At 45.3% G+C, this 144,179-nt stretch overlaps 1 protein-coding gene across 1 annotated transcript; it reads left to right on the top strand.

Annotated features, from left to right (window-relative positions):
* The first annotated feature begins 50,687 nt into the window (after positions 1 to 50,687).
* On the top strand, positions 50,688 to 101,586 carry LOC147972431 (uncharacterized). The gene is made up of 9 exons (XM_087524329.1): positions 50,688 to 50,989; positions 51,062 to 51,157; positions 52,531 to 54,410; positions 54,502 to 54,900; positions 63,461 to 63,505; positions 72,582 to 72,809; positions 72,957 to 73,444; positions 73,530 to 73,722; positions 101,515 to 101,586. The coding sequence occupies exons 3-9, from the start codon at positions 53,493 to 53,495 to the stop codon at positions 101,584 to 101,586; spliced, it is 2,343 nt and encodes a 780-aa protein (XP_087380455.1). The 5' UTR covers positions 50,688 to 50,989; positions 51,062 to 51,157; positions 52,531 to 53,492.
* The last annotated feature ends 42,593 nt before the right edge of the window (positions 101,587 to 144,179 follow it).

The following is a 144,179-nucleotide window of genomic DNA, read 5'->3' as shown; positions in this document are numbered from 1 at the left end:
GGCGTCTCAACCCAGAGAGATCAGAGAATCAGTGTCCTTCGCAACCTCTTCAACCGCTTCAAGCGAAATGACAATGAGAATGTCCAGCTCACATTTGACCGACTCACTGACATCACAAATGAGCTTCAAGCCCTCGGCGCTACTGAGATCACCAAACATGAAGTCGTCAAGACACTACTGAGATCACTTGATAGTTCGTTTGACACCCTAGCCCTGATGATTCAAGAACGTCCTGATTTCAAGACACTCAATCCGTCTGACATACTTGAGAGGCTCAACACACATGAGTTTCAGCTTTCTGAGAAAAGAGATATCTACGGTCCAAACTATGGGCGAACTCGTGCCTTGAAGGCAAAAGCTGTCTCCTCATCTGAAGAAGAATCTGACAGCAGTTCGGATGATCCTGAAGACATTGGAAGGGAACTTGCTATGCTTGTGAAGAAGTTCCAAAAATTCACCAAGAAGAAAGGTTCCAGAAAGTCTTCCCGATCAAGCTCAAGGAATGATGAAGCTTCTGCTCACGACTACAAGAAGAAAACATGTCACAAGTGCAAGAAACCTGGCCACTTCATCTCTGAGTGTCCACAGTGGGATAATGAGAACAAAAAGAAGAAGAAGAGCAAGGAATATGACTCTGACGACAAGAAGAAGAAGAAATACTCAAAGTCTTCTTCCAAGTCTTCCTCAAAGTCTTCATCACACAAGAAGAGCTCATCTGGCAAGGCACGTGCGTTTGTTGGCAAGGAAATGGATTCAGAGGAGGAGTCCGCTTCTGAGGAGGCGGAGGTGGAGTCTGAGGAGGAGTCCGATTCAGGCGTCGCAAGTCTGGCTACAGCATACGTTGCCAAGTCCATCTTCAACACTGAAGACAATGACTTCATCACCGACACCGATGCAAATGAAAAGGACTACTCCGCTTCTACCTACTGCTTCATGGCACGCAGTGCCAAGGTAAACACACACACTACTCACTATCAAACATCTAGTGACGATGACTCTGATTGTGGTTCAAAACCCAGCTACAAAACACTTGCTAAAATTGCAACTGAACAACAGAAAGCTATGGAACATATTCAAAAACTGTTAGACAGAAGCGATGATCTGTTAGGTGCTGAAATGACTCGATCTGAATCCTTAATTGAAGACATAAAAAATCTTCACGTTAAGTATGTGGAACTTGAAAGTCGTCAGTGAACTCTCTCAACAACTCATGAAAAGCTTTCCTATGATTATCTTCAAAGGAAGCAAGATCTTGAGAAATTGAGAACGGCTCATGAAGATATTCAAAAGGAAAACGAGTCACTTCGCGCCAAACAGATCAGTTCCGCTCAGGAAGGATTTGAACCACCATGTCTTAAATGCATTGAGCGTGATAATGCTACTTCTGTTGCTGAATGTTCTACTGCTACTACTGTTGCAATATCTTCAACTGTTGATGTGGTAACTAACCCCTCTGCTGAGGATACCACTGCTATTGCTGATGAGAATGCTAGGTTGAAGACATTGCTTGAAACAGGGATGTACAAAAGTCTTAAAGGGCATCAGACACTATGTGATGTCCTCAAAAAGCAGATTCTGAACCGAAACCTGAGAAAAGAGGGTGTTGGGTTCGCAAGGAAAATGAATGCTGATGGCTCTTACTGGAAACCTGAGCAGTACCCCAAAACCACGTGGGTTGCTGCAAAGGAACCTTCAGCAGATCCATCCAATCTATCTGGCTTCACTTGTGCTAACCCCATTATCATTGATGAATCCCTTGATGCAAACTATAAACTATTTAAAAATCAGAATGGTGAAGTGTTTGCCAGGTACATTGGTACTAACTGCAGGAATGGACTGCCTATGAAGAAGATCTGGGTTCCGAAAAGGTGTCTGGAGAATCTTCCTGTGAATGTCATCATGACACCTCACATGAAGAAGACAAACCTCAGACCAAAGGCTTCATACGGCCCAAAGGCTTCATACAGACAGAGGACTCACCTGAGTCGCGCTAACGCAAATGTTTTGCAGGGAAACCATACTCAGGCATATGAATATGAGAGCGGTTCATCAAACCGCCATGTTCATAAGACCAAGAACTATTCTGCTTATTCTTATGAGTACTATTGTCTGCCTGCAAGACTGTTTGCTAGGGCTCCAAAGCCAAAGTTCTCAGATGCTGCACTTAGACTTATTGCTTCTAAGCCACCCTTGAAGATATGGGTGGCTAAGAAAGCTTAACTCTCTTTTGCAGGGAAAGGTCTCCATCAGAAAACCAAAATCGTCTGACGCTATTGCTGGGGACCTTAAACATCTTGTAGGGCGCAAGATCAAATGCCCGAATGGTCTTACTATGTACTTCATTCCTGAATTGCTTGCTACTCTCCCTATTAGTCCTAATCTGGATCTAAGCTTTCATAACCCACTGGTTCGTCAAATGTTTTTGCTTCACAATGCTCTTCGTGAAGCCTATCCCCCTAACTGCACTGTAGGGTACGACACCAGCGTCTTCAGAATGGATTATTGATAGTGGGTGTACAAATCACATGACTGGTAAAAGAAGCCTTCTTATGAACTCAACCTTACGTCCATCCGACAAGAGCCACATCACATTTGCTGACACTGGTAAAAGTAAGGTATTGGGTCTAGGTAGGTAGTTGCAATCTCAAGGGATCAACACATGGATAAAGTCATGCTTGTTGAATCCCTTGGCTTCAACTTAATGTCTGTCTCAATGCTTTGCGATTTAAACATGATCGTAATATTTGGAAAATATCGTTGCCTTGTTCTAATGGAATCTGACAAGTCTCAAGTATTTGAAGGGTATCGAAAAGATGATTTGTACGTGGTAGATTTCTCATCAGGACCACAGCTTGCCGTATGTCTTCTAGCAAAAGCTTCAGAATGCTGGCTTTGGCATCGAAGGCTTGGGCATGCTGGCATGAGGAACCTCCACACCCTGGCAAAGAAGAAGCATGTCATAGGCATCGAGGGCGTCAAGTTCAAGAAAGATCACTTATGCGGTTCCTGTGAGGCAGGAAAGATGACGAGGGCCAAACATCCCTCGAAGACAATCATGACCACTACTCGACCCTTCGAACTGCTTCACATGGATCTTTTCGGTCCCACTCATTACTCAACTCTTACTACTACTGCTTGTCTCTATGGCTTTGTCATTATTGATGATTATTCTAGATATACTTGGGTGCACATAATCCTTTACAAGACTGAAGTGCAGGATGTCTTCAGACGCTTCGCCGATCGAGGAATGAACAACTATGGCGCCAAGATAAAGCATATCATAAGTGACAATGGCACTGAATTCAAGAACACTGGCCTTGATACATATCTTGATACCTTGGGCATCACACATGAATTCTCAGCCCCGTACACGCCACAGCAGAATGGGGTCGTCGAACGCAAGAACAGAACACTCATTGAGATGGCCAGAACGATGCTAGATGAATACAAGACTCCAAGAAAATTCTGGCCTAAAGCCATTGATACTGCATGCCATACAATCAATCGTGTTTATCTTCACAAGCTTCTAAACAAGACATCTTATGAGCTCCTTACTGGCAAGAAGCCAAATGTCAGTTACTTCAGAGTATTTGGCGCCAGGTGCTAGATCAAGGACCCACATCACACCTCAAAGTTTGCACCAAAAGCACATGAGGGTTTTATGCTTGGATATGGAAATGATTCACACTCCTACAGAGTCTTCAATCTCTTTCATTACAAAGTGGTTGAAACAGTGGATGTGCGGTTCGATGAGACCAATGGTTCACAAAGAGAGCAACTGCCAAATGTGCTAGATGAAGTTCCATCTAGTGAATCAATCAAGCTAATGGGAACTAGAGAAATTATACCTTCTGAAGCTCATCCTGAAGAAGAACTTATCATCTCAGCACCTGATCAACATGAAGACAATGCTGAGCCTGAAGACATTCCTTCTAACAACGACAATGATCAGCAAGAGCAAAATCTTCGCCCTGTACATCCTCGCGTTGCCAATGAAGTGCAGATTGAAAGAATAATTGATAGCATCAATGCAGCCGGTCCACTCACTCGTTCAAGGGCAACTCAGCTAGCAAATTTCTGTGGGCACTTCGCATTCGTCTCAATAACAGAACCCAAGAAAGTTGAAGAAGCCTTCATGGAATCTGAATGGATTCAAGCTATGCAAGACGAGCTTCAACAGTTTGAGCTGAATAATGTATGGGAACTGGTCAAGCGTCCCGATCCTCGGAAGCACAACATAATAGGCACCAAATGGATATACCGCAACAAGCAAGATGAGAATGGTCAAGTTGTCAGAAACAAAGCTCGTCTCGTTGCTCAAGGATATACTCAAGTGGAAGGCATTGACTTCGATGAAACATTTGCTCCTGTCGCTAGACTTGAAGCCATACGCATACTGCTGGCCTATGCAAATCATCACAACATACTTCTTTATCAAATGGATGTGAAGAGTGCCTTCCTCAATGGCAAGATTGAAGAAGAAGTGTATGTTGCACAACCTCCTGGCTTTGAAGATCCAAAACATCCTGACATGGTATACAAGCTCAACAAGGCACTGTATGGCCTCAAACAAGCCCCTCGGGCCTGGTATGACACACTCAAATACTTCCTGAAGAGCAAAGGCTTCATACCTGGTTCTCTCGACCCCACTCTCTTCACAAAGACATATGATGGTGAACTGTTTGTGTGCCAAATATATGTGGATGACATTATCTTCGGCTGCACCAATCAGAAGTATAGTGAAGAGTTTGGATATATGATGCAAGAGCAATATCAAATGTCTATGATGGGAGAGTTGAAGTTCTTTCTTGGTCTTCAAATACGACAGCAACGCAATGACATCTTCATATCTCAAGAGAAGTATCTCAAAGATTGCCTGAAGAAGTTCGGTATGCAAGACTGCAAAGGCTTCACGACGCCAATGCCAGCCAAGCATCATCTGGGTCCTGACGACAATGGTAAAGAGTTCGATCAAAAGGTATACCGCTCCATGATTGGTTCTTTACTTTATCTATGTGCATCTAGGCCAGATATTATGCTTACTGTTTGCATGTGTGCTCGATTTTAAGCGGCACCAAAGGAGTCGCATCACTTAGCTGTGAAGCGAATTCTTCGATATTTGGCTCACACCCCAACTCTAGGATTATGGTATCCAAAGGGCTTAGAGTTTGATCTGGTTGGATTCTCGGATGCTGATTATGCTGGTGACAAAGTTGATCGCAAGTCTACATCAGGCACATGTCACTTTCTGGGATGATACTTGTATGTTGGTCTTCAAAGAAGCAGAACTATGTATCTCTCTCCACTATTGAATCTGAATACATTGCTGCTGGATCTTGCTGCGCTCAGCTTCTGTGGATGAAGCAAACGCTCAAAGACTATGACATTCATCTGAAGCAAGTGCCACTCTACTGCGACAATGAAAGCGCCATCAAGATTGCCAACAACCCAGTTCAGCACTCGAAGACAAAGCATATTGAAATTCGTCATCACTTTCTCAGAGATCATGTTGTGAAGGAAGATATTGATATCATACACGTCAACATTGAAGAGCAATTGGCAGATATCTTCACCAAGCCCTTGGATGAGAAGAGATTTTGCAAGTTACGGTGTGAGCTAAATATCCTGGAATCCTCAAATGTACTGTGATCAGGCACACATCCTAACCCTTATGCATATTAATGACTTAGATGTGCAACACACGAAGTAAAGTATATCTTCAATCAATGAAGACATACATTCTAAGTGTGAATACATTAATGTGGAATTTGACTTCGGAGCGCCACGATAATTGTGTGCCGTGTCTGGGTCTAATACTTCCTATACGGTGGGTAACGCCACCACCAAATGTTCTATTTTGAAGTGTTTCACTCATGGCGTTACCTTGCTATGTCTTCAGATTTGGTTTGGCTTCAATCTCAACATGTCTTCATGATTATCTTCACTATGTTGATTATATATATATACACTAGTGTTCTGTCCTCTACAACATTCACTTATAGCTATGTCTTCTTGTTGAATCTTTTGAACTAAGTGAATGTGATCGGACCCTAACCTCTCTATGCTATCTATCTCAAACTCTATCTCTCCAAATCATATGCATTCTATTGAAACTGTCGAATGTCTTCTCTGCGTCCTTGTCAGCAGAAGATACAAAGACAAACCTTAAGTCCACTTTCAATGCTCATTCCTCCACATGAAACCCGGAGAAGTAGGAACGACCACCCGACAATCCAGGCGTGCGTGGGACGTGGAACAAACCCCAAAATTCTGCATAATGGCCACGTGTTCCTCAGATGCGAATCGCCAGGGGCACATGTGTAATAACGCAGTGCCGCCCCTATACCTATAAATACACACTTCACGGCGGTCATTATCTCTTCTTCCACTCTCGCACGAACCCTAGCGCCACCGCTAGCCCTCGACGACGCCGGTGACGAAGCGCTTCGCTGCCGCAACCTCTCCGACGCCGTCTTCACGCCGACCGCGGACATCGTCCTCTCCGCCGTCGCCGTAGGTGTCCTCCGTCGCCAAGTTAGGGCACGGAAGATCGAACTGCTCGGCCTCATCTTCCACTCCGTCTAGCAGTTCTTAGTGTGGTAAATAAAACTTCCTTTTTACGGCACCGTTGATCCTATGGCTTTGTCACTTTCTACCACAAGCAGTTTCTATTCACACAAGTTAGATCTCTCTCGTACTGCATCTCATAACATGCCTAGTATATTCACTTATGCTTCACAAAGTAGTTAGATTCCTCACTTGTACTGATCTCTGGATTCGTGCAAATCTGGAACCAACTCCTTATCTATGAGTGAATGTCTTCGCACGATGAGGTCAATGTCTTCTAAACTGATTTATATTCAAAATCTTCTGAGAATGCATATGACCTCTTCCCCTTCCCTCGCACCTTAATGCTGTCACATGTACATGTCCGTGGGAGAATCCCTTGGTTCTCATAGTCTGCATTCATTTGCAGAGTTCTTACAGCATTATATAAATTCTCCCGAAGCAAGTTCCTGTTTGTCCAGCAAGCAAAAATCTTTGAAGCCTTTGAACGTGTTGAAGCCTTTTAGTTTAAAGTTCATGGCTTCAGAGAAATCAGCAAGGAAGGGTGGCAGAAAGCGTCGTGGAGAAACATATAGAGATCTGCCAGATGACCTCTCAGAACTGTACAAGACAGATCCTGAAGAGGATTACAATCAGCGCAAGACCCGAATCCAATGGATTCGAAGATATTGGGCAGAACAATGGTTCAAATACCGATTTGTAACCCAGGAATATGCTGAGAAAAATGCCATCAAGAGACCATGGGGAGACATCTATACAAGAATCTTCAACCCAGATCCAGAGATGAAGCCATTGAACAAGGCTTCTATCCCTGCATGGTCCGTGGGCCACAGCCTGTTGATGCACACCCATCGTCACTACTATGGTGTCGTGACGACATTCTGTTCAAGCGCAACTTCCAGTTTGCCCAGAACTCAGCAAAGCAAAACAAGAAGACATTGGGACTAGACTTCAACCCTGGTCCCTCAGCTCCAAGGGCTGATGGCACACGAGATGCAGAACCCAATGTTGTCGGTCCTTTTTACAACCTTGAAGGCCTCATCACCCATATCTTGGTTCAAGGGACTGCAGTGAATGAGCCTGCAGCTGACGCTGACTCAGATGAAGCGCCTGCAGCGCCGAAGCCAAAGAAGTTGAAGAAGCCTAAAGCTTCAAAGCCTGGCCCTTCACCAAAAATCTCACGGGCGAAGCCACTGGCAACTGCACCTCCTGAAGACAGTGTGCAGTCCGAAGATTTATCACGCATCTCCAAGCCCCAGAAGGTCAAGATGCCTCTGCCACACACCGGCCAAGAGCTAACAGCTGCTGCCATTCTGCGCAATGATGCCATTGATCTGTCAAGTGATGAAGATCTTGCAGATGACGCTCTTGAGCAACTCATCAAGAGCAAAGAAGAAGCAGAAATCTTCAATGATCTGCCTCTCTTTGATGTAACAATCATCCACAACTTCATTGATGAATGGTTTGACACGCCAAACATCAGCTTCGACGATCTCCAACTACCCATTGGCCTCAGTGTCGCCTTCCATGGCGCCATTGCTTTAGAGTTAGCTATCGCCCAGCGCATTGTTGAACTGAAGCAGAAGATTGACTTTGAGAAATCTCAGTTCAAGAAGCATATGGCCAAGCTCAGCGTGCAAGACGTGAAGAATTTCAAGATTATGTTGCACAAGCTCAAGGAAGCCTTTCTAAAAGAACGTGCAGAAGCTCAGGGTTCTCGTGAGCGCATGAAGGTCCTGGCTGATAGGTGTGTGCAAGCCTACAATGAGGCTGAGAAGCGCAAGGCCCTTGGGCGTCCTGGCATCGACCCCAGGATGGCCGCAAAGAAGAAGAAGAAGCCCGCTATGGCCGAACCCGACGCACCAAGGCAGGAAGCAAATCCCATTGTCTTCCCAACTAGCATGACTGGCTCGAAGCCAAAGGCCAGGTCAACCGCTTCAGAACTGAAGAAGACGAGGACTGCTGAGGCTGAAGCCAGAAAGAGGAAACATCCTGAAGCCTCTGCTACTGCTCCCTCCAAGAAGAAGCGGAAGACCAAGAAGGAACGGGATGCTCCCACAGAGCCCTTAATTGTTGAACCCATCTCCATGGTTCGCCCTGACGCTGAACATCAAGAGCGTCAACTGACTGTCCATGAGCCTGCTTTCACAGAGGCTCATGAAGCTGAAGACTTTCCAGCAGCTGATCCCATCGCTGCTGAAGACATTGGTCATCATGACCATGTTGAAGATGATGCAGCCCTTCCTCAGCTAGAACACCAACAGGTATCATCACCTGTGCTAACGCACAACGAACTCATCAGCATTGGTCGTCCACTGACGCCAATTGCACATGATGCTTCATGGGCGGATCACCCACAAGCACAAGAGGAAGATGACTTTGAGGCCCAGCCAACTCCAACTCCACAAGCGTCGCCAGCGTTACACAGGCTTCGCAAAGGACCAAGGCCCCCAGTCTCTACGTCTGAAGCTAAATCTGCTGAAGACATTTCGGCTGCATCAGCCGATGAAGAAGAAGTCACACAAGCTGCTACTCCCATGTCCCACCAAGAAGCGGTTTTCGAGGAGAACGTGATTGTGACCGACCCTCCAGCTCGTCAAGTGGAGGTTGAAAATCTTGAGGCTGCCACCACCAACACCACTGAAGCCACTGACGCTGTCATGGCTGAAGCTAATGTGGAAGCAGAAGTCAGCGAAGCCACTGATCCCGCCACTTCTGTTCCTGAGTCTGCTGCCGGTCCCCAGTTCGACTATCATGTTGAGCACAGGCCTCAGGTACAGAAGCCAATCCCAAGATTGCCAAGGTTCCCAGGTCCTGCATCAGCACCTGGCTCCTTCAATATCAATGGCTTCAGAGCAGACAACACATTCTTCAACAGCTCCAGGAACCCCTACTCCAGGGAAAGAATATCATTTGATCGGTTCTGGAGTTATCCGCAGCGAAGCTATTACTCATGCGTTCTTTACAACCAAGGTCGCATCTTCCCACACAAGCGCCTTGACATTGAAGCTATAGCTGGTCTGCCCTGTCTGGAAGAAGCTCTGGATTGCTTCAAAGAGGTTGGACTGCCGCCGTTCGTCACTGACCAAGAGCATTGGAATGAAGAGTTGCTGCTCCAATTCTATGCCACACTTCACATCCGCGGGTATAGCAGAGATTCGAAGACTTGGGTCCTGGAGTGGATGACAGGAAACGTTCATCACGAAGCCAAAGCCTTTGACATCATTGAGCTCACTGGTTTGCCCACTCCTGGCGATCTCTACGAGCATGGCTGTCAGCTTCATAGTGAAGCTATTGAGAGCATCTTTCAGAAGACTGAACCTAATATGAGTCAGATGCTCAGTATGATGAAGCCATTGCCCCAAGATGCTGCTTATCCCACGGAGTTCTTCGTTGAAGACCTTGAGTATCTGCCAAGAACCATTTATCACATCATAAGGCGAACTCTCTGGCCAATCAAAGGACACTCTCCACATGCCAAGCTTGAAGGTGCAATGAAGACTTTGGTCTTCTACATTCTTCATGGAAAATGCTTCAATACACAGGATTTCTTCATTCGCCAACTTGCTGCATCAGGCTCTGATCTGTTTGGCTTGAAGTTCTACGCCCCATGGGTCATGCGGCTGATCAAACTTCACTCCACTATCTCATATCAGCCATCTGCTCGCAATCATCGGATTTTTCTGCCTGATGTGGATATGTCGATTGAAGCCATCTATCCTGAGCCTGCCAAGGAACCCCTAAGTCTTCAGAATGCAGAGTATCAGAGTTTTTCTCAGAACATTAAAGGAGTTCAAGCAGTCGCTCGTGTGTATCCTTTGGCTGGCACTACACGTGCACCGCATCCTGCTCTCACTGAAGCCACTGACAGTACAACTGCTCCATGACCCAAGAAGCGCACTCGTGTTCTCAATGACCGAGAGCTTCTTGTGGCTCTTCATCAGAAACAGGATAGGCATCATGACTGGCTGAAGCGTCAGATGCAAAGCCTCTTGGTGGATGTTAATCGCATTCGCAATCTTGCCACCAAGAATGCTTTTGTTTCCCATGAAACTTCTCGCCGCACATGGAAAGGGCTGACACTGATGTGTTCTGAAGATGATCTTCAAGAGGATGGCTTCACTGAGCGATTCAAGTTTGACTCCACACCTCCTCGAAGGGCAGTGCTGCGACGAACTCCATCCCTTGAAGACTCTGAGTTCTCTTCCTCTGTTGCAACTGTGAATGCCAGAGTGATCGAGGATGAAGACAATGCTACTTCACCGCCACCTCCTTCAGCACGCTTCGACTCTGCTCCAAGCTCTTCAGCACCGCCAAACACCACCAACGACCCTGCTGCTTCACCTACTCCTCATGGGAACGAGTAGATGCTTTATGTCTTCAAACCTTTTTGGTCCTTACTGACAAAAGGGGGAGAAGCATATGAGGTTGATAGTCTTCAAGCGGGTCCATATGAGCGGGTGCTTTATATTTTGCTTCATGCTTACAACTCTCGTTTTGCTACATTTGGTTCTTTGAGTTGTAACACTTAAACTCGATGGTCGTCTGCTACTTATCTGCCACCTTGTGTTGCGAGGATAAATTCCGCACTTAGATCATTCTGCAGACGTCCATTTTCCATTATGCATGTCATTATCTTCATATACTTTCACATGCATAGTGGATTGTCATCATAAGTTGAAGTGGATCTCCACAAGTACAATCTGCCATGTGCATTTGCATTCCAAAAGCAAATTACTTATATGCACATCTTCAGGGGGAGCCCTTGCAACTTATGAAGACAATTCCTTATCCTTTACAATTTCACAGACTATATTCCCCGTTGAAAACTTCAACTAGTTTGTCATCAATCACCAAAAAGGGGGAGATTGTAAGTGCATCTAGTGCCACCCCTAGTTGGTTTTGGAGTATTGACGACAAACCTAGTTGAGGGACTAATGTGTTTGTGAAAATTGTAGGATAACACAGGTAAAAGTCCCTCATTGATTCGGTTTTCCTACCAGAGATGACCCCTAAAAATGTATGAAGACATTGAAGTCAAAGGTGGTATATGAAGATATTCACATTGAAGACTATGACAAGAGAAGACACCGCATGAAGCCTATGGAGCTCGAAGACTTAGATCTTTCGTAGTTCTTTTTCTTCTGTGTTGAGTCATAGGAACCACCGTTCTGTTAAGTGGGGTACAAGAGAACCAGTCAGAATGACTGAAGTGATGCTTAAACAAAACCTATGTCTTCAAGTGAAGACTTTGAGAGCGAATCTTGTCCAGAGTCGGGCAAGTCAGCTTTGCTTGAAGCCCAAGTAAAGTTGCCGTGTGAGTTTGAAATCTGACCGTTGGAACACGTGTCAGTTCCTTAGTGACCCAGGGTCATTTCGGACAAATCAGGTCGGGTTGCCAAGTGGCTATAAATAGCCCACCCCCTACAACCATAAACGGTTGGCTGCTCAGATTCAGAGTACGGCTTTTGTCGTTTGAGAGCAACCCACCTCAAAGCCTTTGAGAGAGAATCCCTTGCGAGGATAAAGCCCTAACCACCCAGAGCCAAAGAGAATTAGGCATCACTTAAGTCTTCTTGTCTGTGTGATCTGAAGACTTATTACACTTGAGGACTGTGCATCCTCCAGCCGGTTAGGCGTCGCGTTCTGAGCATCCAAGAGACATTGTGGATTGCCGGTGAACGAAGTCTATGAAGGTTTGGGAGTCTACCTTGAATACTTACCAGAGTGATTGGGCGAGGTCTGTGTGACCTTAGCTCAAGGGGAATACGGTGAGGACTGGGTGTCCTGAGCTGCGTGTTCAGGACTGGGTGTCCGGGACTGTGTGTCCTAAGGTTTAAATACCTAGCCGCCCTAACTAGACGTACAGTTGCCACAACAACTGGAACTGGTCCAACAAACCATTGTCTTCAGCGAGTCACTGGTTTCATCTTCCCTTCCCTTTACTTACTGTTACTCCTTGTGAAGTCATCGTATGTTCGCACTATCTTTTGTCTTCACTGAGTGACTGCGTGTTCTGTGTGGCTTCACAATATCTTCCTACCTGATCCTTACTACATTGCTGCTATTAGTCATTGTGCTTTCACTCTATTGAATACTTGACTATGGCTTGCCTAGTGTAGTCTACCTTCCACTGCAGGGTAATAGGTTTATTTCTATCGTTTGTCTTCATAACTTCCACGTTTTGAAGACTTTCATAAAAATCGCCTATTCACCCCCCTCTAGTCGATATAACGCACTTTCACTTGGCTCACTTGTGTGTGTGGGGATGATCTTCAGGCCCTCTCTCTCTCTCTATCTCTCTATCGTCCTCCCCCTTGACTCTGGTGGTGGCTCGTCCTATTTATTATGAGAGAGGAACTACATCTCCACCTCTCTATGTTTCCCACACGAAAAAATTGCAAGAAATTGTTTATACTATACATTGGCCTTTACTTTGTGTGCATGAGTTGTTCTTTTATGACATGACAATGCATAGGAAGAGAGTTAGACTTCGTTGTTGCATGATATATGTTACTTTGTGCTCACTACTAAATTACAAATCATTGTTAATTAAAATTGGCTTTGATATACCTTGGGATCCGGGTGGATGCATTACTTGAGCACTATATGCCTAGCTTAATGGCTTTAAAGAAAACGCTGCCAGGGAGACACCCCCGGAAGTTTTAGAGAGTCATTTATTTCTGTTGTGTGCTTTTATATAGTATAAAAACAAAAAAATAAAGAGGGGAACTCAAAACTTTTCAAAAATAAAAGTGAAAGTGAGGTAGATGAGCATTGTGAAAGTGGGGGACGTCCTTGAACTTGTTCATGCCCATGGAAACTTTGTGAATCTTAATTACAGAAACTTTTCAACAAAAATAATTATCCCCTTGTACAATTCCATTGTATTATAAAAATAATGTGCCAAGGTTTGCCTTTAGGATGTTTACAATGCTTGTTGGTTTGTACGGCGCAGGACAGAAACTTTGGCTGTAGTGCTCGATTTTACATTTTTTGCTGGAATGTCAAATGGTTCTGATTCTTTTTGAACTGTCTTTATATACAAATTATTTATTTTTCCTAATTTGGGTAGAATTGTTCAAGTATTATAAGTATGGTGAATGTTCAGATTATTACAGACTGTTCTGTTTTAGATAGATTCTGTTTTTGATGCATAGTTTGCTTGTTTTGATGAAACTATAAAATTATATCAGTGGATTAAGCCATGAAAAATTTAAATTACAGTAGCTACAATGCCAAAACAAAATATGGATTGGTTTGCAACAGTACTTAGAGTAGTGATTTGCTTTATTATACTAACGGATCTTACCGAGTTTTCTGTTGAAGTTTTGTGTGGATGAAGTGTTTGAACATCGAGGAGGTCTCGATGCGATGAGAAGGAGGAGAGGCAAGAGCTCAAGCATGGGAATGCCCAAGGCACCCCAAGTAAATATTCAAGGAGACTCAAGCATCTAAGCTTGGGGATGCCCCGGAAGGCATCCCCTCTTTCTTCAACAAGTATCGGTATGTTTTCGGATTCGTTTCATTCATGTGATATGTGCAGATTTTGGAGCGTCTTTTGCATTTAGTTTTAATTTTTCTTTTATGCACCATGCTGGTATGAGATATTCCTTGGTTGATTTATAGAATGCTCTATGCACTTCACTTATATCTTTTGAGTATGGCTTTATATAATGCTTCATGTGCTTCGCTTATATCATTTGATGTTTGGATTGCATGTTTCTCTTCACATAGAAAACCGCCATTTGTAGAATGCTCTTTTGCTTCACTTATATTTGTTAGAGCATGGGCATATCTTTTGTAGAAAGAATTAAACTATCTTGCTTCACTTATATCTATTTAGAGAGATGACAGGAATTGGTCATTCACATGGTTAGTCATAAAATCCTACATAAAACTTGTAGATCACTGAATATGATATGTTTGATTCCTTGCAATAGTTTTGCGATATAAAGATGGTGATATTAAAGTCATGCTAGTGGGTAGTTGTGGATTGTAGAAATACTTGTGTTGAAGTTTGTGATTCCTGTAGCATGCACGTATGGTGAACCGTTATGTGATGAAGTTGGAGCATGATTTATTTATTGATTGACTTTCTTATGAGTGGCGGTCGGGGACGAGCGATGGTCTTTTCCTACCAATCTACCCCCCTAGGAGCATGCGCGTAGTACTTTGTTTCGATGACTAATAGATTTTCACAATAAGTATGTGAGTTCTTTATGACTAATGTTGAGTCCATGGATTATACGCACTCTCACCCTTCCACCATTGCTAGCCTCTCTAGTATCGCGCAACTTTCGCCGGTACCTTAAACCCACCATACCTACTTATCATGGCATTTCCATGGCCATTCCGAGATATATTGCCATGCAACTTCCATCATCATCATATACATGACTTGAGCATTTATTGTCATATTGCTTTGCATGATCGTAAGATAGCTAGCATGATGTTTTCATGGCTTGTCCGTTTTTTGATGTCATTGCTACGCTAGATCATTGCACATCCCGGTACACCACTGGAGGAATTCATATAGAGTCATATTTTGTTCTAGACATCGAGTTGTAATATTGAGTTGTAAGTAAATAAAAGTGTGACGATCATCATTATTAGAACATTGTCCCATGTGAGGTTATCAAAATAAAAGAGGCCAAAGAAGCCCAAATAAAAAAAGAGGCCAAAGAAACCCACCAAAAAAAGAGAAAACAAAAAGGAAAACAAAAGAGAAAACAAAAAAATGAGAGAAAAAGAGAGAAGGGGCAATGTTACTACCCTTTTACCACACTTGTGCTTCAAAGTAGCACCATGTTCTTCATATAGAGAGTCTCTTGAGTTATCACTTTCATATACTAGTGGGAATCTTCATTATAGAACTTGGCTTGTATATTCTGATAATGGGCTTCCTCAAATGCCCGAGGTCTTCATGAGCAAGCAAGTTGGATGCACACCCACTTAGTTTCCAGTTTGAGCTTTCATACACTTATAGCTCTTAGTGCATCCATTGCATGGCAATCCCTACTCCACGCATTGACATCAATTGATGGGCATCTCCATAGCCCATTGATTAGCCGCGTCGATGTGAGACTTTCTCCCTTTTTGTCTTCTCCACACAACCTCCACCGTCATATTCTATTCCACCCATAGTGCTATATCCATGGCTCACGCTCATGTATTGCGTGAAAGTTGAAAAGGTTTGAGAACATCAAAAGTATGAAACAATTGCTTGGCTTGTCATCGAGGTTGTGCATGATTTGAATATTTTGTGTGGTGAAGATGGAGCATAGCCAGACTATATGATTTTGTAGGGATAACTTTCTTTGGCCATGTTATTTTGAAAATACATGATTGCTTTATTAGTATGCTTGAAGTATTATTATCTTAATGTCAAATGATAGACTATTGCTTTGAATCACTCATATCTTAATATTCATGCCATGATTAGATATGTGATCAAGATTATGCTAGGTAGCATTCCACATCAAAAATTATCTTTTTATCATTTATCTACTCGAGGACGAGAAAGAATTAAGCTTGGGGATGCTGATGCGTCTCCGTCGTATCTATAATTTTTGATTGTTCCATGCAAATATTCTACAACTTTCATATACTTTTGGCAACTTTTTATAATATTTTTGGGACTAACATATTGATCCAGTGCCCAGTGCCAGTTCCTATTTGTTGCATGTTTTTGTTTCGCAGTAAATCCATATCAAACGGAGTCCAAACGGGATAAAACTGATGGAGATTTTTTTGGAATATATGTGATTTTGGGGAAGAAAAATCCACATAAGACGATGCCCTAGGGGGCCACGAGGCAGGGGGGCGCGCCCCAGGGGGGCAGGTGCGCCCCTGACCCTCGTGGCCACCCCATAAGGTGGTTGGTGCCCTTCTTTCGCCGCAATAAAGCTAATATCTGGATAGAGATCGTGTTAAAATTTCAGCCCAATCGGAGTTACGGATCTCCGGTAATATAAGAAACAGTGAAAGGGCAGAATCTGGGAACGCAGAAACAGAGAGAGACAGAGAAACAGATCCAATCTCGGAGGGGCTCTCGCCCCTCCCATGCCATGGAGGCCATGGACCAGAGGGGAAACCCTTCTACCATCTAGGGAGAAGGTCAAGGAAGAAGAAGAAGGGGGGCTCTCTTCCCCTCTCTCCCGGTGGCGCCGGAATGCCGCCGGGGCCATCATCATTGCCGCAATCTACACCAACAACTTCACCGCCCTCATCACCAACTCTTCCCCCCTCTATGCAGAGGTGTAACCCCTCTTTTACCTGCTATAATCTCTACTTAAACATGATGCTCAACGCTATATATTATTTCCCAATGATGTATGTGTCGGATGTGGGGTTCTGGCAAACCCTTAAGGTTCGAACACCGGGGTGCGCGTGAAGTCTTTTCCTCCCACCGATCTACGCCCTAGCTCGCTAAGATCTCACGGACAAACCTGATGAAATCGCAACACATAAAGACACAAGATTTATACTGGTTCGGGCCACCGTTGTGGTGTAATACCCTACTCCTGTGTGGTGGTGGATTGCCTCTAGGGCTGATGATGAACAATACAAGGGGAAGAACATCCTCCTGAGGTTGAGGTGTTCTTGTGCTTGGCTCACTTGTGTGTGTGGGGATGATCTTGAGGCCCTCTCTCTCTCTATCTCTCTATCGTCCTCCCCCTTGACTATGGTGGTGGCTCGTCCTATTTATAGAGGCCCTGGTCCTCTTCCCAAATATTGAGCGGGAAGGGAGCCAACAACAGCATGCTAATTTGAAGGGGGACAACTAGTACAAGCCATCCTGACAAAAGTGGTCTTCGCCTGCCAAAGGCTCTGGTGATGACGCTGTCTTGGGCTCCACGATGACCTCCGTCTTGCCGTCCTTCCGGTCCTAGTCTTGTTGCACCAAAATGGCAACCTTTGCCTGATGCCTCGGTACTCCTTGCCCGCGCTGGCCTCCTTAGCACCAAAGAGGAAACAAGGACGCTGCGCACGCTGGCGCCCGCCTGGTGTCGATCGTCATGGCTCATGTCACGAGAGCCTCGTGAGGTTTGCGTCGCCTTGTTATCTCCGCCCCTCGTTAGCCTGCCCGACTAGGCCACTCCAGAGGAGCTCTTGTGTCGTACGCCTCGCGAGGCTTGGCCCCTCGCAAGGGTCTTGGATGCCTTGTTGATGAAGATGGGCTGTACGGCCTGTTGGCTTAGCCACGCAGCGGGCTGCAGGCAGGCAAGTCTAGGGACCCCCGTTCCCAGAACACCGACAGTAGCCCCCGGGCCCAAGGTGCGCTCGGGCTTGGCTTCGCGGCGAAGCCAAGGGTCAAGTACGGAGCACCGCGGGCCCCCAAAAGCCCGCGGCCTCGGTTGACGCATGGCGGTTGATTGGACGTGGGCATCTCCGCTTCCCCACGCTGCCTTTGAATCCGCCTGGCTATGCGGCCTCGGTCTTTGGTTCTTCTCCAAGCGGCAAGCCCCGATCAGCTTGGGCTCCTTGCGAGGACGGGCTGACGTCAGGCGCGGCGCCATCCCCCAGCCCCCCGCCGGGAGGTAGCGTGCCACTTGATGCTCCACCCGCTGCCCCCGAGGTAGAGGACAAGGCGGGTCGAGCGTTCGAGCTCGAGCGCGGGCGGAGCGTAGTTCGTCATGAGCTCTTCCAGGAGGCGATGGGCGCGATGAGCCGCCTCGATGAAGAGCTCGCCGATGTCGACTCGCGTCTTGAGGCTGAAGGTCTCCGGCTGGTGGAGGAGTGGCGCAAGCTGAGGGTGGCCATCAACCTCGGTCGCTATCAGCGCGACCTCAAGAATGCGAAGGCCGAGGCGTCCCTCAAGATCTCCCATGAAGCCCGCTCGCGAGCCTTGGAAGAGGCTCGCGAGGCCGACCGCCGTTGCGAGGCTGCGGAAGAGCGCGCGTGGGGGCTCCAGGCCTGGAGCGCGCGTGGGGGCTCTAGGCCTGGAGCGCGGGGCCCCTCTTGCATCGCTGAGGGGGACGCCCGCGGAGGAAGAGGAGGTCCGGAAGCACGAGGAGGCGTTGGCCCTGGAAGCCGTGGAGCGCAGCCTCGAGCTCGAGCAACTGGAAATGAGGGAGCATCAAGTTGCTCAAGCAAAAGACGCCGTCAGGGCCCGCGAGGCCGGAGTCGAGGAGGAGATCAATCGCCGGGTGGTCGAGGTTCGCGCAGATCTGGAGGGCAGGTACGACTTGAAGCTGAAGCTCACGGGTCTGGAGGATGCAGATAGGGCCGCCGCCCTCAGGCCTAGGTTCGATGAGGCTGAGAGGCGTGCGGAGGCCACAGCCGCCATCCTACTTATGGCGCAGGCGGACTTGGCCTCCGCCCGCGCCGATCTGCTTTCCCTCCGGAAATGAGTTGATGATGCCGAGGCCGTCGCACGGCTAAACAGGGAGGAAGTGCTCCAGCGCCGGACGCTAGAGCGCGAGCATGCTCCTATGCTTCAAGACCTCCAGAACAAGGCCAACACCGCCCTGGGTTACATCTGCGACGAGAACGCCCCGGCCCCTCACTCGAATGACTATGCCAGCCACCTGACCTTCTTCACCGAGGTGGTGACGCGCCTGGAGGCTCGATCCGCTATAGCTCGCCAGCTTGTGGAGGAGAGGGGCCGTGGCCTGCTTTAGCACGCTTTCTCCTGTGTCTTTAGCCACCTTCTGAATGCCGACCCCAACTTTGACTTCGACGCCGCCATTGCCCCCGTACCCACGGCCGTCCGAGGCGACCTGGCACGTTGGGTAGAGGACCATGTGGACGCGTTGGTCAGGGCCTTCACCTCGGAGGATGACGCGGTGGTGGTCGTCGCAGACGAAGGCAACATGGTCGATGACGGTGATGGGGGCGTCGCCGACGGTGACGACGACACCGACGAAGACGACGACGACGCGAGCGACGCGTCCGCGGGTGATGTAGCCAGTGATGTTTCGTGCTGATCCCATGTTCTCCTATCATTTCATCCTGCATGCAAAACTCGAGCGTGGCCATTGGAAGACTTGTAAGAGCATTTTGAGAGGGGGAGCCCCTCATGTAAGCAAATTGCAGTTTTTTCTTTCCTATATGATGTGGGTATGTGTCCTAGTGAACTCGTGGAGCCGGGGGAGAGCTTCCCGTCGTGGTTTACCTTAGTCAGCGCCAGCTTCGGGCTGGGTCGTGAAGTGACGAGCTTCTGAGAATCCTGTGGAGCTTATCGCCCCGTTTGAGGGGGCCCCTCAAGAGGTGAGAGCCAGGCGCAGCGCTGGCGCATGCTTGACGAGCGTGCGCTTTGCGCGGTTCGGCTCGCGAGGAGCTTGCGAGGGAAAGGCGATGGACATGTGTCCCAAACCAAACGAGATCCAGAAGGCTAGAAATGGCTCGAACGAGAAAAGGCACCCCCCGCGCGCATCGATAAAAATTCAGCTTCAACTTAAATCCAGATCCAGAAAGCAAAGCCAGAGAAAGAGAGAGATCCAAAGCAAAAGGCGGCACCTAGTCTAGTGTTCGGGTCTTCAAGTCTTCTCACCAGCGCAGAGCTAAGTGCTGCCACAGGGTGTGGGAGGGAGCCCCAGGGCCTGAGGTCGGCGCTCCTGAGACTCCGGGGCATGTACAGCCCCAACTCATTATTACGTGAGAGTGTCACAGGCGGCGAGCTTCACAGGCACCGGGCCTTCTTCACAGGAACCGACACGGCTAAGGAACGATCACGAAGATCAACTTGTGTGTCTATGGGGTGCCCCCTGCCCCCGTATATAAAGGAGCAAGGGGAGGAGGCCGGCCGGCCCTATGGCGCACCAAGGAGGAGGAGTCCTCCTCCTAGTAGGAGTAGGACACCCCTCTTTCCTACTCCTACTAGGAGGGGGAAAGGAAGGGGGAGAGGGAGAAGGAAAGGGGGGCGCCGCCCCCCCTCTCCTAGTCCAATTCAGACCAGAGGGGGAGGGGGCGCGCGGCCCACCCTGGCCGCCCCTCTCTCTCTCTCCACTAAGGCCCATAAGGCCCATTACTTCTCCCGGGGGTTCCGGTAACCCTCCAGCACTCCGGTTTTCTCCGAAATCACCCGGAACACTTCCGGTGTCCGAATATAGTCGTCCAATATATCAATCTTTATGTATCGACCATTTCGAGACTCCTCGTCATGTCCCCGATCTCATCTGGGACTCCGAACTCCTTCGGTACATAAAAACTCATAAACTCATAATATAACTGTCATCGAAACCTTAAGCGTGCGGACCCTACGGGTTCGAGAACAATGTAGACATGACCGAGACACGTCTCCAGTCAATAACCAATAGCGGAACCTGGATGCTCATATTGGCTCCTACATATTCTACGAAGATCTTTATCGGTCAGACCGCATAACAACATACGTTATTCCCTTTGTCATCGGTATGTTACTTGCCCGAGATTCAATCTTCGGTATCTCAATACCTAGTTCAATATCGTTACCGACAAGTCTCTTTACTCATTCCGTAATACATCATCTTGCAACTAGCTCATTAGTTGCAATGCTTGCAAGGATTATGTGATGTGCATTACCGAGAGGGCCCAGAGATACCTCTCCGACAATCGGAGTGACAAATCCTAATCTCGAAATACGCCAACCCAACATGTACCTTTGGAGACACCTGTAGAGCTCCTTTATAATCACCCAGTTACGTTGTGACGTTTGGTAGCACACAAAGTGTTCCTCCGGTAAACGGGAGTTGCATAATCTCATAGTCATAGGAACATGTATAAGTCATGAAGAAAGCAATAGCAACATACTAAACGATCGAGTGCTAAGCTAACGGAATGGGTCAAGTCAATCACATCATTCTCCTAATGATGTGATCCCGTTAATCAAATAACAACTCTTTGTCTATGGTTAGGAAACATAACCATCTTTGATTAACGAGCTAGTCAAGTAGAGGCATACTAGTGACACTCTGTTTGTCTATGTATTCACACATGTATTATGTTTCCGGTTAATACAATTCTAGCATGAATTATAAACATTTATCATGAAATAAGGAAATAAATAATAACTTTATTATTGCCTCTAGGGCATATTTCCTTCAGTCTCCCACTTGCACTAGAGTCAATAATCTAGTTCACATTGCCATGTGATTTAACACCAATAGTTCACATCATTATGTGACCAACACTCATAGTTCACATCGTCATGTGACCAACACTCAAAAGGTTTACTAGAGTCAGTAATCTAGTTCACATCTATATGTGATTAACACCCAAAGAGTACTAAGGTGTGATCATGTTTTGCTTGTGAGAGAAGCTTAGTCAACGAGTCTGCCAAAATTCAGATCCGTATGTATTTTGCAAATTTCTATGTCTACAATGCTCTGCATGGAGCTACTTTAGCTAATTGCTCCCACTTTCAATATTTATCCAGATGAAGACTTAGAGTCATCCGGATCAGTGCCAAAAACTTGTATCGACGTAATCCTTTTACGACGAACCTTTTGTCACCTCCATAATCGAGAAACATATCCTTATTCCACTAAGGATAATTTTGACCGATGTCCAGTGATCTACTTCCTAGATCACTATTGTACTCCCTCGCTTAACACAGTGTAGGGTATACAATAGATCTGGTACACAGCATGGCATACTTTATAGAACCTATGGCTGAGGCATAGGGAATGACTTTCATTCTCTTTCTATCTTCTGCCGTGGTCGGGCTTTGAGTCTCACTCAATTTCACACCTTGTAACACAGCCAAGAACTCTTTTTCTTTGACTGTTCCATTTTGAACTACTTCAAAATATTGTCAAGGTATGTACTCATTGAAAAAACTTATCAAGCGTCTTGATCTATCTCTATAGATCTTGATGCTTAATATGTAAGCAGCTTCGCCGAGGTCTCCCTTTGAAAAACTTCTTTCAAACACTCCTTTATGCTTTGCAGAATAATTATATATTATTTTCGATCAATAATATGTCATTCACATATACTTGTCAGAAATGCTGTAGTGCTCCCACTCACTTTCTTGTAAATACAGGCTTCACCACAAGTCTGTATAAAACTATATACTTTGATCATCTCATCAAAGCGCATATTCCAACTCCGAGATGCTTGCACCAGTCCATAGATGTATCGCTGGAGCTTGCATAGTTTGTTAACACTTTTAGGATTGACAAAACCTTCTGGTTGCATCATATACAACTCTTCTTTAAGAAATCCATTAAGGAATGCAGCTTTGTTTATCCATTTGCCAGATTTCATAAAATGCGGCAATTGCTAACATGATTCGGACAGACTTAAGCATAGATACGAGTGAGAAACTCTCATCGTAGTCAACATCTTGAACTTGTCGAAAACCTTTTTGCGACAATTCTAGCTTTGTAGATAGTAACACTACTATCAGCGTCCGTCTTCCTCTTGAAGATCCATTTATTTTCAATTGCTTGCCGTTCATCGGGCAAGTCAACCAAAGTCCATACTTTGTTTTCATACATGGATCCCATCTCAGATTTCATGGCTTCAAGCCATTTTGCGGAATCTGGGCTCACCATCGCTTCTTCATAGTTCGTAGGTTCATCATGATCTAGTAGCATGATTTCCAGAACAGGATTACCGTACCACTCTGGTGCGGATCTTACTCTGGTTGATCTACGAGGTTCAGTAATAACTTGATCTGAACTTTCATGATCATCATCATTAACTTCCTCACTAATTGGTGTAGGTGTCACAGAAACCGTTTTTTATGATGAACTACTTTCCAATAAGGAAGCAGGTACAGTTACCTCATCAAGTTCTACTTTCCTCCCACTCACTTCTTTTGAGAGAAACTCCTTCTCTAGAAAGGATCCATTCTAACCAACGAATATCTTGCCTTCGAATCTGTGATAGAAGGTGTACCCAACTGTCTCCTTTGGGTATCCTATGAAGACACATTTCTCCGATTTGGGTTTGAGCTTATCAGGATGAAACTTTTTCACATAAGCATCACAACCCCAAACTTTAAGAAACGACAACTTTGGTTTCTTGTTAAACCACAGTTCATATAGTGTCGTCTCAACGGATTTAGATGGTGCCCTATTTAACGTGAATGCACCTGTCTCTAATGCATAACCCCAAAACGATAGTGGTAGATCGGTAAGAGACATCATAGATCGCACCATATCTAATAAAGTACGGTTATGACGTTCGGACACACCATTACATTGTGGTGTTCCAGGTGGCGTGAGTAGTGAAACTATTTCACATTGTTTTTAACTGAAGACCAAACTCATAACTCAAATATTTTACTTCTGCGATCATATCGTAGAAACTTTTAATTTTTGTTATGATGATTCTCCACTTCACTCTGAAATTATTTGAACTTTTCAAATGTTTCAGACTTGTGTTTCATCAAGTAGATATACTCATATCTGCTCAAATCATCTGTGAAGATCAGAAAATAATGATACCTGCCGCGAGCCTCAATACTCATTGGATCGCATACATCAGTATGTATTATTTCCAATAAGTCAGTTGCTCGCTCCATTGTTCCGGAGAACGGAGTCTTTAGTCATCTTGCCCATAAGGCATGGTTTGCAAGCATCAAGTGATTCATAATCAAGTGATTCCAAAATTCCATCAGCATGGAGTTTCTTCATGCGCTTTACACCAATATGACCTAAACGGCAGTGCCACAAATAAGTTGCACTATCATTATTAACTTTGCATCCTTTTGGCTTCAATATTATGAATATGTGTATCACTACGATCGAGATCCAACAAACCATTTTCGTTGTTGTGTATGACCATAGAAGGTTTTATTCATGTAAACAGAACAACAATTGTTCTCTAACTTAAATGAATAACTGTATTGCAATAAACATGATCAAATCATATTCATGCTCAACGCAAACACCAAATAACACTTATTTAGGTTCAACACTTATCCCGAACGTATAGGGAGTGTGCGATGATGATCATATCAATCTTGGAACCACTTCCAACACACATCGTCACTTCACCCTTAACTAGTCTCTGTTTATTCTGCAACTCCCGTTTCGAGTTACTAATCTTAGCAACTGAACTAGTATCAAATACTGAGGGGTTGCTATAAACACTAGTAAAGCACACATCAATAACATGTATATCAAATATACTTATATTCACTTTGCCATCCTTCTTATCCTCCAATCACTTAGGGTAGTTCCGCTTCCAGTGACCAGTCTCTTTGCAGTAGAAGCACTTAGTCTCAGGCTTAGGACTAGACTTGGGCTTCTTCACTTGAGCAGCAACTTGCTTGCCGTTCTTCTTGAAGTTCCCCTTCTCCCCTTTGCCCTTTTCTTGAAACTAGTGGTCTTGTCAACCATCAACACTTGATGCTCTTTCTTGATTTCTACCTTCATCGATTTCATCATCATGAAAAGCTCGGGAGTCGTTTTCGTCATCCTTGCATACTATAGTTCATCACGGAGTTCTACTAACTTGGTGATGGTGACTAGAGAATTCTGTCAATCACTATCTTATCTAGAAGATTAACTCCCACTTGATTCAAGCGATTGTAGTACCCAGACAATCTGAGCACATGCTCACTAGTTGAGCGATTCTCCTCCATCTTTTAGCTATATAACTTGTTGGAAACTTCATATCTCTCAACTCGGGTATTTGCTTGAAATATTAACTTCAACTCCTGGAACATCTCATATGGTCCATGACGTTCAAAACGTCTTTGAAGTCCCGATTCTAAGCCGTTAAGCATGGTGCACTAAACTATCAAGTAGTCATCATATTGAGCTAGTCAAACGTTCATAACGTCTGCATCTGCTCCTGTAATAGGTCTGTCACCTAGCGGTGCATCAAGGACATAATTCTTCTGTGCAGCAATGAGGATAAACCTCAGATCACGGATCCAATCCGCATCATTGCTACTAACATCTTTCAACTTAGTTTTCTCTAGGAACATATCAAAATAAACACAGGGAAGCAACAATGCGAGCTATTGATCTACAACATAATTTGCAAAATACTATCAGGACTAAGTTCATGATAAATTTAAGTTCAGTTTAATCATATTACTTAAGAACTCCCACTTAGACAGACATCCCTCTAATCCTCTAAGTGATCACGTGATCCAAATCAACTAAACCATAACCGACCATCACGTGAAATGGAGTAGTTTTCAATGGTGAACATCGCTATGTTGATCATATCTACTATATGATTTACGCTCGACCTTTCGGTCTCAGTGTCCCGAGGCCATATCTGCATATGCTAGGCTCGTCAAGTTTAACCTGAGTATTCTGCGTGTGCAAAACTGGCTTGCACCCGTTGTAGATGGATGTAGAGCTTATCACACCCGATCAACACGTGGTGTCTGGGCACGACGAACTTTGGCGACGGTGCATACTCAGGGAGAACACTTTTTATCTTGAAATTTAGTGAGAGATCATCTTATAATGCTACCGTCAATCAAAGCAAGATAAGATGCATAAAAGATAAACATCACATGCAATCAATATAAGTGATATGATATGGCCATCATCATCTTGTGCTTGTGATCTCCATCTCCGAAGCACCGTCATGATCACCATCGTCACCGGTGCGACACCTTGATCTCCATCGTAGCATCATTCTCGTCTCGCCAATCTTATGCTTCTACGACTATCGCTACCGCTTAGTGATAAAGTAAAGCATTACAGGGCGATTGCATTGCATACAATAAAGCGACAACCATATGGCTCCTGCCAGTTGCCGATAACTTGGTTACAAAACATGATCATCTCATACAATAAAATTTAGCATCATGCCTTGATCATATCACATCACAACATGCCCTGCAAAAACAAGTTAGACGTCCTCTACTTTGTTTGTTGCAAGTTTTACGTGGCTGCTACGGGCTTAAGCAAGAACCAATCTTACCTACGCATCAAAACCACAACGATAATTTGTCAAGTTGGTGCTGTTTTAACCTTCGCAAGGACCGGGCGTAGCCACACTCGGTTCAACTAAAGTTGGAGAAACTGACACCCGCCAGCCACCTGTGTGCAAAGCACGACGGTAGAACCAGTCTCGCGTAAGCGTACGCGTAATGTCAGTCCGGACCGCTTCATCCAACAATACCGCCGAACCAAAGTATGACATGCTGGTAAGCAGTATGACTTATATCGCCCACAACTCACTTGTGTTCTACTCGTGCATATAACATCAAACCATAAAACCTAGGCTCGGATGCCACTGTTGGGGAACATAGTAATTTCAAAAATTTTCCTACGCACACGCAAGATCATGGTGATGCATAGCAACGAGAGGGGAGAGTGTTGTCTACGTACCCTCGTAGACCGAAGCGGAAGCGTTGACGCAACGTAGAGGAAGTAGTCGTACGTCTTCCCGGTCCAACCGATCCAAGCACCGTTACTTCGGCACCTCCGAGTTCTTGGCACACGTTCAGCTCGATGATGCTCCCCGGGCTCCGATCCAGCAAAGCTTCGGGGAGGAGTTCTGTCAGCACGATGGCGTGGTGACGATCTTGATGTTCAACCGTCGCAGGGCTTCGCCTAAGCACCGCTACAATATGATCGAGGTGGAATATGGTGGAGGGGGGCACCACACACGGCTAAGGAACGATCACGAAGATCAACTTGTGTGTCTATGGGGTGCGCCTGCCCCCGTATATAAAGGAGCAAGGGGAGGAGGCCGGCCGGCCCTATGGCGCACCAAGGAGGAGGAGTCCTCCTCCTAGTAGGAGTAGGACACCCCTCTTTCCTACTCCTACAAGGAGGGGGAAAGGAAGGGGGAGAGGGAGAAGGAAAGGGGGGCGCCGCCCCCCCTCTCCTAGTCCAATTCGGACCAGAGGGGGAGGGGGCGCGCGGCCCACCCTGGCCGCCCCTCTCTCTCTCCACTAAGGCCCATAAGGCCCATTACTTCTCCCGGGGGGGTTCCGGTAACCCTCCGACACTCCGGTTTTCTCCAAAATCACCCGGAACACTTCCGGTGTCCGAATATAGTCGTCCAATATATCAATCTTTATGTCTCGACCATTTCGAGACTCCTCGTCATGTCCCCGATCTCATCCAGGACTCCAAACTCCTTCGGTACATCAAAACTCATAAACTCATAATATAACTGTCATCGAAACCTTAAGCATGCGGACCCTACGGGTTCGAGGACAATGTAGACATGACCGAGACACGTCTCCGGTCAATAACCAATAGCGGAACCTGGATGCTCATATTGGCTCCTACATATTCTACGAAGATCTTTATCGGTCAGACCACATAACAACATACGTTGTTCCCTTTGTCATCGGTATGTTACTTGCTCGAGATTCGATCATCGGTATCTCAATACCTAGTTCAATCTCGTTACCGACAAGTCTCTTTACTCGTTCCGTAATACATCATCTCGCAACTAACTCATTAGTTGCAATGCTTGCAAGGCTTATGTGATGTGCATTACCGAGAGGGCCCAGAGATACCTCTCCGACAATCGGAGTGACAAATCCTAATCTCGAAATACGCCAACCCAACATGTACCTTTGGAGACACCTGTAGAGCTCCTTTATAATCACCCAGTTACGTTGTGACGTTTGGTAGCACACAAAGTGTTCCTCCGGTAAACGGGAGTTGCATAATCTCATAGTCATAGGAACATGTATAAGTCATGAAGAAAGCAATAGCAACATACTAAACGATCGAGTGCTAAGCTAACGGAATGGGTTAAGTCAATCACATCATTCTCCTAATGATGTGATCCCGTTAATCAAATAACAACTCTTTGTCTATGGTTAGGAAACATAACCATCTTTGATTAACGAGCTAGTCAAGTAGAGGCATACTAGTGACACTCTGTTTGTCTATGTATTCACACATGTATTATGTTTCCGGTTAATACAATTCTAGCATGAATTATAAACATTTATCATGAAATAAGGAAATAAATAATAACTTTATTATTGCCTCTAGGGCATATTTCCTTCAGTCTCCCACTTGCACTAGAGTCAATAATCTAGTTCACATTGCCATGTGATTTAACACCAATAGTTCACATCATTATGTGACCAACACTCATAGTTCACATCGTCATGTGACCAACACTCAAAAGGTTTACTAGAGTCAGTAATCTAGTTCACATCTATATGTGATTAACACCCAAAGAGTACTAAGGTGTGATCATGTTTTGCTTGTGAGAGAAGCTTAGTCAACGAGTCTGCCAAAATTCAGATCCGTATGTATTTTGCAAATTTCTATGTCTACAATGCTCTGCACGGAGCTACTTTAGCTAATTGCTCCCACTTTCAATATTTATCCAGATGAAGACTTAGAGTCATCCGGATCAGTGCCAAAAACTTGCATCGACGTAATCCTTTTACGACGAACCTTTTGTCACCTCCATAATCGAGAAACATATCCTTATTCCACTAAGGATAATTTTGACCGATGTCCAGTGATCTACTTCCTAGATCACTATTGTACTCCCTCGCTTAACACAGTGTAGGGTATACAATAGATCTGGTACACAGCATGGCATACTTTATAGAACCTATGGCTGAGGCATAGGGAATGACTTTCATTCTCTTTCTATCTTCTGCCGTGGTCGGGCTTTGAGTCTCACTCAATTTCACACCTTGTAACACAGCCAAGAACTCTTTTTCTTTGACTGTTCCATTTTGAACTACTTCAAAATATTGTCAAGGTATGAACTCATTGAAAAAACTTCAAAATACTAGTGACACTCTGTTTTTCTATGTATTCACACATGTATTATGTTTCCGGTTAATACAATTCTAGCATGAATTATAAACATTTATCATGTAATAAGGAAATAAATAATAACTTTATTATTGCCTCTAGGGCATATTTCCTTCAGGCACGTAGGCTTCCGGGGCTGTTACCCCGAACACCTCGCCGTGGTGCCCCACACTCCATATCGTCCGGCCCAGCGTGACGTACTGGGGGTGATAGCGCAGCGTCCCACTTGGGCCATGGAAGGTGACGCTTGTGCTCATGCTTGTTGCGGGCGATATGGGGGCGGCAGAGCCCCCGGTGCTGCCGGTCATGCTGGTGTTGACGAAGCCCCCTGGTGCACCTGACGGTGTGTGGTGGCGGCGTGGTCCGCCGTGAATCCCCGCAGCGGCCTGAGGAGGGAGCTGATGGCAGAAGGGCGGGGCTCCCGAGGCTGCCGCATCCAGCAGCTCGACAACGCGTTCTAGCAGCGCGTCCCGGCCGCTTTCCATCAGCCGGCACTGTAGCAGCTCCCTTGCCACGGTGAGTGCGGCCCGCGTGTTTGCCTGTTCCTGCCGTGAGTGCGGCGTCGTCGCCGCGGCGTGGCTTGCGGCTCTGGCAGCGGCTCGCACTTGCCGCGGAGTGAGGGTAGATGACGCCTGGCCATGTCGCCCGCGCCCCGCGGGATTGGACGACACTCGTGCCGCCTGGAGCGCGGGGTTGAGGTCTTCATAGGCGGGCGGCGCCGACCGGGCTGGCCAGGCTGCCTAGCGGTCGGAGTTAGCTCTTGGGTCGTCGGACATCGTGGCCGCGGAGCGTCTGCAAGTCGGTTGTCAGAGAAGAAGCTCCGGCAAACCCCTACCTGGCGTGCCAAATGTCGGATGTGGGGTTCCGGCAAACCCTTAAGGTTCAAACACTGGGGTGCGCGCGAAGTCTTTTCCTCCCACCGATCTACGCCCTAGCTCGCTAAGATCTCGCGGACGAACTCAACGAACTCGCAGCACAGAAAGACACAAGATTTATACTGGTTCGGGCCACCGTTGTGGTGTAATACCCTACTCCAGTGTGGTGGTGGTGGATTGCCTCTAGGGTTGATGATGAACAATACAAGGGGAAGAACAGCCTCCTGAGGTTGAGGTGTTCTTGTGCTTGGCTCACTTGTGTGTGTGGGGATGATCTTCAGGCCCCCCTCTCTCTCTCTCACTATCTCTCTATCGTCCTCCCCCTTGACTATGGTGGTGGCTCGTCCTATTTATAGAGGCCCTGATCCTCTTCCCAAATATTGAGCGGGAAGGGAGCCAACAACGGCGGGCTAATTTGAAGGAGGACAGCTAGTACAAGCCATCCTAACAAAAGTGGTCTTTGCCTGCCAAAGGCTCTGGTGGTGACGCCGTATTGGGCTCCACGATGACCTCCGTCTTGCCGTCCTTCCGGTCCTGGTCTTGTTGCACCAAAATGGCAACCTTTTCCTGATGCCTCGGCACTCCTCGCCCGCACTGGCCTCCTTAGCACCAAAGAGGAAACAAGGACGCTGCGCACGCTGGTGCCCGCCTGGTGTCGATTGTCATGGCTCATGTAACGAGAGCCTCGTGAGGTTTGCCTCGCCTTGTTATCTCTGCCCCTCGTGAGCCTGCCCGACTAGGCCACTCCAGAGGAGGTCTTGTGTCGTCCTCCTCGCGAGGCTTGGCCCCTTGCGAGGGTCTTGGATGCCTTGTTGATGAAGATGGGCCGTACGGCCTGCTGTCTTAGCCACGCAGCGGGCCGCAGGCAGGCAAGTCTGGGGACCCCCGTTCCCAGAACACCGACAGTATGGCTATCCTATGATGTTTGAGTAGATCCGTTTTGTCCTATGGGTTAATTGATGATCATGATTGGTTTGATTTGAATGTTTTATTATTGGTGCTGTCCTATGGTGCTCTCCGTGTCGTGCAAGCGTGAGGGATCCCCGCTGTAGGGTTTGCAATATGTTCATGATTTTCTTCTGGTGGGTGGAGTGAGTGATAGAAACACTGACCCGAGTAAGTAGGTTGTTTGCGTATGGGAATAAAGAGGACTTGATGCCTTATAATGCTATGGTTGGGTTTTACCTTAATGATCTTTAGTAGTTGCGGATGCTTGCTAGAGTTCCAATCATAAGTGCATATGATCCAAGAAGAGAAAGTATGTTAGCCTATGCCTCTCCCTCAAATGGTGTCACGTGCTCTTTATTATCTTGCAAACCTATCCAACAACACCTACAAAGTACTTCTAGTTTCATACTTGTTCTAGGTAAAGTGAACGTCAAGCGTGTGTAGAGTTGTATCGGTGGTCGATAGAACTTGAGGGAATATTTGTTCTACCTTTAGCTCCTCGTTGGGTTCGACACTCTTACTTATCGAAAGACGCTACAATTGATCCCCTATACTTGTGGGTTATCAATGATCTCGATGTCATAGCCGGTGGCCGAGACATGCCCGCATACTCTAGCCCGCTGCTTGAGTGCCTGCCGCCAATAATGGTCGTCAGCTTCCTCGATGATGTCGAGTGAAGAGACCGCGATACACCTCTTTTGGGCCAGTCGCTCCTCGAGCTCCATGGGAAGCGTAGCCGGGTTTAGGCTGCAACGCTTTGGAGTTTGGCAGGTGTCATCTAAGAAACTCATGGTGGCCTGGGTATGGATATCGGTGGGTAAGCTGCACGGGCAAAGCGGCAGATCCTGACAATGAAGGCCTTGCGGCAGCGGCAGCGGGGACCTTGCTAGGGTTTCGAGCGAGGGAGGGTGTGTGTGCGCGCACGCCCGAGGAGGTTTTGGTGTGTGTGTGTGTGGAGGGGGCGGGGCGTGTTTGAGGAAATGACGCGGGTACTAAATTTTTTACTACACGGGAGTCAAACGCGGTAGTGAAATGCCGGGGCTATTGAAAATTTTGATGATGGTGCACCGCACACGGTCCGGAGATAACAACCGTGTGTTATGAAACAAAAAAACCCTCAAGGCGGGCATATATTTTCAAGGGATGTAGGCGGGATTGGGAATAAGAAACATCACACATGGTCGAAACACAATAACGGTGTGTTATCAAACAGAAGAAAGCTACATGCGGGTAGATATTTTTGAGAGGGGAAGCCTCGTGGAGCCCAATGCACACGGTTAGTTTGAGTGAACCGTGTCTGTTGTGTCATCCGACTTGTCTAATGTTCATAAACTTGGCGAAAAATGACGTGAGAGAGGGTCAGAACATGAACACACTTGCATGTGGACCAAATTTATGTATGAAAAGGGTGGTTTGATTTTCAAATATCAAATACAACTTCGATGTGGCACCTATCTCGCAAAGCGCACGGTATTGCTTGCCCCCACCTCTCATGTCGGCACTTCAACAGAAAACTCGGTAAGATCCGTTAGTATAATAAAGCAAATCACTACTCTAAGTACTGTTGCAAACCAATCCATATTTTGTTTTGGCATTGTAGCTACTGTGATATAACTTTTTCATGGCTTAATCCACTGATATAATTTGATAGTTTCATCAAAACAAGCAAACTATGCATCAAAAACAGAATCTATCTAAAACAGAACAGTCTGTAATAATCTGAACATTCACCATACTTATGATACTTGAAAAATTCTACCAAAATTAGGAAAAATAAAAAATTTGTATATAAAGACAGTTCAAGAAGAATCAGAACCATTTGACGTTCCAGCAAAAAATGTAAAATCGAGCACTACAGCCAAAGTTTCTGTCCTGCGCCGTACAAACCAACAAGCATTGTAAACATGCTAAAGGCAAACCTTGGCACATTATTTTTATAATACAATGGAATTGTACAAGGGGATAATTATTTTTGTTGAAAAGTTTCTGTAATTAAGATTCACAAAGTTTCCATGGGCATGAACACAGTTCAAGGACGTCCCCCACTTTCACAATGCTCATCTATCTCACTTTCACTTTTCTTTTTGAAAAGTTTTGGGTTCCCCTATTTTTTGTTTGTTTTTATAATATATAAAAGCACACAACAGAAATAAATGACTCTCTAAAACTTCCGGGGGTGTCTCCCTGGCAGCGTTTTCTTTAAAGCCATTAAGCTAGGCATATAGTGCTCAAGTAATGCATCCACCCGGATCCCAAGGTATATGAAAGCCAATTTTAATTAACAATGATTTGTAATTTAGTAGTGAGCACAAAGTAACATATATCATGCAACAATGAAGTCTAACTCTCTTCCTATGCATCGGCATGTCATAAAAGAACAACTCATGCACACAAAGTAAAGGCCAATGCATAGTATAAACAATTTCTTGCAATTTTTTCGTGTGGGAAACATAGAGAGGTGGAGATGTAGTTCCTCTCTCATAATAATTGCAAGTAGGAGCAGCAAGCACATGCATATTATATCTATCAAAATCATCATGTGTAGTAGTAAAACGCAACCCATCAATATAATCCTTAACAAGAGTAAACTTCTCTGATATAGTGTAGTTGGGAGAATTCAAAAAGATAATAGGACTATCATGCGTGGGTGCAATAGCAACAATTTCATGTTTAACATAAGGAACTATAGCAAGTTCATCTCCATGAGCATAATTTATATTGGCATCTTGTCCATAAGCATAGCAAGCATCATCAAAAAGGGATATTTCAAGAGAATCAACAGGATCATAACAATCATCATAGCAATCATCCTTCGGTAAGCACGAAGGGAAATTAAACAATGTATGCATTGAAGAGTTACTCTCATTAGAAGGTGGGCACGGGTAGCTAATCCGCTCTTCCTCCTTTTGTTCTTCGCTCTCCTCATCATCTTTTTCATCCAATGAGCTCACAGTTTCATCAATTTCTTCTTCCATAGACTCCTGCAAAATATTAGTCTCTTCTTGGACAGCGGAGACTTTCTCAATAAAATCATCAATATCGGAGTTGTATTTATAATTCTCATAGCAATATTTAAGGATAGCTAAATTTTCAGGTCTATAAACTGAATCATCAAAATTTTCACACTCTTTAAACAAAGATTCAATTTCATAAGCACCCATAAAAGCAACAAATTCTTCTATTTGTTCCACATCATAGTAATAATGTATACCATTAGCATAAGAAGCCAAGGTTTTATCATCATTAAATTTGCATGAAAAGGGAAGGTGTGGAGCCTTCATCCTAGAGCAACAAGTATAGTCATATCTCAGGCAAAGTTGCCAAGCATACCAATGCAACATATGAATTTGATCCCATAATAGTTTCCCTTTTTGTGTCAAGCGATAATCCCTAAAGTATTCACGTTGATCCAACGTGTCTCCCATTATATAATTGAATGGGGTTTTCTTAGGATTATCAAAGTAGTACATGATATCTTTCACATAATGAGCATCGAGGGTTTTAGGAGGTTCCCCATCTCCATGAGTAGCAAGTAAACCTTTTTTTTGGTATTTCGTGTTCCATATCCATAACTAAAGATAGAGAACAACTTAAAACAGCAAATAAAAATTACTTTATGATAAAGCAAACAAGCACACACGAGAATATTCACCCCACGCTATTGCTCCCCGGCAACAGCGCCAGAAAAAGGTCTTGATAACCCACAAGTATAGGGGATTGCAACAGTTTTCGATAAGTAAGAGTCTCGAACCCAACGAGGAGCTAAAGGTAGAACAAATATTCCCTCAAGTTCTATCGACCACCGATACAACTCTACGCACGCTTGACGTTCGCTCTACCTAGAACAAGTATGAACCTAGAAGTATTATGTAGGTGTTGTTGGATAGGTTTGCAAGGTAATAAAGAGCATGTAAATAAAAAGTAGGGTCTGTTTAGATAAAGACACAACTCAGTTAGTTTTAGTAGAGAACTTTTTGTTACGAGAAAGTTATTTGTCCCTAGGCAATCGATAACTAGACCGGTAATCATTATTGCAATTTTATTTGAGGGAGAGGCATAAGCTAACATACTTTCTCTACTTGGATCATATGCACTTATGATTGGAACTCTAGCAAGCATCCACAACTACTAAACATCATTAAGGTAAAACCCAACCATAGCATTAAAGCATCAAGTCCTCTTTATCCCATACGCAAACAACCTACTTACTCGGGTATATGCTTCTGTCACTCACGCCACCCACCATAAGGAAATAATGAACATATTGCAAAGCCTACAGCGGGGATCCCTCACGCTTGCGCGACATTGAGAGCACCATAGGACAGCACCAATAATAAAACATGCAACTCAAACCAATCTTGATCATCAATTAACCCATAGGACAAAACAGATCTACTCAAACATCATAGGATAGCCATACATCATTGGGAAATAATATATAGCATTGAGCATCATGTTTAAGTAGAGATTATAGCGGTTAAAAGAGGGGTTACACCGCTGCATAGAGGGGGGAAGAGTTGGTGATGATGGCGGTGAAGTTGTTGGTGAATATTGCAGTGATGATGATGGCCCCGGCGGTGTTCTGGCGCCATCGGAAGAGAGGGGGAGAGGGCCCCCCTTATTCTTCTTCTTCTTCCTCCTTGACCTCCTCCCTAGATGGGAGAAGGGTTTCCCCTCTGGTCCTTGGTCTCCATGGCATGGGAGGGGCGAGAGCCCCTCCGAGATTGGATCTGTCTCTCTGTCTCTCTCTGTTTCCGCATTCCCAGATTCTGCCCTTTCACCGTTTCTTATATTCCCGGAGATCCGTAACTCCGATTGGGCTGAAATTTTAACACGATCTCTATCCAGATATTAGCTTTCTTGCGGCGAAAGAAGAACACCAACCGCCTTATGGGGTGGCCACGAGGGTCAGGGGCACGCCCCCTGCCTCGTGGCCCCCTCGGGCATCGTCTCGCGTGTATTTTTCTTCCCAAAAATCACATATATTCCAAAAAAAAATCTCCAGCGGTTTTTATCCCGTTTGGACTCCGTTTGATATGGATTTACTGCGAAACAAAAACATGCAACAAACAGGAACTGGCACTGGGCACTGGATCAATATGTTAGTCCCAAAAATATTATAAAAAGTTGCAAAAAGTATATGAAAGTTGTAGAATATTGGCATGGAACAATCAAAAATTATAGATACGATGGAGACGTGTCAACGGATGTCCTAGCAACCGAAGAATACGACCTCAAACGCACAGCCAAAAGCTACCCGAAGCGCAAATTGCTACCATAGTTCGATGATGAGGCGCTGGAGCCCATACCATCATCACGCAATGAGGCTGACCGACCACTACGAGGTTAGGATAAAACGACAACTCAAGCTGAACACCAGACCGCTCCGCCTCATTATAAAGGCAGAGATAAAACAGCTCGTGGTCATACATATGACCTTCGGCAGGACCTGAATAATAGAGCAGGACATACCAGATCGATCTACGGATCGTGAGGACGTACCTCGACACGCGACGACAGCTATCTATTCGGACTTGACAAGCCTAGTTATACACGGGCCGAACACCGCAGACGGACTCCATCGGAGCTACGTCGAGATGCGGCCCGATATAGAGGCGCCGCACACCCTCTTTGCTTCACTAACGAAGTAATGGATCACGAATTCCCAGAAGGGTTTAAACCCGTAAATATCGAATCATATGATGGAACAACTGACCCCGCGGTGTGGATCAAGGACTTTATTCTCCACATTCATATAGCTCGTGGAGATGACCTCCACGCCATCAAATACCTCCCTTTAAAACTCAAAGGGCCAGCTCGGCACTGGCTAAACAGTCTGCCTAAAAATTCTATTGGCATCTGGGAGGACTTGGAAGAAGCCTTCCTTGACAACTTCCAAGGTACATATGTCCAGCCACCAGATGCCGATGACGTAAGTCACATTGTCCAGCAACCCAGAGAGTCAGCCAGGAAGTTTTGGACTAGGTTCTTAGTTAAAAAGAACCAAATCATCGACTGTCCGGACGCAGAAGCCCTAGCGGCCTTCAAGCACAGCGTCCGGGACGAGTGGCTCGCTCGCCACCTCGGTCAAGAAAAACCAAAATCCATGCCAGCCCTTACCGCTCTGATGACCCGCTTCTGCGCGGGAGAAGACAGCTGGATCGCTCGTAGAAGCAATAACACTAGCGATCCGGGCACTTCTGAAGTCCGGGACAGCAATGGCAAACCACGATGTAGTAAATACACACGCCGCAATGATAACGAAAGAAAGCATGACACAACGGTCAATGTCGGATTCAGCGGCCCCAAATCCGGTCAACGGAAGAAGCCATTCAAGGCAAATGTAGACGGACCATCCAATTTGGACAAGATATTGGACCGGCCCTGCCAGATTCATGGCCACCCTGACAAACCAGCCAATCATACCAACAGAAGCTGTTGGGTCTTCAAGCAGGCCGGCAAGCTCAATGCCGAACACACGGGGAGGAGTCCGCCAGGCGATAGCGACGATGAAGAGGCTCACCAATCAAATACCGGGGGTCAGAAGCAATTTCCCCCCAAAGTGAAAACAGTGAACATGGTATACGTGACACACAATTCTACAGGGGAGCAGGATAAACACTCCCTCTGGACTGAGGATCACACTACGGCAACCTCAGCCGAAGTACAAAGCGGTCTCATTAAACCGCATACCTTGTTGGCCATTAAGCCTCCGGTCTCCACTCAACAGGATCGACCGATTTTGGAGTAGGACTAGCAGTTCGGCTTCCGCCGTCCGCCTCATACACCTGCGAAATCTATACCGCGCATACATAACTATGCACTTCAAATAGCCTGGGCGTCGGCGGAAGCACAATACGGACGGGTCTACAAGTAGCGCACAAGCTGGCCATATCATGGACTGTATCAGAGTCCGGGTTCATAAATCCACCCAAAGGATACTCCTATTAAGGAGGCCTTCCACCGAGGAAAGGCGGCGCAGACGTGCGACAGGAGGTCCAAAATAACTTTTTGTAGACCGCACTCTCTATTTCGAGCCTGTAAAGTGCCTTCTTCCTCCGCCTTCGACCCCTGGCATGTAAAATAGCCGGGGTTGCGGCTTTTGTTTTCTATATAAATGATTGGCACATCACTCAGATCCCAGCAAAAATAATCCACTCTTTTCTAAAGAACCGAGTTTTACCCCTACGATTGTTTCAAACATACACCTCGGCAGAACTTGCCAGGGGATCGGTATGGGAACAAATGAGTTGCCGACAAAGTCCGAACAACTCTATAGCGCACTTCGGCATCGCGAGTTTTGGCCTTATATGCATCAGCTCCGAATCATGTCTTGGGTCAAAAGTTGGGTTGCCCGGCTCCTGTGTTTGCTACCTTGCGTTCCTCTCTATCGGCTAGGGTAGTAAAGGGAGAACTACTGCGATTGTGCTTCCGGTTCACCTAGTTAAGCACCTCAGTAGAGAAAGCCGAAAACTGACTATCATGATGCGGCGAGAGCTGGTCAACCACTCGATGACTTATTGGAATCTTTCGCGATTCCCGCCGTGTCACACGAAGGACCTATTTTAGGTCAAATATGTAAACGCATTATACAAGAATATGCCACATACATACCAATGGCTATATCGTAGACCCGCCATAAAACTCCTATGGCTAAGTGAAAGTGTCAACGCCATATAGTCTGGTTGCCTGGTTCACCGCATTGACACCTCCTTTTTGGACCAAGATGTTGGGTTAAGAGTGATCAATTGCTTTTCCGAACACCCCCGTATTTCCTACGAGGGGGCTGAAGCCGACGACTGGAAATCTTTCAGATTATATAAAAACGGCCGCACAGGAGGATTCAAAGCTTTTAAGCAACTCTAAAAATAAACTTTATTATTTCATAATATTGTCCTTTACAATGTCAATACATGTCACTCGAATATCATATCTTTCGAGCACTGACCCTCTATCAATCGGGCTGCCGCTAAGACATCTTCAAAATAATGCTCTGGTGCGTAATGGTCCTTGCTTTCGGGTGGACTCTTCGCTGCAACATCAATGGCCTTCATCTTCGTCCAGTATGTTTTCACACGGGCAAGGGCCATCCATGCACCTTCAATGCACGTTGATCTCTTAATGTCGTCGATGTGCGGCACCACAGAAGCAAGTCACCGCACCAAACCAAAATAACTATCTGGAACAGGCTCGGTCGGCCATAGCCGGACTACGACGTCCTTCATGGCAGCGCCGAATATCCGGTGCAGTTCTGCCCGTTGGGTCATCTGCTCGTTCAGCAACAACGGACGTTTTGATGCACCAAATTGTGACCAGAAAAGCTTCTCCGTTGCATATCCCTCTTGTGCTTGGTAAAACTGCGCCGCATTGGAAGAACTCTTCGGCAGGTCCAAAAACACGTCTGGAGAGCTCCACACTTGGTTAAGCTGAGCATAACCCGGATCACCGAACTTAGTTTGCAATAAAAAGGGCTTACCAGCCGCGATCTCCCCAGCTTGCTGGATCTCTTTCCCGGGTCGCTCTAGATTCGGACCGGGCTTCTCTTGCCTCTCGTAAGGCCTTGTCAAGATTAGCCGTTTTGGCTTTATTATCCTCTCTAGAACTCTGCAGTGGCTAACGGCCTCCTTTAGTTCAAGCGTCAGCGAGGATATTTTCTCCTCGCATTGGTGCCGAGCAGCCTGTTCGGCCTTTAGCTCGGCAGATGCCTTTTCGGCAGTCGCATTACTAATCCGGACCTGCTCCTTGTCCTGGGCCAGCTTAGCCCGAAGGACCTCGACTACGGCAGCACCATCTGCAGATATGTAAATCTTATTGCACAATTCTTTGCATCATGCTTATATTGTAAACACGTGCATAGTATGGCTGCCCCCCCCAAAAACATACCATGCGCCTCGTCAAGTCGCATGTTGATAAGTGCGATATCCTTATCCGCCTCATCAATCTTGTGTTGCAAATCCGCAACTTCTGTAGTCCGGGCAGTTGCCGGGGAGGTCACATCATGTGTTCCAATTAATCAGATTATTTCCTGAGCATATCTTTTGATCCTCTGATCGCCTCCCTCGGGAAGCCAATCAGAGTCTCAGGGGCTACTATCTATACACAGGTGTATTTTGTGAATAAAACACAATCGAACATATTACAGTACAAACCTCAAAGCCTCTTAGCAGGCTCACGAAAGCCTCATTCAATCCACTTTTCGCGGACAGGACCTTCTCAACCACGGTGCCCATCAAGGTATGATGTTCCTCGGAGACGGATGCCTGCCGCAGCATGTTCGTCAATGTATCCGGCGCCTCTGGGTCCCGGGAAGCTGCTGAAGGAGTACGACCTCCCTTTGAAGGAATCCGTTTATTCGTATCCGGCTATAGACCGGACTGCTCGGTACCTCCATTATTGGCCCCCGGACCCTGGGTCTCCAAAGTATCACCTTCGAATGGTGTCTTCATCCCTTGCACCACTTGTTGATCGGGGGAGGCCCTCCATGATGATGCCTCAAAGTCATCCACCCTATTAGGCGAGGAGACCGGTGGAGGCGTCTCGCTTCCCATCATCTCCTGGAGAAGGTCCCCGAGGAAGAGGACTGTTGAAGAAGACTGTGTGCCGAACTGCAAAAAACATATATTCTAGATGTTACAAGGAAGGAACATGACATATTTAAAACACCCTTATTCACTTACGATTTGGCCTGAGGCTGGTCCTGGTCATGGGACTGCGCGATAACATCGTTCTCCAAGCCCGGGCCACCCATCAAAGGCATCTTGCCTCGCTTGGGAGCCTTTTCCTCCCAATCTTCGGAGGCGGCCCTTTTCTTTCCATGGGGGGAAGAGACGTTGACTTCCCCTTCATTTTTGTCTTCGAATGATGGAATCTTGATTCCCCTGGACATAATGTCTGATATACCTTCGGAATGGAGGCCATCTTTGGTCCTCCCACTCTCCGCTTTGCTCTCCTTCACAGGCATTTGGTATCGTGCCGGGGCCAGCATCCTTGTTAACATGGGATCCGCTGAACCTTCGGGAAGGGGGGCCGAACACCTAATTAATTCCGCTTTCTTTATCCAACCCTGAAAAAGGATAGTTTGGTCCGTAACGCATTACGGCATACTTAACTACAAAGTGTTCGGAGGCCGAGTGCTTACCGAGGTATCTGGACGTTTGCAGTCGAGGCCGGCGTCCTCAGTGGTGTCCAGCCAATGTTTTTGTTTTCCAAAAAACAACTTCCACATCCCTTTGTGCGTAATGTCGAAGAAGTGTTGGAGGGTTTGTGGTCCTTCCGGATTGAACTCCCACATGCGGAGAGGCCTACGCTCGCATGGCAGAGCTCAGCGGACTAGCATTACTTGAATCACGTCGACAAGATCTATGTCCTTCTCAAGGAGGGTTCAGATGCGGCTTTGTAGAGTCTGCACTTCATCAACTAATCCCCAGTGCAGCCCCTTATTGATCCATGATGCAAGCTATAACGGAGGGCCGGAACAGAACGCAAGTATAGCTACCCACTTGGTACTACGGGGTTCCGTGACGTAAAACCACTCTCGCTGCCATTGGTTGGAAGTTTTGGTGAAAGAGCCTTTCGGCCAAAGAGTGTTGGTAAGCTTGCTTACTACAACACCGCCACACTCCGCCTGTTCCCCGTCGACTATCTTTGGCTTCACGTTAAAAATCTTGAGCCATAGGCTGAAGTGTGGGGGGATTTGGAGGAAGGCCTCGCATGTGATGATAAAAGCTGAGACGTGGAGGAAGGAATCCGGAGCTAGATCGTGAAAATCTAGTCCGCAATAAAACATTAACCCCCGGACGAAGGGGTGGAGAGCGAACCCTAGCCCACGGAGGAAGTGAGAGATGAATACAACCCTCTCACCGGATCTAGGGGTCGGAATAACCTGTCCTTGAGTAGGAAGCCGGTGGGGGATCTCCGCGGTCAAGTATCTGGCTGCCCGAAGCTTTGCAATATCCTCCTCTGTAATGGAGGAAGCCACCCGTCGACCTTGAGGGCTGGGTCCTGACATGATGGGGAGGCTCGGAGCAATGAAGTCGAACCTTGGGTACTAGAACTCGAGGATGGAAAGGCTGAGGAGAGGTTTGGCGTAAAAAGACGGCCCTTGGTTCCTTTATAAAGGCACCGGGTATTGAACACCTCCTCCTGAGCCTGAAGACTTGCCTATTCCTAAGGAATCTTTCTAACATAACGGTTGGGTTATCCGCGCTCGTATTGATGAGAATCCCGCAATAAGGGGACGATCTCTGCTTCGACAGGACATGCCAATAACAACAACGCCTCGAAACGTGGAACGGTGGGATAGGAAACGGTTCAAAATAAATAACCGGGCGAGCGTGATGTCACGTTATAAAAATTATTATCAGCCGATTGGACTCGTGAAATATTATGCTCTACGGCTGTGGTACTTATGTTACAGGTCCGGACACGATCATTACGTCCGAAGACTATCTTGGAGTTCGGAAGGAGAAATCCGCCTTGCAATGCCGAAGACAGATCTACGCGCCGGATACCTTATCATTGAAGCCAGGTTCAGGGGCTACTGAGGGAGTCCTGGACTAAGGGGTCCTCGGGCTTCCGTCCCGTTACCCATGGGCCGGACCGATGGGCTGTGAAGATACGAAGACCGAAGACTGCACTCGTGTCTGGACGAGACTCTCCTTGGCATGGAAGGCAAGCTTGGCGATCAAATAAGTAGATTCCTTTCTTTGTAACCGACCTTATGTAACCCTAGACCCCCCCGGTGTCTATATAAACCGGAGGACTTAGTCTGGAGGGAGGACAATCATTATCATAGCCACACAAACTAGACCTCTAGGGTTTAGTCATTACGATCTCGTGGTAGATCAACTCTTGTAATAATCATATTCATCAAGATCAATCAAGCAGGACGTAGGGTATTACCTCCATAGAGAGGGCCCGAACCTGGGTAAACAACGTGTCCCCTGTCTCCTGTTACCATCGACCTTAGACGCACAGTTCAGGACCCCGTACCCGAGATCCGCCGGTTTTGACACCGACACCGGGGGCCATAGGTTTCACTAGTGGCTTCTCTCAAGATAGCAAAATCTACGGTGGGTGAACAAATTACTGTCGAGCAATTGATAGAAAAGCGCATAGTTATGAGAATATCTAGGCATGATCATGTATATAGGCATCACGTCCGTGACAAGTAGACCGAAATGATTCTGCATCTACTACTATTACTCCACACATCGACCGCTATCCAGCATGCATCTATTAAGTTCATAAGAACAGAGTAACGCATTAGGCAAGATGACATTATGTAGAGGGATAAACTCAAGCAATATGATATAAAACCCATATTTTTATCCTCGATGACAACAATACAATACGTGCCTTGCTGCCCCTGCTGTCACTGGGAAAGGACACCGCAAGATTGAACCCAAAGCTGAGCACTTCTCCCATTGCAAGAAAGATCAATCTAGTAGGCCAAACCAAACTGATAATTCGAAGAGACTTGGAAAGATATTAAATCACGCATAAAAGAATTCAAAGAAGAATCAAATATTGTTCATAGATAATCTTGATCATAAACCCACAATTCATTGGATCTCGACAAACAAACCGCAAAAAGAATTACATCGAATAGATCTCCAAGAGGATCGAGGAGAACTTTGTATTGAGATCCAAAGAGAGAGAAGAAGCCATCTAGCTAATAACTATGACCCGAAGGTCTATGGTAAACTACTCACACATCATCGGAGAGGCTATGGTGTTGATGTAGAAGCCCTCCATGATCGATTCCCCCTCCGACAGAGCGCCCGAAAAGGCCCCAAGATGGGATCTCACGGGTACAGAAGGTTGCGGCGGTGGAAATAGGGTTTCGTGGTGCTCCTGGATGTTTTCGGGGTATATGGGTATATATAGGAGGAAGAAGTAGGTCGGTGGATCTGCGAGGGGCCCATGAGGGTGGGTGGTGCGCCCACCCCCCTAGGGCGCGCCCTCCTACCTCATGGCCTCCTTGATTCTTTCTTGACGTCCACTCCAAGTCCTGTGGATCATGTTTGTTCCAAAAATAACTCTCCCGAAGGTTTCATTCCGTTTGGATTCCGTTTGGTATTCCTTTTCTGTGAAACACTGAAATAGGCAAATAAAAAAACAATTTGCACCGGGCCTTCGGTTAATAGGTTAGTCCCAAAAATAATATAAAAAGGTATATTAAAGCCCATTAAACATCCAAAACAGATAATATAATAGTATGGAACAATAAAAAAGTATAGATACGTTGGAGACGTATCAAGCATCCCCAAGCTTAATTCCTGCTCGTCGTCGAGTAGGTAAATGACACTACTAGGAAAAGGGCTATAGCTAATATGGGCATTAATGGCGCACCATGTATGTGGTGCACCACTGCTATATAGCAGTGGCGCACGAGATACAGGTACACCATTAATGTCCACATTACTAATGGCGCACCTGGTGTGTGGTGCGCCATTATTATTTTTGAAAAAAAGATAAAAAAATTGTTAGCAGTGGCACACCAGTGGATAGTGCGCCATTACTAGTTAATGGCGCACTATCCACTCGTGCGCCACTACTAACATGTTTTATTAATGGCGTACCACACACCAGGTGCACCATTAGTAACCCTGGTTACTAATGGCGCATTCTTAGGTGGTGCGCCATTGGTAACCTGGGAGCAGCTAGATATTTTGGACAGCTACCTACCACACTCACTTTCCCCACTTCATTCTCTCCACCTATACCAAGCTTGGTCTCGGCTGCCTCCTCCTCCTCACCTCATTTGCACCATAGATTCACCCAAATTAAGTGGTTAAATTTCCTTTTTTTGATAGGTAAGCAAGGGGAAAGGTTTCTTTATGTTCTAGATCTACTTTTTTGTCCCTCCAACAACGTACACACTTTTTATGGCCTAGATCTACGTATGTTTGTGGTGTTGCATATCTTTGTGTTTGCAGGTACCGGTATTTGAAATGCGATAGTTGCCAATATTTTGCCGGAATGTTGATTCATTTCCGTTTCGGCGAGAATTTGGCACTATGCATTCTTTTTGGTCCTATTTTTAGGCAAAGTCATGCCAAATTTTTTTTGGTTCTAAAATATCGTTTTGCTCTACCCCGCAGGCGACCATGGTCCACACGATGACCGAAGGCATCGCGAATAGGTTTTTGAGCTCCGCGAAGGCTAAGATGCTTCAAAAGAACGAGATAGAGATAAGATGTCCGTGTCGAAGATGCAAGCTGAAGAGCCTTATGGACCCAGATTCTGTACAGGTGCGGGACCACCTGCTCTTGCGTGGTTTCATGGATGGCTATCGGTGGCAAGGTGATGAAGATGACTATGAAGTCGTCCATGGGGGCCGGGCAAGAAATGAGGAAGGGCAGCAAGACAACCGCGGCGAGGGCGGGCGAGAAGACGAAGAATCTCCAGGACATGATCACGAAGTTGATGCAGTACACAGTCATCATGTAGAAGATGCTGGACATGATGATGAGGAAGATCAAGATGAAGGGCATGATCATGAAGATGAAGATGCCAGAGCAGACGACGATGGACCATCGATGGGATGGGTGCAGGATCCTCATATTCAAGAGCTGCTTCTCAAGCAGACGGGTAACGCAAGAGCTGCCGCCTGAGAGAAAGCCAAGCTGGATCAACTGGAGAAAGACGCGGTTACTCCATTGTATGAAGGATGCAGGCCCGAGGATACCCCGCCTAAAAGTAACGCTCATGGCTCTGGAGATGAAGGTAAAACACAAAATGACTGATGCATGCTTCGACGAGAACATGTCATTCTGGCACGAACGTCTTCCCAAGGGGAACAAGTGCCCGACCAGTTTTGAGGAGGCGAAGAAAATCGTGTGTCCTCTGGATTTACCACACGTGAAATACCATGTGTGCATGAACGATTGCATCATTTATCGGGACGAGCACGCGGAGTCTACCATATGTCTGGTGTGCGGCGTCACTCGATACAAGAAGAGGAAGAAAGCTCCTCGAAAAGTGGTGTGGTACTTTCCGATCACTCCTCGTCTGCAACGGTATTTTGCGGACCCTAAGGTAGCAAAGCTCCTGCGTTGGCACGCGGATAGGGAGGAGAAGAAGCGAGAAGATGACGGAAATGATCCGGAGATAAATAAAAAAGACAAGATGCTGAGTCACCCTAAGGATGCGAGCCAGTGGCAAGCGTTGAACTTCGAACACCCAGAATTTGGGGACGATCCAAGGAACATCGTGCTGGGCGCGAGCACCGATGGAGTCAATCCGTTTGGCAGCCATAGAAGCACACATAGCACCTGGCCTGTGTTTGTGTGGATGTACAACCTTCCCCCTGGTTGTGCATGAAGAGGAAGTACATTCAGGGGCGGCTCCAGTGTGGGGTCGTGTAGGGGCGGCCGCCCCGGGTAAATTTTTGAAACCCATAGGGTACCCGATACTGATTTTGGCCGGCGGCCACCATGGGAAGCAAGCGGGTTCGCTCGAAGGTCTCAGGTGTGGTCGAGCATGAGAAGGGAAGAGGAAAACCACTCGCCAGATGACTGCTCGCTAGGAGATTTATAGATGGGCCAATCAAGTAAGCCCAATAAAACTTAGATGAGCCCATTAGTTCCTTTTCACGTGCACAGTTCCTTTTCTATCGATCGTGGAACTGATCATCCTGAACTCAGGCCTCACGCAATCACACCCTGCCGACGCGGCGCCGCCTCCACTGCCGTCTCGCAGTCACCGGCGCTGCCCAGGTCTGTCCAGCCGATGGTGCTAGATGGAGAAGGAGAAGCGAGTGTGCCTGTTCTCAATGTCGTTCACTCGGGAAGCGGAGTCGCTGCCACAGCCGTACATCGACGCAGTCCCTACTCAAAACAACAAGCGAGCAGGAAACAGAGGCAACAAGGACCAAGTTCTTTCGCTCTCCCCTAGTCTTCTCTTCTGTTCTAGTATCATGTTTAATTTGTTGTCATGTTAGCCTAATTCTTGGAAGTTAAACACTGAAAATTAATTAAAAATGTGATGTTCAGGCTATCTACCAAATCCTCCACGCATAACAACTTAATGGTAAACATTTGTTGTGTCTTTTGTTTGAACAAATGGCATACTATGCTATGATTTAGATTAATTTGATTGTTTTTACATGTTTCAGGTACCTAATGGACTAGAAGATTAAATATTTGGGAAAAAGCATGGAAGATTTAGCTAGCGGGAGTCCAGGTTAGACTTTATGTGATTTTTTGGGTTACAATTTTTTGCCTAGTTCTTGAGGGTGAAACTACTTTGATAAATTTATTATGTTGATCGTCTTGCCTTCATGCGTATTCTTGGCCAATTTTTTTTCTTGATTATCTTATTTTACCATATTATGGCTTCGTTTTTTGTTTCCTTTAAAAGTCCGCCCCGGGTAACTTCAAATCCTGGATTCGCCACTGAGTACATTCACATGAGTATGCTAATTGAAGGGCCGAAACAACCAGGGAACAACATCAATCTGTATCTGGGGCTGCTGAAAGAGGAGCTAGACACGCTGTGGAAAACGCCAGCCAATAAGTGGGACGCCGCAGAGAAAGAATATTTCCCTATGAGAGTCGCACTGCTCATGACGGTGCACGACTATCTCGGTTACGGATATGTCGCGGGGCAGGTGGTCCATGGATTTTCTGGATGCGTCAGGTGCATGGATGACACAACGTATCGCCAGCTAGATAGAGATCCCGGGTCTTCGAAAACCGTGTTCATGGGACATCGAAGGTGGCTTCGCGACGATGACTCATGGAGAAAACACAAGGATCTGTTCGCTGGTGAAACCGAACCCCGAAGACGCCCGCGTACGAGGAGCGGCGAGGAAATAGACGAGCTGTTGAAAAATTGGAAAGATTGCCCACCGCCGGGAAAGAAGCGAAAGGCACTAGAGCCGGGATAGAAGTGAAAGGCACCAGAGCCGCTGCTGAAGGTATGGAAAACAAGGTCTGTTTTCTGGGACTTGCCGTACTGGAAGGTCCTCTGTGTGCCTCACAGCCTTGATGTCATGCATATCACGAAGAACGTGTGTGAGAGTCTGCTTGGTACCCTGCTCAACATGCCAGAGAGGACCAAAGATGGGCCGAAAGCAAGGGCAGACTTGAAATCAATGGGCATCAGGGAGGAGCTTCACGCTAATGATGATGATGAGGCGAAGGACACGGGAAGTTGTCGCAAAGGCAAAAAGGCCAAGAAGATCGGAAATGACTACCCTCCCGTGTGCTTCACTCTAAGTCAGGAGGAGATCGAGCAGTTTTTCACCTGCCTTGTAGGAGTAAAACTTCCTTACGGTTACGTGGGGAAGATAAGCAGATACCTAGACTCAGCGAAGCAGAAGTTCAGCGGGATGAAGTCTCAAGACTGTCACGTGCTGATGACGCAGATACTTCCAGTTGCAATCCGTGGGATCATGGACGCGCACGTCCGTGAAACGCTTTTTGGCCTATGCAACTTTTTCGACGTCATCTCTCGGAAGTCGGTTGGCGTGAGGCAACTCAGAAGGCTACAGGAAGAGATTGTGGTGATACTATGCGAGCTTGAGATGTACTTCCCGCCCGCATTCTTCGAAATTATGGTGCATCTGCTGGTCCATATCATGGACGATATCATCCAACTCGGGCCGACATTCCTACACAGCATGTTGCCGTTCGAAAGGATGAATGGTGTCATCAAAGGATACGTTCGCAATATGTCACGTCAAGAGGGAAGCATAGTCAGGGGCTTTCCGACCGAAGAGTGCATCTCCTACTGCACGAATTATCTAGGCATCGAGAACCCCGTTGGTCTGCCCGTCAACAGGCACCTCGGCAGGCTCGCTGGATGGGGTCACCGTGAGGGTCGCCGTGAAATGCATGTCGACTTCGAGGGTCGACTCGCCGACTTTGAAAGAGCAAACCTAGTCGCTCTATAACACATAGACGTGGTCGATCCTTGGGTGGTAGAGCACAAAATCTTTATTGAGAAGACGTACAATGACCAAGGCCAACGGAGGACGGACGAAGATATAATCAAAGAGCACAACTCATGTTTCACGCGTTGGTTCAAGGAGAAGCTTTTGTCGTATCCTTTACATGAGGATTCTTCCGCGAAAGAAAAACTCATATTCGCCTTGTCACAGGGCGCCGAGCACAACCTGATGACCTATGAGGCGTACGATATTAACGGATACACATTCTACACCGAGGACAATGACATGAAGAACGATGGTTATCAGAACTCTGGGGTAATGATGGAATCCTACACCAGTAACGACAAGGACAGATACTACAGAAGGATCGAGGAGATCTAGGAGCTGAGCTACGCTGGAGAGAAGGTCCCGATGTTCCGTGTCAGATGGGCCAAGAGCGTCCTAAAAGAAGACCGGTATTTCACCACCATGGTTATACCCGAAGCCAAATCCAAGACCGCGGGCGCAAACGTCACCACAAAAAATGAGCCATGGGTACTGGCTTCCCAAGTGGACCAATGCTTCTTTATTACCGACCCGTCAAAGCCCAGTCGTGTTGTCGTGAGGAGAGGCAAAAAGAAGATCATCGGAATGGATGGAGTCGCCAATGAGCAAGACTTCGACAAGTACAGCGACCCGAAGATGGAACATGACGACGATGATGAAGTACCATACACCACAAGAAGAAGTAGGACCACCCTACCTAAAGGACGTCCGTTCAAGAGAAGAACTCCATTTGCGAAAAAGAAGGGCAAGAAGATTTTGAAAAGATAGCTAGCTAAGATCGATTGTATTTAAATTGTAGTCTTCTTTTCTCAATTGTATTTCGACATGTGAAAATGATATTTCTTATGTTCTAGTCCTCATGAATATTTATTTATGTTTATTCTGGTATTGAATTTCTAACTCACAAAAAGTATTAAATTTGTTAATATTTTTTAGACTCATGAATATTTTTAAATTTCATGGACACTTTTTGAATTCATGAATATTTTTCAAATTTGATGATATTTTTCATATTCATAAATGTTTTACCAATTCACAAATGAATGCAACTAAAAATCCAAAAAAAGGTTACTAATGGTGCACCAGGAGAAGGTGCGCCATTGCTATGAAGGTACTTATGGCACACCCCTAGGAGGTGCGCCATTGATATACCAATTTTTATTTAGGTTTATTTTGGTATTGAATTTCCAACTCACAAAAGTATTGAATTTTTAAATATTTTTTGAACTCATGAATATTTTTAATTTCATGAATATTTATAAATGTTTTCTAAAAAATTATTAGATGCAACTAAAAATCAAAAAATATTTCCAAATAACAAATTTGATGATATTTTTTCATATTCATAAATATTTTCAAATAACAAATTTGATGATATTTTTTTACATTCATAAATGTTTTCAAATTTGATCGTCATTTTCTAAAAAAATATTAGATGCAACTAAAAATCCAAAAAACATATTTTCAAATAACAAATTTGATGATATTTTTTCATATTCATAATTTTTTTAAATAACAAATTTGATGATATTTTTTCACATTCATAAATGTTTTCAAATTTGATCATCATTTTCTAAAAAAATATTAAATGCAACTAAAAATCCAAAAATAATAATTAGTAATGGTGCACCAGGGGAAGGTGCGCCATTGGTAGCCTTCTTCCCTCCGTATGTGTGTGTGTGCTGTCCATCTCGCCAGCCGGACGTCCTTCTCCCAATCTCACATCTCTCCAAGCCGGAGCAGCGCCCGACCCACTGCGCCGACGCCCCTACTACGCCGCCGCCCTCGCGCCCCACCACCTCCCTCTCCCCATCCTCCCCTTCCTCCCCCTCCGACCCCACCCCGCTCTCGCCGGAGACGGAGCAGGTCAGATCCATCCGCCCAATCGCTCGCTCGCGCCCGGGACAACGATGACGACCTCGCCTCTGCGTGCCTGTGCTCGCGAACGGCCGACCAGATCGAGCTCGCCAGCCTGATTGCTCCGTCGCGCCGCCGTCGAGGTATGCACTCTCGCACAATCTTCTCCTCTTCCCTTCCCTTCCCCCCCTCATGCCCTTGGTTTGCTTCCTCAGGCAGGTGCACGCACGCGTCCAGCGGCGAACCCTAGCCGTACCTCGGAGCGGAGACGGCGCCTTCCCCAACACCTCTGTCTGGCACAAGCCCCTCTGGTAAAACTGCATCTTTGCCGGTAGAGTTTGACTGCAATTGGTGAATACCGTCAGTTACTGCATTGCTACTCATAATGCTTCTTGTGTGGTGCGTAGGTTAGTTTGGGTTTATTGTGTTAATAGGGCAACCTGGAGTAGAAGTGAATGCCTGAATAAGAAACTTTGGATGTTCTCTTAGTTCTCCCAGGTCACCATCTCATGGAAGCAAATTCTTATTTACCTGAGATCTTAGCCTCCACTTGCCGAGCGTCATGAGATAGGTCGTTGCTTGCCTTGCAATTCTGGAGCCAGGAGCAACAAATCCACGAAAAAATGCATCTACCATACTGGAAGCTGGAAACATTTCATGACTGGAAAATAGCTTAACAAACTTCATGTACACAGGCATATAAGCTTAGCGAAGCATCACCAAATATTTCTTTCTTACACATGTCCAGGTGCATATGAGCAGATCCATTGTGTTAAATACATGTAGGAGCTCAACAAAGGTCGTATCTTTTGACACTTTACTAGATTACAGAATTAATTAACAGCATTAACCGACTAAAATTAAGTACAAGCCCATATGTTCCTTCACACCATCCTGTAGGATGTTTAAGATGTTTTGGAAATGGGCAGTAAAATGACCAAATAATCAGATGTACATTTTTTCATGATGTACACTCAAAACTAATGACTCTGAATCTCTGCTACTGAACGTCATTGTCAATTGTGCAAGGTCTTTGTAAAAATAGGAAATATACCAATGGTATTCAAGTTGATATTCTTGCTGTCCGTGGCAAAAGCTGGGGCGATCGAGTAGGAGTAGCTAGCAGTGTTGATGGTGTGTGGTGTAGAGAACCATGCAGATGCCATGGGCAGACACTCATAGTCTAAATTTGTTTGAATTTAGAGATTGGGAACCTTTTAGTATTCCAGTTAAATAAAAAAGTTATGAATTATTTTTAGTGTTAAATACAGTATGTAACAATATCCATTGAGTGTTTGTAGTACTTGGGAAGATTGAGACTATTCAAAGATGAATAGAGCACATCTTTTGCATAAGTTGTCCAGAATTAAAGGAAATGGTATGATGCATACTGTCACATTTGTTTAGCTACTGAAATACTAATTGAAAAGGATTGCTGCCTATGTTTTTGTGGCTGGTTGTTCAGTTTGCTGTTCTTGTGATATATAAGAGCTATGTTTTTATAATAAATAGAGTACTTTTTTTAGTTGATACACCCTCGAAACACTAAGCAATAGTGATGACTTGAATACAGTAAGCAAAATGCTTCTTAGTTAGAAGAGAGTATTCTCTATCTTTTCAGCTAACCTGATGGTGCTTTTGACTACCTTATGTGTTTTAAAATAAATTTGTTGTTTTCCTACAGGGAAGACTCCCCAGTAGCATAGAGAAAGATACATGCTATTTCCATGCAGCATGTATCAGTTCGGTATTAGATTTGTGACCTCTAGCCACAACAAAGTACAGTATGTAAACTGTTCATCTACCTAAATTTGTTTTGATCTTTTATGCCAATTAAGTGTATTACTTGTGATGATGCTGTTGCTGTTGTACTACTTGTGATGATGCTGCTACTTGTGATTTTGTCAAGTGATGCTGCTGCTACTTGTGATCTTCTGAAATGACCCCTTTCTCCTGAAATGTTGATTAATTTCCGTTTCGGTTGAGAATGGGGCACTCCTAGGTCAAGAAAATTAGCAAAGGTCATGCCCAATTTTCTTGACCTAGAAGGTGCCCGATTCTCAACCGAAACAAAAATTAATCAGCATGTATCTTCACATCAACCAACTTTCTGAACACATCCCTCGACAACTAGGTTATCTTGAGAACTTAGAGGAGTTGTGGCTTTGGAAAGAGGCCTTGGATTAGTTTAGTATTAAAACAAGGTGGATGCATGGCATGCCAATGCTAGCTAGATCAATTGCTTACTTACTAATTAATCAAATGATACGGCCGGGGTATCTTTAGGGGCACCCAGTGAGCTAGTATACTCCACTTGACTGGCCAGTATTGAGACAAGTTAATTACACCACCATACGACCGACTAGTCGATTAATTAAGCTACTAATCCCAGTGTTACAAGCTAGAAAATTAGCCTGCAAAGATGAGGTCCTTGAGAACGTGGACTTGGACCTTAGCAACAACACACTAACAGGTTCCATCCCAAAACACCTAGGCAATATCACAAACATCTCTCAATTGTTCCTTGACAATAACCAACTTTTTGGTGACATTCCTCGAGAATTAGGTTATTTGGTCAACTTGGAGGTCTTGTTCCTTGACAATAACCAACTTTTTGACCAAACTTTTTTCCTATTTAGAGCGAACATGGCGCACAACAATGAGGCTGGCGGTTCGGGCAAGGCATTCTGGGAGCTGTCCCAAGAGATGGAGGAAGAACCTCACCGCTATGAGGACGCCGTGGAAGACACCGATCCCGACTACACAACCCCTAGTGGCGTCGGGGATGACACCACTAATGGTGCCGCTGAGGATGCCACCACTGATGATGGCAGCGCACGCACAGATGGCAGCCAACCGAAGAGGCAACGGAAGGACCGGCACCCGAACGTGGTCGGCACCGTCAAGGAGGAATTTACTGAAGTGTCCTCTAGTGGGCATCCAACGGCGCCCAAAGAATTAGTCAAGGGATACGCGGGACAGCTCGGGTGCATTCTTCGGAGCACTATCTCGATCAACACCGAGAACCTAAGGCATCGTGACCGAGGGAATTTGCGCAACCTCCTCTTCATGAAGCTGCATGAACGATACAAGTTCCCCAGTGACTTTGCAAACACACGCCTCTCAGGGAATAAAGTGAACAGTGCCACCCTCACGAAGATGAGCACGACCCTGGCTACTTGGAGAGCCGCGGTGAAGAGAAGGATTGAAAAAGGTGATAGTTATGAGAAGATCAAGGAGACAAATTCTTCGATCAGCGAAGCTGACTACCTGGAGTTCAAGATCAAGTGCGAGAGCAACGCAACCGCGGAATCAAGTCAGTGGGGGAAAGATATGTGGGAGTTGAACTTAGGGGTCCACAAACTCGGTCTCGACGATTACAAAGTGGCGGGACCTATATGGGACAAGGAGGACGCTGAGCGTGCCGAGCAAGGCCTACCGCCCCTCTTCGATAAATACCGTGACAAGCAGACCAGGAACTATGTCAGGGCCCGGTACAAGATTGACCCGGTAACAAAGGAGCTTACCACGGATCCGAAGACCAAGGCGCTTGAGCTTGTTCTGGTAAGGAATACACCCCCGCGTAATTAGCCCCATATGGTTGCATTCTAATTAATGAAGCCAAATTTCTAAATGGTTCACGTTCCTTCCGCAGGAAACTGGAAGCAGTAGCGCGGGGTCGTCTCAGAGCTCCCCTTGGGACACCACTTTAAATAGGGCGTTGAATGTAATGAAACACAAGGATAAGCTCAGTAAGCCGACGTTAGCTGGTCGTGTGGCCGGCAAAGGCTTGTCCACGAAATGGTCGAAATACTATACCGCTGGGCGAAAGGAGAGAAAGACTAGCTCTGAAAGCCAGGAGCGCGAGGTTCAAGAACTCAAGGCACAAGTGGCGCAGGTTCCGGAGATAGTCGAAGAACAAGTGCGAGACCAACTGGGAGCGACGATCACCGCCATTATGCCTAGCTTGCTTGAGGGGCTGCAGGCGTGGATTGCGGGCGGCCAACAGGGGCCGCCCCCGATTCCCAGCTTCACGGGCAGCAACTCGCACAACGCGCTGATACGTCTCCAACGTATCTATAATTTTTGATTGCTCCATGCTATATTATCCACTGTTTTGGACATTATTGGGCTTTATTATCCACTTTTATATTATTTTTGGGACTAACCTATTAACCGGAGGCCCAGCCCAGAATTGCTGTTTTTTGCCTGTTTTAGGGTTTCAAAGAAAAGGAATATCAAACGGAGTCCAAACGGAATGAAACCTTCGGGAACGTGATTTTCTCACCGAATACAACTCAGGAGACTTGGACCCTACGTCAAGCCAATTAACAGGAGGCCACGAGGTAGGGGGCGCGCCTACCCCCCCAGGCGCGCCCTCCACCCTTGTGGGCCCCCTGTTGCTCCACCGACGTACTTCTTCCTCCTATATATACCCACGTACCCCAAGCGATCAGATACGGAGTCAAAAACCTAATTCCACCGCCACAACTTTCTGTATCCACGAGATCCCATCTTGGGGCCTATTTCGGAGCTCCACCGGAGGGGGCATCAATCACGGAGGGCTTCTACATCATCATCCAAGCCCCTCCGATGAAGTGTGAGTAGTTTACTTCAGACCTACGGGTCCATAGTTAGTAGCTAGATGGCTTCTTCTCTTTTTTTGGATCTCAATACAATGTTCTCCCCCTCTCTTGTGGAGATCTATTTGATGTAATCTTCTTTTTGCTGTGTGTTTTTTGAGACCCATGAATTGTGGGTTTATGATCCAGTCTATCTATGAATAATATTTGAATCTTTTCTGAATTCTTTTATGTATGATTGGTTATCTTTGCAAGTCTCTTCGAATTATCAGTTTGGTTTGGCCTACTAGATTGGCTTTTCTTGCCATGGGAGAAGTGCTTAGCTTTGGGTTCGATCTTGTGGTGTCCTTTCCCAGTGATAGAAGGGGCAGCAAGGCACGTATTGTATTGTTGCCATCGAGGATAACAAGATGTGTTTTTTTATCATATTGCATGAAACTATCCCTCTACATCATGTCATCTTGCTTAAGACGTTATTCTGTTTTTAACTTAATACTCTAGATGCATGCTGGATAGCGGTCGATGAGTGGAGTAATAGTAGTAGATGCAGGCAGGAGTCGGTCTACTTGTCTCGGATGTGATGCCTATATACATAATCATACCTAGATATTCTCATAACTATGCTCAATTATGTCAATTGCTCAACAGTAATTTGTTCACCCATCGTAGAATACTTATGCTCTTGAGAGAAGCCACTAGTGAAACCTATGGCCCCCGGGTCTCTTTCTCATCATATCAATCTCCATCACTTTATTATTGCTTTGCTTTTACTTTGCCTTTTACTTTTCACTTTGCATCTCTATACCAAAAATACCAAAAATATTATTTATCATCTCTATCAGATCTCACTTTTGTAAGTGACCGTGAAGGGATTGACAATCCCTAAGCGCGTTGGTTGCATTGAGCTATTGTTTTTGTGTAGGTACGGGGGACTCACACATAGCCTCCTACTGGATTGATACATTGGTTCTCAAAACCTGAGGGAAATACTTACGCTACTTTGCTGCATCATCCTCTCCTCTTCGGGGAAATCCAACGCAGTGCTCAAGAGGTAGCAAGGAGAATTTCGGCCGCCGTTGCCGGGGAGTCTACGCAAAAGTCAACATACCAAGTACCCATCACAATGCCTATCTCCCGCATTACATTATTTGCCATTTGCCTCTCGTTTTCCTCTTCCCCACTTCACCCTTACTGTTTTATTCGCCCTTTCTCTCTATCCTCCCTCTCTTTCTCTATTTGTCTCTTTTTGCCCGTTTGCCTTTTGTTTGCTCGTGTGTTAGATTGCTTGTTTGTCGCGATGGCTCAAGATAATACCAAATTGTGTGACTTCACCAATACCAACAATGATTTTATTAGCACTCCGATTGCTCCTCTTACCGATGCTGAATCTTGTGAAATTAATGCTGCTTTGCTGAATCTTGTCATGAAAGATCCGTTCTCCGGCCTTCCTAGTGAAAATGCCGCTACCTATCTTAATAGCTTCGTTGATTTGTGTGACATGCAAAAGAAGAAAGATGTCGATAATGATATTGTTAAATTGAAGCTATTTTCTTTTTCGCTTAGAGATCGTGCTAAAGCTTGGTTTTCATCTTTGCCTAAAAATAGTATTGATTCATGGAACAAGTGCAAAGATGCTTTTATCTCTAAGTATTTTCCTCCCGCTAAGATCATCTCTCTTAGAAACAATATTATGAATTTTAAGCAACTTGATCATGAACATGTTGCACAAGCTTGGGAGAGAATGAAATTAATGATACGTAATTGCCCTACTCATGGTTTAAATTTGTGGATGATTATACAAAATTTTTATGCCGGATTGAATTTTGTTTCTAGAAATATTTTGGATTCGGCCACGGGAGGCACTTTTATGGAAATCACCTTAGGAGAAGCTACTAAACTCCTAGATGATATTATGGTTAATTATTCTCAATGGCATACTGAAAGATCTACTAATAAAAAGGTGCATGCGATAGAAGAAATTAATGTTTTGAGTGGAAAGATGGATGAACTTATGAAATTATTTGCTAATAAGAGTGTTTCTTCTGATCTTAATGATATGCCCTTGTCTACTTTGATTGAGAATAATAATGAATCTATGGATGTGAATTTTGTTGGTAGGAACAATTTTGGTAACAACGCGTATAGAGGAAATTTCAATCCTAGGTCTTGTCCTAGTAACCCCTCTAATAATTATGGTAATTCCTACAACAATTCTTATGGAAATTATAATAAGATGCCCTCTGATTTTGAATCTAATATTAAAGAATTTATTTCTCCGCAAATTTTTTTTAATGCTATGATTGAAGAAAAATTGCTTAAGATTGATGATTTGGCTAGGAACGTTGATAGAATTTATCTTGATGTTGATTCATTAAAGCTTAGATCTATTCCTCCTAAGCATGATATCAATGAGTCTCTCAAAGCCATGAGAATTTTCATTGATGAGTGCAAGGAAAGAATCGCTAGGACGCGTGCTATGAAAGATGCCTTTATTAAAGCGTGTTCTTATAGTTCCTATGAAAATAATGATGAAGATCTAAAAGTTATTGATGTGTCCCCTATTAAATCTTTGTTTTGCAATATTAATCTTGATAATGATAGGACTGAATATGATCCACCTTTACCTAGAAGGCGTTCTAAAAATTCGGAGTATTTAGATCTTGATGGTGAAATTGATAAAAGTGTGATTAAAAGAAATAAAATCCTAGATGATGCTAAAGCCACTATATTGGATTTCAAGGAATTTAATTATGAATTTTTTTGACCTGGAAGACTGCAGGGCTTACACCCCACAACATTTTATTGAAAGAAGAGAGATAACAATTACAAAATTCCTCAAAGGGAGGAACAAAGAAAAGAAAAGGCTGAACTAGAAGGCTAAAGAAGACTAAGGAAAGAAAAGTAAAAACATTACAATGTACAGCTAGGAGAGGAAGATGAAAATTGCTCTTTGATTGATTATATTTCCTTGTTGCAATCCGTGCTAAATTCTCCTCATGTTTATAGTCAAAATAAAGCCTTTACCGAACATATCGTTGATGCCTTGATGTAATCTTATGAAGAAAAACTTGAGTTGAAAGTTTCTATCCCTAGAAAACTTTATGATGAGTGGGAACCAACTATTAAAATTAAAATTAAATATTATGAGTTTTATGCTTTGTGTGATTTGGGTGCTAGTGTCTCTACTATTCCCAAAATTTTGTGTGATTTGCTAGATTTTCGTGATTTTGATGATTGCTCTCTAAACTTGCATCTTGCGGATTCCACTATTAAGAAACCTATGGGATGAATTAATGATGTTCTTATTTTTGCAAATAGGAATTATGTGCCCGTAGATGTTATCGTTCTTGATATAGATTGCAATCTTTCTTGCCCTATTATTCTCGGTAGACCTTTCCTTAGAATAGTTGGTGCAATTATTGATATGAAGGAAGGGAATATTAGATTACAATTTCCATTAAAAAAGGGCATGGAACACTTCCGTAGAAAAAAAATAAAATTACCATATGAATCTATCATGAGAGCCACTTATGGATTTCCTACCAAAGATGGCAATACCTAGATCTATTCTTGCTTGTTATGTCTAGCTAGGGGCATTAAACGATAGTGCTTGCTGGGAGGCAACCCAATTTTATTTTTATTCCTTGCTTTTTGATCCTGCTTAGTAATAAATAAATTATTTAGCCTGTGTTTTGGTTGTGTTTTTTGTGTTTAATTAGTGTTTGTGCCAAGTAGAACCGTTGGGAAGACTTGGGGAAAGTCTTGTTGAACTTGCTGTAAAAAAACAGAAACTTTAGCGCTCACGAGAACTGCTGTCATTTTTATTTGGAGAGTGCTATTTAGTTAATTCTTTTTGAATATGATTAATAGATAAATTCCTCGAGTCCAGCAATTTATTTTAGAATTTTTGGGGTTCCAGATCTTGCGCTAGCTACAGATTACTACAGACTGTTCTGTTTTAGGCAGATTCTGTTTTTGGTGTGTTGTTTACTTATTTTGATGAATCTATGGCTAGTAAAATAGTTTATAAACCATAGAGAGGTTGGAATACAGTAGGTATAACACCCATATAAATAAAGAATGAGTTCATTACAGTACCTTGAAGTGTTCTCTTGTTTTCTTTCAGTAACGGAGCTCACGAGATTTTCTACTTTAAGTTTTGTGTTGTGAAGTTTTCAAGTTTTGGGTAAAGATTTGATGGATTATGGAACAAGGAGTGGCAAGAGCCTAAGCTTGCGGATGCCCATGGCACCCCCAAGATAATCTAAGGACACCTAAAAGCCAAAGCTGGGGGATGCCCTGGAATGCATCCCCTCTTTCGTCTACTTCTATCGGTAACTTTACTTGGAGCTATATTTTTATTCACCACATGATATGTGTTCTGCTTGGAGCGTCTTTTATGATTTGAGTCTTTGCTTGTTAGTCTACCACAATCATCCTTACTGTACACACCTTTTGAGAGAGCCATACATAATTTGGAATTTGATAGAATACTCTATGTGCTTCACTTATATCTTTTGAGCTCTATAGTTTTACTCTAGTGCTTCACTTATATCTTTTGAGTTTTATAATTTTGCTCTAGTGCTTCACTTATATCTTTTAGAGCACGGTGGTGGATTTGTTTTATAGAAACTATTGATCTCTCATGCTTCACTTAGATTATTTTGAGAGTCTTAATAACATGGTAATTTGCTTAAAATCCTAATATGCTTGGTATGCAAGATTAATAATAAAACTTTCTTATGAGTGTGTTGAATACTAAGAGAAGTTTGATGCTTGACGATTGTTTTGAGACATGGAGGTAATAATATCAAAGTCATGCTAGTTGAGTAGTTGTGAAATTGAGAAATACTTGTGTTGAGGTTTGCAAGTCCCGTAGCATGCACGTATGGTAAACATTATGCAACAAATTTGAAACATGAGGTGTTATTTGATTGTCTTCCTTATGAGTGGCGGTCGGGGACGATTGATGGTCTTTTCCTACCAATCTATCCCCCTAGGAGCATGCGCGTAGTACCGAGGTTTTTGATGACTTGTAGATTTTTGCAATAAGTATGTGAGTTCTTTATGACTAATGTTGAGTCCATGGATTATACGCACTCTCACCCTTCCATCCTTGCTAGCCTCGTCGGTACCGTGCATTGCCCTTTCTCACATTGAGAGTTGGCGCAAACTTCGCCGGTGCATCCAAGCCCCGTGATATGATACACTCTTTCACACATAAACCTCCTTATATCTTCCTCAAAACAGCCACCATACCTACCTATTATGGCATTTCCATAGCCATTCCGAGATATATTGCCATGCAACTTTCCATCATTCCGTTCATCATGACATATTCATCATTATCATATTGCTTAGCATGATCATGTAGTTGACATAATATTTGTGGCAAAGCCACCGTTAATAATTCTTTCATACATGTCACTCCTGGTTCATTGCATATCCCGGTACACCACCGGAGGCATTCATATAGAGTCATCTTTGTTCTAGTATCGAGTTGTAATCATTGAGTTGTAAATAAATAGAAGTGTGATGATCATCATTTTCTAGAGCATTGTCCCAAGTGAGGAATATAAAAAAAGAGGAAAGGCCATAAAAAAAAGAGAAGGCCCCCAAAAAATAGAAAGGCCATAAAAAAGGGAAGGCCCCAAAAAAATGAGAGAAAAAGAGAGAAGGGACAATGTTACTATCCTTTGCCACACTTGTGCTTGAAAGTAGCACCATGATCTTCATAGTAGAGAGTCTCTCATGTTATCACTTTCATATACTAGTAGGATTTTTTTATTATAGAACTTGGATTGTATATTCCAACAATGGGCCTCCTCAAGTGCCCTAGGTCTTCGTGAGCAAGCAAGTTGGATGCACACCCACTAGTTTCTTTTGTTGAGCTTTCATACATTTATAGCTCTAGTGCATCCGTTGCATGGCAATCCCTACTCCTTGCATTAACATCAATCGGTGGGCATCTCCATAGCCCATTGATTAGCCTCGTTAATGTGAGACTTCCTCCTTTTTTGTCTTCTCCACATAACCCCCTTATTATATTCTATTCCACCTATAGTGCTATGTCCATGGCTCGCGCTCATATATTGCGTGAAAGTTTATAGGTCTGAGATTACTAAAGTATGAAACAATTGCTTGGCTTGTCATCGGGGTTGTGCATGATGATAGCATTCTTGTGTGACAAAAATGAAACATGACTAAACCACATGATTTTGTAGGGATGAATTTTCTTTGGCCATGTTATTTTGAGAAGACATAATTGCTTAGTTAGTATGCTTGAAGTATTATCATTTTTATGTCAATATGAACTTTTGTCTTGAATCTTTCGGATCTGAATATTCATACCACAATTAAGAAGAATTACATTAAAATTATGCCAAGTAGCACTCCGCATCAAAAATTCTGTTTTTATCATTTACCTACTCGAGGACGAGCAGGAATTAAGCTTGGAGATGCTTGATACGTCTCCAACGTATCTATAATTTTTGATTGCTCCATGCTATATTATCTACTGTTTTGGACATTATTGGGCTTTATTATCTACTTTTATATTATTTTTGGGACTAACCTATTAACCGGAGGCCCAGCCCAGAATTGTTATTTTTTGCCTGTTTTAGGGTTTCGAAGAAAAGGAATATCAAAGGGAGTCCAAACGGAATGAAACCTTCGGGAACGTGATTATCTCACTGAATACAACTCAGGAGACTTGGACCCTACATCAAGCCAATTAACAGGAGGCCACGAGGTAGGGGGGCGCGCCTGCCCCCCAGGCACGCCCTCCACCCTCGTGGGCCCCCTGTTGCTCCACCGACATACTTCTTCCTCCTATATATACCCACGTACCCCCAAACGATCAGATACGGAGCCAAAAACCTAATTCCACCGCTGCAACTTTCTGTATCCACGAGATCCCATCTTGGGGCCTATTCCGGAGCTCTACCGGAGGGGGCATCGATCACGGAGGGCTTCTACATCATCATCCAAGCCCCTCCGATGAAGTGTGAGTAGTTTACTTCAGACCTACGGGTCCATAGTTAGTAGCTAGATGACTTCTTCTCTCTTTTTGGATCTCAATACAATGTTCTCCCCCTCTCTTGTGGAGATCTATTCGATGTAATCTTCTTTTTGCGGTGTGTTTGTTGAGACCGATGAATTGTGGGTTTATGATCCAGTCTATCTATGAATAATATTTGAATCTTTTCTGAATTCTTTTATGTATGATTGGTTATCTTTGCAAGTCTCTTCGAATTATCAGTTTGGTTTGGCCTACTAGATTGGTTTTTCTTGCCATGCGAGAAGTGCTTAGCTTTGGGTTCGATCTTGCGGTGTCCTTTCCCAGTGACAGAAGGGGCAGCAAGGCACGTATTGTATTGTTGCCATTGAGGATAACAAGATGTTTTTTTATCATATTGCATGAAACTATCCCTCTACATCATGTCATCTTGCTTAAGGCGTTACTCTGTTTTTAACTTAATACTCTAGATGCATGCTGGATAGCGGTCGATGAGTGGAGTAATAGTAGTAGATGCAGGCAGGAGTTGGTCTACTTGTCTCGGACGTGATACCTATATACATGATCATACCTAGATATTCTCATAACTATGCTCAATTCTGTCAATTGCTCAACAGTAATTTGTTCACCCACCGTAGAATACTTATGCTCTTGAGAGAAGCCACTAGTGAAACCTATGGCCCCCGGGTCTCTTTCTCATCATATCAATCTCCATCACTTTATTATTGCTTTGCTTTTACTTTTCACTTTGCATCTCTATGCCAAAAATACCAAAAATATTATTTATCATCTCTATCAGATCTCACTTTTCATAAGTGACCGTGAAGGGATTGACAACCCCTAAGCGCGTTGGTTGCGTTGAGCTATTGTTTTTGTGTAGGTACGAGGGACTCGCGCGTAGCCTCCTACTGGATTGATACCTTGGTTCTCAAAAACTAAGGGAAATACTTACACTACTTTGCTGCATCATCCTCTCCTCTTTGGGGAAGTCCAACGCAGTGTTCAGGAGGTAGCACGCGCCGGCGGCGCCATTGGTGTCTCCGGCGGAGGCGGCATTGGTGTCTCCGGCGTCGACGCCGGCATTGGAGCTTAATGCACCCGGGTGTGGGAAGAATACGCCGGCCGGCACCTCGGCAGCAAGCGGCCCCTCCATCACTTGCACGCCCACCGTTGGCGGTGCCTCGACATTAGCCGAGCTCGACGCCATCACGGTAACTAAGCCTCTCTACCGATGACTTCATCTCCTTGCCTTTGACTGGGCGTCCCTGACTCCCTACATGTTTTCGTAGGGCACCGCCGATGTTCCATGCACTCTCCTACACTTTGTGGACGGCGAGTTGATCGATGTCGCCAAGGCCAGAATCGTTCAACCGGGCAACCGCCTGTTCCACGGTAATCCGATGCCACCCACCGTGTATATGGTTCAACTGTTTCGGGTGCTGCGGGGCCACGACGACTTGTTACCTCCGTATTTTTGGGGAACATAGTAATTTCAAAAAATTTCCTACGCACACGCAAGATCATGGTGATGCATAGCAAGGAGAGGGGAGAGTGTAATCTACGTACCCTCGTAGACCGAAAGCGGAAGCGTTATAACAACACGGTTGATGTAGTCGTACGTCTTCACGGCCCGACCGATCAAGCACCGAAACTACGACACCTCCGAGTTTTAGCACACGTTCAGCTCGATGACGATCCCCGGACTCCGATCTAGCAAAGTGTCGGGGAAGAGTTCCGTCAGCACGACGGCGTGGTGATGATCTTGATGTTCTACCGTCGCAGGGCTTCGCCTAAGCACCGCTACAATAATATCGAGGATTATGGTGGAGGGGGGCACCGCACACAGCTAAGAGATCTCACGGATCAATTGTTGTGTCTAGAGGTGCCCCCTGCCCCAGTATATAAAGGAGCAAGGGGGAGGGGCGGCCGGCCATGATGAGGCGCGCCAGGGAGGAGTCCTACTCCTACTGGGAGTAGGACTCCCTCCTTTTCCTTGTCCAAGTAGGAGAGGGGGAAGGAAGGGAGAGAGGAGAGGAAGGAAAGGGGGTGGGGCGCCGCCCCTCCCTCCTTGTCCAATTCGGACTAGGGGGAGAGGGGGCGCGCGGCCTGCCCTGGCCGCCCCTCCTCTTCTCCACTTTAGGCCCATGAGGCCCATTACCCCCCCGGGGGGTTCCGGTAACCCCCCGGTACTCCGGTTTTATCCGAAACTTCCCCGAAACACTTCTGGTGTCCGAATATTGCCGTCCAATATATCAATCTTTATGTTACTTGCCCGAGATTTGATCGTCGGTATCTCAATACCTAGTTCAATCTCGTTACCGACAAGTCTCTTTACTCGTTCCGTAATACATCATCTCGCAACTAACTCATTAGTTGCAATGCTTGCAAGGCTTATGTGATGTGCATTACCGAGAGGGCCCAGAGATACATCTTCGACAATCGGAGTGACAAATCCTAATCTCGAAATACGCCAACCCAACATGTACCTTTGGAGACACCTGTAGAGCTCCTTTATAATCACCCAGTTACGTTGTGACGTTTGGTAGCACACAAAGTGTTCCTCCGGCAAACGGGAGTTGCATAATCTCATAGTCATAGAAACATGTATAAGTCATGAAGAAAGCAATAGCAACATACTAAACGATCGGGTGCTAAGCTAATGGAATGGGTCATGTCAATCACATTATTCTCCTAATAATGTGATCTCATTAATCAAATGACAACACATGTCTATGGTTAGGAAACATAACCATCTTTGATTAATGAGCTAGTCAAGTAGAGGCATACTAGTGACGTTTAGTTTGTCTATGTATTCACACAAGTATTATGTTTCCGGATAATACAATTCTAGCATGAATAATAAACATTTACCATGATACAAGGAAATAAAATAATAACATTATTATTGCCTCTAGGGCATATTTCCTTCAGTCTCCCACTTGCACTAGAGTCAATAATCTAGATTACACAGTAATGATTCTAACACCCATGGAGCTTTGGTGCTGATCATGTTTTGCTCATGGAAGAGGCTTAGTCAATGGGTCTGCAACATTCAGATCCGTATGTATCTTGCAAATCTCTATGTCTCCCACCTGGACTAGATCCCAGATGGAATTGAAGTGTCTCTTGATGTGCTTGGTTCTCTTGTGAAATCTGGATTCCTTTGCCAAGGCAATTGCACCAGTATTGTCACAAAAGATTTTCATTGGACCCGATGCACTAGGTATGACACCTAGATCGGATATGAACTCCTTCATCCAGACTCCTTCGTTTGCTGCTTCCGGAGCAGCTATGTACTCCGCTTCACATGTAGATCCCGCCACAACACTTTGTTTAGAACTGCACCAACTCACAGCTCCACCGTTTAATGTAAACACGTATCCGGTTTGCGATTTAGAATCGTCCGGATCAGTGTCAAAGCTTGCATCAACGTAACCATTTACAATGAGCTCTTTGTCACCTCCATATACGAGAAACATATCCTTAGTCCTTTTCAGGTATTTCAGGATGTTCTTGACCGCTGTCCAGTGATCCACTCCTGGGTTACTTTGGTACCTCCCTGCTAGACTTATAGCAAGACACACATCAGGTCTGGTACACAGCATTGCATACATGATAGAGCCTATGGCTGAAGCATAGGGAACATCTTTCATTTTCTCTCTATCTTCTGCATTGGTCGGGCATTGAGTCTTACTCAATTTCACACCTTGTAACACAGGCAAGAATCCTTTCTTTGCTTGATCCATTTTGAACTTCTTCAAAACTTTGTCAAGGTATGTGCTTTGTGAAAGTCCAATTAAGCGTCTTGACCTATCTCGATAGATCTTAATGCCCAATATGTAAGCAGCTTCACCGAGGTCTTTCATTGAAAAACTTTTATTCAAGTATCCCTTTATGCTATCCACAAATTCTATATCATTTCCGATTAGTAATATGTCATCTACATATAATATCAGAAATGCTATAGAGCTCCCACTCACTTTCTTGTAAATACAGGCTTCTCCAAAAGTCTGTACAAAACCAAATGCTTTGATCACACTATCAAAGCATTTATTCCAACTCCGAGAGGCTTGCACCAGTCCATAAATGGATCGCTGGAGCTTGCACACTTTGTTAGCTCCCTTTGGATCGACAAAACCTTCCGGTTGTATCATATACAACTCTTCTTCCAGAAATCCATTCAGGAATGCAGTTTTGACATCCATCTGCCAAATTTCATAATCATAAAATGCGGCAATTGCTAACATGATTCGGACAGACTTAAGCATCGCTACGGGTGAGAAGGTCTCATCGTAGTCAATCCCTTGAACTTGTCGAAAACCTTTTGCAACAAGTCGAGCTTTGTAGACAGTAACATTACCGTCAGCGTCAGTCTTCTTCTTGAAGATCCATTTATTCTCAATTGCTTGCCGATCATTGGGCAAGTCAACCAAAGTCCATACTTTGTTCTCATACATGGATCCCATCTTAGATTTCATGTCTTCAAGCCATTTTGCGGAATCTGGGCTCACCATCGCTTCTTCATAGTTCGTAGGTTCATCATGATCTAGTAGCATGACTTCCAGAACAGGATTACCGTACCACTCTGGTGCGGATCTTACTCTGGTTGATCTACGAGGTTCGGTAGTAACTTGTTCTGAAGTTTCATGATCATTATCATTAGCTTCCTCACTAATTGGTGTAGGTGTCACAGAAACCGGTTTCTGTGATGTACTACTTTCCAATAAGGGAGCAGGTACAGTTACCTCATCAAGTTCTACTTTCCTCCCACTCACTTCTTTTGAGAGAAACTCCTTCTCTAGAAAGGATCCATTCTTAGCGACAAATGTCTTGCCTTCGGATCTGTGATAGAAGGTGTACCCAACAGTCTCCTTTGGGTATCCTATGAAGACACATTTCTCCGATTTGGGTTCGAGCTTATCAGGTTGAAGTTTTTTCACATAAGCATCGCAGCCCCAAACTTTCAGAAACGACAACTTTGGTTTCTTTCCAAACCACAGTTCATAAGGCGTCGTCTCAACAGATTTTGATGGTGCCCTATTTAACGTGAATGCGGCCGTCTCTAAAGCATAACCCCAAAACGATAGCGGTAAATCTGTAAGAAACATCATAGATCGCACCATATCAAGTAAAGTACGATTACGACGTTCGGACACACCATTACGCTGTGGTGTTCCGGGTGGCGTGAGTTGCGAAACTATTCCACATTGTTTCAAATGTAGACCAAACTCGTAACTCAAATATTCTCCTCCACGATCAGATCATAGAAACTTTATTTTCTTGTTATGATGATTTTCAACTTCACTCTGAAATTCTTTGAACTTTTCAAATGTTTCGGACTTATGTTTCATTAAGTAGATATATGCATATCTGCTTAAATCATCTGTGAAGGTGAGAAAATAACGATATCCGCCACGAGCTTCAACATTCATTAGACCACACACATCTGTATGTATGATTTCCAACAAATCTGTTGCTCTCTCCATAATACCGGAGAACGGTGTTTTAGTCATCTTGCCCATGAGGCACGGTTCGCAAGTACCAAGTGATTCATAATCAAGTGATTCCAAAAGTCCATCAGTATGGAGTTTCTTCATGCGTTTTATACCGATATGACCTAAACGGCAATGCCACAAATAAGTTGCACTATCATTATCAACTCTACATCTTTTGGTTTCAACATTATGAATATGTGTATCACTACTATCGAGATTCATCAAAAATAGACCATTCTTCAAGGGTGCATGACCATAAAAGATATTACTCATATAAATAGAACAACCATTATTCTCTGATTTAAATGAATAACCGTCTCGCATTAAACAAGATCCAGATATAATGTTCATGCTCAACGCTGGCACCAAATAACAATTATTTAGGTCTAATACTAATCCTGATGGTAGATGTAGAGGTAGCGTGCCGACCGCGATCACATCAACTTTGGGACCATTTCCCACGCGCATCGTCACCTCGTCCTTCGCCAGTGTTCGCTTAATCCATAGTCCCTGTTTCGAGTTGCAAATATTAGCAACAGAACCAATATCAAATACCCAGGTGCTACTGCGAGCTCTAGTAAGGTACACATCAATAACATGTATATCACATATACCTTTGTTCACCTTGCCATCCTTCTTATCCGCCAAATACTTCGGGCAGTTCCGCTTCGAGTGACCAGTCTGCTTGCAGTAGAAGCACTCAGTTTCAGGCTTAGGTCCAGATTTGGGTTTCTTCTCTTGAGCAGCAACTTGCTTGCTGTTCTTCTTGAAGTTCCCCTTCTTCTTCCCTTTGCCCTTTTTCTTGAAACCAGTGGTCTTTTTAACCATCAACACTTGATGCTCCTTCTTGATTTCTACCTCCGCAGCTTTCAGCATTGCGAAGAGCTCGGGAATAGTTTTATTCATCCCTTGCATATTATAGTTCATCACGAAGCTCTTGTAGCTAGGTGGCAGTGATTGGAGAATTCTGTCAATGACGCAATCATCTGGAAGATTAACTCCCAATTGAATCAAGTGATTATTATACCCAGACATTTTGAGTATATGCTCACTGACAGAACTGTTCTCCTCCATCTTGCAGCTATAGAACTTATTGGAGACTTCATATCTCTCAATCCGGGCATTGGCTTGAAATATTAACTTCAACTCCTGGAACATCTCATATGCTCCATGACGTTCAAAACGTCGTTGAAGTCCCGATTCTAAGCCGTAAAGCATGGCACACTGAACTATCGAGTAGTCATCAGCTTTGCTCTGCCAGACGTTCATAACATCTGGTGTTGCTCCAGCAGCAGGCCTGGCACCCAGCGGTGCTTCCAGGATGTAATTCTTCTGTGCAGCAATGAGGATAATCCTCAAGTTACGGACCCAGTCCGTGTAATTGCTACCATCATCTTTCAACTTTGCTTTCTCAAGGAACGCATTAAAATTGAACGGAACAACAACACGGGCCATCTATCTACAATCAAACATAAACAAGCAAGATACTATCAGGTACTAAGTTCATGATAAATTTAAGTTCAATTAATCATATTACTTAAGAACTCCCACTTCGAAAGACATCCCTCTATTCTTCTAAGTGATTATGTGATCCAAATCAACTAAACCATAACCGATCATCACGTGAAATGGAATAGTTTTCAATGGTGAACATTGCTATGTTGATCATATCTACTATATGATTCACGCTCGACCTTTCGGTCTTAGTGTTCCGAGGCCATATCTGCATATGCTAGGCTCGTCAAGTTTAACCTGAGTATTCTGCGTGTGCAAAAACTGGATTGCACCCGTTGTAGATGGACGTAGAGCTTATCACACCCGATCATCACGTGGTGTCTGGGCACGGCGAACTTTGGCAACGGTGCATACTCAGGGAGAACACTTTTATCTTGAAATTTAGTGAGAGATCATCTTATAATGCTACCATCAATCAAAGCAAGATAAGATGCATAAAAGATAAACATCACATGTAATCAATATAAGTGATATGATATGGCCATCATCATCTTGTACTCGTGATCTCCATCTCTGAAGTATCGTCATGATCACCATCGTCACCGGCGCGACACCTTGATCTCCATCGTAGCATCGTTGTCGTCTCGCCAATCTTATGCTTGCACGACTATCGCTACCACTTAGTGATAAAGTAAAGCATTACAGCGCAGTTGCATTACATACAATAAAGTGACAACCATATGGCTCCTGCCAGTTGCCGATAACTCGGTTACAAAACATGATCATCTCATACAATAAAATTTAGCATCATGTCTTGACCATATCACATCACAACATGCCCTGCAAAAACAAGTTAGACGTCCTCTACTTTGTTTGTTGCAAGTTTTACGTGGCTGCTACGGGCTTAAGCAAGAACCAATCTTACCTACGCATCAAAACCACAACGATAGTTTGTCAAGTTGGTGCTGCTTTAACCTTCGCAAGGACCGGGCGTAGCCATACTCGGTTCAACTAAAGTTGGAGAAACTGACACCCGCCAGCCACCTGTGTGCAAAGCACGTCGGTAGAACCAGTCTCGCGTAAGCGTACGCGTAATGTTGGTCCGGGCCGCTTCATCCAACAATACCGCCGAACCAAAGTATGACATGCTGGTAAGCAGTATGACTTATATCGCCCACAACTCACTTGTGTTATACTCGTGCATATAACATCAACACATAATACCTAGGCTCGGATGCCACTGTTGGGGAACGTAGTAATTTCAAAAAATTTCCTACGCACACGCAAGATCATGGTGATGCATAGAAACGAGAGGGGAGAGTGTAATCTACGTATCCTCGCAGACCGAAAGCGGAAGCGTTATAACAACGCGGTTGATGTAGTCGTACGTCTTCACGGCCCGACCGATCAAGCACCGAAACTACGGCACCTCCGAGTTTTAGCACACGTTCAGCTCGATGACGATCCCCGGACTCCGATCCAGCAAAGTGTCGGGGAAGAGTTCCGTCAGCACGATGGCGTGGTGACTATCTTGATGTTCTACCATCGCAGGGCTTCGCCTAAGCACCACTACAATAATATCGAGGATTATGGTGGAGGGGGGCACCACACACGGCTAAGAGATCTCACGGATCAATTATTGTGTCTAAAGGTGCCCCCTGCCCCCGTATATAAAGGAACAAGGGGGAGGGGCGGCCGGCCATGATGGGGCGCGCCAGGGAGGAGTCCTCCTACCGGGAGTAGGACTCCCTCCTTTTCCTTGTGCAAGTAGGAGAGGGGGAAGGAAGGGAGAGAGGAGAGGAAGGAAAGGGGGGGCACCGCCCCTCCCTCCTTGTCCAATTCGGACTAGGGGGAGAGGGGCGCGCGGCCTGCCCTGGCCGCCCCTCCTCTTCTCCACTTTAGGCCCATGAGGCCCATTAACCCCCCGGGGGGTTCCGGTAACCCCCCGGTACTCCGGTTTTATCCGAAACTTCCTCGGAACACTTCCGGTGTCCGAATATTGCCATCCAATATATCAATCTTTATGTTTCGACCATTTCGAGACTCCTCGTTATGTCCGTGATCATATCCGGGACTCCGAACTAACTTCGGTACATCAAAACTAATAAACTCATAATATAACTGTCATCGAAACCTTAAGCGTGCGGACCCTACGGGTTCGAGAACAATGTAGACATGACCGCGACACGTCCCCGGTCAATAACCAATAGCGGAACCTGGATGCTCATATTGGCTCCCACATATTCTACGAAGATCTTTATCGGTCAGAACGCATAACAACATACGTTGCTCCCTTTGTCATCGGTATGTTACTTGCCCGAGATTCGATCGTCGGTATCTCAATACCTAGTTCAATCTCGTTACCGGCAAGTCTCTTTACTTGTTCCGTAATACATCATCTCGCAACTAACTCATTAGTTGCAATGCTTGCAAGGCTTATGTGATGTGCATTACCGAGAGGGCCCAGAGATACCTCTTCGACAATCGGAGTGACAAATCCTAATCTCGAAATACGCCAACCCAACATGTACCTTTGGAGACACCTGTAGAGCTCCTTTATAATCACCCAGTTACGTTGTGACGTTTGGTAGCACACAAAGTGTTACTCCGGCAAACGGGAGTTGCATAATCTCATAGTCATAGGAACATGTATAAGTCATGAAGAAAGCAATAGCAACATACTAAACGATCGGGTGCTAAGCTAACGAAATGGGTCATGTTAATCAAATTATTCTCCTAATAATGTGATCCCGTTAATCAAATGACAACACATGTCTATGGTTAGGAAACATAACCATCTTTGATTAATGAGCTAGTCAAGTAGAGGCATACTAGTGACGTTTAGTTTGTCTATGTATTCACACAAGTATTATGTTTCCGAATAATACAATTCTAGCATGAATAATAAACATTTATCATGATATAAGGAAATAAAATAATAACATTATTATTGCCTCTAGGGCATATTTCCTTCACGTATCGACTCCCTGGGGCCGACGAAGATGATGTGATGACCCTCAGCGCTTGCATAAGCTGGTCCATGCTTTGGCCGAAGAGCCAGATTCGTTTGGGGGCGGGGGACACCACCCCACAGACAACACTGCCAGTCGTGCCGGCGCCAAGCCATGGCAAGACCGCCGCAACGCTACCGCCGTCAGCTGATCCGGACATGCATATGGCACAGGATCCGGACGACGACGACGGTACATTTACCAGGGTCGATAAATACTCCAACGAACATGGGTATGGTGACGAATTCTTGGGGCCTCCTTCTCAAGAACCCAACCCTGCAAAAGACGATCGCGATCTAGCTGGTACCGCGGAGAAACCCAATTGCAACAGGCGTCATCTGGCGTTCAGTTCTCAGGAGACACCTCCAGCTGCCGCCTTCACCGAGCCTCACATAGCCGAGGTGCGAAATATTATCAGCCCCAACACACTTAAGAAGGTGGTCTCTGAGCGGAACTCGATCCCGTTACAGCAGAAGAAGCAGAAGGGACAGAAAAGAAAGAATAATAAGGGTGCGAGCTAGCCGGCACCGAGTATGATCCATGCTCAGGATGGGCCACCTTCACCTAAGGATATCTCGAGGAGGGTGCATGTGGCGGGTAGGCCGATGCTACCGACTAATCTGCTCAATGCTGCAATCGGTGCTATGCGGAGTCTGCATGACAGTGTTCTTTCTTTGGAGAAGCGGCGTCTCTCCGAGAATGATGTGGCATACCCAGTTTTCGTGGCCAAGGTGCTAGAGGGCAAGGGCTTTGTCGATAGCACCATCGGGGGTATGATCGTCCTGCGGTTTGATGACATCTTTGCTATGTTTAACCTTCATGCGCTGCACTACACCTTCATTCGGCTATTTTCGCTTAGTACAGAGATGCGGATCATTAGAGACAAGACCCTGGACATCGTGATAGTCGACCCATTCTACATGCGTGCCAAGATCTTGGGCAGAGCTAGGGACCGGCAAGTCGCAAGTTCATACCTCGAAGGCCTCATTCTGGCGAACCCAGATAAGGATAACTTCCTCGTGCCTTACTTTTCCGAGTAAGTCATCCCCTCACCTCCCCGTAACATATGATTTCTTAGATTTCGATCGTTCTTTTTTTCTAACATTCCGTGTTTTGTGCAGTGACACACGTTGCACACTCATCCTCTTAAGCCCGAACTATTCCATGGCCATGTATTTTGACTCGGACCATCAGTCGAATAAAGACTACAGAAATATCAAGAAAGTTCTTGATGATGTTGTCCCCGGCTACGCCAAATCTGGAGGCACCTTTAGGAGGCCAATTTTTAGGTACGACAAGCACGTGTTCACCCACGTAACGACGTTCCCCTGCGTCAAGCAGCCGCCTAGTGGTCAGAAGGATGCCTACTACGCCCTCCATCACATGTGGGCGATCGTACGGGACCATAAGCACCTTGTGCTACCAAATAGTCTCAAAGATTGGGCCGCACACTTGTCGGCAATCCAGGACGTGGACCTCAGACAAGAATTCTTTTGCATCCAGTCAGAGTTTGCGGAAATCATCCATCAAGATGTCCTTCGTACCTCGGGGCAGTTCTACCTCAAATATCAACCGTCCAACAGTGAAATAGAAACAACGCTACAAATGCAGGCTGACAACGATCATGATTTCATGACCATCACGAAAGACGGCGGCTTGATCCACGCTCCGGTCCCTGAGTCGAGTCGAAAGTAGTGATGCTATGTAGTTCTGAAATATCGATTAGCTCATGTTGTAATTAAACTTTAATGAAATTGTATGTCTCTTTGGTTTGGACAGTCATTCAACTTATATGTAATTGATGCTATTTATTAGTAGGACCATGAATCGTGCTATTAATGTGTTGCTTTTCTCTTCCGATCCGTTTTTTGCATACTTATATATTGCTTATGTATTGTCCGTGAATTGCTACTAACGTTTTGTTTGTCTAGTGCATAGAGATGCCGTCGTATGTCGTGTACAAGGGTAAGGTTCCCGGAGTCTACGACGACTGGGAGGAGTGTCGGAGACAGGTTCACCATTTCAGCGGTAACAGTTACAAAGGGTACACCACTAGGGTGGAGGCGGAAGCTAGATACACGCGCTATCTAGCAGGAGAGAGGAGGGAGCGAAGGAGGAAGCAGATGAAGACCAGTTTCATCGCGATGATGCTCATCGTGACCGCAGCTCTCTTCTATGTGATGGTAGTTTAGATGATCGATATCGACTTTGTAATGTGACGACAAACTCGCTACTCGCGGTCTCGAGACTTGTAATGTTCTAACTTTGTTCGGTATTTTGAATTCAGAGACTAATATGATGACTTGTATTCGAAGACTAATCTTCTATTGTATTCGATAAATCTGCTTTTTATATGTTGTGCTGTTTATATTCTGTGCTGTAATGTATTTTGTAACCTGTGCAAATATCAGAAAAGAAAAAAAAATCCTAATATTCATAGTAGTGGCGCACCTTGTTCAGCATTAGTGGTGCACCAGGGCTAAATACCAGTGGCGCATTATGGGGCATAATAATGGCGCACTTGGGGGCATACATGAAGGTAAATATGGCCCCCTAGGAGGCATAGTAATGGCGCACTGTCAGGTGCGCCACTATTATCTGGTATACTAATGGCGCACCATTAGTATTTGTTACTAGTGGCATGGTAATAGTGGCGCACCTATAGTGCGCCATTAATGGCCAAAGTAGGTGTGCCACTAACAGGCCTTTTTCTAGTAGTGTGATAAAAACAGAATTTTTGATGTGGAATGCTACCTAGCATAATTTTCAATGCAATTTTCTTTATTGTGGCATGAATGTTCAGATCCGAAAGATTCAACACAAAAGTTTAATATTGACATAAAAATAATAATACTTCAAGCATACTAACAAAGCAATCATGTCTTCTCAAAATAACTTGGCCAAAGAAAGTTATCCCTACAAAGTCATATAGTCTGGCTATGCTCTATCTCCATCACACAAAGTATTTAATCATGCACAACCCTGATGACAAGCCAAGCAATTGTTTCATACTTTTGACATTGTCAAACTTTTTCAATCTTCATGCAATACATGAGCGTGAGCCATGGATATAGCACTATAGGTAGAATAGAATGGTGGTTGTTGAGAAGACAAAAAAGGAGAAGATAGTCTCACATCAACTAAGCATATCAATGGGCTATGGAGATTCCCATCAATAGATATTAATGTGAGTGAGTAGGGATTTCCATGCAACGGATGCACTAGAGCTATAAGTGTATGAAAGCTCAACAAAAGAAATTAATTGGGTGTGCATCCAACTCGCTTGCTCACGAAGACCTAGGACATTTTGAGCAAGCCCATCATTGGAATATACAATCCAAGTTTTATAATGTAAAATTCGCACTAGTATATGAAAGTGACAACATAGGAGACTCTCTATCATGAAGATCATGGTGCTACTTTGAAGCACAAGTGTGGTAAAAGGATAGTAACATTGTCCATTCTCTATTTTTCTCTCATTTTTTCTTTTCTTTTTTTATTTGGGCATTTTCTCTTTTTTAGGGCCTCTTTTTTTATTTTTTATTTTTCGTCCGGAGTCTCATCCCGACTTGTGGGGGAATCATAGTCTCCACCATCCTTTCCTCACTTGGGACAATGCTCTAATAATGATGATCATCACACTTTTTATTTACTTACAACTCAAAAATTACAACTCGATACTAGAACAAATTATGACTCTATGTGAATGCCTCCGGTGGTGTACCGGGATATGCAATGAATCAAGAGTGACATGTATGAAAGAATTATAAATGTGGCTTTTCCACAAATATGATGTCAACTACATGCTCATGCAAAGCAATATGACAATGATGAAACGTGTCATAACAAACGGAACGGTGGTAAGTTGCATGGCAATATATCTCGGAATGGCTATGGAAATGCCATAATAGGTAGGTATGGTGGCTGTTTTGAGGAAGGTATATGGTGGGTGTATGGTACCGGCGAAAGTTGCGCGGTACTAGAGAGGCTAGCAATGGTGGAAGGGTGAGAGTGCGTATAATCCATGGACTCAACATTAGTCATAAAGAACTCACATACTTATTGCAAAAATCTATTAGTTATCGAAACAAAGTACTATGCACATGCTCCTAGGGGGATAGATTGGTAGGAAAAGACCATCGCTCGTCCCCGACCGCCACTCATAAGGAAGACAATCAATAAATAAATCATGCTCCGACTTCATCACATAATGGTTCACTATACGTGCATGCTACGGGAATCACAAACTTTAGAACAAGTATTTCTCAAATTCACAGCCACTCAACTAGCATGACTCTAATATCACCATCTTCATATCTCAAAACAATCATCAAGTATCAAACTTCTCATAGTATTCAATGCACTTTTTATGAAAGTTTTTATTATACCCATCTTGGATGCCTATCATATTAGGACTAATTTTATAGCCAAAGAAAATTACCATGCTGTTCTATAAGAATCTCAAAATAATATAAGTGAAGCATGAGAGATCAATAATTTCTATAAAATAAAACCACCACTGTGCTCTTAGAAGATATAAGTGAAGCACTAGAGCAAAATTATCTAGCTCAAAAGATATAAGTAAAGCACATAGAGTATTCTAATAAATTCCGATTCATGTGTGTCTCTCCAAAAGGTGTGTACGACAAGGATGATTGTGGTAAACTAAAAAGCAAAGATTCAAATCATACAAGACGCTCCAAGCAAAGCACATATCATGTGGTGAATAAAAATATAGCCTCAAGTAAATTTACATATGGACGAAGACGAAAGAGGGGATGCCTTTCGGGGCATCCCCAAGCTTAGGCTTTTTGTTGTCCCTTAATTTTACCTTGGGGTGCCTTGGGCATCCCCAATCTTAGGGTCTTGCCACTCCTTATTCCAAAATCCATCAAATCTTTACCCAAAACTTGAAAACTTCACAACACAAAACTCAATAGAAAATCTCATGAGCTCCGTTAGTATAAGAAAACAAACCACCACTTCAAGGTACTGTAATGAACTCATTATTTATTTATATTGGTGTTAAACCTACTTTATTCCAACTTCTCTATGGTTCATACCTCCCGATACTAGCCATAGATTCATCAAAATAAGCAAACAACACACGAAAAACAGAATCTGTCAAAAACAGAACAGTATGTAGTAATATGTAGGTTTTGAATACTTCTGTAACCCCAAAAATTCTTATATAAATTTGTGGATTGTCTATTAATCATATGCAAAAAGAATCAACCTAATCGCACTCTCCCGCAAAAAATGGCAGCAAATCTCGTGAGCGCTAAAGTTTCTGTTTTTACAGCAAGATCGCAAAGACTTCCCCCAAGTCTTCCCAAAGGTTCTACTTGGCACACACACTAATTAAAAACATAAAACCACATCTAAACAGAAGCTAGATGAATTACTTATTACTAAACAGGAACAAAAAGCAATAAACAAAAATAAAGTTGGGTTGCCTCCCAACAAGCGCTATCGTTTAACGCCCTTAGCTAGGCATTGATAATTTCAATGATGCTCACATGAAAGACAAGAATTGAAGCACAAAGAGAGCATCACGAAACACATGAAAAACACATCTAAGTCTAACATACTTCCTATGCATAGGCATCTTAAAGGCAAACAAATTATCATAGCAAGCAAAAACTAGCATATGCAAGGAAGCGGAAAGAAACAATAGCAATCTCAATATAACGAGATGTAATTTAGTGACATGAAAATTTCTACAATCATATTTTCCTCTCTCATAATAATTACATGTGGGATCATAAGCAAATTCAACAAAATAGCTATCACATAAAATATTTTCAACATGATCCACATGCATGCAAAGTTTACACTCTTCCAAAATAGTGGGATTAACATTAACTAAAGTCATGACCTCTCCAAACCCACTTTTATCGAAGATTGCATAAGATTGAACATTCTCCAAATACGTGGGGTCTAAAGTTGACACAACCCACTTTCAATATTGCAAACATTATTATCAATCTTATATTCATCATGGGGCTTAAATAAATTTTCAAGATCATAAGAAGAATCACCCCAATCATGATCATTGCAACAAGTAGTGGACATAGCAAAACTAGCATCCCCAAGCTTAGGGTTTTGCATATTATTAGCACAATTTACATTATTAGAATTTATAATAGCATCATTGCAATCATGCTTTTCATCGAAGGAACTATCAAGTATGGGTGCAATAGTAACGATCTCATGTTTAACATAAGGAACTATAGCAAATTCATTTTCATAAATATTGCCATCATAGCCACAAGAATAGCAAGCATCATGTTCATCAAGCAATATTTCAATCAAATCATCGGAATCATAATTATCTATAGATTCATGCATATCATTATTTTCTTCTAAAGCAGCGGTCATTCTTTCAATAAATTCTTTGACATAGACATTATGAGCATAGTTTTCATAGCAATATTTAAGTATGTCAAAATTTCAGATTCATAGAGAGTAACATCATACTTTTCAATCAAAGAAGCAACTTCATAAGCACCCTTAAAAGCAACAAATTCTTCAATTTGTTCGACATCGTAGTAACTATAAACACCCTTTGCATAAGAACATAAGATTTTATTATCATTAGACTCACAATGGTAGGGGAGGTGTTTTTTAGGGTTCTTAGAGCAACAAGTAAAACCATAAATTTCACAAAGATTCCAAGCATAACACAACAATCTGTTTATTTGATCCCATAAGAGTCTCCCTCTTTCAGACAAATGGTGACACACAAAATGAGCTTGCTCACATAAAGATTTCCCGTCAACCAGGCTAGTTGGGGTTTCAGCACGAGCGCATAAGGATCGAAGATGATCCAAGTAGAACACTCTAAGTGGATCCATATCAATAGATTTTTAGCAAGCAAAGATGCAAGCAAATGGAAGGCACATGGAAACACAAACTAATATACATACAGGAAGAAGGAAAAGAAAAGGCAAAGGTTTTCGAAAATCGTTTTAGAAGTGGGGGAGAGGAAAATGAGAGGAAAATGTCAAATAATGTAATGCGAGGGATAAGTGTTTGTGATGGGTACTTGGTATGTCTTCACTTGTGCATAGATCTCCCCGGCAATGGCGCCAGAAATCCTTCTTGCTACCTCTTGAACATGCGTTGGTTTCCCTTAAAGAGGAAAGGGTGATGCAGCAAAGTAGCATAAGTATTTCCCTCAGTTTTTGAGAACCAAGGTATCAATCCAGTAGGAGACTACACGCAAGTCCCTCGTACCTGCACAAACAATTAAGAACCTTGCAACCAACGTGATAAAGGGGTTGTCAATCCCTTCACGGCCACTTGCAAAAGTGAGATCTGATAAAGATAATAAGATAAATATTTTTGGTATTTTTGTTGTATAGATTGGAAAATAAAGATTGCAAAATAAACGGCGACAGAAATGGCTAGTTGACGGGAGATTAATATGATGGAGAATAGACCTGGGGGCCATAGGTTTCACTAGTGGCTTCTCTCAAGATAGCAAATACTACGGTGGGTGAACAAATTACTGTCGAGCAATTGATAGAAAAGTGCATAGTTATAAAAATATCTAGGCATGATCATGTATATAGGCATCACGTCCGCGACAAGTAGACTGAAACGATTCTGCATCTACTACTATTACTCCACACATCGACCGCTATCTAGCATGCATCTAGAGTATTAAGAACAGAGTAACGCATTAGGCAAGATGACATGATGTAGAGGGATAAACTTAAGCAGTATGATATAAACCCCATCTTTTTATCCTTGATGGCAACAATACAATACGTGCCTTGCTGCCCCCGCTGTCACTGGGAAAGGACACCGCAAGATTGAACCCAAAGCTAAGCACTTCTCGCATTGCAAGAAAGATCAATCTAGTAGGCCAAACCAAACTGATAATTCGAAGAGACTTGCAAAGATATTAAATCACGCATAAAAGAATTCAGAGAAGAATCAAATATTGTTCATAGATAATCTTGATCATAAACCCACAATTCATCGGATCTCGACAAACACACCGCAAAAAGAATTACATCGAATAGATCTCCAAGAGGATCGAGGATAACTTTGTATTGAGATCCAAAGAGAGAGAAGAAGCCATCTAGCTAATAACTATGGACCCGTAGGTCTGTGGTAAACTACTCACACATCATCGAAGAGGTTATGGTGTTGATGTAGAAGCCCTCCGTGATCGATTCCCCCTCCAGCGGAGTGCCGGAAAAGGCCCCAAGATGGGATCTCATGGGTACAGAAGGTTGCGGCGGTGGAAATAGGGTTTCGTGGTGCTCCTGGATGTTTTCGGGGTATATGGGTATATATAGGAGGAAGAAGTAGGTTGGTGGAGCTGTGAGGGGCCCACGAGGGTGGGGGGCGCGCCCTCCTGCCTCGTGGCCTCCTCGCTTCTTTCTTGACGTCCACTCCAAGTCCCCTGGATCACGTTTATTCCAAAAATAACTCTCCCGGAGGTTTCATTCCGTTTGGTATTCCTTTTCTGTGAAACACTGAAATAGGCAAAAAAACAACAATTTGCACTAGGCCATCGGTTAATAGGTTAGTCCCAAAAATAATATAAAAGGGTATATTAAAGCCCATTAAACATCCGAAACAGATAATATAATAGCATGGAACAATCAAAAATTATAGATACGTTGGAGACGTATCACCTGGCCACAAGGCCTTGTGAGCATTTCGCTAGGTTTATCAACAGCCCCCGCTACATGTTCGCTACGGTGTACATCACCAATGATGTAAAGGCGCTCGAGAATTCGGGAATTGCCTGCCAGAATCTTGTTGACATCCGGGGCCAATGCAGGATCTAGGGCAACAAGGAGCATGAGAAGGACTCAGTGGTTCACCTCGCTGAGGCTATCATCCACCCCTACTATAGAGACATGAAAGATTCGTGCAACAAGGACAAGCATGCCTGGCACTCGGTCTGGATGAAGAAACTCGATAAAGCTCATGTCGTGTACGCGGCCAAGGAGGCGTACATGAGCTACGACATGTACAGGTGGATCGTTGACATGAGGAAGTGCCTCCTTCCCCAAAACGGCCAGGTATCTAGCCGGAAGCAGCGCAATGGCAAGCGTCATCGCAACAGTAAGTAGATGGTTAGATCATCGTTTCTCCTACTTTAGTATGCATGTAATTGCTTACTTTGGTGTGTGGAAATGTTATGTGTGTAGTCACTTGTGTAATTGTACGCTTAATTTGGTTATGCAATGCTGTCTTTTTAAGTATATATGTTGATGCTCTATAGACAGAGGATAGATGTTGTGCGGACAAATAAAATCACATCGCACACGGACTAAACAATGGAACCCGTCGGTGATGTTTTCATCAATCACTCACAATTGTATACCAGTGATCGTTTGCTCACAACACACATGGCTTGTTAGTAGTAATCGTCTATGTTGTTATTGGTCTTCGCACATGTTTTCGATTACATACCTGTTTGCTGCATATCACACACATCTTGTAAAGTTGAACCGTTTCTGTTCTCTTGTCTCAACACAAACAATTCATCCGAGTGAACCGCATGCCGTATATCGCACACACCTTGATCTAGCTGACCGTTTCTTTTGGGTTGCCTAATCACAAATAGTTCATCCGAGTGAACCATATGCTATATATCACACACGCCTTCATCTGGCTGCCCGTTTCTTTTGTTCCTCCTCATTGCAAACAGTTAATAGAACTGAACCGTATGCCCTGCATCGCACACACAACTAAAATCTGAACCGTGTTTGACACATACTCCATCGCAAACGTTTTGCACCTTTTTTACGGTTATTTTACACCACCGTTTGTGATTATTGCATCGCACTTAGTTTCGTCGAAGGGTCTCTGATCATAGTGTCGTGTTAGCAGCATCCTGCAGTAGTGCTTGCTGGTAATGAGATTGAACTAGGTATGAAGATATCAACGATCAAATCTCGGACAAGTAACATACCGATGGACAAAGGGAATTACGTATGTTGTCATAACGATTCGAACGATAAAGATCTTCGTATAATATGTAGGGGCCAATATGGGTATCCAGGTTCCGCAATTGGTTATTGACCGGAGAGGTGTCTTGGTCATGTCTACATAGTTCTTGAACCCGTAGGGTCCGCACAATTAACATTTGTTGACGATATAGTGTCATATGTGTTATATGTTTTGGCGACCGAATGTTGTTCGGAGTCCCGGATGAGATCATCGACATGACGAGGAGTCATGAAATGATCGAGAGGTAAATATTAATATATAGGACGATGGTATTTTGACACCGGAAGTGTTTCGGGACGTACCGGGAAGGACTCGGGTCACCAGAAGGGGTTCCGGGCACACCCTCCAGGAAGATATGGGCCTTATGGGCCAAACTAAAGGAGGGGATAGACCATCCCACAAGGGGGCTGGTGTCGTGGTTCTAATTCTGACAGTGATGTAGGGGGGTAAGTCTGGAGAGGCGAGGTCTTAGCTATGGAGAGGTTGTAAGGACGCAAGGTTTACGAGTTCAGGCCCTTCTCGGAGGAAGTAACAGCCCTATGTCTCGGTGCCCGGAGGCGGTCGACTGGATTATGTGTATATGAGTTACAGAGGTGCGAACCCTTGTCTCGGAGGAGAGGGGTGGCTTATATAGAGTGCGCCAGAAACCCGGCCAGCCCACGTTACGAAGGGTTCAATGTACATTAAGGTAGGGCGTTACTGATAACGCTAGTAATAAAGTGCTATGATGACCATAAAAGCTACTTAATGACCGACCGTTAGCGTGCGGAGTGACTTTAGGTCTCCTGGCCGTCGAGTGGTTGGATCTTGGTCGAGTAATTGCTTCTTGGTCGAATGTCTTCGAGTCTGTCGAGTGGCACACCTCCAAGTCAATTGAAAGGTGATTTATTCTAGAAGTGCCCTTGGGTAGGGCAGTTAGGACAGGTCCGTGACCCTACCCTAGGTACATAGCTTCATCATTAGCCCCCGAATGGATTGAGGTTTGAGTGGGGAAGGAGTTGAGGACTTCTCCGACTCGTTTTCTATGCCGTGAGCATATCTTGTTTCGGATCAACGGACCTGAGTGATGACAGCAACTCCCTTTTCAGTCGCCTTGATCCATTCTTAATTCTTCGCCGAGTGAGTTTCTTTATTTGTAAGGCTCCGAGTGACATTGCGGAGGAGATCATTGGTCTGACAAGTTATTTGCTACCCGCGGATTTAGTGGGATCCGAATTTTGGGAAGCGCGCGGGACGGGGGAGGCCGCAGTAAAGGGACGAGATAGAGAGGAGCCGCCTCGATCCCCGCGCCACCTTTTTCGCCACGTATCTCTCGTGTGGTCGTTACGGGCTTTGACAGAGCCATCTGGGCCTACCTGTCAGCCACTCGGAAGCGACCTCATATAAGGCGTTGGACCGGAGTCTCCCGAACAGTGTGCCCCATTATCTCTTCTCCTCCTCACGCCTCTTCTCTGCGCTCGCTCTTGCTCCAGCACCACCGCGCCACACGCGTCTCGTCGGCAACAATGGTGAAGGAGAAGACAACGGCTCTGGAGCGGGCAAAGAAGGCGACGACGAGGTCAAAGGGGAAGGCGACGAGCCGGGGCGGATCTTCCTCGCGGACTGGCCTGCCGAAGGGTTGGATCCAGGGCGATTGGATCCACTCGAGGATCTCCCAAGAAGACCTCGACGACCTGGCCGAGGGAGGGCTGATCCCCTACGACTCGGCGCGGCTTCCGGGGAAGGAATCCGAGCCGCAACCCCGGGAGGGTGAGCGCGTTCTTCTTGCCACCCACGTCGACCGTGGGTTTTCCTTGCCTCCTCATCCTTTCTTCCGAGGGTTTCTGAACTTCTTTGGGGCTCAACTCCACCATTTTACCCCCAACTCAATCGTTTATCTTGCCGCGTTCATTTCCTTGTGTGAGAACTTCTTGGGTTGTCGACCTCACTGGGGTCTTTTCAAGCATATTTTCACTTGTCGCTCCCAGACAGTAAAAAAGGCTAATCCGAGTGACGAGAGGACCCAAGTGATCCAGATGTGTGGGGGTCTTGGCATCCAGACGAGGGGAAAAAGCTCCTTTCCGGCCATGATTCTTCCCGATTCAGTTCGCGGATGGCAGTCGATCTGGTTCTACTGCAAAGACCAGTCGACGCCAGGGCAATCGACTGGCCTCCCTCCCTTTACCATGTACCGAGTGGAAAAACCCTCCCCTTTTAAGGTGCTCCCGGAGGAGAAGGCGCACATGAAGGGGTTGGTCAACCGAGTGGTCCAGCTCATTCGTGACGGGGTCACTGGTATGGATCTCTTGGAGGTCTTCCTTCAGCGGCGCATCCAGCCTCTCCAAGCCCGAGACCACCCGATGTGGATGTATTCGGGTCTAGAAGACTCCACTCGGATCTACCCGGAGGAGGTTGATGACGACACGCTGGAGAAGTGGCTGTCGAGCATTACCGGGAACAAGGACAATCCCAGAGGAGCCAGGAGAGTTCTCCCATTCGACCAGTCGCGTGCACCAGAGCAGGTATGATTCTGAGTTTTTGCTTGTAATCTGAATTCACTCGCGCAGCTGTCTGTATTGCGTCGACTGACTTTGTTCTCCCTGCTTTCTTTCAGGCCATTACTGAAATGTATTCGATGCCCAACGGGGAGCAAGAGCAAGCTCTGGAAGGCGAGGCGAGTGGTGGCGAAAGTGGCGAGTGGACTTCTGATGGTGAAGGGGATGGTGGAAGTGACGACTCAAGTGATGGGGAAGAAGTCGAGTCGCCTCCTCGCATAGAGAGACGATCCAAGCTTGACCAAGAACGGCCGAGTGCCCGCGACAAGGCAACTGCTTAGGCTGGCCAGTCTTTGAAGCGTCCTCGGGTCTCTTCACCAACCCCGACTGAGAAGGCGCCAAAGCACCCCAAAGTTGCAGAGCCGAAGACTCGGAAGGCGCTGCCAAAGATCAAGATTGATATCCCTGTCGCCTCCGCGTGAGTGTCTCTCCTTGTATTCACTCGACGCTCCGCGCTGTTTGTTTTTCTTGTTTTAACTGGACGAACTTTGGAATTGTTAGTGCTGCCACTTCCGGGACCTCAGCTTACAGAGATGATGATGAGGTGATGGAGGATGCGGTCACTTCTAATCCAGGTATGATTTCCGCCATACTATCTTTCTTTGGTCGATTCAACTACATCGTGAACCACTGGGTGACGTGATTTTGGCAATTTGAACTTTGCACAACTCCCAACATTATTGACCTCCCTGATGATGATGAAGAGCCCAAGAGGTCTTTGACGAGGAAGAGTAGGCGAGATCCTGCAAGTGAGGCGCTACGGTCAACGCCGAGGGCGGAACCAGTCGTTCAGGACACTGGTGATGTCAATCGGGGTTCTGTTACCTTCGCGGAGCCCCTGTCGAGTGCCTTGCCTTCTTCTTCGACTGCTCAGGCCCCTGTCGACCCGCCTTCAGTTTTTGTGACCCATCATGTCCCAGAGGACGAGGTGAATGCTGCTAGGGAAGCCATACGCCAGGCGGGCATTATGATGGAGAAGATGAAGATGGTGCGGGACACCAGCCAAGCCACCTATGATGCCAGCTCGGCTCTCCAGAGCAACGTTCAGGTTAGTCGGCTATTTGAAGATTCTTTCTGAAAATCTTTGCGTCTGTACACCCACTGGGTGCATCGATTGAAGTTTTGGACTAGTGGAGACTACGGTGGACTGTTGGCAGTCGACTGTAGTCTTTGTATTTTGCCGAATGTATAAACTAAACTGGTAGTTTGTCTCTTCCACTCGACTTCGGTGGGCCGGTCGAGTGGGATCAAAATCGGTGGGGGCACGCTAAGTGCACCCACTGGGTGTAGTTCCCGAGACTATGGTGGACTGCTGGCAGTCGACTGTAGTCTGAGTTCTACTTTCTTTCTCTTTTTTTTTCTTTTTGAACTCGACTTCGGCGGGCCGGTCGAGTGGGATCAGAACCGGTGGGGGCACGCTAAGTGCACCCACTGGGTGTAGTCCCCGAGACTATGGTGGACTGCTGGCAGTCGACCGTAGTCTTAGTATTTATTGCCTTTGTTGCTTTTTTTGCTGTAATGATAACTTCTCCCCTTTGATTTCAGAAATCTTGCGATCTTGGAGCTCGCTTTGCTGACTTGGAGAAGCAGCAGATTCAACTGAACCTTGATCTGGAGCTGGCCAGGACAGAGCTGCAAAAGGTCAGAGACGGCGCCGCAGGTAAGACGATTTTGTCGACTGGTTAGTTTTTGGGCTTGAGTACCCTTCTGCTATTTCCGAATAAATCATCATTTCTTTGCAGAAGAACTGAGAGAAGCTCTGGCGAAGAAGGATCAGGACTTGGCTGCTGCCCATAAGGAGGCTGACGACAAGACCGCTCTGGCCGAACAGAAGCTGGCTTCGGTCGGCCAGTTAGAAGAAGAGAATACCAGGCTGAAGACCGCTCTGAATGAAGCCAACAGGGAGTGTACACGTTGGAAGAAGGATAACCTCAACCTGAACGAAAAGATGGAAGGTATCGCTCGCAGGAGGGACGATCTGGAGAGCTACTTGAGGAGCCTCGCCAAGAAGTTGTACATCAAGCTTGAAGGTGCACATTCAGTTCCGACTGGTGTTTTTTTTGTGTCGACTCAGTGTATGAAAATTGACTTATCCTTGGATTGTGAATGCAGAGTTTTGCCAGAACTTTGAAGAGGAGACTGGGCGAATCGAACCAGGTTTGGATCCAATCAACTCTCCCGTGAAAGATGAAACTGCCATGAATCTGCTCCAATTGGAATCTCGCATCGACGGTGCCGTGGACTACTTGGCTCGACTGAAGGTCGCCATGTCATGGATCGACCCGGCACTTTGGCCAGAGGCTACGCTCCAAAACAATCTCGAGTCTCTGATGACTCGACTTAACGGAATCCCTGACCGAGTGCAGGAGTGGAAGAAGTCTTCTGCTCGGTGTGGCGCTGATGTGGCTCTGTCCTTGGTTCGTGTCCACTGCAAGGAGGTGCGACAAGACAAGCTGGCAGCAATCAAGGTCGCCAACACCCAGAAGCATGACTTCCGAACCTTTATGGAGACTTTCATCGCTGCAGCCACTCGGATAGCCGACGGCGTCGACCTGGATGAGTTCGTCGAGCCTACCAACCCTCCTCCCGCGGAGTGAACAAACTCTTATGTCCCACCTTAAATTTGCCTCGGAATGCCGAGTGGTTTTTGTAACCGTTAAACTTTTTCGGGCTGCATGCCCGAGTACTTCGATCTGTGGTCTGGAACCTTTGGATCTTATCTGAACTTGATTTATCGTTGAATATCTTCATGAATTATCTGTCGAGTGGAACTTGTTCTTCACTCGAAATATCTTTGTATTTGTGGTGCAGCTCCGAAGGAGAAGGTAGCAGTCGATTTGCACCTCGTTGTCCTTGCGGGTTGGGATGTGTTCCGTACTTACTCGGTAGGATTTTTAAACACTTAGGCGAGCACTGGGCTGCAGCTAAGCCTCCGAGTGGGAGTCTGGCTCACCACTCGGTAGGATTTTTAAACACTTAGGCGAGCACTGGGCTGCAGCTAAGCCTCCGAGTGGGAGTCTGAGGTCTGCTCTCCACTCGGTAGGATTTTTTTCAAACTTAGGCGAGTACTGGACTGCAGCTAAGCCTCCGAGTGGGAGTCTGGCTCACCACTCGGTAGGATTTTTAAACACTTAGGCGAGCACTAGGCTGCAGCTAAGCCTCCGAGTGGGAGGTCTGCTCTCCACTCGGTAGGATTTTTAAACACTTAGGCAAGCACTGGGCTGCAACTAAGCCTCTGAGTGGGAGTCTGGCTCACCACTCGGTAGGATTTTTAAACACTTAGGCGAGCACTGGGCTGCAGCTAAGCCACCGAGTGGGAGGTCTGCTCTCCACTCGGTAGGATTTTTAAACACTTACGCGAGCACTGGGCTGCAGCTAAGCCTCCGAGTGGGAGTCTGGCTCACCACTCGGTAGGATTTTTAAACACTTAGGCGAGCACTGGGCTGCAGCTAAGCCTCCGAGTGGGAGGTCTGCTCTCCACTCGGTAGGATTTTTTTCAAACTTAGGCGAGTACTGGACTGCAGCTAAGCCTCCGAGTGGGAGGTCTGCTCTCCACTCGGTAGGATTTTTAAACACTTAGGCGAGCACTGGGCTGCAGCTAAGCCTCCGAGTGGGAGTCTGGCTCATCACTCGGTAGGATTTTTAAACACTTAGGCAAGCACTGGGCTGCAGCTAAGCCTCTGAGTGGGAGGTCTACTCTCCACTCGGTAGGATTTTTTTCAAACTTAGGCGAGTACTGGACTGCAGCTAAGCCCCCGAGTGGGAGGTCTGCTCTCCACTCGGTAGGATTTTTTTCAAATTTAGGCGAGTACTGGACTGCAGCTAAGCCTCCGAGTGGGAGTCTGGCTCACCACTCGGTAGGATTTTTAAACACTTAGGCGAGCACTGGGCTGCAGCTAAGCCTCCGAGTGGGAGTCTGGCTCACCACTCGGTAGGATTTTTAAACACTTAGGCGAGCACTGGGCTGCAACTAAGCCTCCGAGTGGGAGTCTGGCTCACCACTCGGTAGAATTTTTAAACACTTAGGCAAGCACTGGGCTGCAGCTAAGCCTCCGAGTGGGAGTCTGGCTCACCACTTGGTAGGATTTTTAAACACTTAGGCGAGCACTGGGCTGCAGCTAAGCCTCCGAGTGGGAGTCTGGCTCACCACTCGGTAGGATTTTTAAACACTTAGGCGAGCACTGGGCTGCAGCTAAGCCTCCGAGTGGGAGTCTGGCTCACCACTCGGTAGGATTTTTAAACACTTAGGCGAGCACTGGGCTGCAGCTAAGCCTCCGAGTGGGAGTCTGGCTCACCACTCGGTAGGATTTTTACAAACTTAGGCGAAACGGATTCGCAGCTAAGCCACCCACTGCTTGTCCATTCGACTGGGTGTGGGCGACCGATGCGTAGTCGACTCGTGTGCCTTGAGAGGCGCAAAAAGCTCTGAACTTGTCTGAATCAAAGTTTGACCCATTGTCGGTGATGATGCTATGCAGGACTCCATATTTGAATGTTAACTCTCTGACGAAACTGATAGCAGTGCAAGCATCAAGATTCTTGATAGGCTTAGCTTCAATCCATTTGGTAAACTTGTCGACTGCCACAAGCACATGTGTGAAACCGCTCCTGCCTGTTCTCAATGGGCCAACCATGTCCAGTCCCCAAACAGCGAAGGGCCAGATGAGTGGAATGGTCTTCAGGGCCGATGCAGGCTTGTGCGACATGTTGGAGTAGAACTAGCACCCTTCACACTTGTCGACTATCTCTTTTGCCATTTCATTCGCTCTTGGCCAGTAAAATCCCGCTCGGTATGCTTTAGCCACAATGGTCCGAGAGGACGCATGATGACCACAGGTCCCTGAGTGGATATCATCAAGGATCATCTGACCTTCTTCTGGTGTTATACACTTCTGACCGACTCCAGTCGCGCTTTCTCTATACAACTGTCCCTTTATGACTGTAAAGGCCTTGGATCGACGGACGATCTATCGAGCCTCTTCTTCGTCCTCCGGGAGTTCCTTTCTCAGGATATACGCGATGTACGGTATCGTCCAGTCAGGGGTGATTGCCAAAACTTCCATGATTAGGTCGACCACTGCCGGAATTTCAACTTCAGTCGGATCTATGGCACTCTTTGGCTGCGGGGCTTCATCTGTAAAAGGATCTTCTTGGACTGATGGCGAGTGGATGTGTTCCAAAAACACATTGCTGGGGATGGCTTCTCTCTTGGAGCCTATCTTTGCCAAATCATCAGCCGCTTGATTTTTCAGTCGGGGGATGTGATGAAGCTCTAACCCCTCGAATTTCTTCTCTAACTTTCTCACTGCATTGCAATAACCAGTCATAGCTGGACTTTTGACGTCCCATTCTTTCATCACCTGATTAACCACCAAATCTGAGTCGCCATAGACCATGAGGCGACGGACGCCGAGTGAAATGGCCATGCGCAACCCATACAAAAGTGCTTCATATTCTGCTTCGTTATTGGAGGAATCAAAGTGAATCTGGTGAACATATCTGAGCTTATCTCCTCGGGGGGAAACCAATACTACCCCAGCACCGGAACCATTCAGCATCTTAGATCCATCAAAGAACATGGTCCAGTGCTCCGAGTGAACTTGAGTCAGAAGTTGCTGTTCGATCCACTCGGCGACGAAATCTGCAATTGCTTGGGACTTGATAGCTTTCTTTGCCTCAAACTTGATATCTAGGGGAAGAAGTTCAATCGCCCATTTGGCCACTCGACCAGTTGCATCTCTGTTGTGCAAAATCTCTGATAGTGGAGCGTCGCTGACGACTGTAATGGAATGATCAGAGAAGTAATGTGCAACCTTCTTCGTGGTCATATAAATCCCATATACAAGCTTCTGGTAATGAGGATATCTTTGCTTTGAAGGTGTCAAAACTTCAGAAACATAATATACTGGGCGCTGAACTTTGAAGGCCTTTCCTTCTTCTTCCCGCTCGACCGTAAGTACTGTACTAACAACTTGTCATGTGGCTGCAATGTAAATCAAGAGCAATTTGGCCGAGTGACTTGGCTTTCTTCCCAGGAATGACTCCATGGAAACTCATGTTACTGGTGCTGAGCCTGGACATCGGAATGCCCATCCCTTTCAATGTTTCTGCATACAGTATGTTCAAACCGCTGCCTCCATCCATCAGGACTTTGGTCAGTCAAGTGCCTTCGACAACTGGGTCGACCACCAGAGCTTGCCTCCCAGGGGTGGCAATGTGCGTAGGGTGATCAGACTGGTCGAATGTGATGGCAGTCTGGGACCACTTCAGATAATTGGGTGTTGCCGGAGCAACCATATTTACCTGACGGTTAATAACCTTCAGTCGACTTTTGCTCTCAACATCAGCAAAAATCATCAGGGTGGAATTGACCTGGGGGTACCCATCGTCACTATCTTCCTTGTCCTCAACTTTGTCCGACTCCTTTTCCTTATCTTTGGACTACTTGCCCTGAAACTGCTAGATCAAAAGCCGACACTGTCGAGTGGTATGCTTTGGGTAAATGAGTTTACCCTCTTCATCTTTCTTGGTGTGGATGTGACACGGTAGATCCAAAACATCATTTCCATCTTGGTCTTTAACTTTCTTGGGGTTCCAAGGTCCTTTGGGTTTTCCCTTAAATTTTCCCTGGGTTACGGCCAGGGCCTCCCCAGGAGCGGCTGGCTCGGCTTTCCGCTTCTGTTTCCGACTGGAATTTCCTCCGGTTTCCTGGGCGACTGCTTTATGCTTGCCACTCCGGAGTCGATCCTCATCTTCACCATTAGCGTATTTGGTGGCAATCTCCATCATCCGATTCAGAGACATCTCTCTGGTTCGACCGAACTTCAGATTCAATTCTCTGTACTTAACGCCTTCTTTAAAGGCACAAACTGCTTGATGATCTGGTACATTTTCAACTATGTGATGCAATGTGATCCACCTCTGGATGTAATCCCTCAGAGTTTCATTCGGTTTCTGCACACAAGACCGCAATTCCGTAAGGCCTACAGGTCGCTTGCATGTTCCTTCAAATGTGGTGACAAACACTCGGGAGAGATCCTCCCAAGTGTAAATGCTGCTGGGTGCTAACTGATTCAGCCACGCTCTGGCTGAGCCTTTTAACATGAGAGGCAAGTGCTTCATGGCTACCTCATCATTCCCACCGCCAATCTGGACAACCACTCGGTAATCTTCGAGCCAAGTATCGGGCTTGGACTCACCGGTGAACTTACTAACTCCAGTCGCCAACCTGAAGTTGCGAGGAATTACAGTGGCTCTAATGGCTCGACTGAAACACTCCGGCCCTGAAACATGTACTCTGCTACTGGTAGGCGCATCTCTGTCGTGGCCTTCTCGGTGAGCTTTATTCCTGTCGACCAAACCTTGAACGAGAATGGATCTCGCATCAAAGACTGGTTCCCTGGGCTCGACTGGAATCCTCCGCCCAACACTATGAGGGCGTCTGTCCGCCTGCTGTCGAGGCACATATGATCCACTCCTCAGGGGAGGGGTTGGCACTCGACGTCGATCATCACGATCGAATCGGTGATCATACTGCTCATTCCTTCTGTACTGATCATGCCGGTCTCCATGTCCCTCATGCCTCAGAGGCGATCTTGGGCTGTGAGCCGACTGGACTGTATCTGTTGCAACGGATCGACTGTGGATCCTGTTCCACGACTGAGAAACAGCAGAATTCTAGTCTCCCGCTGCCCGGAGCAACGCTCTGATTTGCAACAAGCCTCTGCCAGCCTCTGACTGGGAGGGCTGAATCGACTCTGCTATACGGGCCGCAGCCGCCAAATTCTGAATCGGAGTACGATATACCTGCGGGGGCGGAAAGAGTTGATGTCGACTGGATTCTGGAGCCCGTTGACGCGTTCGCCCGTCGAGTATTCGCTGGAGATTCTCCAGTCGAGTGCGCTCGGTCAAGTTAGCCAAGCGCGCGTCCTCTAAGGCTCGGGCCTCAGGGGTTTCTCCAACGATAGGAGTGTGGAGTGCATCCATGTTCCGGCGGCGAAGTTCCTCCTGCTGCAACGACGTGAGAGGCTCGGGGAGATACTCCTCGTGAGGACGCGACGGGTCGCCCCCATCCACGCCTCCGTCAGCGCGGGGGAAACCGGGAGGACTGTGTGGCCCATCGATCACCAGAACCTCTGCAGTTGGGTCACTGTTGTCGCATTCGGATGCGGTCTCTGCGGAGCCAGTCGACAGGTCGAACAGGCCGTAGAGGGATTCGTCGGGCTCGATTGCCGCGACTTGTGGGGTGGCCGACTGGCGGGCCACCGCATGCCTCACCCACCTCTGAAGCCTCGACCGACCGGAGCGCTTGCGCCGACGAGAAACAGGGCGGGGAGATGCCACGGGAGCGGACCGATACTAGGTCGACGGTTGCCGCAGGAGGACACCACGGACGCATGCGCGAAAGTGCGTCGCCCCGCGGACGGGGAGCGCGTCGACGTCGAGTGGAGCCTCCTGAAGCCAAGCGGAGTCATCGGCGATGAACGTGAGCGCGCCGAGACGGATCTCGTGGCCCTCCACCAAACCTCTGCCCGAAACCATGATCAAGGATATCGGAAAAAATTGCAACTTCTCAAACTAGGCGCTAAGACTCCTAGCCCCACGGTGGGTGCCAACTGTCGTGGTTCTAACTCTGACAGTGATGTAGGGGGGTAAGTATGGAGAGGCGAGGTCTTAGCTATGGAGAGGTTGTAAGGACGCAAGGTTTACGAGTTCAGGCCCTTCTCGGAGGAAGTAACAGCCCTACGTCTCGGTGCTCGGAGGCGGTCGACTGGATTATGTGTGTATGAGTTACAGAGGTGCGAACCCTTGTCTCGGAGGAGGGGGGTGGCTTATATAGAGTGCGCCAGGACCCCGGCCAGCCCACGTTACGAAGGGTTCAATGTACATTAAGGTAGGGCGTTACTGATAACGCTAGTAATAAAGTGCTATGATGACCATAAAAGCTACTTAATGACCGACCGTTAGCGTGCGGAGTGACTTTAGGTCTCCTGGCCGTCGAGTGGTTGGATCTTGGTCGAGTAATTGCTTCTTCGTCGAATGTCTTCGAGTGGAACACCTCCAAGTCGATTGAAAGGTGATTTATTCTAGAAGTGCCCTTGGGTAGGGCAGTTAGGACAGGTCCGTGACCCTACCCTAGGTACATAGCTTCATCAGCTGGTGCACCCCCTCTCTTGTTTGGCCATCCCTAGGGAAGGAAAAGGGGGAGGGCTAGCCCCTCCCGCCTTTCCCTCTCATGGGAGAAAGGAAAAGGGGGGCGCCACCCTCCCCTGCCTTTCCCCGCACTCCAAATAAGGAAAGGGGGCGTGGCTTGGGAGGGTCCCCAAGTAGGATTCCTCGTACTTGGGCGCCTCCTTTGGCCGCTCCTCCCTCCCTCCCACGTATATATATGTGGGAGGGGGGCGCCTAGCACACAAGAGACAATTGCCTAGCCGTGTGCGGCGCCCCCTCGGTTTAAACCCCGGTCATATTTTCGTAGTGCTTAGGCGAAGCCCTACGGAGATCACTTCACCATCACCATCACCACGCCGTCGTGCTATCGGAACTCATCTACTACCTCGCTGAGGGAGTCCTGGATTAGGGGGTCCTCGGGCGTCCGGGCTATGTAACATGGGCCGAACTAATGGGCTACGAAGATACAAGATAGAAGGCTTTCCCCTGTGTATGGATGGGACTCTTATTGGCGTGGAAGGCAAGCTTGGCGTGCGGATATGAAGATTCCTTTCTCTATAAACCGACTTTGTGCAACCCTAGCCCCCTCCGGTGTCTATATAAACCGGAGGGTTTAGTCCATAGAGGCAATCATAATCATACAGGCTAGACATCTAGGGTTTAGCCATTACGATCTCGTGGTAGATCAACTCTTGTAACCCCTATACTCATCAAAGTCAATCAAGCAGGACATAGGGTATTACCTCCATCAAGAGGGCCCGAACCTGGGTAAGCATCGTGTCCCCCGCCTCCTGTTACCCTCGATCCTTAGACGCACAGTTTGGGACCCCCTACCCGAGATCTGCCGGTTTTGACACCAACATTGATGCTTTCATTGAGAGTTCCACTGTGTTGTCATCGAAAGGCTCGATGGCTCCATCGATCATCTACAACAATGCTGCCGGGAAGGAGATTTTTCTCCCCGGCCAGATCTTTGTATTCGGCAGCTTCGCACTGCGCGCCAACTCGGTTGGCCACCTGGACCAGATCGACAGCTACAACCCTGGTCACCAGATCAATCTTGGAAATCTGAACTATGTCGCTGATATCCAAGGAGATTTGATCTTCCAAGGGTTTGCGGCTCCAACCACCGCTCTAGCCTTAGATCCAGAGCACGTCGCCAGGTCCGCAGACGGGGGTCTAGAGCCCGCTAGACTCTTTGCGGATATAGAGCTCAACACTGGAGAACCGGAGCGGATAGCGCCACCGGCAGTCATCACAAACCCGGGCTCTTCTCCGGACACTAGCTCCGAACCGCTGAAATCCGCGCCATGCAAGCTCGGCCAGGGAACTTCGGTCCCCATCCAAACCACACTCTTAAACGAGGCTCTGCACTTAATGCGATCCCTCGCCATCACAGAGGAACCGCTTCTGAATTGCACCCAGCCTGGACTAGGGGCTGAAGATAGGGAATTTTACTTCCCACCCACCACCCACTTTATATCCACTATCGAGGATCTAACCGACATGCTTGACTACGTCTCCGAAGACATCGACGGTATGGACAATGATGCCGGAGAGGAGCAGGACCAAAACCCGCCGTTCACCGAACACTGGACGGCCACTTCTTCATACGACGGGTATATGGTGGACACACCTAAAAAAGGCGAAGGCGATGATGAGAAGGACCCAGTCGAGGATGAACCTCCTGAGATACCACCAAAGCATCGATGTCAGCGGCGCCGCTCTAAATCGCGTCGCGGAAAAGACAGCAATACCAGCACCGGAGATGATGACACTCCGGAGAACGCCGAAGACCAAGAAGACCCGATCGAACCAACATCCGAACATGATGATCGGTAGGACGGGCAAGTCGACCCTGACGAGCAAGCAGGGAATGAAGATTCAGAGGATAGCAACTATCTACCACTCTTCGAGGATGACGTGAGCATCGGCAATGAAGACTTTATCGTGCCAGAAGAACCTCTCGAACAGGAGCACTTTAAGTGCCGGCTAATAGCCACAACAAGAAGCCTAAAAAAGAAGCAGCAGAAGCTCCAAGCTGATCAACATCTGCTCAACGACAGATGGACTAATGTCCTGGCAGCCGAAGAATACAGCCTCGAACTCCCAACAAAGAGTTACCCAAAGTGTAAGCTGCTACCCCAATTCAACGATGAGGCGCTGGAGCCCATACCACCCGCGCGTAACGCGGCTAACGGCCCCGACCGACCACCACGCGGTCGGGTCAGAACGACAAGTCCAGACGAACACCAGCCCGCACCACCTCGCCAAAAAAGTAGAGAAACAACAGCTCGGGGATACAGATATGACCTACAACAGGACCTAGAAAATAGAGTAGATCAGACCAGATCGATCTATGGATCGTGGGGGCGTGCTCCGGCGCGAGAGGACGGTTATCAATCCTGGCGCGGCAAGCACAACTACGCCCGGGCCGAAAACCGCTTACAGACTTCATCTGAACTGCATCGTGACATGGCCCAATATAGAGGCGCCGCACACCCCCTATGCTTTACTGATGAGGTAATGGAGCACCAATTCCCAGAAGGGTTTTAAACCCGTGAACATTGAATCATACGACGGCACAACAGATCCCGTAGTATGGACTGAATATTTTCTTCTCCACATTCACATGGCTCGTGGTGACGATCTACACTCCATCAAATACCTCCCCTAAAACTTAAGGGGCCAGCTCGACACTGGTTAAATAGCCTCCCAGAAAACTCTATCGGAAGCTGGGAAGATCTGGAGGATGCCTTTAGAGACAACTTCCAAGGCACCTACATCCGGCCTCCAGATGCTGATGACCTCAGTCATATTGTCCAGCAGCCCGAAGAGTCCGCCCGAAAATTCTGGACTAGGTTCCTCATTAAAAAGAACCAGATTGTCGATTGCCCAGACGCCGAAGCCCTAACGGCCTTTAAGCATAGCATCCATGATGAATGGCTCGCCCGACACCTCGGCCAAGAGAAGCCGAAGTCCATGGTAGCTCTCACGGCACTCATGACCCGCTTTAGCGCGGGCGAAGACAGCTGGCTAGCCCGTAGCAGTAATAGTACAAGCAAACCTGGCACTTCCAAAGCTAAGAATAACAACGGCAGGGCCGATGCAACAAACACATGCGTCGCAGCAATAATAACAATACCGAAGACACGGCGGTCAACGCCGGATTTAGCGGCTCCAAGTCCGGTCAACGGAAGAAGCCATTCAGAAGAAATAGAGAGGGCTCATCCAGCTTGGACCGAATACTCGATCGACCCTGCCAGATTCACGGCACCCCCGACAAGCCTACCAATCATACCAATCGAAGTTTTTGGGTCTTTAAACAGGCCGGTAAGTTAAATACCGAACATAAGGAGAAAGGGTCGCCTAGCGAGGACAACGACAAGGAGCCTCATCAACCAAACACAAGGGGACAGAAGAAATTTCCCCCCGAGGTCAAAACGGTAAATATGATATACGTCACTCATATCCCCAAGAGGGAGCGCAAGCGCGCGCTAAGGGACATTTATGCGATAGAGCCAGTCGCCCCAAAATTCAACCCATGGTCGGCCTGTACGATCACCTTCGACCGCAGGGACCATCCGACCAGTATCCGTCATGGAGGATCGGCCGCACTGGTCCTCGAGCCAATCATTGACGGATTCCACCTTACGCGAGTCCTGATGGATGGCGGAAGTAGCCTTAACCTGCTCTATCAGGACACAATCCACAAGATGGGTATTGATCCGTCAAGAATCAAGCCTACCAAAACTACCTTTAAAGGAGTAATACCCAGTGTAGAGGCCACTGCACGGGCTCAATCACATTGGAGGTTGTCTTCGTTTCGCCGGACAACTTCCGAACCAAAGACTTGATCTTCGACATCGTCCCCTTCTGCAGTGGCTACCATGCACTGCTCGGACGAACCGTGTTCGCTCGCTTCAATGCGGTCCCACACTGTGCCTATCTCAAACTCAAGATGCTTGGACCATGCGGCGTTATAATGGTCAATGGAAACATGGAACGCTCCCTCCGTACTGAGGAGCACACCGCGGCCTTGGCAGCGAAAGTACAGGGCGGCCTTATCAAGCCGACTATTACATCGGTGGCCAAGTCCCTGGACACTGTCAAATGAGTCCGGACTGCCCCACAGTACGACAGTCGAGCTCGTCAGGAGCTCGATTAGCAATTTGGGCTCCATCTCAGCCCCCACCAAATTGTGGCACATGTACCACGTGTGCATAATTACGCACTAAAGATACCATGGGAAAGGTTGGAGGCATAATCAAGATAAAAGTCCACAATACGGCTAGACCCTATTTGGACACTCATATTTCCTTTTTCTTTTCATTTTTTCAGGTTCCTTATAAACCACGTCACCTTTTTGACGGTACCAAGGCCTCTTTTTGAGGCCTATCATGAAAACACCGATCAATGATCCTCTCGAAGGACAATACACCAAGGGGAAAAAGCAGCATAGGTGCGTGGCAGAGTACCTACAGGGTCTTTAAAGATCACCTCGTCCGTTTTCAGGACACATACACAGCTTTCCCATGTGCTCGGCATGTAAAATAGCCTTGTTGCTTAATGCACTATTTGTACCAATACGTTTTGACGTATCAATCGGGCTATAATGGAAACAGTTTCTAGCCCAACCTATGCGGTATTGGCTTATTTCTTAATCTGTGTCTCCCTATTTTTGTCCGATTGTCATGTACACCTCGGTACGACTTAAATCGCCAGGGGCTCTATTGATCCACGTATGTTATTTTTTAAACTCAACAAAGTCCGAACACTTTCACAGTGCAATTCGGCGTCCCGAATATAGCATTATATACATCGGCTCCGAATCATGTCTTTGGTCAATAGTTGAGTTGCCCGGCTCCTGTGGTTACTACCTTACGTTCCACTTGTTCGGCTAAGGTAGTAAAGGAAGAACTACTGCAATTGTGTTTCCGGTTCATCCGAACAGACACCTCAGTAGAGAAAGCCAAAAACTGACTATCATGATGTGGCGAGAGCTGGTCAACTATTTGGTGACTAAGTATAAATATCTTGCGATTTTTTCCGCATTACGCGACAGGCCGGCCTTCAATCGGCCGGGCATCCACAACACCCAAGTTTGGATAACCGAACAATACTAGGGCTGCACCTATACTGCCATTATAAAACTCCTATGACTAAGTGAGAGCGATAAAGCCATATAGTCCGACTGCCTGGTTCGCTGCACTAACACCTCCTTCATGGACCAAGACACTGGGTCAAGTGTGTTTAGGTGCTATCCCGAACACCCCCGTACTACCTACGTGGGGGCTGAAGCTGACGACTGGCCAACTCTTAGATATCGTAAACGGCCGCACAGGAGGAAAATATTTTAAAATAAAGCAAGCAGCACATCATACATAAGCATTGTTTCATAGTACAAGATTGGACAACGTAGGATACATTCATTTAAAAATGATGTCCTTCGAACACTGGCCCTCTACAATGCGGGATCCTTCTAGGACATCATCGAAATACTGCTCCGGCATACGGTGCTCTTTGCCTGCGGGCGGTCCCTTGGTTGCGAGCTTGACAGCGTCCATCTTCGCCCACTGCACTTAAACACGGGCGAAGGCCATCCGCGCACCTTCGATGCAGACTGACCGCTTCACGGCATCATGCCGGGGGCAGGCACCGACCAGCTGATACGTCTCCAATGTATCTATAATTTTTGATGGCTCCATGCTATATTATCTACTGTTTTGGATGTTTATGGGCTTTATTATACACTTTTATATCATTTTTGGGACTAACCTATTAACCCAGAGCCCAGTGCCAGTTTCTGTTTTTACCTTGTTTTAGAATATCGCAGAAAAGGAAAACCAAACGGAGTCCAATTGACCTAAAACTTACTTTCGGATTAGAAGAAGCCCAGAAGACTTGGAGTGCACGTAAGGGGATCTACGAGGAAGCCACGAGGCAGGGGAGGCATGCCCACCCCCTTGGGCGCGCCCTCCACCCTCATGTGCCCCTCGTGCCCCCCTGACGTATTTCTTCCGCCTATATATCTCCATATACCCTAAAACATCCGAGAGCACAATAGATCGGGAGTTCCGCCGCCAGAAGCCTCCGTAGCCACCGAAAGCCAATCTAGACCCGTTCCGGCACCCTATTGGAGGGGCAATCCCTCTCCGGCGGCCATCTTCATCATCCCGGTGCTCTCCATGACGAGGAGGGAGTAGTTCTCCCTCGGGGCTGAGGGTATGTACCAGTAGCTATGTGTTTGATCTCTCTCTCTCTCTCTCGTGTTCTTGATTTGGCACGATCTTGATGTATCGTGAGCTTTGCTATTATAGTTAGATCTTATGACGTTTCTCCCCCTCTACTCTCTTGTAATGGATTGAGTTTCCCCTTTGAAGTTATCTTATCAGATTGAGTCTTTAAATATTTGAGAACACTTGATGTATGTCTTGCCGTGCGTATCTGTGGTGACAATGGGATATCACGTGATTCACTTGATGTATGTTTTGGTGATCAACTTGCGAGTTCCGCCCATGAACCTATGCATAGGGGTTGGCACACGTTTTCGTCATGATTCTCTGGTAGAAACTTTGGGCACTCTTTGAGGTTCTATGTGTTGGTTGAATAGCTGAATCTGAGATTGTGTGATGCATATCGTATAATCATACCCACAGATACTTGAGGTGACATTGGAGTATCTAGGTGACATTAGGGTTTTGGTTGATTTGTGTCTTAAGGTGTTATTCTAGTACGAACTCTAGGGCTGTTTGTGACACTTATAGGAATAGCCCAACGGATTGATTAGAAAGAATAACTTTGAGGTGGTTTCGTACCCTACCATAATCTCTTCGTTCGTTCTCCGCTATTAGTGACTTTGGAGTGACTCTTTGTTGCATGTCGAGGGATAGTTATGTGATCCAATTATGTTATTATTGTTGAGAGGACTTGCACTAGTGAAAGTATGAACCCTAGGCCTTGTTTCAACACATTGCAATACCGTTTACGCTCACTTTTATCATTAGTTACCTTGCTGTTTTTATATTTTCAGATTACAAAAACCTTTATCTACTATCCATATACCTCTTGTATCACCATCTCTTCGCCGAACTAGTGCACCTATACAATTTACCATTGTATTGGGTGTGTTGGGGACACAAGAGACTCTTTGTAATTTGGTTGCAGGGTTGCTTGAGAGAGACCATCTTCATCCTATGCCTCCTACGGATTGATAAACCTTAGGTCATCCACTTGAGGGAAATTTTCTACTTTCCTACAAACCTCTGCACTTGGAGGCCCAATAACGTCTACAAGAAGAAGGTTGTGTAGTAGACATCACCAGCCGCTTCACGAGCCCAAAGTAGCTGCTGGGTATGGGTTCGGCAGGCCACAAGCGGATTATAAAATCCCTCATGGCCAATCCGGCCACCCTATGCAGTTTGGTCAACTGCTTCAGCTGATCGCCGAGGGGCACGGGACGCTCAAGCGCAAGGTATTGCGACCAGAATAGTTTTTCCGTCGAGCTCCCCTCTTTGGCTCGGAAGAACTCCGCAGCATTGGCAACACTCCAGGGCAGGTCCACAAATGCTGCTGGAGAACTCCAAATCTGGGTCAGTAAGAGGTATTTTTCCTCACATATTTGCTCTGCATGTTAAAAGCCTTACCAGCTGCAATTTGCTTCGCCTCCTGGATCTCCCGGCAGACATTTTGGGCTTCAGTCTAGGCCTCCTGAGCATTTCGTAGGGCCATAGCAAGTTCAAATTTTTGATCCGAATTTTTGTGCTCTAAGGACTCACATTTGCTTATAGCATCCTTGAGCTCTTGCTGGACTTCCTCCACCCTTGACTCATGTCTTAGGCGGATGGCTCGTTCCTCCTCCACCTCTTTCTTGGCCTCGGCCAGCACACTCTTGAGGGTATCGACCTCAGATGCGTCAGCTATGACCAAAATTATAAGACTCATTCAGATGGCAAATTATCGCTTATATTATTTCAAGAGCATTTTTGGTATCACATACCTTGCTTTTCCGCTAACTTCCGCCTCAGCTCAGACGCTTCGGAGGCTTGTGTGGCACCCCGGCTCAGAGCGACCGGTTTACCCTACATTGCCAGCCTCGAGACCATGTCTTCTGGCAACACACAACATATTGGTATAGAAAACAACCGCTTTATTGATGCTAGCGGAACAGAGCTCATATTACAACAGTGGTCGAGGCCAAGCGGCACATGATACGTCTCCAACGTATCTATAATTTTTGATTGCTCCATGCTATATTACCTACTGTTTTGGACTATATTGGGCTTTATTTTCCACTTTTATATTATTTTTGGGACTACCCTATTAACCGGAGGCCCACCCCAGAATTGCTGTTTTTTGCCTATTTTAGTGTTTTGGAGAAACAAAATATCAAACGGGGTCCAAACGGAATGAAACCTTCGGGAACGCGATTTTCTCATCAGATAAGACCCAGGAGACTTGGACCCTCCGTGAAGAAAGCCACGAGGCGGTCATGAGGGTGCAGGGCGCGCCCCCCTGCCTCGTGGGCCCCTCGAAGCTCCACTGACATACTCCTTCCTCCTATATATACCTACGTACCCCCAAACGATCAGATACGGAGCCAAAAACCTAATTCCACCGCCGCAACTTTCTGTATCCACGAGATCCCATCTTGGGGCCTGTTCCGGAGCTCCGCCGGAGGGGGCATCGATCACGGAGGGCTTCTACATCATCATCCAAGCCCCTCCGATGAAGTGTGAGTAGTTTACTTCAGATCTACGGGTCCATGGTTAGTAGCTAGATGGCTTCTTCTGTCTTTTTGGATCTCAATACAATGTTCTCCCCCTCTCTCGTGGAGATCTATTCGATGTAATCTTCTTTTTGCGGTGTGTTTGTTGAGACCGATGAATTGTGGGTTTATGATCCAGTCTATCTATGAATAATATTTGAATCTTCTCTGAATTCTTTTATGTATGATTGGTTATATTTGCAAGTCTCTTCAAATTATCAGTTTGGTGTGGCCTACTAGATTGGTTTTTCTTGCCATGGGAGAAGTGCTTAGCTTTGGGTTCGATCTTGCGGTGTCCTTTCCCAGTGACAGAAGGGGCAGCAAGGCACGTATTGTATTTTTTCCATCGAGGATAACAAGATTGGTTTTTTTATCATATTGCATGAAACTATCCTTCTACATCATGTTATCTTGGTTAAGGCATTACTCTGTTTTTAACTTAATACTCTAGATGCATGCTAGATAGCGGTCGATGAGTGGAGTAATAGTAGTAGATGCAGGCAGGAGTCGGTCTATTTGTCTCAGACGTGATGCCTATATACATGATCATACCTAGATATTCTCATAACTATGCTCAATTCTGTCAATTGCTCAATAGTAATTTGTTCACCCACCGTAGAATACTTATGCTCTTGAGAGAAGCCACTAGTGAAACCTATGGCCCCTGGGTCTCTTTCTCATCATATCAATCTCCATCACTTTATTATTGCTTTGCTTTTTTACTTTGCCTTTTACTTTTCACTTTGCATCTCTATACCAAAAATACCAAAAATATTATTTATCATCTCTATCAGATCTCACTTTCGTAAGTGGCCATGAAGGTATTGACAACCCCTAAGCGCGTTGGTTGCGTTGAGCTATTGTTTTTGTGCAGGTACGAGGGACTCGCGCGTAGCCTCCTACTGGATTGATACCTTGGTTCTCAAAAACTGAGGGAAATACTTACGCTACTTTGCTGCATCATCCTCGCCTCTTCAGGGAAATCCAACGCAGTGCTCAAGAGATAGCAGCACACTCGGGGCGGCTAAACAATATGTACATTATTTAGTGAACATAAAGGGGCCTCGATCTGAACAACTACGTGGCAGCAGAATAACGTCGTAGCGGAAGCTCCATATCACAGGGACACCGATGTGGACACGATCTAGACTCGAACAGTGCTCCTTTCCAACGAGACTTTCCTGAAATCTGGCATGACACGCCAGGTCAGTACATTGAATGTACTTGCAAGCTCACAATAAGCAAAATCATAATGACAAACAATATCATGATATTTAACCAATTATTAATAATTCAACACTATATGACAACATGTTGTGATCATACATCGAATGTCCCTCAGGACAACTTACCAACCGTGATCATTCTCAGATCACAAGCACACCACCAACGTGGTGAAACACACCACCAACGTGGTAAAACACACCACCATCGTGGTCTTTTACAAAATGACTTGTGATCCTTACGGCGATCACCACCACGACCAATATCTGATCCCAATTTCCTCGATGGCCTTTCTTCCATCGTCAACCATGCAAAGTTTATGGTTTAGTGTGCAATTTTTATTAATCGTTGACTCATGGTGGGACCTACTACGAGGTGTCCATGACCGTGGACGCGGCTATCGATAGATTATACACTCTGCAGAGGTAGCACACTGTACCCACACCACGGAACCCATGGCCTCGCACTCCCATTCGGGTGGACCAACGGCATTCCGACAAAACCCCTCCATTGCCACAGCACTCTCCCGGCCACTCCGACCCAAATCCCCAACGGGCTGGTCCTGGGTGGCCCCGTGTCTACCAAAGACACCCCGACCACCGTCGTGGCCAACTCCCACTCGGGGACACTCCCACTTGGGGACTCGGTACCATAATCTCATCAACGAGCACACAAGGTTATGCCTGCCTGCCGGGCCAGGGCAAACACGACATAACCTTCCCTAGATGGAGGCACCGACTAGAGGTCGTGTCAATGGACCGAATCAAGGCCTTCCCATAAAGGCAAATGTGGTTGCACTGGAGAGAAACTCGATTCAGCGGCACCATGACCCAGTCAACGGTGTATTCTAGTTGAGTTATATTCAGGTTCAATTGTTAACAATGACCGGTGTCATAGCATGCCATGAAATGCAAAACAACACATGCATCATATACTGATCAACATGACAGATGTCATCCACATTCACACCAAGCATAAACGTCAACAACTCAGATTACTTTACTTGCTCAAACTGACTCTTACTAGTCAAAAATATTTTTGTCACAAGTTTTCATATATTTTCTTACGCAAGAAAGTAACTCCGATAAATTTCTTATATGTTTGACAAAAGATTTTACTATCAATAACTCTTAATTTCTTTATCACTAAGTTGGGTTCAATCATTCTGTAAAACAAGTAATATGCTTTAACAAGTATTTAACAGAACATTTTCTCACAAACATTTTCTCACAAGCATAATAACTAACCAACATTTAACAGAATACAAATAACTCAATAATTATTTAAATGCATGGATTAATCAATTCATTCAAGTAAGAAAATCACAAATATTGCAATGGCATCATGAAAATGTTGCTGTGGCTTGCCTTAGTGCAGATGAGGTTCACAAGCCTCCTGGTGATCCTCAAGACAAGCCTCACCTTCTGAAAATAATTTTAAACACAAAAAGAAAATATCAAGGACATTTCTGAAATTCACCAGAAATTCTAAACAGCTCAGAAAAATCTCATCTTTGGTGAGCTGTTTTATTTTCTTTCAAAGAACACAATGCAAAAAGAATCAATTCATTTGGACTTATGGTTAAAAAGTTATAACTGTTTGAAGTGTTCTGTAAATTCAAATGAATTTGAATAAAAAGAAAAAGACTGGGGGGGTGACGTCGAAGGCGTAAAGCCCACGGGTGCCACCACTCATACCGCTTCGTACGCGTACTGAGTGGCTGACTAGCGGGCCCCGCTAGTCAGGTGGGGGAAGAGGGGGAGAGAAACAGAGACGGCCGCGGCTTCGCCGGAGCTCTCGCCGGAGACGAGGGCTCTTTGGCCAAAACGAGAGGGAGGGATGGCAAGAGGAGGTCGAGGCGCTCCTGCCCATACCCATAGCGTGGCTAGGGGTGGTCGGACGGCGTCAGAATCTAGCTCGCGAGCGGAGGCAGAACGAGGAGGTCATCGGAGTTGAGGAAGACGGTGAGTAGAGGCCGCTCCAGGGGCTCCAAGCGGGCGAGACGGCCTCACCGAAGAGAGGCGGAGGCCCTGGAGAGGTCGCCCAGGCCTGGGAGGGGCTGGAGCTGCTGCGGCGACCAGAGGGGATCGCCAACGAGCTCGAGCTCGGGATCGGCGGCCTGAGGCCTGCCCGGCCGGGCTACGGCTTCCTACTCGATCGTGGAGTGTGTGTGAGTGCTGGAGGATGCTCAAGGAGGTTGCGGAGGGGCTCTATATATAGGCGAGAGGTGAGGGTGCTTCGGGCTCCGCCGATGGACACCTGTCCACGGCGCCCGGCAACGAGCGGCGTCAGTGAGAGGGGGAGAAGGCGACCAAGGTCACGCGGCCACTGTGGTCGAGCAGAGACGAGCACAGGATCAAGGGGGTGACGACGAGCACAGTGCGCTCCGCACTGTTGGGCTGGCCGGACCTTGCTCGTGCATGTTGCGGCGAGCTCCGGCGTCGGTGAGTGCCAGGGCAGAGTTAAGGGTGTCGAGACGATGATTGTGGCGAGTTTTGGCAAGGTTGGGCAGGCGGGGAAGCGAGCACGCGAGCAACAGAGGCTCGGGTGCATCGCAGAGCGCATCGGCTGCATGCCAGCATGCCTGGACGAACGCGGTCACCGCATGAACTATGACATCAGGTCGATCTAAGCGTAAACTCAGTGTCTGGTAGTTTAGAGTGTTACCACGATTTGGTTTGGCTCCAGATGAAGTAGAGAAGATTTTACAAGTCTGGTAAGTTTCTGGACAGTAACTTTGTGATGTTACTGTGGTCAAATGGCTGGGAGTTTGGAGTTGTGCTTTGGAGGCTAGCTTAGAGTTACTAAGGTAACTATGCACAAGAAAGATCAGGTCAAAAGGAGCAAGTAAAATGGTAGTTGCTATAGAAACCACCATTTCTGTCCAGAACAGAAAAGATTTTCTGTAGCAAAATAATCCAAAAGTGATGAAATATTTTTGCTCAGGGAGGTGCCCTAGGGTCCCTAGAATATTTGTGAATTATCTTAGAATTTTCTGAGCCATAAAATTAGGGTTGCTTTGGAGCAAACAGATTTGCCTAAGGGTTTTTGAGAGGAAATGAATATTTTTCGTTTATGAAAAATATTCCAAAGATTATTTTGAGGTAGATCAGAAGTGAAATGAGGGTTTGGGAGAGAAATGAAGCACTTGGATGAAAGCCAAGGATGCCCAAGTGTTTAAGTCCAAATGAAAAGACTCAAGAACTCCAAGTTTCAAAAAAAATTCAAATGAAAACTCAAACAAATAAGAGAGGGCAAAAACCAGGCTGTCACACCTGGGTAGCTGACACCTGCGTCGCAGCCTGTTTGGTTCAAATAGATATGTGTGTTAATCTCCTGATTGAGACATTAGATCCTTTGTTTGGCCTTTCCTTGTGAATACCGAACAGAGTCTCAGGGGCTACTATCTATACACATACACTTCTTCTCATATAGCCAAAAGGTATTATATTATGTACCTCAAAGCCTCTCAGAAGGCTAGTATAGGCCTCATTCAATCCGCTTTTGGCGGACCAAACCCTTTAAACCACCGTACCCATAAGGGTACGATGTTCTTCTACAATGATGCCACTATGAAGTGCTTCCACCAGAGTATCCGGCGCCTCCGGATTGACAGAGGTTGCCGGTGGGATTTGCGCACCCCCTTCTTTCGAAGGTGGTTGCCCACCTGATTCTGGAGCCATATAGGTCTCTGAAATAATATTCGGTTGGGGACCGAATTGTGCATGGCCCCCGTCGTCAGTCTCCATGGGGGTCGACAACCCCATGTTTTCGGTAGCAGGGATATCACCCTCTGGCGCCACCGTGGCAGCTCCCCGCACCTTCCCTTGACTTAGAAGGGTCCTTCGGGACAACACTTCGGCATTATCCGTAGCTTTGGGGAGCAGGCCGGTGGAGGTGACCCGCTGTCCATCACGTTCGTATCCAGCGAATTCCCCGAAGATGAGGATTGTTGGGGGAGGACGCGAGCCGGACTGCAGCGTGTAATGCAGTATGTTAAAGATCATAGAGTGGAAAGGCGAATAGATATGTAAGTACAAGTGCCTTTGGGGGTACTTACGATCTAGCCAGGGGCTTCGGCCTGGGGCACCATTCATCGGCGTCCGATTCGGAGTCATCCGTGAGGGAGATTCTCCCTTTCTTGGACGCCTCCCCCTCCAGATCTGCGTAAGCCCCCTTTTCTTCTTTCCCCCTTAAGGGGAGATTCACTTTCTTCCTCCTCCCCTTCATCTTCATCAAGGGAGGAGTGGGTCTTGGTGTCTTCGGACACTACGTCCAAAGAACCTTTACGGCGGAGGCCTATTTTGGCCTCCTTGCCCTTCTTCTTGGCCCGCTTTTCCAGCGCATGATATGGCGCCGGAACCAGCATCCTCATTAATAGAGGGATGGCTAGGTCTTCGAGTAGCGGAGCCGGACAGCGAATCCGCTCCGCCCTCTTCGTCCAGCCCTGTGGGAAGAATCGAAAGCTTAGTAAGCCCCTTGGATTTGCAAACAATAAAGTTATCATAAAAACTTATGGGAGATGATGTATGAGTACAGTCGAGGACGAGATCCTCAGTTGTTTCTGGCTACGTCTTTTGGGTCTTGAACAGCAGCTTCCACATGTCTCCGTGCTCCTTGCTGAAGAATCTCCGCAGGGTCCATGGACCGGCCGGGTCAAACTCCCACATATGTCGAGTCCGGTTTTGGCAAGGGAGAATCCGGCGAAAGCGCATTACCTGGATTACGCTGGCGAGACTGGTATTCCTTTCTACCATACTCTTGATGCGCTTCTGCAGGATCGTCACCTCGTCGGATGACGCCCAATCCAGGCCCTTGTTGAGCCAGGATGTCAGCCGCAGTGGAGGCCTGGACATGAATTCAGGAGCAGCGGCCCATGTGGAGTCACGGGGTTCTGTGACATAGAACCACCCCTGCTGCCACCCCTTCATGGTCTCCACGAAGGTGCCTTTCGGCCAAGTAACGTTGGGAAGCTTGCTCACCATGGCGCCTCCGCACTCCGCGTGTTGACCGTCCACCACTTTTGGCTTCACATTGAAAACCTTGAGCCATAGGCCGAAGTGGGGAGGGATGCGGAGGAATGCCTCACATATGACGATGAACGCTGAAATGTTGAGGAAGGAATTCGAAACTAGATCATGGAAATCTAGCTCGTAGTAAAACATAAGGCCGCAGACGAAAGGATGGAGGGGAAACCCTAATCCACGGAGGAAATGACGGATAAATACTACCCTCTCATGGGGCTCCGGGGTAGGAACGATCTATTTTTTGACCGAAAGCCGGTGGGCAATTTCCTTGGCCAAGTACCCTGCTTCCCGGAGCTCCTTGATGTCCTCCTCTGTGACGGAGGAGGCCATCCACTTGCCCTGCGCTCCGGATCCGGACATGGCTTGAATGTTTTCTGGGGACGGAAGGGATCGAAGCTTAGGCTATGAAGCTTGAGGGTGGATGAGCTGAGGAAGAAGGAGGCGTGGGGTGAAAAGGTGGATTCTTATCTCCTTATAAAGGCAGTGAATATAAAGCGCCCCTCGACGTGCCTTAAAACTTGCCTATTCCCAAGGGGTCGTGCGGATGACATGGTTGGATCACCCAAACCCGTATTGATGAAGATCCCGCGATAAGAGGACACGATCTCTGTTTTGACAAGACGTGTCACCGGAGGCTGCGTCTCGAAACGCGAAACGGGAGATTGAAAAGTGATTCGAAATAATAAAGAGGCCAGACGTAACGTCTCGCCATCAAAAACTGTCAGCAAAGACATATCATGTTTTTAGTATTATGCCCTTGTGGCAGCGATATTGTGACTGTTAAAACGGATCTGGACATAGTTCTTGTTGATCAACTACTTTGGAGTATTCAGAGGAGGAACCCGCCTTGCAATGTCAAGGACAATCTGTGTGCCGGATACATCGTCATTGAAGCCTGGTTCAGGGGCTACTGAGGGAGTCCTGGATTGGGGGGTCCTCGGGCATCCGGGCTATGCAACATGGGCCGGACTAATGGGCTGCGAAGATACAAGATAGAAGGCTTTCCCCCGTGTCCGGATGGGACTCTCCTTGGTGTGGAAGGCAAGCTTGGTGTGCGGATATGAAGATTCCTTTCTCTGTAAACCAACTCTGTACAACCCTAGCCCCCTCCAGTGTCTATATAAACCAGGGGGTTTAGTCCATAGAGGCAATCATAATCATACATGCTAGACATCTAGGGTTTAGCCATTATGATCTCGTGGTAGATCAACTCTTGTAACCCCTATACTCATCAAAGTCAATCAAGCAGGACGTAGGGTATTACCTCCATCAAGAGGGCCCGAACCTGGGTAAACATCGTGTCCCCCGCCTCCTGTTACCCTCGATCCTTAGACGCAGAGTTCGGGGCACCCTACCCGAGATCTTTCGGTTTTGACACCGATACTCGCCGTTTTGCTGGATCAAGAAGGCGGAGGACGTCACCGAGCTGAACGTGTGGAGAACGCGGAGGTGACATACGTTGGGTACTTGATCGATGGGAGTGCGAAGAAGTTCGACTACATCAACCGCGCTGTTAAACGCTTCCGCTTACGGTCTACGAGGGTGCGTAGACACACTCTCCCCCTCTCGTTGCTATGCATCTCCATGGATATATCTTGCATGTCCGTATAAATTTTTTGTTTTCCATGCAACGTTTCCCAACAAAATCACCCAGCAAAATAAGACCGATGCGTGATAAGTTTTCTCATGCTTCACCACTTTGACCATTAGGCACCACAGAGACATCCAGGAGATTCCTTACGCCAAGCCCAACAGCTCAGCCCAACCACAACAGAGTAGGATCGACGCTCGCCATGCATCTGATGTGTTAGCTATAATGCTTCTCTCATCACTGCTTGGTTGGATACCCGCCTTAACAGCAACACTTTCTTCATTCTTTAACAGACCTGTCCAGTACGATAAGAACAAGAAAACTGTAAAATAATTTTAATTGGACTGCGCATCACATGGTTCTCAAGGGAACTTTGTTACAGGTACACCAAATCCCCCTGTAAATAGCAGCCACACAAGACATATAGATGTGTCCCCCTATAAGAAAGCATAGAACCTCGAGATGCTTTGCCACGAGCTATTAGGGAAACTGCTAGTACCAATCACCATACAAACAATCCCCCAAGTGGCTCTAGCTACCCGACATCCAAAGAATAAGTGTCTTACAAATTCCAATTCGAAACAAAAGGAACATAAACGATTTCCCTCCCAATTTTTTCTTTAGGTTATCTCTGTTCAACACCACATCTTGGAATAATTGCCAGAAGAAAATATTAATTTTTAGGGGAATGGCAAATTTCCAAATCATCTTATTATTAGCTCCAGAGAGGTTCTTCTCAAGCCAAGAATACATGGATTTAGCGGAAAATTCACCAGGCTTGGTGAGCCTCCATTTGATATCATTCGACATGTTAGATCTAGGCATTTCATTGGCTTTGCTGATAATTCGCCCCCACTGATCTCTCATGGTATCAGTAAAGGGATGCCATGAATCCAGGCAAAAATTCAGGTACAAACGTACCCCACAATATAATCCTGATCATGACAAATATCAAAAATAGCAGGATTGGTATCACATAAAGGTAACTCATCCATCCATGGATCTTGCTAAAAATCTAGCAACATCACTTTTTTACAACTACTTCCCTCCCAGAGAAATGATGATCTTTATCTATCAAAATAGATTTCCAATAGGAAGAATCATATACCACAATTTTACATTAGCAGTTGTTTTATTCCTAAAGTACTTAGCTTTAATAATTTGCTGTCAAAGGGCCTCATACTTCTCTAAGTTACACCACCATTTTACAAGGAGAATGGTATTTTGTTTCCTAAGATCGATCACCCCAAACCACCTTTGTGCCTACATCTGCATATTTTGCTCCAACGAGCCATATGGTACCGTTTCTTCATACTAACATGTTCCCAAAAGAATCTTCTCCTAGGTTTACCCAACTTCTCAAACATCGTTTTGTTCAAAAGAAACATGGACATAAAAAAGATGGGATACCAGATAAACTAGAATTCACAAGAGTTAGGTGACCCCTAGATGAAGTCGTGCTTCCAATCCAAGCATCAAGCTTCCTCAACATTTTAGAAACTAGGAAATCCCAATCAAAGGTTTTAAAGCAGAGAAGCTAACATGAACACCCAATACTTCATGGGCAACTTCCCCACATTACACCCGAACAAATCTGAGTACTATTCGATAATGTGGTTATCAGCTCCCAAAGCAAATATTCCACTTTTCTGATAATTAATTTTCAACCCCGACAACATTTTAAACAAATAAAGAAGCAATTTTATGTTGATCAACTTATCATGATCATGGTGGATGAAAATAATTGTGTCATCTGCATACGGCAACACAATCACCTCTTGCTCAATCAAGTCAAGAGCTACATACCAACCAGGAGATCGTTACTTTGAGCTTTCAAGGTAATTTTGGTAGGACATTTGGCAACCATTTTAAAAAGGAATAGGGAAAAGTGCCCCCCCACCAAACACCCTTGGCGCTTTGGACATGGTCCACATGTGTCATTCAACTTGATCGACACCGTCCCATTTCTAAGAACACTCTCAAACCAGGAGCACCATTTATTGTCAAACCCTCTAATCTTATGACATGCAAGTAAAAACTCCCAATTTACTTTATTGTATGTTTTTTGAAGTCCATCTTGAACACTATCCTTGCATGTTTCTTGATATGGGCATGATGTATTAATTCATGCAACGAAAGGATACCATCAACAATGTGTCTCTTTTTAATAAAAGCATTTTGTTGAATGCTAAAAAGCTTGGCAACAAAGGGTTCTATTCTAATATCCATTGTCTTCATGATCCACTTGTAGACACTATGCAACAAACAAGTAGGCCTATAGTGTTGGATCCTATTAGATTCCAACAACTTAGGAAGCAAGGTGATGATGCCTTAATTAAGCCTATGCACATCCGAAGACCCCTCATAAAAAGTATTGAAAATACGCATTATATCATCCTTAACTATGTCCCAACAATGCTGAATGAACTTAATAAGAATGCTTTCATGCCCAGGGGGCTATTAACCTCCATACTGAACAAAGCATATGTGACCTCTTGAATCGTGAATGGTCTAGTAAGGATAAAGTTGTCTAAGTCATTCATTTGTTCATGCTCACCCCAAAGACGAAGAGACAATGCAAACATGTTACTAGGAGCAGGGTCAAATAGGTTCTTATAGTATGTAGTTGCATGTTTAAGCAACTCAGCAATCCCCTCAATGAGAGTACCATTATCATCTAAAAAATGAATAAGTTTTTTTTGTCCTTCTATCATTACAAACTCCCCGAAAATATGTATTATTATTACCACAATGTAAAAGCCACCACCCATTAGACATCTGGGCCTACTACAACTCCTCAGTGGAATATAAATCATTAAGCTCAACTAATATGTTCACCTTTTTATTATAATTTTCAAAACTTCACAAGGTTAACTCTTCATGGCTCTTAAGGATTAAGAGCTCCTCTCTTAACTCATTCATTCTTTTCTTATTATGCCCGAAAATATTAGACTCTTTGAAATATTTTTAAAATCTCTTCAACTTAATGTTTAACAGATCAATAGGATCAGAACAACCCACATTTTGCACCCAAATGCTTTGAACGGAGGGCAAGAAATTATAATTATTAAGCCATGGCACATCAAACCTAAATTGCTTAGGTTTTGTTCTCTTCCACCTGAGATTGGCCATAGTCAACTTAAAAACATGCACTAAAGGGAAAAGGAATTCCTAGGAACTAGACGTAAGGGTAGATCTAACTTTTTCAGGGGCAGATTTTGTTGTTATTAGACCAAGTATAAGCCCTCCCCCGGTCATATAAATTTCCCTAAGGCCATATGTGTGAATAATAGAGCTGAACAAGTCAGAAGAATGAGTAAGTTGAACAACTCTTGACCAGAGAGTATTCTTGGTGACGGGATAAGAGTAACACAACGTTCAGTTCATGTTGATAGAGTGAGGCCTAGCTGTATTTGGGAAGGCCACATGTAGTAGGGACGGTCATAGCTCGATGGAGGTCGGGTCTGAGTCGTAATGCAGCTCCTTGCACTCGACTCCAAATTGACTTGGGGCTATTGAAAGGCCCAAAAAGCAAAACTCATTCTCGTGAGTTTGTTCAAGCGAGAATAAGTGAGAGTACATGTCCATGAGGCTAAGAGCAGGGGTACCTTAACAAATGATCAAGACCACCCAAGGTGTCCCTCCAAAAAAAGACCATCCAAGGTAATTGCAGGTATGGGAAGTTCGATGGTAAGTCTATATCCATGAGTCAAGTAGTCGAAGGTGAGTTGTCCGTATTGTCCATGGTACATTGTTCATTTTCATCCATGTATGAAACAGGCCTTTGCCTAGTTAGACCTGATCAATATTTGGGCCCATTTTCTTATTGACTTCAATGTTGACTTTGACCTTTCATTTTGCCTACTTCCATTAGTCGACTCGAACCCCCTATGAACGTACACACACATCTTTCCCCCTATGAGCACATCGGAGAGACTTAGCTGGCACATCATCTTGAGACCGATGAAGTCACCACAGACGTCTTCGTAGTCGACGGGAACGTCTTGTCCCACTGAATGCACACCGCCAGAAGGCCTGAAATAGATCGAGGAAAATAGGAGCACCGCTGTAGAGTCTAGGACTTGAACCCTGATGGTTTAGGGACACCATTGTCCTCGTAACCATCCAACCACAGGTTGGTTCAGGATTTGAACCTTGTTATTTGAGTTGGATATACTCCCTCCATTCCAAAATATAAGACATTTTAGAGATTCCAATACTGTAGCAACCTGACTAGAATGGATCAAGTCACTGTGCTTAAGTGTCATCCCTGGATCGGTATGCTGACACACACAGTACTCGAGGATTTATAACAGAGGTAAATCACATGTATAAAGTAACGTAAATACTATTACCTCAATCCATATAGCGGAAGTAACAAGGTTGTGGATTCCCATCAACACCAACGACAAAGTGGAGTGTAGAAATCGTAACCCTAATGTATCACTTACTCGTCGTAAGATAATCCTGCAACATGAGACGTTGCAGCCATGTAGGTCAGTACATTGAATGTACCGGCAAATTCACACCATAGGATAAAAATGAGAATGGCTATCTCTATATGCATATTTGGCTGGTGGAGGCTCAAAGTTTAGTTTTGCATAATACTAATTTTTCCGTACAACAAACGAATATATTTTATTTAACTACAAAGTTGGTTGAAAAATTATTGAGAAGGTTCCTCCAACTCAATCCCAAAATAATCAATTATAACCCAACAAATTAATTAAGTAAAGTGATGAGATCAAATCAACAATTCAATTACCAGATACTCAAGATGTCCATAACCGGGGACACGGCTAACCATGATTAGTTTGTACACTCTGAGGTTTGTGCACTTTTCCCCACAAGACTCGATCTCCTCCGTTGGTTTTCTCACACTACATGGTGTTTGAGAAACGGATGACCGGGACACAGTCTTTCAGAAGCATTTACTCTTTACTCTGGGTAGACAGTTACACCTACTTTCCCCTACATCTGCTATCTACCACTGAAAGAGGTGACGCAACATACTCAACTATGCCAGAGCCCATAATGGCTTGTGGCTGCACACAGAAGTTTCTAGCATGAATAATCTTATGATCCCTTTGATCCTGGGTGGCGAACCATAGGATGATCACACGGGTACTCCGAGATATCCTAGGACAACACTAGATTCTCCATGTGCCCGCAACCAATCCACCCATATGTGTATTTAAGTAGCCACCTTAAGTTAACCCTTAATTAACAATTCTCACATCTGTCATAGATACACTCAACCAATCCATGTCTACGAGCATACCATAGCAGTATAAGCATAACATAGAAGTAACTCCCAGGGTTTGATAATAAAAAGGCAATAGGTTCTACCTCATCATCCACTTCCCAAATACCCACATGTTACACATCCTACTCATGCAATGTTTGAGGGTTGGAACTAATGCATAAAAACTGGGTATGAAAAATATGATCAAAGTGTGAACTTGCCTTGTACTATTGATGAAGATGATTCGCACTCATAACTCCTGATAGTTCTACTTGTCACACTTCGGTTAATCTATCGTAAGCAAGCAATTGCATACATAAGCACTCATGCAAAAGAATCGAAAAAAAGATCTCGGAAAACTTCAAAAACAGACAAATAACTCTTGCAACATAAAACAATTTCTAACAGTACCAAAATTGGGTGAATTTGGTCTTATCAGAAAGTTTAGGTCAAGAGCTTCGATTTGCAAAAAGAATCAACTAAATCAGAGTTATGAAACTCAAGTTATGATCAAAAGAAGTTTGAATATGAATCTGAACAAATTTCGAAATTTGAAAATTTTAAAAAGTTGATGTGACAGGTTCACTGGATATGTGAAAACAAGACAAAACTATAGGCGCTGGTTTCATCTAATTTGGATGAACGGGTGAAAAATTATGGCTATTTAAAAAATCAGGGCCAAGCTGTTTTACAGAGGAAAAATAGGTATGGCTAAAAGAATTCTAGGTCTAATGTATAAATACAGAGACTAATTAGTAATATAATTATTCTACCGTACTAGTCTAAAAATAATAAACTACGGAAGTATAAAAAGAAAAACAACGAAGAAAGATACCTTTATAAGGTAGAGAAAAGACGACTTCGGAGAAAGGAGACAATTTGCAGAAGTCCCGCCGGAAAGGAGAAACATATTTTTTTAATGAATCTAGTGAAACTAAAATATTGATTTAACCCGATTCGGATGATTTTTGGAGGCTTTATGGGTCTATATTTATAGATGGTAAAAAGGTTTAGAGATTAAAGGCTAGGCAATGTGGGGCTAAACGTAAACGAAAATAAACGAAACAGGAAGAAAATCAAACACGGGCCTAAAGGCCATCGGCTGGCCGCGTGCATACGATCTGTAGTTTTTTTTGCCAAAGAAATAAAGAATAAAAAATCTAGGAAGAAAAAGGCTGGCTAGGCCTGGCCCATTTAGGAGAAAAAAAGATGAGGCGCCCGCTACCACTATGCTACACGTGTGGGCGACAAATAATTATGGGCTCTGCATACAGTTTTTTTAAATAGAAACAGAAGGAAAACCCAATAATGAAAATAAAATAAACTTTTATGTAGGAATATTATATATCAAAATTTTCAGGAAATATTTTCTACAGCATGAACATTTTTCTAGAGCCGAATAAAATCTACAAAAACTTAAGGAAAGCAAAGATTGCTACTGATGCAATAAAACCTAATAAAAATCATTTTAAAAATATCAAATGATTTCAAATTTATTACTCTCCAATTTTTTGATGTAACAAATCATTTTCCCCTATTTTCTATTTATTGTATTTTTGGAGAAAAATAATTTGAATAAACCCAAATAACTCCAAATTGAAAATAATTTAAAAGGGACTTTAAATTTGATTCTTTTAAACTTCCAACTTATATTTCATATGTTTTGAATAATTCATTTTATCTTCTCTCATGAAAATCATTGAGTTGCTTAAAGTTTCTGAATTTGAAATATTTCCAAATGAAATTCAAATCTTTTCAACAACCCTTTTTATTTATTTAAATGGAAGAAGTCATGTCATCTTCTCCCTAGGGTTTTGTGATGAAATAAATTTGAATTCTTGGAGATCAGAAAGCATAGTGAAAGTTTTGGGAAATTCATTTTATTCCCTCTCATTTAAAATTCAAAAACTTTCGAATTTCACTCAATTTCACACAAGCAACCACACCACAATCAAACAATCAAGCAAATCTATTTATTTAATATAACATTCCAAAATTTAGAATTTGGGGGTGTTACAAACCTACCACCCTTAAAATGAATCTCGTCCTCGAGATTCGGAGAGGCTAGCAAGAAATAGGTTAGGTTTGGGGTCTTCTCAAAAATCCATCAATTGTCACGAAGGCCTGGGCTGCTACCACCATTAGAAACATGGTTACAGCTCCATCAAAACTCATGTACTCTATCCTTATTGTTGACAGGGTCAGTCTTCTCAGATCTTCAGGATAATTCCTTCTCTAGGCTCTTCCAGTAGTGGCATAACCTTTTTTTTCAATTCTGTCTCCTTTCATCTTGGTACGATTCTTCTGTGACTAGGTCTTCTTAGCTGACGGGTCTGGCGCCAATACTAAACAACTATCAATATCTCATGGTGGTCAACAATTTCTGGTTTTCTGCAGGAAATTGGTCTAGGTTGAAATCTCACCGTATGTCCTACGGTTGGCAACGGTTTCCTGTACAGGGTTTCATCGTCCTACCATTCTAAGGTTTAAACAAGGTTGTGATATCATCGACTCTCTACTATGGGTAAGTTGTTGGGGAACATAGTAATTTAAAAAAATTCCTACGCACATGCAAGATAATGATGATGCATAGCAACGAGAGGGGAGAGTGTCGTCCACGTACCCTCGTAGACCATTAAGCGGAAGCGTTATAACAACGCAGTTGATGTAGTCGTACGTCTTCACGGTCGACCGATCCTCAGCACCGAACGTACGGCACCTCCGCATTCAGCACACGTTCAGCTCGGTGACGTCCCGCGAACTCACGATCCAGTAGAGCTCGATGGAGAGTTTCGTCAGCACGATGGCGTGGTGACGATTTTTGATGAAGCTACTGACGTAGGGCTTCGCCTAAGCACCGCTATGATATGACCGAGGTGGATTATGGTGGAGGGGGGCACCGCACACGGCTAAGAGATCAACAAATCAATTGTTGTGTCTATGGGGTGCCCCCTGCCCTCGTATATAAAGGAGCTAAGGGGGAGGCCGTCGGCCAAGGAGGAGGGCGCGCCAAGGGGGGGGGTCCTAATCCCACCGGGAGTAGGGCTCCCTTATTTCCTAGTTGGAGTAGGAGAGGAGAAGGAAGGGAGAGAGGAAGAGAAGGAAAGGGGGCGCCGCCCCCCTCTCCGTCCAATTGGGACTCGAGGGGGAGGGGGCGCGCGGCTGCCCTTGGCCGCCCCTCCTCTTCTCCCATTAAGGCCCATTAGGCCCAATATACTCCCCGGGGGGGGGGGGGGGGGGTTCCGGTAACCCCCCGGTACTCCAGTAAATGTCTGAAACCTCCCGAAACACTTCCGGTGTCTGAACATAGTCATCCAATATATCAATCTTTACGTCTCGACCATTTCGAGACTCCTCTTCATGTCCGTGATCATATCCGGGTCTCCGAACTACCTTCGGTACATCAAAACACAATAACTCATAATACCGATCGTCACAGAACTTTTAGCGTGCGGACCCTACGGGTTCGAGAACTATGCAGACATGACCGAGACATGTCTTCGGTCAATAACCAATAGCGGAACCTGGATGCTCATATTGGTTCCTACATATTCTACAAAGATCTTTATCGGTCAAACCGCATAACAATATACTTCGTTCCCTTTGTCATCGGTATGTTACTTGCCCAAGATTTGATCGTCGGTATCTCAATACCTAGTTCAATCTCATTACCGGCAAGTCTCTTTACTCGTTCCGTAATGCATCATCTCGCAACTAACTCATTAGTCACATTGCTTGCAAGGCTTATAGTGATGTGCATTACCGAGAGGGCCCAGAGATACCTCTCCGACAATCGGAGTGACAAATCCTATTCTTGATCTATGCCAACTCCACGAACACCATCGGAGACACCTATAGAGCACCTTTATAATCACCCAGTTACGTTGTGACGTTTGGTAGCACACAAAGTGTTCCTCCGGTATTCGGGAGTTTCATAATATCATAGTCATAGGAACATGTATAGGTCATGAAGAAAGCAATAGCAGTAAACTTAAACGATCAAATGCAAAGCTAACAAAATGGGTCAAGTCAATCACATCATTCTCCTAATGATGTAATCCCGTTGATCAAATGACAACTCCTGTCTATGGCTAGGAAACTCAACCATCTTTGATCAACGAGCTAGTCAAGTAGAGGCATACTAGTGACACTATGTTTGTCTATGTATTCACACATGTATTATGTTTCTGGTTAATACAATTCTAGCATAATAAACATTTATCATGATATGAGGAAATAAATAATAATCTTTATTATTGCCTTTAGGGCATATTTCCTTCAGTCTCCCACTTGCACTAGAGTAAATAATCTAGATTACATAGTAATGATTCTAACACCCATGGAGTCTTGGTGATGATCATGTTTTGCTCGTGGAAGAGGCTTAGTCAACAGGTCTACAACATTCAGATCTGTATGTATCTTGCAAATCTCTATGTCTCCCACCTGGACTTGATCCCGGATGGAATTGAAGCGTATCTTGATGTGCTTGGTTCTCTTGTGAAATCTGGATTCCTTTGCCAAGGCAATTGCACCAGTATTGTCACAAAAGATTTTCATTGGACCCGATGCACTAGGTATGACACCTAAATCGGATATGAACTCCTTCATCCAGACTCCTTCATTTGCTGCTTCCGAAGCAGCTATGTACTCCTCTTCACACGTAGATCCCGCCACGACGCTTTGTTTAAAACTGCACCAACTGACAGCTCCACCGTTCAATAAAAACACATATCCGGTTTGCGATGTAGAATCGTCCAAATCAGTGTCAAAGCTTGAATCGACGTAACCATTTACGACGAGCTCTTTGTCACCTCCATAAACGAGAAACATATCCTTAGTCCTCCTTAGGTACTTCAGGATGTTCTTAACCGCTGTCCAGTGATCCACTCCTGGATTACTTTGGTACCTCCCTGCTAAACTAATAGCAAGGCACACATCAGGTCTGGTACACAGCATTGCATACATGATAGAGCCTATGGCTGAAGCATAGGGAACACTTTTCATTTTCTCTCTATCTTCTGCAGTGGTCGGGCATTGAGTCTGACTCAACTTCACACCTTGTAACACAGGCAAGAACCCTTTCTTTGCTTGATCCATTTTGAACCTTTTCAAAACTTTGTCAAGGTATGTACTTTGAGAAAGTCCAATTAAGTGTCTTGATCTATCTCTATAGATCTTGATGCCCAATATGTAAGCAGCTTCATCGAGGTCTTTCATTGAAAAACTCTTATTCAAGTATCCTTTTATGATATCCAGAAATTCTATATCATTTCCAATCAACAATATGTCATCCACATATAATATTAGAAATGCTACAGAGCTCCCACTCACTTTCTTGTAAATACAGGCTCCTCCAAAAGTATGTATAAAACCATATGCTTTGATCACACTATCAAAACATTTATTCCAACTCCGAGAGGCTTGCACCAGTCCATAAATGGATCGCTGGAGCTTGCACACTTTGTTAGTACCCTTTGGATCGATAAAACCTTCAGGTTGCATCATATACAACTCTTCTTCCAGAAATCCATTCAGGAATGCAGTCTTGACATCCATTTGCCAAATTTCATAATTATAAAATGCGGCAATTGCTAACATGATTCGGACAGACTTAAGCATCGCTACGGGAGAGAAGGTCTCATCGTAGTCAACTCCTTGAACTTGTCGAATTTTTTTTGCAACAAGTTGAGCTTTTTAGACAGTAACGTTATCGTCAGCATTAGTCTTCTTCTTGAAGATCCATTTATTCTCGATGGCTTGCCGATCATCGGTCAAGTCAACCAAAGTCCACACTTTGTTATCATACATGGATCCCATCTCAGATTTCATGGCTTCAAGCCATTTTGCGGAATCTGGGCTCATCATCGCTTCCTTATAGTTCGTAGGCTCGTCATGGTCAAGTAACATGACCTCCAAAACAGGATTACCGTACCACTCTGGTGTGGATCTTACTCTGGTTGACCTACGAGGTTCAGTAGTAACTTGATCAACATCATTAGCTTCCTCACTAATTGGTCTAGATGTCACAGAAACCGGTTTCTATGATGAAGCACTTTCCAATAAGGGAGCAGGTACAATTACCTCATCAAGTTCTACTTTCCTCCCACTCACTTCTTTCGAGAGAAACTCCTTCTCTAAAAAGGATCCATTCTTAGCAACGAATGTCTTGCCTTAGGATCTATGATAGAAGCTGTACCCAACAGTTTCCTTTGGGTATCCTATGAAGACACATTTCTCCGATTTGGGTTCGAGCTTATCAGGTTGAAGCTTTTTCACATAAGCATCGCAGCCCCAAACTTTAAGAAACGACAACTTTGGTTTCTTGCCAAACCACAGTTCATAAGGCGTCGTCTCAACGGATTTTAATGGTGCCCTATTTAACGTGAATGTAGCTGTCTCTAAAGCATAACCCCAAAACGATAGCGGTAAATCAGTAAGAGACATCGTAGATCGCACCATATCTAGTAAAGTACGATTACAACGTTCGGACACACCATTACGCTGTGATGTTCCGGGTGGCGTGAGTTGCGAAACTATTCCACGCTGTTTCAAATGTAGACCAAACTCGTAACTCAAATATTCTCCTCCACGATGAGATCGTAGAAATTTTATTTTCTTGTTACGATGATTTTCCACTTCACTCTGAAATTCTTTGAACTTTTCAAATGTTTCAGACTTATGTTTCATTAAGTAGATATACCCATATCAGCTCAAATCATCTGTGAAGGTGAGAAAATAATGATACCCGCCACGAGCCTCAATATTCATTGGACCACATACATCAGTATGTATGATTTCCAACAAATCTATTGCTTGCTCCATTGTTCCGTAGAACGACGTTTTAGTCATCTTTCCCATGAGGCATGGTTCGCAAGTACCAAGTGATTCATAATCAAGTGATTGCAGAAGCCCATCACTATGGAGTTTCTTCATGCGCTTTACACCAATATGACCCAAACGGCAGTGCCACAAATAAGTTGCACTATCATTATCAACTCTACATCTTTTGGCTTCAACATTATGAATATGTGTATCACTACTATCGAGATTCAACACAAATAGACCACTCTTCAAGGGTGCATGACCATAAAAGATATTACTCATATAAATAGAACAACCATTATTTTCAGATTTAAATGAATAACTGTCTCGCATCAAACAAGATCTAGATATAATGTTCATGCTTAACGCTACCACCAAATAACAATTATTTAGGTCTAAAACTAATCCTAAAGGTAGATGTAGAGGTAGCGTGCCGACGGTGATCACATCGACTTTGGAACCATTCCCCACACGCATCGTCACCACATCCTTAGCCACTCTTCGCTTAATCTGTAGTCCCTATTTCGAGTTGCAAATATTAGCAACAGAACCAGTATCAAATACCCAGGTGCTACTGTGAGCTCTAGTAAGGTACACATCAGTAACATGTATATCACATATACCTTTGTTCACCTTGCCATCCTTCTTATCCGCCAAATACTTGGGGCAGTTCCGCTTCCAGTCACTAGTCCCTTTGCAGTAGAAGCACTCAGTCTCAATCTTAGGTCCAGACTTGGGTTTCTTCTCTTGAGCAGGAACTTGTTTTCCATTCTTCTTGAAGTTCCCTTTCTTCTTCCCTTTACCCTTTTTCTTGAAACTGGTGGTCTTGTTGACCATCAATAGTTTATGCTCCCTCTTGATTTCTACCTCCGCAGCCTTTAGCATTGCGGAGAGCTCGGGAATCGTCTTATCCATCCCTTGCATATTATAGTTCATCACGAAGCTCTTGTAGCTTGGTGGAAGTGATTGAAGAACTCTGTCAATGACACTATCAACCGGAAGATTAACTCCCAATTGAGTCAAGTGGTTATGGTACCCAGACATTCTGAGTATATGTTCACTGACAGAACTATTCTCCTCCATCTTGCAGCTGTAGAACTTATTAGAGAATTCATATCTCTCAATCCGGGCATTTGCTTGAAATATTAACTTCAACTCCTGGAACATCTCATATGCTCCATGGCGTTTAAAACGTCGTTGAAGTCCCGGTTCTTAGACGTAAAGCATGGCACACTAAACTATTGAGTAGTCATCAACTTTGCTTTGCCAGGTGTTCATAACATCTGGCGTTGCACCTGCAGCTGGTTTGGCACCTAGCGGTGCTTTCAGGACGTAATTCTTCTGTGCAGCAATGAGGATAATCCTCAAGTTACGGACCCGGTTCGTGTAATTGCTACCATCATCATTCAACTTTGCTTTCTCAAGGAACACATTAAAATTCAATGGAACAACAACACGGGCCATCTATCTACAATAACATAGACAAGAAAAATACTATCAGGTACTAAGTTCATGATAAATTTAAGTTCAATTAATCATATTACTTAAGAACTCCCACTTAGATAAATGTCCCTGTAATCATCTAAGTGATCACGTGATCCATATCAACTAAACCATAGCCGATCATCATGTGAAATGGAGTAGTTTTCAATGGTGAACATCACTATGTTGATCATATCTACTATATGATTCACGCTCGACCTTTCGGTGTTAGTGCTCCGAGGCCATATCTGCATTATGCTAGGCTCGTCAAGTTTAACCCGAGTATTCTGTGTGTGTAAAACTATCTTACACCCGTTGTAGATGAACGTTGAGCTTATCACACCCGATCATCACATGGTGTCTCGGCACGACAAACTTTGGCAACAGTGCATACTCTGGGAGAGAACACTTTTACCTTGAAATTTAGTGAGAGATCATCTTATAATGCTACCGTCAAACACAACAGAATAAGTTGCATAAAGGATAAACATCACATGCAATCAATATAAGTGATATGATATGGCCATCATCATCTTGTGCCTTTGATCTCCATCTCCAAAGCACCGTCATGATCACCATCATCACTGGCGCGACACCTTGATCTCCATCATAGCATCGTTGTCGTCTCGCCAACTATTGCTTCTACGACTATCGCTACCGCTTAGTGATAAAGTAAAACAATTACAGAGCGATTGCATTGCATACAATAAAGCGACAACCATATGGCTCCTGCCAGTTGCCGATAACTCCGTTACAAAACATGATCATCTCATACAATAAAGTATAGCATCATGCCTTGACCATATCACATCACAACATGCGCTGCAAAAACAAGTTAGACGTCCTCTACTTTGTTGTTGCAAGTTTTACGTGGCTGCTACGGGCTGAGCAAGAACCGTTCTTACCTACGCATCAAAACCACAACGATAGTTTGTCAAGTTAGTGATGTTTTAACCTTCTCAAGGACCGGGCGTAGCCACACTCGGTTCAACTAAAGTTGGAGAAACTGACACCCGCCAGCCACCTGTGTGCAAAGCACGTCGGTAGAACCAGTCTCACGTAACCGTATACGTAATGTTGGTCCGGGCCGCTTCATCCAACAATACCGCCGAACCAAAGTATGGCATGCTAGTAAGCAGTATGACTTGTATCGCCCACAACTCACTTGTGTTCTACTCGTGCAAATAACATCTACGCATAAACCTGGCTCGGATGCCACTGCTGGGGAACGTAGTACTTTCAAAAAAATTCCTATGCACACGCAAGATCATGGTGATGCATAGCAACGAGAGGGGAGAGTGTCGTGTTGGGGAACGTAGTAATTTCAAAAATTTCCTACGCACATGCAGGATCATGGTGATGCATAGCAACGAGAGGGGAGAGTGTTGTCTACGTACACTCGTAGACCGTTTGCGGAAGCGTTATATCAACGCGGTTGATGTAGTCGTACGTCTTCATGATCCGACCGATCCAAGTACCGAAAGCACGGCACCTCCAAGTTCTGCACACGTTCGGCTCGGTAACGTCCTCGCCTTCTCGATCCAGCAAGAGGTGCGAAGTAGTAGATGAGTTCCGACAGCACGACGGCGTGGTGACGGTGTTGGTGAAGAACAATTTCTGCAGGGCTTTGCCTAAGCACTACGAAAACTATGACGGAGGATAAACTAGAGGGGACGGGGTTGTCGGCACACGGCTTGGTGTTTCTTGATGTGTCTTGGGTGCTAGCCCTACCCCTTTATTTATATGTTGAGCCTTGGGGTCAAAACTTGGAGTAAAAGCCTCCACAAAGTCGGTTTCACCCGAAAGGCAAGAGTCCTTCTCGGACTCCAGGGCCGGACGCCAGGGTTCCCGGCGTCTGGACCCAGACACCAGGGACCCTGGCATCTGGCCCCTGGACTCTGCAAAACTTCCTTTTGCGCTTTCCAAAAACCTCGTGGGCTTTCCCCTTTGGCCTAGATAAAGTGTTCTCGTGCCCAAACATTTCGGGAAACATCCGGAACCCCTTCCAGAGATCAAACACTACTATCCACATATCAATCTTTACTTCCGGACCATTCCGGAGTTCCTCGTCATATCTGTGATCTCATCCGAAACTCCGAACAACATTCGGTCACCAATATACATAACTCATAGTACTATATCGTCAACGAACGTTAAGCGTGCGGACCCTACGGGTTCGAGAACTATGTAGCCATCACCGAGACACCTCTCTGGTCAATAACCAATAGCGGGACCTGGATGCCCATATTGGCTCCTACATATTCTACGAAGATCTTTATCGGTCAGACCGCATAACAACATACGTTATTCCCTTTGTCATTGGTACTTTACTTGCCCGAGATTCGATCATCGGTATCTCAATACCTAGTTCAATCTCGTTACCAGCAAGTCTCTTTAGTCGTTCCGTAATACATCATCCCGCAACTAACTCATTAGTTGCAATGCTTGCAAGGCTTATACTGATGTGCATTACCGAGTGGGCCCAGAGATACCTCTCTGATAATCGGAGTGACAAATCCTAATCTCAAAATATGCCAACCCAACAAGAACCTTCAGAGACACCTGTAGAGCACCTTTATAATCACCCAGTTACGTTGTGACGTTTGGTGGCACACAAAGTGTTCCTCCGATAAATGGGAGTTGCATAATCTCATAGTCATAGGAACATGTATAAGTCATGAAGAAAGCAATAGCAACAAACTAAACGATCAAGTGCTAAGCTAACGAAATGGGTCAAGTCAATCACATCATTATCCTAATGATGTGATCCCGTTAATCAAATGACAACTCATGTCTATGGTTAGGAAACTTAACCATCTTTGATCAACGAGCTAGTCAAGTAGAGGCATACTAGTGACACTTTGTTTGTCTATGTATTCACACATGTATTATGTTTCCGGTTAATACAATTCTAGCATGAATAATAAACATTTATCATGATATAAGGAAATAAATAATAACTTTATTATTGCCTCTAGGGCATATTTCCTTCAGTCTCCCACTTGCACTAGAGTCAATAATCTAGATCACATCGCCATGTGATTTAACATCAATAGTTCACATCTTTATGTGGTTAACACCCATAGTTCACATCGACATGTTACCAAAACCCAAAGGGTTTACTAGAGTCAGTAATCTAGTTCACATCGCTATGTGATTAACACCAAAAGAGTACTAAGGTGTGATCATGTTTTGCTTGGGAGATAATTTTACTCAACGGGTCTGTCACATTCAGATCCGTAAGTATTTTGCAAAGTTCTATGTCGACAAAGCTCTGCGCGGAGCTACTCTAGCTAATAGCTCCCACTTTCAATATGTATCTAGATCGAGACTTAGAGTCATCCAGATCGGTGTCAAAGCTTGCATCGACGTAACTCTTTATGACAAACTCTTTTATCACCTCCATAATCGAGAAATATTTCCTTAGTCCTCTAAGGATTATTTTGACCGCTGTCTAGTGATCTACTCCTAGATCACTATTGTACTCCCTTGCCAGAAAGATGCTAAGGTATACAATAGGACTGGTAAACAACATAGCATACTTTATAGAACCTATGACCGAGGCATAGGGAATGACTTATCATTCTCTTTCTATTTTCTGCTGTTGTCGGGTTTTGAGTCTTTACCCAACTTCACACCTGGCAACACAGGCAAGAACTCCTTCTTTGACTGTTCCATTTTGAACTACTTCAAAATCTTGTCAAGGTATGTACTCATTCAAATAACTTATCAAGCGTCTTGATCTATCTCTATAGATCTTGATGCTCAATGTGTAAGCAGCTTCATCGAGGTCTTTCTTTGAAAAACTCCTTTCAAACACTCCTTTATGCTTTGCAGAATAATTCTACATTATCTCCAATCAACAATATGTCATTCACATATACTTATCAGAAATGTTGTAGTGCACCCACTCACTTTTTTGTAAATACAGGCTTCACCACAAGTCTGTATAAAACTATATGCTTTGATCAACTTATCAAAGTGTATATTCCAACTCCGAGATGCTTGCACCAGTCCATAGATGGATCACTGGAGCTTGCATATTTTGTTAGCACCTTTAGGATTGAAAAAACCTTCTGGTTGCATCATATACAACTCTACTTAAATAAATCCATTAAGGAATGTAGTTTTGTTTATCCATTTGCTAGATTGCATAAAATGCGGCAATTGCTAACATGATTCGGACAGACTTAAGCATAGATACGAGTGAGAAACTCTCATCGTAGTCAACACCTTGAACTTGTCGAAAAACCTTTTGCGACAATTCTAGCTTTGTAGATAGTAACACTACTATCAGCGTCCGTCTTCCTCATGAAGATCCATTTATTCTTAATGACTCACCGATCATCGGGCAAGTCAATCAAAGTCCATACTTTGTTCTTATACATGGATCCAATCTCAGATTTCATGGCCTCAAGCCATTTCGCGGAATCTGGGCTCATCATCATTTCCTCATAGTTCGTAGGTTCGTCATGGTCAATTAACATGACCTCCAGAACAGGATTATCGTACCACTCTAGTGCGGATCTTACTCTGGTTGACCTACGAGGTTCGGTAGTAACTTGATCAGAAGTTACATGATCATCATCATTAGCTTCCTCACTAATTGGTGTAGGAGTCACAGAAACAGATTTCTGTGATGATCTACTTTCCAATAAGGGAGCAGGTACAGTTACCTCATCAAGTTCTACTTTCCTCCCACTCACTTCTTTCGAGAGAAACTCCTTCTCTAGAAAGGATCCATTCTCAGCAACGAATGTCTTGCCTTCGGATCTGTGATAGAAGGTGTACCCAACTGTCTCCTTTGGGTATCCTATGAAGACACATTTCTTCAATTTGGGTTTGAACTTATCAGGATGAAACTTTTTCTTATAAGCATCGTAACCCCAAACTTTAGGAAACGAAAAATTTGGTTTCTTGCCAAACCACATTTCATACGGTGTCGTCTCAACGGATTTAGATGGTGCCCTTTTTAACGTGAATGCAACTGTCTCTAATGCATAACCCCAAAAATATAGTGGTTACTCGGTAAGAAACATCATAGATTGCACTATATCCAATAATAGTACAGTTATGACATTCAGACACACCATTATGATGTGGTGTTCCAGGTGGCGTGAGTAGTGAAACTAGTTCACATTGTTTTAACTGAAGGCCAAACTCGTAACTCAAATATTTTACTTCTGCGATCATATCGTAGAAACTTTTATTTTTGTTACGATGATTCTCCACTTCACTCTGAAATTCTTGAACTTTTCAAATGTTTCAGACTTGTGTTTCATCAAGTAGATATACCCATATCTGCTCAAATCACCTGTGAAGGTCAGAAAATAACGATACCCACTGCGAGCCTCAACACTCATCGGACTGCATACATCAGTATGTATTATTTCCAATAAGTCAGTTGCTCGCTCCATTGTTCCGGAGAACGGAGTCTTAGTCATCTTGCCCATAAGGCATGGTTCACAGGCATCAATTGATTCATAATCAAGTGATTCCAAAAGCCCATCAGCATGGAGTTTCTTCATGCGCTTTACGCCAATATGACCTAAACGGCAGTGCCACAAATAAGTTGCACTATCATTATTAACTTTGCATATTTTGGCTTCAATATTATGAATATGTGTATCACTACGATCGAGATCCAATGAACCATTCTCATTGGGTGTATGACCATAGAAGGTTTTATTCATGTAACTAGAACAACAATTATTCTCTAACTTAAATGAATAACCGTTTTGCAATAAACATGATCAAATCATGTTCATGCTCAACGCAAACACCAAATAACATTTATTTTGGTTTAACACTAATCCCGAAAGTATATGGAGTGTGCGATGATGATCATATCAATCTTGGAACCACTTCCAACACACATCGTTACTTCACCCTTAACTAGTCTCTATTCATTCTGCAACTCCCGTTTCGAGTTACTACTCTTAGCAACTGAACTAGTATCAAATACCGAAGGGTTGCTATAAACACTAGTAAAGCATACATCAATAACATGTATATCAAATATACCTATGTTCACTTTGCCATCCTTCTTATCCGCCAATTACTTGGGTAGTTCCGCTTCTAGTGACCAGTTGCTTTGAAGTAGAAGCACTCAGTTTCAGGCTTAGGTCCAGACTTGGGTTTTTCACTTGAGCAGCAACTTGCTTGCCGTTCTTCTTGAAGTTCCCCTTTCTTCCCTTTGTCCCTTTACTTGAAACTAGTGGTTTTGTTTACCATCAACACTTGATGTTTTTCTTGATTTCTACCTTCGTTGATTTCAGCATCACAAAGATCTTGGGAATCGTTTCCGTTATCCCTTGCATATTATAGTTCATCACGGAGTTCTACTAACTTGGTGATGGTGACTAGAGAATTCTGTCAATCACTATTTTATCTGGAAGATTAACTTCCACTTGATTCAAACGATTGTAGTACCCAGACAATCTGAGCACATGCTCACTACTTGAGCTATTCTCCTCCATCTTTTAGCTATAGAACTTGTTGGAGACTTCATATCTCTCAACTCGGGTATTTGCTTGAAATATTAACTTCAACTCCTGGAACATCTCATATGGTCCATGACGTTCAAAACGTCTTTGAAGTCCCGATTCTAAGCCATTTAAGCATGGTGCATTAAACTATCAAGTAGTCATCATATTGAGTTGGCCAAACGTTCATAACATCTGCATCTACTCCTACAATAGGTTTGTTACCTAGCAGTGCATCAAGGACATAATTCTTCTATGCAGCAATGAGGATAAACATCAGATCACGGATCCAATCCGCATCATTGCTACTAACATCTTTCAACTTAGTTTTCCCTAGGAACATATCAAAAATTAAATAGAGGAGCTAAACGCGAGCTATTGATCTACAACATACATATGCTAATACTACCAGGACTAAGTTCATGATAAATTAAAGTTCAATTAATCATATTACTTAAGAACTCCCACTTAGATAGACATCCCTCTAATCATCTAAGTCATCACGTGATCCATATCAACTAAACCATAACGGATCATCATGTGAAATGGAGTAGCTTTCAATGGTGAACATCACTATGTTGATCATATCTACTATATGATTCACGCTCGACCTTTCGGTCTTAGTGTTTCGAGGCCATATCTGCATATGCTAGGCTCGTCAAGTTTAACCTGAGTATTCTGCGTGTGCAAAACTGGCTTGCACCCGTTGTAGATGGACGTAGAGCTTATCACACACAATCATCACGTGGTGTCTGGGCACGACGAACTTTGGCAACGGTGCATACTTAGGGAGAACACTTTTATCTTGAAATTTAGTGAGAGATCATCTTATAATGCTACCGTCAATCAAAGCAAGATAAGATGCATAAAAGATAAACATCACATGCAATCAATATAAGTGATATGATATGGCCATCATCATCTTGTGCTTGTGATCTCCATCTTCGAAGCACCGTCATGATCACCATCGTCACCGGCGTGACACCTTGATCTCCATCGTAGCATCATTGTTGTCTCGCCAATCTTATGCTTCTATGACTATCTCTACCTCTTAGTGATAAAGTAAAGCATTACAGGGCGATTGGATTGCATACAATAAAGCGACAACCATATGGCTCCTGCCAGTTGCCGATAACTTGGTTACAAAACATGATCATCTCATACAATAAAATTTAGCATCATGTCTTGACCACATCACATCACAACATGCCCTGCAAAAACAAGTTAGACGTCCTCTACTTTGTTGTTGCAAGTTTTACGTGGCTGCTACTGGGCTTAGCAAGAACTGTTCTTACCTACGCATCAAAACCACAACGATAGTTTGTCAAGTTGGTGCTGTTTTAACCTTCGCAAGGACCGGGTGTAGCCACACTTGGTTCAACTAAAGTTGGAGAAACTGACACCCGCCAGCCACCTGTGTGCAAGGCACGTCGGTAGAACCAGTCTCGCGTAAGCGTACACCTAATGTCGGTCCGGGCCGCTTCATCCAACAATACCGCCGAACCAAAGTATGACATGCTGGTACGCAATATGACTTATATCGCCCACAACTCACTTGTGTTCTACTCGTGCATATGACATTTACGCATACAACCTGGCTCTGATACAAATGTTGGGGAATGTAGTAATTTCAAAATTTTCCTATGCACACGTAGGATCATGGTGATGCATAGCAACGAGAGGGGAGAGTGTTGTCTATGTACCCTCGTAGACCATTTGCGGAAGCGTTATATCAACGCGGTTGATGTAGTCGTACGTCTTCACGATCCGACCGATCCAGGTACCGAAAGCACGGCACCTCCGAGTTCTGCACACGTTCGGCTCGGTGACGTCCTCGCCTTCTCGATCCAGTAAGAGGGGCGAAGTAGTAGATGAGTTCTGGCAGCACGACGACGTGGTGACAGTGTTGGTGTAGAACAATTTCCGCAGGGCTTCGCCTAAGCACTACGAAAACTATGACGGAGGATAAACTAGAGGGGACGGGGTTGCCGGCACACGGCTTGGTGTTTCTTGATGTGTGTTGGGTGCTAGCCATGCCCCTCTATTTATATGTTGAGCCTTGGGGTCGAAACTTGGAGTAGAAGACTCCACACAGTCGGTTTCACACGAAAGGCAAGAGTCCTTCTCGGACTCCAGGGCCAGACGCCAGGGTTCCCGGCGTCTGGACCCAGGCCCCTGGACTCCGCAAAACATCCTTTTGCGCTTTCCAAAAACCTCATGGGCTTTCCCATTTGGCCCAGATAAAGTGTTCTCGTGCCCAAACATTTCGGGAAACATCCGGAACCCCTTCCGGAGATCAAACACTACTATCCACATATCAATCTTTACTTCCGGACCATTCCGGAGTTCCTCGTCATATCCATGATCTCATCTGAAACTCCAAACAACATTCAGTCACCAACATACATAACTCATAGTACTATATCGTCAACGAATGTTAAGCGTGCGGACCCTACGGGTTCAAGAACTATGTAGACATCACCGAGACACCTCTCTGGTCAATAACCAATAGTAGGACCTGGATGCCCATATTGGCTCCTACATATTCTACAAAGATCTTTATCGGTCAGACCGAATAACAACATACGTTGTTCCCTTTGTCATCGGTATGTTACTTGCCCGAGATTCAATCGTCGGTATCTCAATACCTAGTTCAATCTCGTCACCGGAAAGTCTCTTTACTCGTTCCATAATACATCATCCCGCAACTAACTCATTAGTTGCAATGCTTGCAAGGCTTATAGTTATGTGCGTTACATACCGAGTGGGCCCAGAGATACCTCTCCGACAATCGGAGTGACAAATCCTAATCTCGAAATACGCCAACCCAACAAGAACCTTCGGAGACACCTGTAGAGCACCTTTATAATCACCCAGTTACGTTGTGACGTTTGGTGGCACACAAAGTGTTCCTCCGGTAAACGGGAGTTGCACAATCTCATAGTCATAGGAACATGTATAAGTCATGAAGAAAGCAATAGCAACAAACTAAACGATCAAGTGCTAAGCTAACGAAATGGGTCAAGTCAATCACATCATTCTCCTAATGATGTGATCCCGTTAATCAAATGACCACTCATGTCTATGGTTAGGAAACTTAACCATCTTTGATCAACGAGCTAGTCAAGTAGAGGCATACTAGCGACACTCTATTTGTCTATGTATTCACACATGTATTATGTTTCCGGTTAATACAATTCTAGCATGAATAATAAACATTTATCATGATATAAGGAAATAAATAATAACTTTATTATTGCCACTAGGGCATATTTCCTTCATGTCTTCCACGTACCCTCGTAGACCGTTAAGCGGAAGCGTTATAACAACGCGGTTGATGTAGTTGTACGTCTTCACGGTCGACCGATCCTCAGCACTGAACGTACGGCACCTTCGCGTTCAGCACACGTTCAGCTCGGTGACGTCCCATGAACTCATGATCCAGTAGAGCTCGAGGGAGAGTTTCGTCAGCATGATGGCATGGTGACGATGTTTGATGAAGCTACCGACGCAGGGCTTCGCCTAAGCACCGCTATGATATGACCAAGGTGGATTATGGTGGAGGGGCACCAGACACGGCTAAGAGATCAACAGATCAATTGTTGTGTCTATGGGGTGCCCCCTGCCCCCGTATATAAAGGAGCTAGGGGGAGGCGGCCGACCAAGGAGGAGGGTGCGCCAAGGGGGGAGCCCTACTCCCACCGGGAGTAGGACTCCCTCTTTTCCTAGTTGGAGTAGGAGAGGAGAGGGAAGGGAGAGAGGAAGAGAAGGAAAGGGGGGCGCCGCCTCCCTCCTTGTCCAATTTGGACTAGAGGGGGAGGGGGCGTGCGGCTGCCCTTGGCCGCCCCTCCTATTCTCCCATTAAGGCCCATTAGGCCCAATATACTCCCCGGGGGGTTCCGGTAACCCCCCCGGTACTCCGGTAAATGTCCAAAACCTCCCGAAACACTTCCGGTGTCTGAACATAGTCATCCAATATATCGATCTTGTCACGACTCCGATTCCCAGGCACATCGATCTAGCCGGTAACACCTCATATCACTTTGCGGCCTCACGCACGGTATTCCCACGGGTGTCGCCTTACCATGGCCCGGGACCGTTTGCCCCTGTTGGCTCACGTATATGATAGTGTCGCTAGCTAGCATCCATATGACAGAGAACCCGGGCCGACATGACTAGTCGTGAACCCAAAGTGGCACTAACTTACGGGGACAGGCATACATGAATCAACATCGAGCATGTCGGTCAGCAGCGTGCGAATCCGGGCTGTAGCACAAGGCTAACAGGACTCCGGTGAACCGGGCTATAGCAGGCTAGGCAGGACTCCAGAGGTCACCGCGTGACATTTCCCCGAAGGGACAGACACAGGAACGAAGTGAATCACATGCCGGCCAGTCAAGTGTTCCGGAGCAGTAGTGCTGGGCTAGCAGGACTCCGGTGAACCGGGCTGTAGCGGACTACTATGGCTCATGGAAGCACAAGACTACATTTCCCCATAAGAGAGGCTACCAAGGATAAACCACTAGGTTGTCGGATCCCACACATACCAAGCATTTCAATCATACACACAATATGCTCAATATGTGCAATACAACATGGCATCACAACAAGACTCTATGACTCAGAGTATTTATTCATTACGCTCCAAGGAGCAAGATAATACAAACATGGGTCTCATGACCCAACATTCAGAGCATACAAGTCAAACACATGCGAAAGCTTAACATGTCTGAGTACAGACATCTACAATGAAAAAGGCTGAGAAGCCTGACTATCTACCAGATCCTGCCGAGGACACAGGATCGTAGCTGAGGTATCAAGTTAAACGTCGAAGTCCACACAGAACTACTAGTGAGACTAAAGTCTCTCTGCAAAACATAAATTAAGCAAATGTGAGTACAAAGGTACTCAGCAAGACTTACATCAGAACTAGCTACATATGCATCGGTATCAACAAGGGGGGGGTGGTGAAGTTTGACTGCAGCAAGCCAGCTTTGACTCAGTGGCTAACCTGAACTACGACTGCAAGCAACTCTTTTGAGGTGGCGCACACGAGTCCACATATTCACCATTCAATACACCACTATGGATCCGCTCCCGTCTCCCTATGAGAAGGCCATCCATAGCATTCACACTTATCTTGCGAGTTTTAGAGTATCCACTTTCACTTGTCTATGAACTGTTATAGGCAACCCAGAAGTCCATTACCGCGGACACGGCTATTCAAATAGATGATGTTAACCCTGCAGGGGTGTACTTCTTCACACACGCTCTCACCACTTACCGCCGTTTACACGACATGTACTCGGCAATCTTCAAGCGGAAGCCCAACGAGCGTGTCGGCCACGGCCTACCTAAACACTCAAGTCTCTAGTCCAGGTTTATCGCCTATCCAGGTTCCATCCACAGGGAGTCCGGCCGAGGTTTCCACATACGGCCCCGAACGATGTGAACAGGGTTCCTGAGACACCAAACGGGCGCCCGGTACACCGTGCCACGGTGTATCTACCGCATCATAGCCCACCCCTAGGGTCAGCGCTACGCACGGTCGCCAACACACACTACTAGGGAAAAGCCTATACACAGAATCTTACCAGCAACGCACTTTAAAATCAGGCGCTGCTGCTAAGTAGCAGTAGCGCGGGCCATGGAAAATCGCTGCTGAAACAAGTTTATCAGTAGCACGTGCACTCCAAGAAGCGCTACTGCTAAAATTCCCACGACGCCACCGCGAGGCCAGTTATAGCAGCAGCGCGTTAAAATAAACAACGCTACTGCTACGTAATGTAGCAGTAGCGCATTCAGGCAATAATCACTACTGCTAAATTAACTACAAAAATCAATGAGCATTCAGCGGATTCAACGTAACATAGCAGCAGCGTATTTTTTATGTCTATGTCTATTTTTACATACTGACACATAGCAGTAGCGCGTTCAGGCCGAAAGGCGCTACTGATAGGTAGTTTAGCAGTAGCGCGTTTACCTATAGCATGCTACTGCTATTCCATTCCAACTCCCCCCACCCACTAGCCTCATCCACAGATCACACTCACACACACTCACGGTCTCCTCCTCACCCCCGCGCCACCGGTCCTCCCCCGTCGCCCCTCCCCCAATCTGCGCCGCTGTCGCCTCATCCTCCTCGCTAGACTCGGTACCGGCCTCCTCCTCCGTCCTCCCTCCACTCGCCGCTGGCCGCCCCCTCCTCGCTCCACCTTCCTCCTCGATCCGTCCTCCCTCCACTCGCTGCCGGTCGGCCCCTCCTCGCTCCTCCTTCCTCCTCCGTCCTACTATCTTCTCCCTCCTCGAGTCGCCCCTCCTTGTCCCTCCTCCCTGATACATTTTGATTTAGTAGGCTTTCATATGTAACATTTTGATTTAGTTGATATGATTCAGTTGATTTAGTAGGCTAGTTGATTTAGTTGATTTAGAACATTTTGATTTAGTTTATTTAGTAGGCTAGTTGATTTAGTTGATTTAGTAGGCTAGTTGATTTAGTTTATTTAGTAGGCTAGTTGATTTAGTTGATTTAGTAGGCTAGTTGATTTAGAACATTTTGATTTAGTTGATTTAGTATGCTAGTTGATTTAGTATGCTCGATTTAGTTTTTTTGTAATAAGTTATTTTTTGGCAAAATGTAGGTGCCAATTTAGTTAAATTTGCCACTTGTTTCCTGTGAAGTGAATCGTTAATCCTTTGCTCATATTGCTTTAGAAAAATGGCGCCACCACCAGCACCACTATGTCGACTGTGCAAGTCAAGGTGCGCTAGCAGCCTTGCAACTGGCAAGCTGTTCGGCATCTACTTCCATCCGAGTTTTCGTCATGCGGCGGTAAGAAATTAGATGAAATATAACAACTATTTTATTTTTAGTGTTGGCATTACTGCATTGTGTCATTTTGCTTTTCTTACACAGATCGTCCCATGCAATGTGAGGTTGAAATTCAACAAGCTGACAGGAGACACTGTGACATTTGAGACTCCTGGGGGGCCGTACACTATGGAGGTCGAGAAAGGACGCAATATGTCGCAGATTGGAGGAGATGGATGGGCCCGTTTCCTCGCTCGCATGCGTCTTACTGGTGGTGAGTTGATCAGATTCTCCTTCAGAGCAGAAAGACCCAAGCTGGTTGTCATTTATATCAACCTGGTGGAAGATGATGAAGATGAGGAAGATGATGAAGATAATGAGGACCCACTCAATGAATATGATGAGAACCCACTTCATGAAGCCATCATAGCTCAAAGAATGAGGCTGAGCGAGGAGGAGGTGTGCAACCTATGGGACATAATTCCGCCACGTGATGACTTTGTCGGGGTGCCATTCGTAACCCGCCTGACAAGTAGCATGGTCGATCGGCATGAAATGGTATGTTATACGTACTGCATGTAGTAATTTGATGATATATATATGCTTTATTGTTATACTTACAAATGCAAATTATCCGATTATATGCTTAGTGAATCCGATGATATGCTTAGTGTAGAGTCCAATGATATGCTTTGTGGAATCTAGTCGATGATATAATTTAGTGTAGAGTCTGATCACATGCTTATTAGTGTAGAATCCAAGGAACTATTAATAGTGTAGATAATCCATATATATACTTATTAGTAGAATTCATGATTAATTAGTACAAATGCGTAGTACTGTGTCTTTTGATAGTGTAGAAATCTAGACTTAATAGAAATATATTTGCAAGAGTATGTGTGAGGCTATTTATTAATTGATATGTTTTTCTTATTCAGAGATTGCCAAAGAACCTATCTGTGAGTTGTGGTATCGAGCCTGATGAAGAAGGCTCAGTTGGACTACGCCTTATCGCAAGGGGCTCCGTCACCACATGTACTTACCACATGGGCACAGATGGTCGCACACACTTGAACTCAGTTGGGTGGAAGAGATTCCTCGTTGGCAAGAATCTTTGTGCTGGACAGGCCATCCTAATTACTACCAGGAACACCCACCGCCCAGGCTTGAGGATGATGATCGTCGTCGATATCATCTAGAACTACATATGTGTGTGTGGCTATATCATCTAGAACTACATATGATGATCGTCGTTGATATCATATAGAACTACATATGATGATCGTCGTCGATATCATCTAGAACTAAATATGATGATTGTCGTCGATGTCACCTTGTACTGCTTGAGGATGCATGTTGAGTATATATGAAATTGTTATCTAGTACTCCCTCGGTTCCAAATTACTCGTCGTGGTTTGAGTTCAAATTTGAACTAAAACCACGACGAGTAATTTCGAACCGAGGGAGTACTACCTAGTACCTATAATGCTTTATGAAATTGATATCTAGTAGTACCTAGTATCTGGAAATTGCAGTTTATCGAAGCTGGAATGGGAAATGGTGAAAGATATAACAGTAGCACTGGACCAGGAAATCGCTACAGCTAAGTAATAGCAGCGCGTTCCTGAAAAGCGCTGCTGCTATAGTCAATAGTGGTAGCGCGGGTACAGGCAGCGCTACTACTAAGAGTTAGTTGTAGCGCCTTATTGGTAGCGCGGGCACCCGCGCTGCTGATAGGCCTAAAACCCGCGCCGCTGCTAGCCTTTTCCCTAGTAGTGACATATCCTATAAACACCAGAAACTAGTTGCAACTCCTGGATAGAGGACAAGGCTGATCAAGAAGCCGAGAGGGTCCATTGGTTTCGGGCCCAATGCGTGGTAGTAACTGTTTCATGGATCACAAACACAGAACTCAATTCCTAAGGACGGCTTCAATGAGACAACTCACCATGTACTCCTACATGGCCTCTCACCGCTACCTTTACCAAATCATGTTCACACACTTAGCTCTCAACAGTAGGACATGTTTACACACCTCCGATTCATCCCCGATGAATCAGACCTGACTCAACTCTAAGCAGTAGCAGGCATGACAAACAAACATGAATGAGTAGGCACATCAGGGCTCAAACAACTCCTACTCATGCTAGTGGGTTTCATCTATTTACTGTGGCAATGACAGGTCATGCAGAGGAAAAGGGTTTAACTACCGCAGCATGTAACAGTTGAATCGTTGTTGTCCTAATGCAGTAAAAGAGAGCAGGAGCGAGAGAGTGGGATTGTATCGGAATGAACAAGGGCTTTTTGCTTGCCTGGCACTTCTGAAGATATGATTGGGTCTTCATCAGTGTCAATGATCACAGCGTCGGTACAACGTCTATCGAGAGGGGACAACCACCAGCAATAGAGAAGAACACAATCAATGCATATGCGACAGTATGATGCATGATAATGACATGGCAATATGCTGTGATTTGAGCTAATGCGTCTAGTTATGATTTAAATGAAGTTGGTGTGAATACAAGATTCAAATTCCAACTCCATATATGATTACTTAAATGCCTTTTATTTGTTTTGTCCAAAACAGAGGACAAACATTGTTCAAACATGCATGAAATGGTACAGATGGATTCCTTGATTTTTTCTGATAATTTTTCATATATAATTTATCTTATTTGGAGTTGTGGTTGAATTTCTATGATTTTTGGAAGTTTAGGGGATTTTCTGAAAATAAATAAATCATTTAGATTTATTTAAAATACAGAAAAGCATTACTACGTCAGCCTTGCATCATGCTGACGTCATCTGGTCAACAGACGCGGTCCAGGTCAAACCTGACCAGTGGGACCCACTGGCCAGTAGTTAGTTAACTAACTAAAGTTAGTTAGTGTTAAACTAATACTAATCCTAGTTTAATTAGTGGCCTGGGGCCCACATATCAGTGACCCGGGGAGTCAAACTGGGCCCACCCAGTAAATGGTCAGCGGGGTCAAACCCGCCGGTGACTCGACGCCGGCGAGGCCCGAGACGGTGGCGCGGCTCAGAAAACGCCCACAGGGCACGGGCGAGGCCGTTCTTGGGCTCGTTGGAGAGCTCTTGCAGGCGCGCATCTAGTGGGGGTGGAGGCCGGGTCTATCGTGGCCGGAGCCAATGGCAGCGAGCTCCAAGGCGGAGGCCGGAGTTCGGCCATGTGCGGGGTTTGGGCTACAGCGTGCAATCGCGGGAACTGAGGCGCTAGCGAGGCACTACGCGATGCGGCAAGCATGTTGGGTAGCACGGGATGACCAAATGGTTGCCGGAGCGACGCCGGCGACAAGATCGAGCGGAGACGAGCTTCGGCCATGGTTGAACTATGGCCTAGAGGGTGCAAACAGGGAGGTCGATGAGCAGATCAGTGGGCTCGGGGGCGACCGGAGCGAGGCGAATCGATGAACGGCGTCCGGCGGGTACCGAGGTTAAAGACGACCCGATGGCGGCAATGCAGGGCCTCCGGCGAAGCGTGGCTCGGTGGGGAGGGCGAGGGCATCGCGGCGGAGCTTCTAGACATGTTGGAGAGGCGAGGGGGAGGCGGTGGCCGTGGTGGTGCACGTCGGCGGCAGCGGGCGCGTTCGGGGAGAGAGCGGAGAAGGGGGGAAGCCATGGGAGAGTGAGAAAAGTGAGAGGGGGACGAGGGAGAGTGCGTGGCACTCATAGACGGCGTCCTGGGTGTCGGCAGAAGCAGGAGGTGGCCGGCGTGTGGCTGCGGGCGCTGGGCACGCGCCTCTCGTCCTCCTGGCGAGAGGAGGGGGATGACTGGCAACAGCCAGTGGGATGGGCCGAGCTGGGCCAGGCCAGGGCGACAGGTAAGCTCTAACTCTCTCTCTCTTTTCCGTTTTCTTTTTCTATTTTCTGCAAATGTTTTGGCTTTTAAATAAAATTCCAGAGTATTTTCAAAAATCATGAGCTTGCTTGTGGGCACTGTTTGGAATATTTCCAACAGTAACCATTTCAGCTCATGAGTATTTGGACATTTAAAATATTTATAAAATTTAAATGTCCAATTCAAATACATTATGGGTTAATTCAAAAATCCAGGAATGGCCTATAAATATGTTCATCATTTTTGCCAGAGGTTTTCACCTTTATCAAAAATCATGAACATTTCCAGAGGGCATTTTGGATTCACTGAAAATATTTTTAAGTTGAACCTATTTGATTTGGTTCTGGTGCTAGGGTTTGAACAGCCCCCATTTCAACTTTTCAAGAATTAAACATGATGCCATGATGATCAAGCAAGGTCAAGCAAAGGCTAAGCCAGGGCTGTGACAACTCACCCCCACTAAACAAGAATCTCGTCCCGAGATTCAGGACGTGAGGTAAGAAGACAGAGGGGACACAAGGCTAACACGGTCTTCACGATCCATGTTGCACTTCATAGGAATGTTGACACGATCACCATCTTTGTCTCGATATCTTACTCCAAGAACTCCATCCAACACGATAATGGAAAGAAAATAAACTCTCGAAGAATCGATCTTCTTGAAGATCGAGCAACCGACGATCAACTCTCAGAATGATACATAGCGACATCTGTCAAGATGAGACACGATACACACATCAAGAATGATGGAGATGAGCATATGACAAGGTTTAAATAAGTAGCGGAATTCCCACACCTAGGAGGGTGGTGAACGGTGTCAATGTAGCGAGGAGTTGGGTTGCCATGATACCACAATGAGACACCTTAAAGAAGGTGACTCGCAGAGATATTCCCTTAAGTGGCAAAAAGAATTACTTTTGATCCATAGATCATTGAAACTCTTCATTCCAGCTTAAGGCCATTTACAACTGATCGTTTGAAATAGCTCGAGGAAATGGCATACTCGGACTAGGATGGAGGATGTGGACTACCTTGTTGAAGACAACGCAAGGGATGATTTTGCTTGCACGTGCTCTCAGGAACTTGAGCATTTCCATATTCATCAAGGTTCTACCAACATCCGTGTCAAGGATCCTGGCAACACATCTTACTACTTTGACAAATAGTGATGGACAATGCAGATGCATAGAAAGACACCCCTTTCTCAGATTTCACCTTAGCGAGGCCAAGGGAACGAAATCTGGATGATCGACCGAGAGACATTTAGCACCCCGCTTCTAATGTTCTCCTTGATGTGCTAGCGCAACCCATTTGTAGATATGGTTTGATAACTAGAACATCAAGTAAAAGGTCAGACTTCGGAAGCTTAAGAATCCATAAGGAATAACTACAGAGGCAGATCCTGCGAGATCCTTATGGGAAAGTGGCCAACATTCTTCAATCGGGATTGAGGGAGTCCCGGATAAGGGGGTGTCCGGATGGCCGGACTATACCTTCAGCCGGACTCCTGGACTATGAAGATACAAGATTGAAGACTTCGTCCCGTGTCCAGAAGGGATTTTCCTTGGCGTGGAAGGCAAGCTTGGCGATACGGATATGCAGATCTCCTACCATTGTAACCGACTTTGTGTAACCCTAACCCTCTCCGGTGTCTATATAAACCGGAGGGTTTTAGTCCGTAGGAGAACATAGAGAACAACAATCATACCATAGGCTAGCTTCGAGGGTTTAGCCTCTCCGATCTCGTGGTAGATCTACTCTTGTACTACCCATATCATCAATATTAATCAAGCAGGACATAGGGTTTTACCTCCATCGAGAGGGCCCGAACCTAGGTAAAACTTCGTGTCCCTTGCCTCCTGTTACCATCCGGCCTAGACGCACAGTTCGGGACCCCCTACCCGAGATCCGCCGGTTTTGACACCGACAGAGATACTACAATAATAGGTCTTCCGGCTGGATGTGTTGGCCACGACATCCACTTTACCGGTTATCGAGAGACCAATATTATAGTTCTTGGAAAATGCTCCAACCATCATATCTGCCTGAGATTCAGATCTGGTTGGTGTCAGGATATTCCAGCCTCATCGAGTCTAGAAAGGAAAAATGAAGGTTTGCAACACAAATCGACGAGACGACGTTGTGAGATTCTCGGGGGAATGAACTACGGTAGTAAGCTCCAAAACATGAGCCGGTTCTGCTACAAGCATGTGAACACGCTGTCCTAGACAAGCATGGTCACCTGGTAGTCTTAAAATGAAACACTACCGAGTTCAGGGGGAACCATCAATGAGGATATCGAAGTCCTTGCGTAGGTCTAACTCTTAAGAAGAAACTTCTTCTCCTTGAACAACTCAATCAGTGGCTTGGTGTGCTAGGGATACGTATAGAATGTAGATGACCAGTCTATCAGACCATAGAATACTTCGCACATGCATGATTGACTTGGGATGATTCCAGAGGAAGCAAAAACAAACTTTCTCGAATTCACGGCGGCAACTTACATCAGATGCACATGAATTAGAGGAAGTCACATCTTTCATCCAAACATATGCTTCATGAATGAAACACAAAGAAATGCTTACACAAGTTTCCAATGCTAGCTTGATGTCCAACAGAATCATGGAGAAGATAAAGATGTTGTCGATGGCTCAACAACAATTTATCAAGATTTCCATAAAATGGAATGCCACAACTATGTGAACAAGGTGTTAGCATTGGCCAGACCCAAAGATATAATGGTGTATGCTCGAGGAAACAACCACGAGTAAG

This window comes from Triticum urartu, chromosome 5A (genome assembly GCF_056163025.1).
Source record: "Triticum urartu cultivar PI428250 chromosome 5A, HENAU_Tu73, whole genome shotgun sequence".
Lineage (NCBI taxonomy): Eukaryota > Viridiplantae > Streptophyta > Magnoliopsida > Poales > Poaceae > Triticum > Triticum urartu.
The sequence above is the reverse complement of the archived record's forward strand: the minus strand, read 5'-3'. Positions and strand labels throughout refer to the sequence as shown.

Bases quoted from the DNA above. Each gene is read 5' to 3' on its own strand.
- LOC147972431 (XM_087524329.1), top strand. From the start codon at position 53,493: ATGGCGCACAACAATGAGGCTGGCGGTTCGGGCAAGGCATTCTGGGAG. The intron at 72,810-72,956 runs GTGCGAAATATT...ATCCATGCTCAG, and splicing joins CCGAGCCTCACATAGCCGAG to GATGGGCCACCTTCACCTAA. The intron at 73,445-73,529 runs GTAAGTCATCCC...TGTTTTGTGCAG, and splicing joins CTCGTGCCTTACTTTTCCGA to TGACACACGTTGCACACTCA.